Raw genomic sequence first — 144,179 nt, 5'->3', positions numbered from 1 at the left:
CATTCCAGCTGCAAAGCTGCAAGGCCGAGGTGAGATTAACCCTTTTATTGCTGTGAAGAGCTGAAAACCTGAGGGAAGAGGGAGAGGAGATGCTTAAAGCTGAAAGTCTGTTGTGAAGCTATGATATATCAGAGCATCCCGTTGTAATTTCATGAAGATATGGGGGGTGGAGTGTTCAACTTGTAAGCAAAAGCACCTGCTCTGAGATAGGCAGATGCTGACGCAGCTGTAATTTCCTGAGAAGTTTGGACAGGGAGAGATGGAAGTGATGAGGACTTTTGCTCCAAATGGGAAAGGAGAAACCTCAGTTCCTAGAGATGCTCCTAGAGATAGTCCTAACGATGAAGATGAGGAAGACCCTTTGCTCCCAGGGAAGGAGAAGGTCCTCTGTTTTTTTGTTTCTGAACGGCTCAACCTTAAAATTGTACCTCAAAAAACTTCAAGAGTGGACCCTCGAAAGCAGTTGTGGGAAAAGCTGCACGTCGGGGGAAGGGACTCACATGCAAGCAGAGAGACTCCTTTTCCTAAATGGACTGAACAATATTTGGAAGTGGGCGGCTGTCTCGTTGTGATAATGTTTTCATAGCATGAGCAAAAAGAGACTTCTCTTTCTAAATGGACTGAACAAGGTTATTATGGAAGTGGTAAACAGACTGAATATCTTAAGGGTTGTCTTTTTACATTGTCAGTGGGAGAAGGGAGGAAGGTGGGGGGAGGAGGAGAGTTCTGAAGGTCGTTGTAGTGGTTTGGTCTAAAATACTCATTACTGTTTATCTTCTGTGAGATAAAATTGGGAGAAATGCAAAGCAGGCACCAACTTGAATGAATATAAAGAAGTTTATTAACAGACCTAAAAGAAGAAAAGAAAAAAAAATTATACCACCTTCAGAACTCTCCTCCTCCCCCCACCTTCCTCCCTTCTCCCACTGACAATGTAAAGACAACCCTTAAGATGTTCAGTCTGTTTACCACTTCCATAATAACCTTGTTCAGTCCATTTAGAAAGAGAAGTCTCTTTTTGCCCATGCTATGAAAATAGTATCACACCGAGACAGCCACCCACTTCCAAATATTGTTCAGTCCATTCAGGAAGAGGAGTCTCTCTGCTTACGATGTGAGTCCCTTCCCCCGACTTGCAGCTTTTCCCGCAACTGCTTTCGAGGGTCCACTCTTGAAGTTTTTTGGGGTACAATTTTAAGGTTGAGCTGTTCAGAAACAAAAAAACAGAGGCCCTTCTCCTTCCCTGGGAGCAAAGGGTCATCTTCATCTTTAAGACTATCTCTGGAAGCATCTCTAGGAATTGAGGTTTTTCTCCTTTCGCATTTGGAGCAAAAGTCCTCATCTGTTTCATCTGGTTCATCTCTCTCTGTCCAAACTTCTCATGAAATTACAGCTGCGGCAGCATCTGCCTATTGCTTATGAGTTGAACACACCACCCCCCATATCTTCATGAAATTACAACAGGATACTCTGATATATCATAGCTTCACAACAGACTTTCAGCTTTAAGCATCTCCTCTCTCTCTTCCCTCAGGTTTTCAGCTCTTCACAGCAATAAAAGGGTTAATCTCACCTCGGCCTTGCAGCTGGAATGTGGCTTATCGCTGTTGGTCACCTGACCTCTGCCGGACAGAGGTGCCGCTTTGCTGAATCTCGGCCGCAGTGGAGAGGGGGGGTTCCGAGCCTCTCTGGCTGCCCACGGCAAGGCAGTGGGGGGGGGCTCCATGGCTGGAACAGGCCCATGGCTCCAGGCTGGCCGTGGCCCGGCCCAGCCTGGCCCAAGCAGGTCCTGGCCGGGCCCGCTGGCCCCCGCAGGAGGCCTGCAGCCACCTGTCCCAGCGCCGGAAACGATAGAGAGCTTGGGGGGAGTGTTTGTCTATTCTTAAGTGTGTATCACAGAGGCGGTCACAACTTTAAGTGGCTTAAAGAATTGTCCATATTCAAACTGGCCAGCTGATAGGTTCTATCAGGTCCCAGAGGAAGCTGTAAGCACCCCTTAGCAAGGATATCCCTTCCGGGACTATGCTTGCTAACCTATGACAGTCGTATAATTTTTTTTTTCCTTCTTTTAGGTCTGTTAATAAACTTCTTTATATTCTTTCCAGCTTGGTGCCTGCTTTTCATTTCTCCTCATTCTTATCTCACAGAAGATAAACAGTAATGAGTATTTTAGACCAAACGACTACACCAACAAAGGGGATTGGGCATTCAGGCATATACAAATTGGTGTTTCCTCTACTGTTTTTTAAATTTAAATAGTAATAGTTGTAAAAAAAGGCCTGTTCTCTTTCCTCCCTGTTGCACCCACAATGCTTACAGGTTCCAAGCTAAGGTTTCCTCCGCACATATTCAGTACTGAATAAGTTGTTCCTGTATCAATTTAAAAAAATTACCTTTTAATTTCCCAGGGATAATGTAACCAGGGGCTCAGCTGAGGATGATTTTGTTGGTCCCCTTCAGGGGAATTCTTCATCTTCACTTAAGGTCCTAAGCTTGATGACTTGAAGATCCAGGTTTAGATTTCCTGTCCGATTTCCCCCGGCTTGAGGACACTCCCTTTTCCAATGTCCCCTTTCTTTACAAATTGGAAAATACGCTGCAACCACCAATCATCACAATGCAAATTGCCAAATATACTTCAGACACTAATTAATACAAATTACCAAAGTTTACTTTAGCCACCAATTATTATAATATTCAACCAATTGTTTCCGAGTGAGGGGGGCCCTGAGTTCTAATTGTGGTTTCAAATTCTTTAGCAACTCTATCCAGATCTTCCCTATAAACTCCTGACACCTTTTTCCATGACATTTGTACCGGTTTGGCCAAATTTAGAAATATATCCTCTGAGAGAAGGCACAACCACCCCTCCCCCACCAGGTTCGGGAAAAAAAATAAATTTTCCTCGAAGGAAAGTGAAAAAGATAAAACTATTTATTTAACAAACACACGGGAAAGGAAAATGAGGTTAAATGGTAAAATCTTTTGCTGTGGAGGAAAAACCTGGGAAAGCGTTAGAGTCCTCCCTTTGGTCTCCTCGGCGCTGGGGCTTGGCCCAGGGCCAGGCCCTCTGTGCCCGATGAAAAGTCCTCCCGATGTGCTCTGAGGCTGAAAAGCAGTCCAGTAGCAAAGGGAGAAAAATCCGGAACTCTAGAGAAGGAAAAAGCAAAGTCCAACTCTCAGTCTCTCTCCGGAGAACCAGAAACTGAAACAACTGGCCAAAAGCTGACTGGAACACAGCAAGCCGGGTGCTTCCTCGCTCCCCTGCCGCGGCTGGGAAGGGAAAAAAAAAACCTCCTATCTTTATGTGACCTTGAACAAGCTGCAAACTGCTTTGAGAAAGTTTTGCTCAGTTTTTTCTTCTCCCTCTCAGGCTCAGTTTAGAGGCATAGAAAGGCACAAAAATTAATTTCTGGGCATAGGCAGCGATATGGGATACATATCATAACGCCACCCCAAGACATTCCACCCCTTATCCCATATTGTTGGCTCAATGCCCAAAATGAGATATTCTAATTCTACACACACATTAATACATATATGTATACATATATATATATGTGCACAGCTATATACGAACAGTGACAGTGACAATCAGCAAGCAGGGGTATACAAGCATTTCACACTACAATCAGATCTCCCTGTGGTACACAACGTGTTGTTCCATCTTTCTGCATTACCCACCATGTGCAACCAGGTCCCTGAGCAAAGACAACCCCACGGGTGGGTTTGTCTGTACTCGAGGCAGATTTTACCCACACAGTCTTTCCTAACAGACCTCTGACATGCACTACTGGGACCTTATCTCCATCTGTTGTATGCAGGGATTCAGATTGGGCTGGACCAGCTCTATTGGTGGAACCTCGGGTGTTAACTAACCAGGTGGCCTTTGCTAGATGCTGTTCCCAATTTTTGAAAGTTCCCCCACCTAGTGCCTTCAAAGTGGTTTTCAACAATCCATTGCACCGTTCCGCTTTGCCTGCAGCTGGTGTATGGTAAGGGATGTGGTACACCCACTCAATGCCATGTTCTCTAGCCCAGGTGTTAATAAGGCTGTTCTTAAAATGAGTCCCATTATCAGATTCAATTCTCTCAGGGGTACCATGCCTCCGAAGGACTTGCTTTTCAAGGCCCAGGATGGTGTTCCGGGCTGTAGCATGAGGCACAGGGTAGGTCTCCAGCCATCCAGTGGTGGCTTCTACCATCGTGAGCACATAGCGCTTGCCTTGGCGGGTTTGAGGCAGTGTGATGTAATCAACCTGCCAGGCCTCCCCATACTTGTATTTGGACCACCGCCCACCATACCACAGGGGCTTCACCCGCTTGGCCTGCTTGATCGCAGCGCATGTCTCACAGTCATGGATGACCTGGGAGATACTGTCCATGGTTAGATCCACCCCTCGATCTCGTGCCCACTTATAGGTGGCATCTCTGCCCTGATGGCCTGAGGCATCATGGGCCCATCGAGCTAGGAACAACTCTCCCTTGTGTTTCCAGTCCAAGTCTATCTGTGACACTTCTATCTTTGCAGCCTGACCTACCTGCCTGTTGTTTTGGTGTTCTTCATTAGCCCTACTCTTGGGGACATGGGCATCTACATGGCGGACTTTCACAACCAGCTTTCTTACTCGGGCAGCAATGTTTTCCCACTCTTCAGCAGCCCAGATTGGTTTTCCCCTACGCTGCCAATTAGCTTTTTCCCACTTCTCTAACCATCCCCACAGAGCATTGGCTGCCATCCATGAATCAGTGTAGAGGTAGAGCTTTGGCCACTTCTCTCTTTCAGCAATGTCCAGGGCTAGTTGAACAGCTTTGAGTTCAGCGAGTTGGCTTGATCCACCTTCTCCCTCAGTAGCTTCGGCAACCCGTTGTGTGGGACTCCATACGGCTGCTTTCCACTTTCGTTTCATCCCTACGATGCGACAAGAACCGTCGGTGAAAAGAGCGTAGCGTGTGTCTTCTGATGGCAGTTGGTTGTACGGTGGAGCTTCTTCAGCACGTGTCACTTGTTCTTCTTCATCAGCGAGACCAAAGTTTTCACCTTCAGGCCAATTTGTGATTATTTCCAAAATCCCAGGGCGATTCAGTTTTCCAATACAGGCGCGCTGTGTGATGAGAGCAATCCATTTGCTCCATGTGGCATTGGTGGCGTGGTGGGTAGAGGGAACCTCTGCTTTGAACATCCACCCCAGCACTGGTAGTCGGGGTGCCAGGAGGAGTTGTGCCTCAGTTCCAATTACCTCTGAGGCGGCTTGGATTCCTTCATAGGCTGCCAAGATTTCCTTCTCTGTGGGTGTGTAGTTGGCTTCAGACCCTCTGTAGCTTCGGCTCCAAAACCCCAGTGGTCGACCACGAGTCTCACCAGACACCTTCTGCCAGAGGCTCCAGGACAGGCCATGGCTCCCGGCTGCAGAGTAGAGCACGTTCTTCACTTCGGGTCCTGTCCTAACTGGGCCAAGGGCTGCCGCATGAGCGATTTCCTGCTTGATTTGGGTGAAAGCTTGTTGCTGTTCGGGGCCCCAATGGAAATCGTTCTTCTTGCGGGTAACCAGGTAGAGAGGGCTCACAATCTGGCTGTACTCTGGAATGTGCATCCTCCAAAAACCTATGGCACCTAGGAAAGCTTGTGTTTCCTTCTTGTTGGTTGGTGGAGACATTGCAGTGATCTTATTGATGACTTCAGCGGGAATCTGACGCCGTCCATCTTGCCACTTCGCTCCCAGGAACTGGATCTCTCGGGCAGGTCCCTTGACTTTGCTCTTCTTGATGGCGAAACCAGCTTCCAGGAGAATCCGGATAACTTTCTCTCCTTTCTCAAACACTTCTGCTGCAGTGTTCCCCCACACAATGATGTCATCAATGTACTGCAGATGTTCTGGAGCCTCACCCTTTTCTAGTGTAGTCTGGATTAGTCCATGGCAGATGGTGGGACTGTGCTTCCACCCCTGGGGCAGTTGGTTCCAGGTGTACTGCACACCCCTCCAGGTGAAAGCAAACTGAGGCCTGCACTCTGCTGCCAGAGGGATGGAGAAAAATGCATTGGCAATGTCAATAGTGGCATACCACTTCGCTGCTTTGGACTCCAGCTCATACTGGAGCTCCAACATGTCCAGCACAGCAGCGCTCAGTGGTGGAGTCACTTCATTCAAGGCACGATAGTCCACAGTCAATCTCCATTCTCCTTCAGATTTGCGCACAGGCCAAATGGGACTATTGAAGGCTGAGTGGGTCTTGCTGACCACCCCTTGGCTCTCCAGCTCACGAATCATCTTGTGGATGGGGATCACAGCATCTCGAGTTGTCCGGTACTGTCGGCGATGCACTGTCAAGGTAGCAATTGGTGCTCTTTGTTCTTCCACCTTCAGAAGGCCGACTGCAGACGGGTTCTCTGATAGCCCAGGCAAAGTGTTCAATTGCTTACTGCCCTCTGTCTCCACAGCAGCTATTCCAAAAGCCCACTTGAGTCCCTTTGGGTCTCTAAAATACCCGTTCCGGAGGAAGTCTATGCCCAAAATGCACGGGGCCTCTGGACCAGTCACAATGAGATGCTTCTTCCACTCAGTTCCAGTCAGGCTCACCTCAGCTTCCACCAAGGTCAAATTTTGTGATCCACCCGTTACACCAGAAATAGAAACAGATTCTACCCCCACATGCTGCGATGGAATTATTGTACACCTGCGCACCAGTGTCAACCAAGGCATCATGTTTTATGGTTCTGATGTACCAGTCCAACGAATCCACACAGTCCAAAAAACACGGTTTTCCCTAACCTCTACCTGGCTAGAGGCAGGGCCCCTCTATGCCTGGTTATCCTTCTTTCCCTGGGCCTGTATCTTAGAGGTTCCTTCATGGGAATTGGACATGCCATCCTCTTTTCCATCATTTCCAGCAGTTTGGCTACAGGCAACTGGTGCTACTTCTTTTTTGGTAGATCCTCCTTTCTGAGACTTGCGCTCCTTCAATTCACTCACTTGTGCTGCCCGAGCAGAAGTGGGTTGTCTACCCCAGTTCCTCGTGTTTTCCCCACTGTCACACAGGAAATCCCACAGCTCACTTCGTGGGATGTGCCTTCTCTCTGGGGCGCGTCCGTGGAGAAGGCACTCTTTAATCTCCTGGTGATTCTTCTTCATTTCATCTTCTATTTTCTGCATACGTGTTTCCACAGCTGCGATCCTTGCATGTGTTGGGCCATGCACAGAGTCTGCATATGCTCGGAGCTTCACCGCCATATCCTTCATGGTCTCATTCGCACCGTAGTCCAGTTTCATTATTGCTAAAGCAGAAGCGTATTCTGGTGGCCCAAGTTGTATGAGTTTTCGCCACATGTATGGAATAACTCTGGCCCGGTCTGGACTCCTCAATCCTGGGTCATTTGCGAAGACAACCTCTACCACCCCTAGTTCTCTCAGGCGTTGGATCCCTTGTTCTATGGTCTTCCACGGGGTTTGCTGCATGTAGAGATCATCTCCACACATATATCTTTCAATCACGCCTGTCAAAACTCGTCTCCAGACACTGGTAGAGTCAGTCCCCCTTTTCATCGCTTGGTCGATCACTGGATCATGTGACAGGGATCCCAAATGCCTCGCTTCAGCACCGTCCAGCATCACATCATCACCTGCCACATCCCAAATACGGACCATCCAACTTATTATGGATTCATCGGACTGTCGGGTGTAATCCTTTCTTAGGCTGTGAAGGTCCTTTATGGACATGGACTCAGTAATGGTTTCTGTGCCTGAGTCAGTTGGTGGTTTTGAGGTTCCTTCCCCTGCATCTTTTGAGGTTCCTTCCCCTGCATTATCCTCATCTTTCACTGGGCGATCAGTTTTGGTTATGTGCTTTTTCCTTGTAACAGGAGCCACTGTCAGTGGCTTAGACTCTCCATCTGGTTTGGGCTTGCTGTCTGGTTTATCTGCAGCCTGAGTGACTGGGATATCTACAGGCTTTGCTGATTGATCTTCCTGCCTCTCTACCCTTACCGGCTGCAGTGTGCGATAGGCATATGCCAAAGCCCAACATATTGCAAGGAGCTTGTTCGCATTAGAATTGTCATTGTATTTCTCTTTCAGATATTTCGCCACCTCAGCTGGTTTCTGAACTTGTTCAGGGGAAAAATTGCAAACCATTGGGTCAGAGAATTTCTTCAGGATTTGGCCTATATCCTCCCATTCCCCACACCACTCAGGATGTTCCACCTCTGGGTCAGGTGTCTCAGCAGTCACCCTGGAAATCTGAGCTCTCATTCTAGAGAAGTTGTGAATCATATAGAGGAAGATTACCAGGTTAAATACCAGGAGGGTGGTCTCTTTAATATCCAGGGGAAACTGAACACTCAAAAGAAAACCTATCAAATTTAAAGGGAAGGGAAACCCCATCTCCTCCTCCTCTAACAATCTGGGTGCAGTTACTAATAAATTCCCAAAACAGGCTACTGAAGCTAGGACTGGGGTTTGGAGGGAGAAACCATTTATCATACACACTTTGAACAGATGCCTGTACCTCTGTCAACTTCTTATAAACCATTATCACCGAGCACAGCAAAATAGAAATCCGAATTCTTGTCCCTGCTCTGCAAAAATTCCTTTTCAAGGATAAGATCGGACCAAGTTGTGGATAGGCAAATAAGCCTAGGGACCAGAAAGGCACTAGTACCTTAAACAAGCCTATGGACCAGAAATACATGAATATATCAAGCCAGAGAAATTTTATGAACTCAACCAACATGATGACTATTTTACTCCAGCACAGAATAAGTAAATTCAAACCAAAATGTAATTAGCACAGGTTTTCACTTTCCTTCGAGCCCCACAGTAGGGCGCCACTAAATTTGTACCGGTTTGGCCAAATTTAGAAATATATCCTCTGAGAGAAGGCACAACCACCCCTCCCCCACCAGGTTCGGGAAAAAAAATAAATTTTCCTCGAAGGAAAGTGAAAAAGATAAAACTATTTATTTAACAAACACACGGGAAAGGAAAATGAGGTTAAATGGTAAAATCTTTTGCTGTGGAGGAAAAACCTGGGAAAGCGTTAGAGTCCTCCCTTTGGTCTCCTCGGCGCTGGGGCTTGGCCCAGGGCCAGGCCCTCTGTGCCCGATGAAAAGTCCTCCCGATGTGCTCTGAGGCTGAAAAGCAGTCCAGTAGCAAAGGGAGAAAAATCCGGAACTCTAGAGAAGGAAAAAGCAAAGTCCAACTCTCAGTCTCTCTCCGGAGAACCAGAAACTGAAACAACTGGCCAAAAGCTGACTGGAACACAGCAAGCCGGGTGCTTCCTCGCTCCCCTGCCGCGGCTGGGAAGGGAAAAAAAAAACCTCCTATCTTTATGTGACCTTGAACAAGCTGCAAACTGCTTTGAGAAAGTTTTGCTCAGTTTTTTCTTCTCCCTCTCAGGCTCAGTTTAGAGGCATAGAAAGGCACAAAAATTAATTTCTGGGCATAGGCAGCGATATGGGATACATATCATAACGCCACCCCAAGACATTCCACCCCTTATCCCATATTGTTGGCTCAATGCCCAAAATGAGATATTCTAATTCTACACACACATTAATACATATATGTATACATATATATATATGTGCACAGCTATATACGAACAGTGACAGTGACAATCAGCAAGCAGGGGTATACAAGCATTTCACACTACAATCAGATCTCCCTGTGGTACACAACGTGTTGTTCCATCTTTCTGCATTACCCACCATGTGCAACCAGGTCCCTGAGCAAAGACAACCCCACGGGTGGGTTTGTCTGTACTCGAGGCAGATTTTACCCACACAGTCTTTCCTAACAGACCTCTGACATGCACTACTGGGACCTTATCTCCATCTGTTGTATGCAGGGATTCAGATTGGGCTGGACCAGCTCTATTGGTGGAACCTCGGGTGTTAACTAACCAGGTGGCCTTTGCTAGATGCTGTTCCCAATTTTTGAAAGTTCCCCCACCTAGTGCCTTCAAAGTGGTTTTCAACAATCCATTGCACCGTTCCGCTTTGCCTGCAGCTGGTGTATGGTAAGGGATGTGGTACACCCACTCAATGCCATGTTCTCTAGCCCAGGTGTTAATAAGGCTGTTCTTAAAATGAGTCCCATTATCAGATTCAATTCTCTCAGGGGTACCATGCCTCCGAAGGACTTGCTTTTCAAGGCCCAGGATGGTGTTCCGGGCTGTAGCATGAGGCACAGGGTAGGTCTCCAGCCATCCAGTGGTGGCTTCTACCATCGTGAGCACATAGCGCTTGCCTTGGCGGGTTTGAGGCAGTGTGATGTAATCAACCTGCCAGGCCTCCCCATACTTGTATTTGGACCACCGCCCACCATACCACAGGGGCTTCACCCGCTTGGCCTGCTTGATCGCAGCGCATGTCTCACAGTCATGGATGACCTGGGAGATACTGTCCATGGTTAGATCCACCCCTCGATCTCGTGCCCACTTATAGGTGGCATCTCTGCCCTGATGGCCTGAGGCATCATGGGCCCATCGAGCTAGGAACAACTCTCCCTTGTGTTTCCAGTCCAAGTCTATCTGTGACACTTCTATCTTTGCAGCCTGACCTACCTGCCTGTTGTTTTGGTGTTCTTCATTAGCCCTACTCTTGGGGACATGGGCATCTACATGGCGGACTTTCACAACCAGCTTTCTTACTCGGGCAGCAATGTTTTCCCACTCTTCAGCAGCCCAGATTGGTTTTCCCCTACGCTGCCAATTAGCTTTTTCCCACTTCTCTAACCATCCCCACAGAGCATTGGCTGCCATCCATGAATCAGTGTAGAGGTAGAGCTTTGGCCACTTCTCTCTTTCAGCAATGTCCAGGGCTAGTTGAACAGCTTTGAGTTCAGCGAGTTGGCTTGATCCACCTTCTCCCTCAGTAGCTTCGGCAACCCGTTGTGTGGGACTCCATACGGCTGCTTTCCACTTTCGTTTCATCCCTACGATGCGACAAGAACCGTCGGTGAAAAGAGCGTAGCGTGTGTCTTCTGATGGCAGTTGGTTGTACGGTGGAGCTTCTTCAGCACGTGTCACTTGTTCTTCTTCATCAGCGAGACCAAAGTTTTCACCTTCAGGCCAATTTGTGATTATTTCCAAAATCCCAGGGCGATTCAGTTTTCCAATACAGGCGCGCTGTGTGATGAGAGCAATCCATTTGCTCCATGTGGCATTGGTGGCGTGGTGGGTAGAGGGAACCTCTGCTTTGAACATCCACCCCAGCACTGGTAGTCGGGGTGCCAGGAGGAGTTGTGCCTCAGTTCCAATTACCTCTGAGGCGGCTTGGATTCCTTCATAGGCTGCCAAGATTTCCTTCTCTGTGGGTGTGTAGTTGGCTTCAGACCCTTTGTAGCTTCGGCTCCAAAACCCCAGTGGTCGACCACGAGTCTCACCAGACACCTTCTGCCAGAGGCTCCAGGACAGGCCATGGCTCCCGGCTGCAGAGTAGAGCACGTTCTTCACTTCGGGTCCTGTCCTAACTGGGCCAAGGGCTGCCGCATGAGCGATTTCCTGCTTGATTTGGGTGAAAGCTTGTTGCTGTTCGGGGCCCCAATGGAAATCGTTCTTCTTGCGGGTAACCAGGTAGAGAGGGCTCACAATCTGGCTGTACTCTGGAATGTGCATCCTCCAAAAACCTATGGCACCTAGGAAAGCTTGTGTTTCCTTCTTGTTGGTTGGTGGAGACATTGCAGTGATCTTATTGATGACTTCAGCGGGAATCTGACGCCGTCCATCTTGCCACTTCGCTCCCAGGAACTGGATCTCTCGGGCAGGTCCCTTGACTTTGCTCTTCTTGATGGCGAAACCAGCTTCCAGGAGAATCCGGATAACTTTCTCTCCTTTCTCAAACACTTCTGCTGCAGTGTTCCCCCACACAATGATGTCATCAATGTACTGCAGATGTTCTGGAGCCTCACCCTTTTCTAGTGTAGTCTGGATTAGTCCATGGCAGATGGTGGGACTGTGCTTCCACCCCTGGGGCAGTTGGTTCCAGGTGTACTGCACACCCCTCCAGGTGAAAGCAAACTGAGGCCTGCACTCTGCTGCCAGAGGGATGGAGAAAAATGCATTGGCAATGTCAATAGTGGCATACCACTTCGCTGCTTTGGACTCCAGCTCATACTGGAGCTCCAACATGTCCAGCACAGCAGCGCTCAGTGGTGGAGTCACTTCATTCAAGGCACGATAGTCCACAGTCAATCTCCATTCTCCTTCAGATTTGCGCACAGGCCAAATGGGACTATTGAAGGGTGAGTGGGTCTTGCTGACCACCCCTTGGCTCTCCAGCTCACGAATCATCTTGTGGATGGGGATCACAGCATCTCGAGTTGTCCGGTACTGTCGGCGATGCACTGTCAAGGTAGCAATTGGTGCTCTTTGTTCTTCCACCTTCAGAAGGCCGACTGCAGACGGGTTCTCTGATAGCCCAGGCAAAGTGTTCAATTGCTTACTGCCCTCTGTCTCCACAGCAGCTATTCCAAAAGCCCACTTGAGTCCCTTTGGGTCTCTAAAATACCCGTTCCGGAGGAAGTCTATGCCCAAAATGCACGGGGCCTCTGGACCAGTCACAATGAGATGCTTCTTCCACTCAGTTCCAGTCAGGCTCACCTCAGCTTCCACCAAGGTCAAATTTTGTGATCCACCCGTTACACCAGAAATAGAAACAGATTCTACCCCCACATGCTGCGATGGAATTATTGTACACCTGCGCACCAGTGTCAACCAAGGCATCATGTTTTATGGTTCTGATGTACCAGTCCAACGAATCCACACAGTCCAAAAAACACGGTTTTCCCTAACCTCTACCTGGCTAGAGGCAGGGCCCCTCTATGCCTGGTTATCCTTCTTTCCCTGGGCCTGTATCTTAGAGGTTCCTTCATGGGAATTGGACATGCCATCCTCTTTTCCATCATTTCCAGCAGTTTGGCTACAGGCAACTGGTGCTACTTCTTTTTTGGTAGATCCTCCTTTCTGAGACTTGCGCTCCTTCAATTCACTCACTTGTGCTGCCCGAGCAGAAGTGGGTTGTCTACCCCAGTTCCTCGTGTTTTCCCCACTGTCACACAGGAAATCCCACAGCTCACTTCGTGGGATGTGCCTTCTCTCTGGGGCGCGTCCGTGGAGAAGGCACTCTTTAATCTCCTGGTGATTCTTCTTCATTTCATCTTCTATTTTCTGCATACGTGTTTCCACAGCTGCGATCCTTGCATGTGTTGGGCCATGCACAGAGTCTGCATATGCTCGGAGCTTCACCGCCATATCCTTCATGGTCTCATTCGCACCGTAGTCCAGTTTCATTATTGCTAAAGCAGAAGCGTATTCTGGTGGCCCAAGTTGTATGAGTTTTCGCCACATGTATGGAATAACTCTGGCCCGGTCTGGACTCCTCAATCCTGGGTCATTTGCGAAGACAACCTCTACCACCCCTAGTTCTCTCAGGCGTTGGATCCCTTGTTCTATGGTCTTCCACGGGGTTTGCTGCATGTAGAGATCATCTCCACACATATATCTTTCAATCACGCCTGTCAAAACTCGTCTCCAGACACTGGTAGAGTCAGTCCCCCTTTTCATCGCTTGGTCGATCACTGGATCATGTGACAGGGATCCCAAATGCCTCGCTTCAGCACCGTCCAGCATCACATCATCACCTGCCACATCCCAAATACGGACCATCCAACTTATTATGGATTCATCGGACTGTCGGGTGTAATCCTTTCTTAGGCTGTGAAGGTCCTTTATGGACATGGACTCAGTAATGGTTTCTGTGCCTGAGTCAGTTGGTGGTTTTGAGGTTCCTTCCCCTGCATCTTTTGAGGTTCCTTCCCCTGCATTATCCTCATCTTTCACTGGGCGATCAGTTTTGGTTATGTGCTTTTTCCTTGTAACAGGAGCCACTGTCAGTGGCTTAGACTCTCCATCTGGTTTGGGCTTGCTGTCTGGTTTATCTGCAGCCTGAGTGACTGGGATATCTACAGGCTTTGCTGATTGATCTTCCTGCCTCTCTACCCTTACCGGCTGCAGTGTGCGATAGGCATATGCCAAAGCCCAACATATTGCAAGGAGCTTGTTCGCATTAGAATTGTCATTGTATTTCTCTTTCAGATATTTCGCCACCTCAGCTGGTTTCTGAACTTGTTCAGGGGAAAAATTGCAAACCATTGGGTCAGAGAATTTCTTCAGGATTTGGCCTATATCCTCCCATTCCCCACACCACTCAGGATGTTCCACCTCTGGGTCAGGTGTCTCAGCAGTCACCCTGGAAATCTGAGCTCTCATTCTAGAGAAGTTGTGAATCATATAGAGGAAGATTACCAGGTTAAATACCAGGAGGGTGGTCTCTTTAATATCCAGGGGAAACTGAACACTCAAAAGAAAACCTATCAAATTTAAAGGGAAGGGAAACCCCATCTCCTCCTCCTCTAACAATCTGGGTGCAGTTACTAATAAATTCCCAAAACAGGCTACTGAAGCTAGGACTGGGGTTTGGAGGGAGAAACCATTTATCATACACACTTTGAACAGATGCCTGTACCTCTGTCAACTTCTTATAAACCATTATCACCGAGCACAGCAAAATAGAAATCCGAATTCTTGTCCCTGCTCTGCAAAAATTCCTTTTCAAGGATAAGATCGGACCAAGTTGTGGATAGGCAAATAAGCCTAGGGACCAGAAAGGCACTAGTACCTTAAACAAGCCTATGGACCAGAAATACATGAATATATCAAGCCAGAGAAATTTTATGAACTCAACCAACATGATGACTATTTTACTCCAGCACAGAATAAGTAAATTCAAACCAAAATGTAATTAGCACAGGTTTTCACTTTCCTTCGAGCCCCACAGTAGGGCGCCACTAAATTTGTACCGGTTTGGCCAAATTTAGAAATATATCCTCTGAGAGAAGGCACAACCACCCCTCCCCCACCAGGTTCGGGAAAAAAAATAAATTTTCCTCGAAGGAAAGTGAAAAAGATAAAACTATTTATTTAACAAACACACGGGAAAGGAAAATGAGGTTAAATGGTAAAATCTTTTGCTGTGGAGGAAAAACCTGGGAAAGCGTTAGAGTCCTCCCTTTGGTCTCCTCGGCGCTGGGGCTTGGCCCAGGGCCAGGCCCTCTGTGCCCGATGAAAAGTCCTCCCGATGTGCTCTGAGGCTGAAAAGCAGTCCAGTAGCAAAGGGAGAAAAATCCGGAACTCTAGAGAAGGAAAAAGCAAAGTCCAACTCTCAGTCTCTCTCCGGAGAACCAGAAACTGAAACAACTGGCCAAAAGCTGACTGGAACACAGCAAGCCGGGTGCTTCCTCGCTCCCCTGCCGCGGCTGGGAAGGGAAAAAAAAAACCTCCTATCTTTATGTGACCTTGAACAAGCTGCAAACTGCTTTGAGAAAGTTTTGCTCAGTTTTTTCTTCTCCCTCTCAGGCTCAGTTTAGAGGCATAGAAAGGCACAAAAATTAATTTCTGGGCATAGGCAGCGATATGGGATACATATCATAACGCCACCCCAAGACATTCCACCCCTTATCCCATATTGTTGGCTCAATGCCCAAAATGAGATATTCTAATTCTACACACACATTAATACATATATGTATACATATATATATATGTGCACAGCTATATACGAACAGTGACAGTGACAATCAGCAAGCAGGGGTATACAAGCATTTCACACTACAATCAGATCTCCCTGTGGTACACAACGTGTTGTTCCATCTTTCTGCATTACCCACCATGTGCAACCAGGTCCCTGAGCAAAGACAACCCCACGGGTGGGTTTGTCTGTACTCGAGGCAGATTTTACCCACACAGTCTTTCCTAACAGACCTCTGACATGCACTACTGGGACCTTATCTCCATCTGTTGTATGCAGGGATTCAGATTGGGCTGGACCAGCTCTATTGGTGGAACCTCGGGTGTTAACTAACCAGGTGGCCTTTGCTAGATGCTGTTCCCAATTTTTGAAAGTTCCCCCACCTAGTGCCTTCAAAGTGGTTTTCAACAATCCATTGCACCGTTCCGCTTTGCCTGCAGCTGGTGTATGGTAAGGGATGTGGTACACCCACTCAATGCCATGTTCTCTAGCCCAGGTGTTAATAAGGCTGTTCTTAAAATGAGTCCCATTATCAGATTCAATTCTCTCAGGGGTACCATGCCTCCGAAGGACTTGCTTTTCAAGGCCCAGGATGGTGTTCCGGGCTGTAGCATGAGGCACAGGGTAGGTCTCCAGCCATCCAGTGGTGGCTTCTACCATCGTGAGCACATAGCGCTTGCCTTGGCGGGTTTGAGGCAGTGTGATGTAATCAACCTGCCAGGCCTCCCCATACTTGTATTTGGACCACCGCCCACCATACCACAGGGGCTTCACCCGCTTGGCCTGCTTGATCGCAGCGCATGTCTCACAGTCATGGATGACCTGGGAGATACTGTCCATGGTTAGATCCACCCCTCGATCTCGTGCCCACTTATAGGTGGCATCTCTGCCCTGATGGCCTGAGGCATCATGGGCCCATCGAGCTAGGAACAACTCTCCCTTGTGTTTCCAGTCCAAGTCTATCTGTGACACTTCTATCTTTGCAGCCTGACCTACCTGCCTGTTGTTTTGGTGTTCTTCATTAGCCCTACTCTTGGGGACATGGGCATCTACATGGCGGACTTTCACAACCAGCTTTCTTACTCGGGCAGCAATGTTTTCCCACTCTTCAGCAGCCCAGATTGGTTTTCCCCTACGCTGCCAATTAGCTTTTTCCCACTTCTCTAACCATCCCCACAGAGCATTGGCTGCCATCCATGAATCAGTGTAGAGGTAGAGCTTTGGCCACTTCTCTCTTTCAGCAATGTCCAGGGCTAGTTGAACAGCTTTGAGTTCAGCGAGTTGGCTTGATCCACCTTCTCCCTCAGTAGCTTCGGCAACCCGTTGTGTGGGACTCCATACGGCTGCTTTCCACTTTCGTTTCATCCCTACGATGCGACAAGAACCGTCGGTGAAAAGAGCGTAGCGTGTGTCTTCTGATGGCAGTTGGTTGTACGGTGGAGCTTCTTCAGCACGTGTCACTTGTTCTTCTTCATCAGCGAGACCAAAGTTTTCACCTTCAGGCCAATTTGTGATTATTTCCAAAATCCCAGGGCGATTCAGTTTTCCAATACAGGCGCGCTGTGTGATGAGAGCAATCCATTTGCTCCATGTGGCATTGGTGGCGTGGTGGGTAGAGGGAACCTCTGCTTTGAACATCCACCCCAGCACTGGTAGTCGGGGTGCCAGGAGGAGTTGTGCCTCAGTTCCAATTACCTCTGAGGCGGCTTGGATTCCTTCATAGGCTGCCAAGATTTCCTTCTCTGTGGGTGTGTAGTTGGCTTCAGACCCTTTGTAGCTTCGGCTCCAAAACCCCAGTGGTCGACCACGAGTCTCACCAGACACCTTCTGCCAGAGGCTCCAGGACAGGCCATGGCTCCCGGCTGCAGAGTAGAGCACGTTCTTCACTTCGGGTCCTGTCCTAACTGGGCCAAGGGCTGCCGCATGAGCGATTTCCTGCTTGATTTGGGTGAAAGCTTGTTGCTGTTCGGGGCCCCAATGGAAATCGTTCTTCTTGCGGGTAACCAGGTAGAGAGGGCTCACAATCTGGCTGTACTCTGGAATGTGCATCCTCCAAAAACCTATGGCACCTAGGAAAGCTTGTGTTTCCTTCTTGTTGGTTGGTGGAGACATTGCAGTGATCTTATTGATGACTTCAGCGGGAATCTGACGCCGTCCATCTTGCCACTTCGCTCCCAGGAACTGGATCTCTCGGGCAGGTCCCTTGACTTTGCTCTTCTTGATGGCGAAACCAGCTTCCAGGAGAATCCGGATAACTTTCTCTCCTTTCTCAAACACTTCTGCTGCAGTGTTCCCCCACACAATGATGTCATCAATGTACTGCAGATGTTCTGGAGCCTCACCCTTTTCTAGTGTAGTCTGGATTAGTCCATGGCAGATGGTGGGACTGTGCTTCCACCCCTGGGGCAGTTGGTTCCAGGTGTACTGCACACCCCTCCAGGTGAAAGCAAACTGAGGCCTGCACTCTGCTGCCAGAGGGATGGAGAAAAATGCATTGGCAATGTCAATAGTGGCATACCACTTCGCTGCTTTGGACTCCAGCTCATACTGGAGCTCCAACATGTCCAGCACAGCAGCGCTCAGTGGTGGAGTCACTTCATTCAAGGCACGATAGTCCACAGTCAATCTCCATTCTCCTTCAGATTTGCGCACAGGCCAAATGGGACTATTGAAGGCTGAGTGGGTCTTGCTGACCACCCCTTGGCTCTCCAGCTCACGAATCATCTTGTGGATGGGGATCACAGCATCTCGAGTTGTCCGGTACTGTCGGCGATGCACTGTCAAGGTAGCAATTGGTGCTCTTTGTTCTTCCACCTTCAGAAGGCCGACTGCAGACGGGTTCTCTGATAGCCCAGGCAAAGTGTTCAATTGCTTACTGCCCTCTGTCTCCACAGCAGCTATTCCAAAAGCCCACTTGAGTCCCTTTGGGTCTCTAAAATACCCGTTCCGGAGGAAGTCTATGCCCAAAATGCACGGGGCCTCTGGACCAGTCACAATGAGATGCTTCTTCCACTCAGTTCCAGTCAGGCTCACCTCAGCTTCCACCAAGGTCAAATTTTGTGATCCACCCGTTACACCAGAAATAGAAACAGATTCTACCCCCACATGCTGCGATGGAATTATTGTACACCTGCGCACCAGTGTCAACCAAGGCATCATGTTTTATGGTTCTGATGTACCAGTCCAACGAATCCACACAGTCCAAAAAACACGGTTTTCCCTAACCTCTACCTGGCTAGAGGCAGGGCCCCTCTATGCCTGGTTATCCTTCTTTCCCTGGGCCTGTATCTTAGAGGTTCCTTCATGGGAATTGGACATGCCATCCTCTTTTCCATCATTTCCAGCAGTTTGGCTACAGGCAACTGGTGCTACTTCTTTTTTGGTAGATCCTCCTTTCTGAGACTTGCGCTCCTTCAATTCACTCACTTGTGCTGCCCGAGCAGAAGTGGGTTGTCTACCCCAGTTCCTCGTGTTTTCCCCACTGTCACACAGGAAATCCCACAGCTCACTTCGTGGGATGTGCCTTCTCTCTGGGGCGCGTCCGTGGAGAAGGCACTCTTTAATCTCCTGGTGATTCTTCTTCATTTCATCTTCTATTTTCTGCATACGTGTTTCCACAGCTGCGATCCTTGCATGTGTTGGGCCATGCACAGAGTCTGCATATGCTCGGAGCTTCACCGCCATATCCTTCATGGTCTCATTCGCACCGTAGTCCAGTTTCATTATTGCTAAAGCAGAAGCGTATTCTGGTGGCCCAAGTTGTATGAGTTTTCGCCACATGTATGGAATAACTCTGGCCCGGTCTGGACTCCTCAATCCTGGGTCATTTGCGAAGACAACCTCTACCACCCCTAGTTCTCTCAGGCGTTGGATCCCTTGTTCTATGGTCTTCCACGGGGTTTGCTGCATGTAGAGATCATCTCCACACATATATCTTTCAATCACGCCTGTCAAAACTCGTCTCCAGACACTGGTAGAGTCAGTCCCCCTTTTCATCGCTTGGTCGATCACTGGATCATGTGACAGGGATCCCAAATGCCTCGCTTCAGCACCGTCCAGCATCACATCATCACCTGCCACATCCCAAATACGGACCATCCAACTTATTATGGATTCATCGGACTGTCGGGTGTAATCCTTTCTTAGGCTGTGAAGGTCCTTTATGGACATGGACTCAGTAATGGTTTCTGTGCCTGAGTCAGTTGGTGGTTTTGAGGTTCCTTCCCCTGCATCTTTTGAGGTTCCTTCCCCTGCATTATCCTCATCTTTCACTGGGCGATCAGTTTTGGTTATGTGCTTTTTCCTTGTAACAGGAGCCACTGTCAGTGGCTTAGACTCTCCATCTGGTTTGGGCTTGCTGTCTGGTTTATCTGCAGCCTGAGTGACTGGGATATCTACAGGCTTTGCTGATTGATCTTCCTGCCTCTCTACCCTTACCGGCTGCAGTGTGCGATAGGCATATGCCAAAGCCCAACATATTGCAAGGAGCTTGTTCGCATTAGAATTGTCATTGTATTTCTCTTTCAGATATTTCGCCACCTCAGCTGGTTTCTGAACTTGTTCAGGGGAAAAATTGCAAACCATTGGGTCAGAGAATTTCTTCAGGATTTGGCCTATATCCTCCCATTCCCCACACCACTCAGGATGTTCCACCTCTGGGTCAGGTGTCTCAGCAGTCACCCTGGAAATCTGAGCTCTCATTCTAGAGAAGTTGTGAATCATATAGAGGAAGATTACCAGGTTAAATACCAGGAGGGTGGTCTCTTTAATATCCAGGGGAAACTGAACACTCAAAAGAAAACCTATCAAATTTAAAGGGAAGGGAAACCCCATCTCCTCCTCCTCTAACAATCTGGGTGCAGTTACTAATAAATTCCCAAAACAGGCTACTGAAGCTAGGACTGGGGTTTGGAGGGAGAAACCATTTATCATACACACTTTGAACAGATGCCTGTACCTCTGTCAACTTCTTATAAACCATTATCACCGAGCACAGCAAAATAGAAATCCGAATTCTTGTCCCTGCTCTGCAAAAATTCCTTTTCAAGGATAAGATCGGACCAAGTTGTGGATAGGCAAATAAGCCTAGGGACCAGAAAGGCACTAGTACCTTAAACAAGCCTATGGACCAGAAATACATGAATATATCAAGCCAGAGAAATTTTATGAACTCAACCAACATGATGACTATTTTACTCCAGCACAGAATAAGTAAATTCAAACCAAAATGTAATTAGCACAGGTTTTCACTTTCCTTCGAGCCCCACAGTAGGGCGCCACTAAATTTGTACCGGTTTGGCCAAATTTAGAAATATATCCTCTGAGAGAAGGCACAACCACCCCTCCCCCACCAGGTTCGGGAAAAAAAATAAATTTTCCTCGAAGGAAAGTGAAAAAGATAAAACTATTTATTTAACAAACACACGGGAAAGGAAAATGAGGTTAAATGGTAAAATCTTTTGCTGTGGAGGAAAAACCTGGGAAAGCGTTAGAGTCCTCCCTTTGGTCTCCTCGGCGCTGGGGCTTGGCCCAGGGCCAGGCCCTCTGTGCCCGATGAAAAGTCCTCCCGATGTGCTCTGAGGCTGAAAAGCAGTCCAGTAGCAAAGGGAGAAAAATCCGGAACTCTAGAGAAGGAAAAAGCAAAGTCCAACTCTCAGTCTCTCTCCGGAGAACCAGAAACTGAAACAACTGGCCAAAAGCTGACTGGAACACAGCAAGCCGGGTGCTTCCTCGCTCCCCTGCCGCGGCTGGGAAGGGAAAAAAAAAACCTCCTATCTTTATGTGACCTTGAACAAGCTGCAAACTGCTTTGAGAAAGTTTTGCTCAGTTTTTTCTTCTCCCTCTCAGGCTCAGTTTAGAGGCATAGAAAGGCACAAAAATTAATTTCTGGGCATAGGCAGCGATATGGGATACATATCATAACGCCACCCCAAGACATTCCACCCCTTATCCCATATTGTTGGCTCAATGCCCAAAATGAGATATTCTAATTCTACACACACATTAATACATATATGTATACATATATATATATGTGCACAGCTATATACGAACAGTGACAGTGACAATCAGCAAGCAGGGGTATACAAGCATTTCACACTACAATCAGATCTCCCTGTGGTACACAACGTGTTGTTCCATCTTTCTGCATTACCCACCATGTGCAACCAGGTCCCTGAGCAAAGACAACCCCACGGGTGGGTTTGTCTGTACTCGAGGCAGATTTTACCCACACAGTCTTTCCTAACAGACCTCTGACATGCACTACTGGGACCTTATCTCCATCTGTTGTATGCAGGGATTCAGATTGGGCTGGACCAGCTCTATTGGTGGAACCTCGGGTGTTAACTAACCAGGTGGCCTTTGCTAGATGCTGTTCCCAATTTTTGAAAGTTCCCCCACCTAGTGCCTTCAAAGTGGTTTTCAACAATCCATTGCACCGTTCCGCTTTGCCTGCAGCTGGTGTATGGTAAGGGATGTGGTACACCCACTCAATGCCATGTTCTCTAGCCCAGGTGTTAATAAGGCTGTTCTTAAAATGAGTCCCATTATCAGATTCAATTCTCTCAGGGGTACCATGCCTCCGAAGGACTTGCTTTTCAAGGCCCAGGATGGTGTTCCGGGCTGTAGCATGAGGCACAGGGTAGGTCTCCAGCCATCCAGTGGTGGCTTCTACCATCGTGAGCACATAGCGCTTGCCTTGGCGGGTTTGAGGCAGTGTGATGTAATCAACCTGCCAGGCCTCCCCATACTTGTATTTGGACCACCGCCCACCATACCACAGGGGCTTCACCCGCTTGGCCTGCTTGATCGCAGCGCATGTCTCACAGTCATGGATGACCTGGGAGATACTGTCCATGGTTAGATCCACCCCTCGATCTCGTGCCCACTTATAGGTGGCATCTCTGCCCTGATGGCCTGAGGCATCATGGGCCCATCGAGCTAGGAACAACTCTCCCTTGTGTTTCCAGTCCAAGTCTATCTGTGACACTTCTATCTTTGCAGCCTGACCTACCTGCCTGTTGTTTTGGTGTTCTTCATTAGCCCTACTCTTGGGGACATGGGCATCTACATGGCGGACTTTCACAACCAGCTTTCTTACTCGGGCAGCAATGTTTTCCCACTCTTCAGCAGCCCAGATTGGTTTTCCCCTACGCTGCCAATTAGCTTTTTCCCACTTCTCTAACCATCCCCACAGAGCATTGGCTGCCATCCATGAATCAGTGTAGAGGTAGAGCTTTGGCCACTTCTCTCTTTCAGCAATGTCCAGGGCTAGTTGAACAGCTTTGAGTTCAGCGAGTTGGCTTGATCCACCTTCTCCCTCAGTAGCTTCGGCAACCCGTTGTGTGGGACTCCATACGGCTGCTTTCCACTTTCGTTTCATCCCTACGATGCGACAAGAACCGTCGGTGAAAAGAGCGTAGCGTGTGTCTTCTGATGGCAGTTGGTTGTACGGTGGAGCTTCTTCAGCACGTGTCACTTGTTCTTCTTCATCAGCGAGACCAAAGTTTTCACCTTCAGGCCAATTTGTGATTATTTCCAAAATCCCAGGGCGATTCAGTTTTCCAATACAGGCGCGCTGTGTGATGAGAGCAATCCATTTGCTCCATGTGGCATTGGTGGCGTGGTGGGTAGAGGGAACCTCTGCTTTGAACATCCACCCCAGCACTGGTAGTCGGGGTGCCAGGAGGAGTTGTGCCTCAGTTCCAATTACCTCTGAGGCGGCTTGGATTCCTTCATAGGCTGCCAAGATTTCCTTCTCTGTGGGTGTGTAGTTGGCTTCAGACCCTTTGTAGCTTCGGCTCCAAAACCCCAGTGGTCGACCACGAGTCTCACCAGACACCTTCTGCCAGAGGCTCCAGGACAGGCCATGGCTCCCGGCTGCAGAGTAGAGCACGTTCTTCACTTCGGGTCCTGTCCTAACTGGGCCAAGGGCTGCCGCATGAGCGATTTCCTGCTTGATTTGGGTGAAAGCTTGTTGCTGTTCGGGGCCCCAATGGAAATCGTTCTTCTTGCGGGTAACCAGGTAGAGAGGGCTCACAATCTGGCTGTACTCTGGAATGTGCATCCTCCAAAAACCTATGGCACCTAGGAAAGCTTGTGTTTCCTTCTTGTTGGTTGGTGGAGACATTGCAGTGATCTTATTGATGACTTCAGCGGGAATCTGACGCCGTCCATCTTGCCACTTCGCTCCCAGGAACTGGATCTCTCGGGCAGGTCCCTTGACTTTGCTCTTCTTGATGGCGAAACCAGCTTCCAGGAGAATCCGGATAACTTTCTCTCCTTTCTCAAACACTTCTGCTGCAGTGTTCCCCCACACAATGATGTCATCAATGTACTGCAGATGTTCTGGAGCCTCACCCTTTTCTAGTGTAGTCTGGATTAGTCCATGGCAGATGGTGGGACTGTGCTTCCACCCCTGGGGCAGTTGGTTCCAGGTGTACTGCACACCCCTCCAGGTGAAAGCAAACTGAGGCCTGCACTCTGCTGCCAGAGGGATGGAGAAAAATGCATTGGCAATGTCAATAGTGGCATACCACTTCGCTGCTTTGGACTCCAGCTCATACTGGAGCTCCAACATGTCCAGCACAGCAGCGCTCAGTGGTGGAGTCACTTCATTCAAGGCACGATAGTCCACAGTCAATCTCCATTCTCCTTCAGATTTGCGCACAGGCCAAATGGGACTATTGAAGGGTGAGTGGGTCTTGCTGACCACCCCTTGGCTCTCCAGCTCACGAATCATCTTGTGGATGGGGATCACAGCATCTCGAGTTGTCCGGTACTGTCGGCGATGCACTGTCAAGGTAGCAATTGGTGCTCTTTGTTCTTCCACCTTCAGAAGGCCGACTGCAGACGGGTTCTCTGATAGCCCAGGCAAAGTGTTCAATTGCTTACTGCCCTCTGTCTCCACAGCAGCTATTCCAAAAGCCCACTTGAGTCCCTTTGGGTCTCTAAAATACCCGTTCCGGAGGAAGTCTATGCCCAAAATGCACGGGGCCTCTGGACCAGTCACAATGAGATGCTTCTTCCACTCAGTTCCAGTCAGGCTCACCTCAGCTTCCACCAAGGTCAAATTTTGTGATCCACCCGTTACACCAGAAATAGAAACAGATTCTACCCCCACATGCTGCGATGGAATTATTGTACACCTGCGCACCAGTGTCAACCAAGGCATCATGTTTTATGGTTCTGATGTACCAGTCCAACGAATCCACACAGTCCAAAAAACACGGTTTTCCCTAACCTCTACCTGGCTAGAGGCAGGGCCCCTCTATGCCTGGTTATCCTTCTTTCCCTGGGCCTGTATCTTAGAGGTTCCTTCATGGGAATTGGACATGCCATCCTCTTTTCCATCATTTCCAGCAGTTTGGCTACAGGCAACTGGTGCTACTTCTTTTTTGGTAGATCCTCCTTTCTGAGACTTGCGCTCCTTCAATTCACTCACTTGTGCTGCCCGAGCAGAAGTGGGTTGTCTACCCCAGTTCCTCGTGTTTTCCCCACTGTCACACAGGAAATCCCACAGCTCACTTCGTGGGATGTGCCTTCTCTCTGGGGCGCGTCCGTGGAGAAGGCACTCTTTAATCTCCTGGTGATTCTTCTTCATTTCATCTTCTATTTTCTGCATACGTGTTTCCACAGCTGCGATCCTTGCATGTGTTGGGCCATGCACAGAGTCTGCATATGCTCGGAGCTTCACCGCCATATCCTTCATGGTCTCATTCGCACCGTAGTCCAGTTTCATTATTGCTAAAGCAGAAGCGTATTCTGGTGGCCCAAGTTGTATGAGTTTTCGCCACATGTATGGAATAACTCTGGCCCGGTCTGGACTCCTCAATCCTGGGTCATTTGCGAAGACAACCTCTACCACCCCTAGTTCTCTCAGGCGTTGGATCCCTTGTTCTATGGTCTTCCACGGGGTTTGCTGCATGTAGAGATCATCTCCACACATATATCTTTCAATCACGCCTGTCAAAACTCGTCTCCAGACACTGGTAGAGTCAGTCCCCCTTTTCATCGCTTGGTCGATCACTGGATCATGTGACAGGGATCCCAAATGCCTCGCTTCAGCACCGTCCAGCATCACATCATCACCTGCCACATCCCAAATACGGACCATCCAACTTATTATGGATTCATCGGACTGTCGGGTGTAATCCTTTCTTAGGCTGTGAAGGTCCTTTATGGACATGGACTCAGTAATGGTTTCTGTGCCTGAGTCAGTTGGTGGTTTTGAGGTTCCTTCCCCTGCATCTTTTGAGGTTCCTTCCCCTGCATTATCCTCATCTTTCACTGGGCGATCAGTTTTGGTTATGTGCTTTTTCCTTGTAACAGGAGCCACTGTCAGTGGCTTAGACTCTCCATCTGGTTTGGGCTTGCTGTCTGGTTTATCTGCAGCCTGAGTGACTGGGATATCTACAGGCTTTGCTGATTGATCTTCCTGCCTCTCTACCCTTACCGGCTGCAGTGTGCGATAGGCATATGCCAAAGCCCAACATATTGCAAGGAGCTTGTTCGCATTAGAATTGTCATTGTATTTCTCTTTCAGATATTTCGCCACCTCAGCTGGTTTCTGAACTTGTTCAGGGGAAAAATTGCAAACCATTGGGTCAGAGAATTTCTTCAGGATTTGGCCTATATCCTCCCATTCCCCACACCACTCAGGATGTTCCACCTCTGGGTCAGGTGTCTCAGCAGTCACCCTGGAAATCTGAGCTCTCATTCTAGAGAAGTTGTGAATCATATAGAGGAAGATTACCAGGTTAAATACCAGGAGGGTGGTCTCTTTAATATCCAGGGGAAACTGAACACTCAAAAGAAAACCTATCAAATTTAAAGGGAAGGGAAACCCCATCTCCTCCTCCTCTAACAATCTGGGTGCAGTTACTAATAAATTCCCAAAACAGGCTACTGAAGCTAGGACTGGGGTTTGGAGGGAGAAACCATTTATCATACACACTTTGAACAGATGCCTGTACCTCTGTCAACTTCTTATAAACCATTATCACCGAGCACAGCAAAATAGAAATCCGAATTCTTGTCCCTGCTCTGCAAAAATTCCTTTTCAAGGATAAGATCGGACCAAGTTGTGGATAGGCAAATAAGCCTAGGGACCAGAAAGGCACTAGTACCTTAAACAAGCCTATGGACCAGAAATACATGAATATATCAAGCCAGAGAAATTTTATGAACTCAACCAACATGATGACTATTTTACTCCAGCACAGAATAAGTAAATTCAAACCAAAATGTAATTAGCACAGGTTTTCACTTTCCTTCGAGCCCCACAGTAGGGCGCCACTAAATTTGTACCGGTTTGGCCAAATTTAGAAATATATCCTCTGAGAGAAGGCACAACCACCCCTCCCCCACCAGGTTCGGGAAAAAAAATAAATTTTCCTCGAAGGAAAGTGAAAAAGATAAAACTATTTATTTAACAAACACACGGGAAAGGAAAATGAGGTTAAATGGTAAAATCTTTTGCTGTGGAGGAAAAACCTGGGAAAGCGTTAGAGTCCTCCCTTTGGTCTCCTCGGCGCTGGGGCTTGGCCCAGGGCCAGGCCCTCTGTGCCCGATGAAAAGTCCTCCCGATGTGCTCTGAGGCTGAAAAGCAGTCCAGTAGCAAAGGGAGAAAAATCCGGAACTCTAGAGAAGGAAAAAGCAAAGTCCAACTCTCAGTCTCTCTCCGGAGAACCAGAAACTGAAACAACTGGCCAAAAGCTGACTGGAACACAGCAAGCCGGGTGCTTCCTCGCTCCCCTGCCGCGGCTGGGAAGGGAAAAAAAAAACCTCCTATCTTTATGTGACCTTGAACAAGCTGCAAACTGCTTTGAGAAAGTTTTGCTCAGTTTTTTCTTCTCCCTCTCAGGCTCAGTTTAGAGGCATAGAAAGGCACAAAAATTAATTTCTGGGCATAGGCAGCGATATGGGATACATATCATAACGCCACCCCAAGACATTCCACCCCTTATCCCATATTGTTGGCTGGTTTTTACTGTTACTGGACCATGATTCCCAGCTGCCTGCTGGAGGGAAGCCATCAGAATTCCCCCCCCCCCCCCCCCATTCCTTGCTTCAGAGCAATCATCAGCTCTATATCCTCCTCCTCCTCTTGCCTGCACTTTAAACAGCTCTGTCCTATGCTGCATGCAGAACTGTGGGGTATTCCCAGCCCCTGCCCTGGAGGGATCTCTGCTGAGATAAGAGATTTCGTAATTGCCCAGCAGGACTCCCTGGGAAGGCAATCACTTCTTTGGTCACAGCGAGAAAAGACAGACCCACAATCCTTTAGGAGACCCTATGCAGATCCTTTGTAACCCATTGGCCTTCACCCATCCCTTGTATCCCTATAAAAGCAAGCCCTCTGGCCCTGCGGGACTCAGAGAGAGCTCTCGTCCCTGGCTTTCCCCTTCGCTGGAGTATGGACTGACAATAAAGCTACCTTCCGTGCAGAACCAGCCACACGATCCTCTCGTCTCTCTCTCTGGTCTGGTCTGGCCTGGAGGCTGCCCTGCAGATCTGAGCTGGAATCACAAGCTGACAATCACTAAAGAGCTGACAGTCTCTGCAACGGCCCTCTTGGCCAGCAGCTGAGGGAAGACACCGGGCCTTGGGAAGGCGATTCCTTTCGGGACCATCTCCCTGGACCAGTCACCTCTTCCTGGGTCAGAGCTACTGACGCCATCTCCAGCTGTAATACAGAACAACATCTCCTCAACCGTTTTCCTTTCTTTTCCTTTTCAAGTGCTAAAATTAATGGATCTTGTGGGGTCCTTCCACATTCCTTTTGCCATTATGGATGATTTCTTAGGGTGAAAACCAAGTCAGCATAAAGAACTTCATCCCACTTATTTTCCCTTCTACAAAACGACATTAATTGCAATATGGGGTTATAATGTAAGGTTCCATCCTTAGGCCACTTCTCTTGATCTCCCAGCATGTAAAGTGGCCACCGCTGATTACAAAATTTTTAGTTTTTCACGTGTGAGAGGATCACCCCCAATTTGTTTCCAGTGTTTCAAGATACATCCCAGCGGTGACACCTGTGATAACCCTTTCAAGGTTTTGTTTCCCATTATAACAAATTACTGTTTAGGAGCTCCTTAGAAGGGACTCTAACCCTTCCCTTTTCCCACCTTAGGTACCTTTAAACCAAACCCTGCATAGCTTTTGCTGCACCTTACAGGCAGGTTAACAGTTAACACCTTTAAAGTAAAGTAAAGAATGCCTTTATCTCATCAGGGGTCTTGCTCCGATTTCCTTCAGACTGGAGGTTGAAGGTTCTCCCCGAGAATCCCTCAGTGCCAGCTGGAGGTCCTGTGATCCCTCAGATCTGTTGAAATTCAGAAGTATGTTCCACCTGGGTTGCCAAAACTGTTACCAAAAATTCGGTAAAATAAAAAAACTCCTTAACACCAGTGTAGCATTAAGAAGCAGGCATTCTTTATTCAGCTGCATGCTGTCCTGGGTTGCAGCGTATTCTATTACCATCCTCATGAGCTGTTGAAACCAGGTGGGGCAATGTTTCCTTGCCTCCTCCCCCCAGACTATCTTTCTGTTAATGGCCCATCAATGCCATGCTACATGACTCAGAGATAACTCCCTCTGGACCATCTTCTCTTAATGAACCTAATCAACACTTGGCCTCATGACTCATTATCCCATTGTGAGATGCTCCACCCAGAGGGAGGAACCAAGCATTCCATCCTGGATATAATCTGAGATTCTGAGCACCAGAGTCAACCTTTCCATTGGATTTCCAGAGGACAGGAGCTACATAGCCACCACTGGATTTTCTGAGGAAGAGCAGACCTTCTTTCTACAGGATCACTGCTTCAGAGGACTGCAGCCACCATTCTACTGGACTGCTACCACCACCCTGATTAACAGGGTGTCAGGTCGTATCCTGACTCTGTCAGTTTAACCCAGTGTTATCTGCCTTTATATTTGTCATAGGTTAGCAAACATAGTCCCGGAAGGGATATCCTTGCTAAGGGGTGCTTACAGCTTCCTCTGGGACCTGATAGAACCTATCAGCTGGCCAGTTTGAATATGGACAATTCTTTAAGCCACTTAAAATTGTGACTGCCTCTGTGATCCACATTTAAGAATAGATGGACTCCCCCCCAGCTCTCTCTCTCATTTCCGGTGCTGGGACAGGTGGCTGTGGGCCCCGTGTGGGGGCCAGCAAGCCCGGCCAGGCCCTGCTTGGGCCAGGCTGGGCCGGGCCACGGCCATCCTGGAGTCGATGGACCTGTTCCAGCTGTGGAACCCCCCCCACACTGCCTTGCCGTGGGCAGCCGGAGTGGCTTGGCTCTCCCCCCTCTCCACTGCGATAAGAAAAATTCAACATTCCAGCTGCAAAGCTGCAAGGCCGAGGTGAGATTAACCCTTTTGTTGCTGTGAAGAGCTGAAAACCAGAGGGAAGAGAGAGAGGAGATGCTTAAAGCTGAAAGTCTGTTGTGAAGCTATGATATGTCAGAGTATCCCGTTGTAATTTCATGAAGATATGGGGGGTGGAGTGTTCAACTTGTAAGCAATAGGCAGATGGTGACGCAGCTGTAATTTCATGAGAAGTTTGGACAGGGAGAGATGAACCAGATGAGGACTTTTGCTCCAAATGGGAAAGGAGAAAACCTCAGTTCCTAGAGATGCTCCCAAAGATAGTCCTAACGATGAAGATGAGGAAGACCCTTTGCTCCCAGGGAAGGAGAAGGGCCTCTGTTTTTTGTTTCTGAACGGCTCAACCTTAAAAGTGTACCCCAAAAGACTTCAAGAGTGGACCCTCGAAAGCAGTTGCGGGAAAAGCTGCAAGTCGGGGGAAGGGACTCACATGCAAGCAGAGAGACTCCTTTTCCTAAATGGACTGAACAATATTTGGAAGTGGGCAGCTGTCTCGTTGTGATAATGTTTTCATAGCACGAGCAAGAAGAGACTTCTCTTTCTAAATGGACTGAACAAGGTTATTATGGAAGTGGTAAACAGACTGAATATCTTAAGGGTTGTCTTTTTACATTGTCAGTGGGAGAAGGGAGGAAGGTGGGGGGAGGAGGAGAGTTCTGAAGGTCGTATAATTTTTTTTTTCCTTCTTTTAGGTCTATTAATAAACTTCTTTATATTCTTTCCAGTTTGGTGCCTGCTTTGCGTTTCTCCTAATTCTTATCTCACAGAAGATAAACAGTAATGAGTATTTCGGGCCAAACCACTACAATATTTTATTTTTTTCCTCTTTTTATTTCCCTATTAAATTGTTATTCTGACTTGGTGTCTCCCATTAGTTTGTTTTCATACTAGTACACATACACAAGGGGATAGCTCCTCCTAAAGCTGTGCATGCTGAGTACAGGAAAGTTTCTGTTTATATACTGTATTTTACATACATATTCATTGATTGTCCCAGAATAAACATGCATATGACAATCATTTCCCCAAAATCATTAATATATTTTCCCTCTCCTTTATGCATGCATTCTTCTCCAGGACAGAAGAACTGGTCTCTCTGGTGGTCCCTAGTAGTCACGGACCCCAATGTTACAGCTGGTGTAGTCAACTTGTCAGGGTACTGGGGCTGGTGAACGTCCAGTTCTTCTTACACAATGGGCATTGTGCAGTTCCATAGGCCAGCGGTTTTGGAAGAACAAGCATTGTGTTAGCTCACCAGGTGTAGACAATTTATCATCTGGTAACATTTTCTTTGAATGTTCTATTAATTCTATTTGTCCTGAAGACTGGGGGTGTGTCCTGGGTACAGAGGCGAGGGAGTGGAGTTTTCAGTGCTGTTTATTCAAATATCATTTATGTCATAGTCATGGGCATGGTTTCGGCAGGGGAAATTCCATGGCTGGAACCAGAAGGGAGTTCATTTTGTCTGGCTCACTCCAGTGAAGGGATCAGCAGACCTTGGCACTGCATGCCTGGTGGGTCTCTTCCCATTTCCCATCCCTCTAGGATGCTTCTGCAGGACAAGGGGGTTGAGAAGAGGCAGCGGGGCTGCTCCCGAGCCACAGTGCTGAAGTGACAGCTCCAAACCACAGCCTGGACCGGTGGGGCCACGGCACAGTTTTCTAAGATCATCAAGTCCAACTGTTAACCCAGCACTGCCATGTTTACCACTAAACCATGTCCCCAAGTGCCATCTCTACATACCCCCTGAACACTTTCAGGGATGATGGCTCCACCACTTTCCTGGGCAGCCTGTTCCAATGCCTGACCACCCTTTCAAGTGAAGACAATTTTCCTAATATCTAATCTAAACCTCCCCTGGTGCAACTTGAGGTCGTTTCCTCTCATCTTGCTGCTTGTTACCTGGGAGAAGAGACCGACTCCCACCTTGTTACAACCTCCTTTCAGGTATGAGCTGCTTTATTGCAAACAATATTTATCTGTAAAGGACTACTTTTGACCTGCACCAAAACCATCTGCATTTTGACCAGTTATCCCAAACAGAGATGGAAAGAGGAGAAAGATGGCTGGGCCATAAAAGGCATTTTACCTGGATTGTAGATGTCCTGGATTCAACTGCTACATCTGCAAGATTTTCAGCATAACACAGAGCATCTCTTTTATGCTGCTCCTCTCTCTTCCCATCTACGTAATAAAATAATAATGCTTATTTTCAATTGCTTTTTATGGCATGAATTACAAAACATAGTGTTAGGAAGGCAATAAAAATGCTCACAAATCAGCTTGAGACAGGAGTGAATGTGTAAGTAAATTCAGTAACAGGAAATGCTCAGATCTTACAGAAATAAAAATATCAAGAGACTGATAAGGATCTAAGAGGGTTTTTTCCATCTGTAATTGCCCAGATGCCACAGCTACTTTGCTCTTTCCATTACCGTTTTCCTGACATAGGAATTCCATCAATTCAGTCACTTTGAATTTCCTATTCAGCCCACCATTTTATTGTAAAATGTGTAAAATTGCATGAAATAAGGGGTACCATCCAGCTTGAAAATAAAGAGAAGAGAAACATCTGAGTCCAAATTTCCTGTAAAGTGAGATTTTAAATAATCTGGACAGCCTCTCTAACGCTTTCATTTTTTCTAAGGCATGTGCCACCTTTAGGGAGTGAACAGCAGAGAAGCCAGGTCAGCTGTGAAATTGGCCAACAACTCACCAATGTGCAGCTCCAGAAGCTCCGCATCTCCCAGATGTTTGCAGTGCTTGATATCAAAGTTATATTGAGGGGTCCTAGAGGGACCCCCTTCCCTTTCCTGCAGCTGCCCACCCCCTCAAGACATGGGAACAGCTCAGCTCTCCCTCCTGCACCTCCAGGACTGAGTGACGGCCCTTCTCTGTCCACCTGGCAATTTTAAAGGGACTCAAAATCTTTGCTCTTTACCCTTTCTATAAGCATTTTATGGCTCACTTGATAATAAATAACTAAAAAGGAGAGGAAGGAAGGTGAGAGGTGACAGATGGACATCCAGATGGAACACTCACATAACCTTTATTTCTTCGGCAGCCTAAACCAACCTCCAAGCCAGCAGCGAAAAAGAGTTTTGAGGTCCAGCCCAGCTGTGATGCAATGTGACAGCACAGAGAGACAGGTGGCAATTGTGGCACGATGGAGCATCAACAAGCCCATGGTGCCATCCCAAAGCTCAGCTGGGATCTACATTGCTGCTCATCAATGCACCAAGAGCTCAAACAAGGTCTTCCAGGAGTGAGACGGCAAAATCTGCTGTGGAAGAGCAGCAGCTTAAACAGGTAAGGATGTGTTTAACATAAAGGAAAGGCAATGCCTACACAGGATAAGAGATTTATATGTGTTAGTTTCCTCTCCCTGTCTCATAGAAATGGCTGGTTTAATAAAGCCTGTGAATCTGCAGCATAGTAAGCAAAATCATCCTGGAACTGGAAAGCTTCAGGTGCCCTGTGTGTGATGCATGCTGCACACCAAGGTAACTCAAGGACAGCACTTTTAAGAGAAAGATTTGCAGTTACTTTGACCTTGCATGCACTTAAAAATAAGCCATATGACTCTGCCCAGCATATAAATATTTTGTGGAGATGTAATTTTTTAACAGTAAGTTTCTCACAATCAGCAGATGACCCAGCCGTTACTTCCAACATAAGCAGGCAGGCTCAGCATCCCACTGTGCATAAACCTTCAGGAGCTCATGAAAGGCATATCTATTACTGCTGAGACAGATCTGGGGCTCTGTTCATATGTAACTCAGTAAAAGCCCACATAAACTCACTAGACTTGTCCTGTGCACATGCTAGTTTTAGGAAGACAGGTACACTGGACCTCTGCTCCCAACCTGCTACTCCTATTCCACATCAGGTTGAATGAGCTAAAACCCAAGGGATTGGGGCTAAAAGGCACTAATTGCTCTTTCTTCCATAGAAATTTCCTACAACTTCCTAAGCTACAAGCGGGGCAGAGGTAAGATGGGAAGGATGTTTTCTTCTGTGCTGGGAGGAAGAGAGTGTTTTGCTGGTGGGCAGGGTCAGCACAAAAGACACAGACATCAACTTAAGGAATAAGTGTAATTTACTATAATGCAAAACTGCGAAGAATTACAAAAGGATAAGCTAAGCAATGCACCTAATCATTACTACAAAAGATTGCCTATAGTGATTAAGAAAGATACATCACCAGTTACCCTAGTACTTAAGTATCATTCAGGTCTGCACATCAACTGGGGGAAGCTGTCACAGCGAAGGACTGGAGAACCACTCCCAGTAACTGGGAAATCCTACAGGTACATCCACCTACAGGCAACAAGGCTTCTGACTTTGCTGTGAGAGGGTCCTGTTTTTATACTGTTGAATAAACAAGCTACCATAACTTCTAGTGCAGGAACATCTGGTTTCATTCTCCTATTGGGTTTCTCCCAAAGCCTGGCCAGGGCTCAAGGAGGAACCAAGGGAGTTGTCTTTGATCCTACACCCCCAAACAAGGCCAGATGTGGCCTTGTCCGGTTTCTAAATACAGAAAGGTATGTTTTGCCAATGAGAGGATACGTATATCATATTGCTAATAGTACTTCGTTAATGAGCGGATGCATATAACATCTGGTTGGAAGGTTCATCTAGAGGTCAACTTTGGCTCAGGGCCTGTTGTTCAGGCCTTGGTACTTCAGAGAGTCATAGAAAATAGAAAAAAATCAATTTCCATAGACTATAATATGTAGCAAAACAATAGTCTCACTGAAACAGTGGGGGAAAATGGTATTGCTCCCTGGTCCTGGCTAACACCTACCCCCAAAGAATCCTACTCGTTATGTCTATAGCACCAAATCCACAATACCCAGCATTTCTCTCCCCAGAGTCCACACCAAGCCTAGGGAGGGGACAGGACAGCGCTGTAGAGGTCTCAGCTCTGTTATACAAAATACAATACAACCACTAAAAGAGTCACTGTCCCAGTGAGGTGATGTGCTGCCCATCCAGCAGGTCCAGAACTCAAAAGACTGATGGACACCAGAGACGCAAAATACCAGAAGGCTTCTTGTTGTAATCTGCCCTCCTGGGTCCATTGGTTTTTAGAAGTGAAATTACCACTGCTTCTAAACTGCAGGAGACTGAAGCACTGACCCTACTTGGTCCTAATGAGAAACTGAGCACAAAAGTAAAGATTTCATTGACTACTGGAATGACCAGACACAAAAATGGTAAAAGTCTTTAAACCCAAAAATGTAAGCCCTAGATCAAAACCCCAGTATGAATTCATCTTTCATGGCAGTTTATTCCATTCTGTATTTTTAACTTTGATCACCCCATCTGACTGTCTTTTAAACCCTCTATGGCAGCTATTGCATTTTTGTGAATTCTAACCAAATTTCTCAGGAGATTAAGGATCTCAAATAAAGGAAGTTATCATGAGTTTAATGAAAATCAGTTCTTGGGTACAGTGTCCTCACTGATCAAAAGACTTCAACAGGAACTTAACAGCTCTTTACTCAGAGGGTGGTAAAACACTGGTGCAGGTTGCCCAGAGAAGCTGTGGCTGCCCCATCCCTGGAAGTGTTCAAGGCCAGGTTGAATGGAGCTCTGAGCAAGCTGGTCTAATGGAAGGTTCCCTGGCCATGGCAAGGGGGTTGGAATGAAATGATCTTTAATGTTCCTCCCAATCCCAACAATTTTATTATTCTGTGACTCCTGAGCCTGATATATGGGCTGAGTACCAAAAACATGCTCCTCTATCAGCTGCTTCTTGGTAAATGGTACTCAGAGGCATCAAAAGTGGTGAGGCTGATGGCATTTATACCTGCTGGGACCTCCTGGGGTGGGAAAAGGGGTCAAAGGACCCCAGTGAAGGTGACTGTGGTCTCGAGGCACAGGCTTGTAGGATACAAGTCTATAAGAAAGTGGACTTCATCGGTTATGCTGCTCCTAGAACAATTTTTCCACCAGACAAGTAACAAAATTAGTAATCAAGAGGATTCACAACCTGAGAGAATTAGTGCTTCTGATCTAGAATAAACCTATTAGAAAGCTCAATGGCAGATTGTGCTGCCACAGAAAAAACAGTCAGCAGAGATTTTAGTGCCCTGTCCTTACTAAATCCTCACCTAAGCCAGGTTAAAAAATAGTAATCCAATGGGTTGAATACTGATTTCAAGACTGTTATCATGGTACAATGCACTGAAAAAATTTAGCAACATGTTACACATTTCTTAAGATAAGTTCTTTCCCAGGATACTGAATTTACAGATAAAAACAATTTACAGATAAAAGCAAGAAAACAGCAGAACTAATCTATACATTAATGAAAGTCACTGTGCCTCATTAGAAAGCAGTTACTCTGAGACAACAAGAACTAAATTTATAGTGGTGTGTAGTGATACTAATAGTTTTGTTAACATTATCTACCTTGCCATAGACTTAAAAAGAATTATCCATAATAGTGGTAGTTATGGTAGCATTGTAAAAATTGCTGGCTTTCTGCCATTCTAATTCTCTCTTCAATCATCTGCAATTTTCAACCTTTTTCTCACCTATTAGGTTGCAATTTTTCAGTGGAGAACCACCCACTATTATTTTGCAAGAAGGATACAGAGAATCTAAGGGAAGAAATATTTTACTCAATACAGGGAAAAATATTTTTAAAATTATTTTACTTTATATAAGAGCTACTGAGTCAAAATTTGATCTGGAAATAATTCTGCTCCCTTAGGGGACCAGACAGCACAGATGGGCTCCATCAAGGAGAGAAGCAATGGGTGATGGCCAACCATGACAGTGTCTTCTGGGGAAGCCTGCCTTGATTTTACTTCTCCCCCTGCATCCTGTTAAGGGCTGTTAGGACAGGCTTTGCTCTGTTCTGGTGTACTGCAAGTTGTTTGAATAATCCATGAAAGAACTTAAAAGGATCAAAGCAAAACGGAGATGAAGTTTAGGAGCACAGGCTCAGGGGATTTTGGAGGGACTTGGAGGTGAAGCTGAACACAAACAACCTTCAAAATCCATTTTGTCAGTTCAAGTCTAGGGTATGGAAGGTTTTAAAAGCTAAAATATTCATGTCTGTAACCTTAAGTCTTTCAGTGCCAAGATACAAAGTTCTTTAACACCGAAGCAACACTGCAGTTAGATCCTTAATACTGATCACTCACATGCATAGTGCTCAGTCTCATTTTCTCCAGTCAATTTAACTTTTAAAGAAAACTTGAACTGTAACTCCAGGTAAAATCAATTTAATTGGTATAAATTCCCAGTCAAGTTATAACAAAATTTGTCCCAAAATGGATCCTTTTGATGCCTTTTCCTGGTCTTAAAATCAAGAGTCATACACGGTTAGAAGGGAAAAAGGGATTTTACCTTGGTATTTATTTTAAGGATACTTAGGTGCACACATCCAGGTCAAATGCACCAAAATGCACCCTGCAAAAATGCCCCCCCAAAAGATCTGGTATAACATTATAGGTTTTACTAATTAGCATATCTATCAAAGATTCCCCAATGAGAGGCTCAAGTGAGCCCCCTTCCCCAAGGAACCCTCCCCTGGATGGTTCTATCTTAGTTTACAGAATGTGTTCTGGAGAGGACCTTGGGGTCTGGGTCACACTGATCCCTAGCTATGAAGCTTCTAAAATGTTTAGTCTCTTAGCCTGACAAACAAGTCCAAGAATGTAGGCAAAAAGCACTAGGAACACAGAAGTTGTAAAAAGGTATAACAGGGGTATAAAAGAAAAGGCAAAAAATCTTCATGGCATCACTTTCACCCAGTGTGCAAGAGGCCAATCCACACGCTGATTTGATTTATTTACAGTCCTGTGCAGAAAGGGGGGCTGGGTGGTAAATGCACAAAGCCAGCATGATGACTATCAAAATTTTTAACTATTTATACATTTTAGCAAAGAAAGGAATTAGTGTTCATTGGCTACAAGTTACATTGTTCTCTTATTAATTAGAATTCTATCTTTTATTGGTCAATGATTCTCTCCCTTCCCATGCTGATTAGTCCGCATGCTCAGTCTCTCTTCTTTTGGGTTGGTGGTCCATGAGTCGGTGGTGGCGATCTCCCCCTGCTAGAATTACCTTTTACCCAGTCTGTGCTGATTTCAGCACAGTTGCTGAGTTGGGTTTATTAATTTCTTCTTTATCTTGGGAGTTCTGCCAAATGTCCTTACGGCCCATAAATGCTGCATTCTTTGTGTCCACTATCAGTGGTACATCCTTTTTACCAAGCTTTGTTAACCTCCCCCTAAGTCTGAGATCATTGAAGCATGTCAAGCCCTAAACCTTAACAAGGCAATTCTACCGACAAGCAATTTATCTTTCTAACATCTGGATATCAAAACCATTAACAACTTATTCCATTACAACTCTTCTTGTTTAAACATAGAGCAAATTTTCAAGGGTTTACTCCCTAGGGTAATTAAACTGCCTCTTATTGAACTTGGCTTCCAATAGAGCATTTAAATGGGGAATCTATTTTCCCTTCCATTTCTTGTGGGCATGTTTTAATTTGCTGGCAGAGCATTCCATGAATTTCATGCCAAATCGATTAATAGAGCTAAACATGACCTATTAAAGATGAGGTTTTGTACCTAGACTCTGGTATTCCAGTTCTAAAATAAGAAGCCTTTTGCTTTGCTAAAGGACAAGGAAACCAGTTAACAAGGTACTCAGGCCCTCTTCGTGCAAGAATTAGTCAGGCGCTCGCAGCTGCACCTTCCCCACGTATGATGGAACTATCTAACCACCCTGCGTAGGGCGTCCGGGCCGTCGTGCTTGCTTCCTCCACTATGCGACCTCCCCATCGCAGGATCTATGATCCAGTCTCCTGGCAGCCTGGGGCAGGTAGCGCGTGTGAAGGGAGGCCGGGGGAGGGGGTGGACGCTGTCCCGCCCTGGTAACGGCGTCCTGGGTAGCTCCTTGGGAAACCGGAGGGAAGAGGGGTTTTTTCCCCTCCCTTCTTGCAGGGGAACTCGGAGTCCCGTCGGCGCGGAGCGAGGGTGCCTGCTCCACCGTAAGCCCCAGCTAGCACGGGAAGAACGGCTGCCCGCCCAGAAACACCTCCAGGGAGCAGTCGAGTCCGCCGCTAGAGCGCCCGCATGATAGGACGCTCTGGCAGGCGCCACGCGCTTCTCTCTGTCGTTGGGCCCGCCTCTCCGACTGTGTGGCACTGTCGCGAGCGGAGCAGTCGTGCAGGCTCCGCCATGATGAGCAGTGGAGGGATCGGGGTGCCGCTAGGCTTCCCTTTGGGCCCCACGTCTGTCATCCAGATCACGAACCTCTCCTCGGCAGTGACCAGTGAGCAGATGCGGACTCTCTTCAGCTTCCTGGGAGATATCGAGGAGCTGCGCCTCTATCCCCCGGAGTAAGCAGGGTCTGCGTCGGCCTCCAGAGCAATAGAGACTTAGGATGAGGAAGAGGCTTAGAGGGGTCGAGAGGATGGAGGGAAAGGAAGAGGCAGAAGGTCCTATGTGCCATCTTGAGTGTGGGCACCAGTCTCCCGCACGTGGGGGTGTCTGTCACGTGGTCCCACCCCTTTGTATGGGACAGGAACGTTAGGGGAAAGGGGCTATGTCTGGACCTAAGATGGCGGTCTCGGTCCGGAGGAGGGGAGCAGTTGCGGTATCTCTGGAGCGGCCTGTAGAAACACCGCGAGTTTTGTGTTCTGGTGGTGGTCAGAGCCGCAGTCACCCGGTGGCGCCTGTCGGCACTGTCACAGCTTAACAAGACGCGTGCTCGCAGGCTGCCCCGAAGCGCTTCCTAGGCGCAGGTCTCGTTTCCCCCGTTTTCCCGAAAACCTGTTTTCTGTGCCCCACTTTTCGCTCGGATTCATCCCAAGTGGAGGGGGTCAGGCGGGCGGGAGTGCCCCAGGCCTGACCCCCGCCCGGCTGGCTTGCAGGCCGGCTGCGCCACTCGGGCAATGCATGCCGACGAGACCAGCTCTTTTTGTTCGAACGGCTGTTTTCTCCCGCGAGAAAGGGCCACTCGAGCAGAAGTCAGCATAGCTGTTAACAGAGGAACGGTACCTGCCCTGTGCTTAGAAATGTTTCCGATAGGACGTTTGCATAAGTGAAAGTTAATAACGGAAATTACACATTTCTCTAAATTGTAGCTGTCCTCATTATGTCAACTGCATGCAAGGGATCTGCTCAAATGAGAGATAATATTGTTATTTTGCAAACCTCAATGTTTCTTCCAAGCAGATGGAACAGAAGAGGAAAAGAAATATTTTTTTCTTAACACATCTGTTGTATTAGGAAGTGAATGGCAGACCGGCCCTTTCAAACCAATTATTTTTATATATATATATATATATATATTTATATTTATATTTATATTTATATTTATATTTATATTTATATATATGAAAATTAAATAGGAATAGCAGAAAGGGGCAGGGGGAGTCATTCACATTCAGACTTCAATTTTAATACAAAGAAGACAGGAATAAAGTTTCATTATAAAAAAAACCTAGCAAAAGAAGATGGTATTTGTCCATTTTAATGTGTTACTAGATTATACTTAGCTAGGTTTGGATGAGGAACGTTCAGAAAAATTAAATGTGATTTGACATATATATAAAGTATGTATAGTAGGCATCCATTCATGTCAAGATAAAACAGCTTTACCTAGTTTTAAACACTAGTAGATTTATGGTGATTTTTGCACAGTTTTCTAGGTTTTTATTTTGGACTTGTTCCACAGTACACTTAAGATATTTATCATAGAATAGAATCATAGAGTGGCTTGGGTTGGAAGGGACCTTAAAGATGATCTAGTTCCAACCCCCCTGCCATGGGCAGGAACACCTTTCACTAGACCAGGTTGCTCAGGGCCACATCAAATCTGGCCTTGAACACTTCCAGGGATGGGTACAATGTCTCCTTTTTTCCAGTCACCTGGGACTTCACCTGACTGCCAGGACTTTTCAAATATCATGGAGAGTGGCTTGGCAACTACATCAGCCAATTCCCTCAGGACTCTGGGATGCATCTCATCGGTTCCCATAGACTTATGTACATTCAGGTTTCTCAGGTGGTCATGAACCTGATCTTTACATACAGTGGAAGGGACTTTGCTCCCCCAGTCCCCATCCTGCTGTCCATCCACTCGAGAGGTGTGGAAAGAGAGGTTGCCATTGAAAACTGATGCAAAGAAGTTGAGTACCTCAGCCTTCTCATGTTGTTACCAGTTTACCAGTGTCATTTATTGAGTGGTGGGGTGGGTACACCTTCTTTGACCTTCCTTTTCTGATTAATAAACCTGTAGAAGCCCTTCTTGTTATTCTTTGCATTTTCTCCTGCCTTAATATATTTTTGTTATAGCTTTTGCTCTTATCTTTACTCAATTATATAACAGATTTTAAGGGAAATAGATATTTGCTTGACATTTGTATGCAAATAATGTTTGTGCCTATGTATAAAAATCTGCCAGTCTGTGTATACACATAAAATATTATAATCCAGAACCACATCAGGGTTTGACTTGGAAATCCAGTAAACATCAGTTCTAAATGATTTAGTTTTCAGAGAATAGGATGTGGGATTGTGATTACTTATTCTACTCTTGATTTTGTTTACAATTTTTATGCATAACTTTTAGAAATATGCATTTCCTTGTCAAATAGTTCTGGAAATTTAACCTGACTTTCAAATTATTACCTTGGAAAAAAATTAAGTATTTAATGTCTTTCTTGTGAAACAGTAAGAACATGCTTTCTATTGTCTCTCTGAAAATATATTTCAATAATATTGTTATAAGGTCAGAAAATAGTGTTTCATTGGCAAGTGCATGGGTAGATAAGGTATCCCAAGCAAAAAGATGCTACAGTATATGTCTGCAATTTGTTACAATTATTTTCTGCTCCTATTTTTTTCTTAGGTATTTAAGGATGTAAGGCTTAGAGTTTTTTTTAAATAATTTTTTTCTTTTAATTCAATTAATAGGAAGTTTGGTTTTTACATTAGAGATGAAATCAGACAAAAATTCATGTCATTCTAGTCTTAGCTTTAAACTTCTGATGTATTTTAGAACTCATGAATTTCATTACCTCCAGGGAACAGTGGGAAACTCACTTTTTCAGTCCGGTTTCTAGCTGAAAACCTTAATTAAATAAATTGAATTAGTGAATTGAAGGTTTCATGGGTGTTGACTACTGAACAACAAATAATAATTTGCTCTTTTAAATTTATTTTGTGCTGAGGAATAAGAGAAAGGTGACATGGTAGCTTCTGATCATTCCAGAATATTTGTGTTACTTAAGTAAAAGTTTTCATTGAGACTGGGAACCCATTTGCTAGTCTTAGTACAGAACCACATAATTAAATAAAAAAGCCAACAGTTCTTGTTTCAAGAATAATATATAGTATAATATTAAAAGAGTATTATCCTAACTTTTTTATAGATGACAGAATTATAGAATGGTTTGGGTTGGAAGGGACCTTAAAGATGATCTAGTTCCAACCCCCCTGCCATGGGCAGGGACACCTTCCGCTAGACCAGGTTGCTCAGGGTCCCATCCAGCCTGGCCTTGAACACTTCCAGGGATGGGGCATTCACAACTTCTCTGGGCAACCTGTTTCAGTGCCTCACCACCCTCACAGTAAAGAATTTCTTCCTAACATCTAATCTAAACCTACCTTTTTTCACTTTGAACCTTTTCCCCCTTGTCCTGTCACTACATGCTCTTGCAATAAGTCCAGCCTTCTTGTAGGCCCCCTTTAGATACTGAAAGGTTGCTATAAGGTCTCCACGATGTCTTCTTTTCTCCAGGCTGAACAGCCTCAGCTCTCTCACCCTGTCTTCATAGGAGAGGTGTTCCAGCCCTCTGATCACCTTCATGGTCCTCCTCTGGACTCTCTCTAACAGGCCTATGTCCTTCCTGTGCTGGGGACCCCAGAGCTGGATGCAGTACTGCAGATGGGGTCTCAGAAGAGCAGAGTAGAGGGACAGAATCACCTCCCTCACTCTGCTGGCCATAGTCCTTTTGATGCAGCCCAGGATACAGTTGGCTTTCTGGGCTGCAAGCGCACATTGCCAGGTAAAGCAATGTGATGAAACAAAGTTGTATGTTGCATTGTGTAGAATTGTAGCCTGTTTTCTCTCTTATTCTGTATTGCAAATATTCAGCATACACACAAAATATTTTTACTTAGTCAAGCATGAGTTTGCAGAGTATGATGAAGTGTTCTCTTCTGTATGCATAATTTTATTTATTTTTAAAAAAGGGCATTCAAGTTAAGAGATTTACTGTAATATTTGTAATCCCATTGCCTTTGCTGGGCATGTTTATTTCTAATAGATATGAACTTGTAGTTCTGTTGATGTTCAACAGTAAACAGAATATATAGACATCTATATGTATATGTACATGTGTATATACACTATAAATCATATAAACTCTCCTTTTTCTAATTCAGCATTATGATCTTTCCAAATAAAAGTATAAATTTTCCATCACCTCTTTGAAATCAGTCATGTTTGTCAGCCTTCTACTTTTCCCCTTAATCTGCTGAAGTCTAATACATAAAATCTTATATTAAATACTCAGTAGTGTTGTTATTATTTTTTTTTTTTTTGCTTGAAAGGAAATAGGTCTCATTCTGGTATTTGTGAATTAACTTGGTCAAGAACATGGACCATTTTGAAGTATTGATCTTGGTAATTTAATTTATTTTTGAAATATTTTTCCCCATTCTTGGAAGATGCAGCATTATATGTTTAGCTGTGGATTATTTTTTTCTTCCTAATTCTCTGATATTTTGCTCTGTCAGAGCAATCCAAGAGATTTATAGAAGTGGTGAATTTGATCAGGTGATCATTTCAACTTTATAGGAAATTCCTTTGATAACACTTTTCCACTATAGTTAATTGTGTAGCATCCTACTGCTGACTTGAATGAAAAAAAAAAAGGAGAATTATGACTTACTGGGGAGTGAGGATGATGTATCTTGTACATATAGGCTCTTCAATGATTGTAGAACAAAGCACAGGGCTGTGCTATGAACTAGCATCATGAGAGAGAAGTTCCTTTTTAGCAATTTTCTACATTTTTCCAGGCTCCTGTTGTTGTCTCTAAAAGTGGGATTTGTCACCTGGTGTGCAGTAAGACAATCACACACAGAGACGAGGTATTTGTTTATTTCATATTTGCACAAAGGTAGGTGCTGGGTGGTAAATCCACAAAGCTAGCACACAGAGCAGAGAAGATGATAATTATTTATACGATGTTAATCTAATATATTCCACCTATGTACTACATAGTCAATGTTTACTACTCTACTATTGATTACTCTTAAAAGGGCTGATTGCACAAGGTATTTTGTAATTCATTATTAGCTACTGCGCATGCTCGGGGCTCTTTCATTTGAATTGGGGGTCATTTGGTGGTTGTGATGTCCCCCTGACAGATTTACCCAGTTGGACCTGATTTCAGTACAGTTGATGAGTTTGCTTTGTTAGTTTCTTCTTATCTTGGGCAAATGTCCTTTTGGTCTGTAAATTCTGCATTCTTCTTGTCCGTTTTCAGTAACCTCCCGCTAGGTCTGTGGCCCCCAAACCATGTCCAGCCCCAAACCCCAACAAGGCGATTCTATTGACAAGCAACCCATCAAAGACATCATTGTCATTAACATATCCCTTGGTTTCATAGGGTGCAATGGAATATTTCTTAAAAAAACTAACAGGAAGTCTCAGTTGTTGAATATAATTAATTACTTGCACTTTAAATAGAAAACATTAATGTTAGATTAGTTGTCATATAGGAAATGGAGTGTTGGCCTTTGCATATGAAGTGTTTTCAACTTTTAATTGTTAATTGTTTAATTATTGTTTATTCAAATTACCCATCAACCCAGTTGAGAGTTTTTAAGTTCCAAAGTTATTCCCCTGATTAGTTGGTTAAAGAGTGTTTTACATAATTCCTCGTTAAAAATCCTTTGTTAATATTAAGTTCCACAAGTTTGTTCCCCTCTTTAGTCCCTAAAAAGTGTAAAAACCCACAATGTCTTAATTCCTGTATGTGTCCAAGTTAATTACCCTGTTTTTAAGAGTTCTCTGAAATACTTATAACCCAATTTTAGACCTTTTACCAAGTGTTCTTAACCTTTGTAAGTTTTAAGTGAGTTTTGAGCTTTGCCAAAAAGGAGACCTTCTAACTGACAGGGAGCTATTTTTAGAACCTGGCCGTTGGCCTGCAACTCAGCACCATGGCAACCTGGAATTTTAATGAGGACTTTTCCTGCCTTTGGAGCCGATGACATCTTTCCCTTAGACAGCAGTGAGCCATTGGCAGACTGAGATTACCTCACCTCAAGACACCACCAATCATCCAGGACCATGGAGGCTGGACAGTGGGCGGTCATGGGGGGGACCCAGACTTTATAAAACTGCTGGACACCAGATCAGAGGGGCCATTTTTACCTCTGATTAGCTGCTGATGAAGTCCAACGCTGGGAGCACAGGCTTCCACCTCTTTCAAGAGGCAATTTAACCATTCTCACTTTGGGCTAGCTGAAGTCACCCCAGCGTTGTAAGGTCTCTGCCTTGGGACTTCTGAGCCGGTTCAGCCAACAAGGTCTCTAATCACTGCAGACCGGGTTTTTGTTTTTTTTTTTTTTTTTTTTAGCTTTATAATTATTTTGTACTTGCAATTTTTTTTTTTCTGATTGTTCTTTTAATAAATTGTTCTTAATTATTTTAATTAAGAACCGAGAGTTGTCTCATTCCTCACATTAGTTCACTTAAAGTTCTTGTACGGATGCACCATGTGGAGAGGAAGAGAGAGAAACCACCCCAGTTTTTTAATGCATTAAATAAAAGGCAGGTTCTTTAAGATGACTCTTCAGTATTTCTAGTGAGCTTCCTGAACCCAGTGACTTTTCCCAGCAATTAATATCTTAAGACTAAAACTTTTAAAGTAGCAGTTTCTGACAAGGTCCTTTATTTTGTATACTGAATTGATTGGGATGACTTTTATGAATGTTGAGCCAAATCACACTATGCTCTTTGGTAGTTAGTCACTTCATGTTTTATTTTCATTCATCAAAGCCCTTCAGTTTCTTCAGTCACTGCTAATCAGACATCCCATTAAGAAGGATGGATTTCATATCTGTCATTTTCCTGAAAGCCTAGTTCTCTGTGAGGAAGTGTCTAATGTATTAGAGGTTTTCACACTTTATGCAGATGGCAGTAAATGCTATTTTATTATTGTTATTTTCTGAAGAGGCCTGTGTGAACTGTGAATAGTCTGCTTTCAGATTCAGCATTGAGGGCATTGGAAACTCTTGGTACTGAAGAAGTTTCCATATGGTCATCATTCTGATTTTAGCTATTTGTCAGTGAGACTTCATTGACACTGAAAACAATATTTCTTTTTATTGAAAAGCTATTGTGTATCATATTTCAGTAGGCCATAATGCTTGTTACTGATGGCTGTTTGTATTTATCTATTTTCTTACAAGAAAAATTTAAATTTGACTTGACTGTACAATTATATACTGTTCTGCTCTCTGGAAGGTTTTCAATGGAAACTTTAATCTAAAAATTGAAAGCACCTATTTGATTAATAACATCAGTAAGCAAGTTATGTGGAGGTGGGAAGAGGGTTGGGGTTTTTTTAATCCACTCATTTTACTCTTAAGTAATTTGTATTTGATTATCAAATCTTAAAGAGACTAGCTGAGTGTATATTTTATCATGTTGCAATTGTCTGCTGTATTGGTTTAAAATTAGTGTCAAAAACTTGCCCAAGAAACTTTGACTTCATGAGATTTTTAACCATTTCCTTGTAAGACCTGTCTCTTATAGACTGCTGTAAGTAGCTTTCAGTGCTCAAAGACCCCTTTTGTTCCATTTAATTACTCTTGCCAAGCATTTTGGTTACCTCTTCTTCCCTGTCCCATAAACAGAGCTTTAGCCTCAAGAAGAAGTATGTTCAGAGAATTTGTGGGGTTTTTTTTCTTTTCCTAACTGTTCAGAAATGAAAGTAATGGATGTTTGTAAAATCCTTTCAGAAAACAAGATTTCAATGTTGTTGGCTTTTTTTATTTACTTGTATGTATAATATTTTTCCCTTTTGCTTACATCTTGAGGAAAATAGGAGGATTGAATTGCAGGTTTCTAATTTTACCAAATGAGATCTGGTTTTTTTTCTGAAGCTAAAGACTAATATCATAAAGAAAAGTTAAAGATGTATATGAAAATTATTTGGAAAATTATTATTAGATAGGATGAAGCTGTTAACAAGAACAGAAGATAATATTATAGTCGCAGCCTCGGTAAGAGAATTTATGTCCTAAGAGTTACTACATCAGGGCCTTGGTGTGGATTTTCCACTTGTGTGTAGAAGAGGGTGGCTTTAGTGGGGCTTCTGTCATCTTCAGTGATATTTTGTCATCAAAGTCTGAGGAAAAACTCCTGACATTTTGAATATCTGTGTATGGTCCTGATTTAGGTAGAGATCTACATTCTCATGTTGAGAATGGAGAATTGCTGCCATTGTTTAACAGGTGCTCCTCAGTTTGCCATTTGCAAAACCATGCTTTTGCGTTAGGTTTGTCACCCAGTTGAAATCTGCGTTTCAGAGAAGCCTTTAAAATTACATTTGTAGTGATAAGCCTTCAAATGTGGCTGTAAGTGGATTTTTGATCAGTTAAATATTGAAAAGCTTTATAGAAATTGAATTTTTGCAGAATAAATTGTTTGAAAGCAGGGAGGCACAAAATGTCTGCATCAGGTGTTGAAAGCCCTGCTATATTACTGTTTGCTTCCAGGTGTTCTGGAGTTGTCTTGGAAGCTAATACACGAGTGTTTCTTAGGTGTTATATCCTGCAGTGGCTGCAGTATAGATAAAGCCTTTGAGATAAAATACATAGAGCCTTATTTAAATGTGATCTGCACAATTATTCCAGAACATCTTATTTTGACAGGTTGTTTATTTCTGTTGTTTTCCCCACCATCACCACCCTGAGAAAATTTGGACCCTTAGAGGGATGTTTTGTAGCCTTTTATTTGGTTTTTCACTGTAGATTTCTGAATAGGTAATTTTTAAGTTTTTGGTTGGTTTTTGTTCTGTTGGGAAATGGATGTTACTGTCTCCCTACAAAGGAAAACAAGAATGGTAGAAACATCTGAATACTATTCATATCTTTATTTCCTTTTTGAGTTTTCTTGCATTTCTAAAGAAAGTGGATTATAGTAACCTTAAATCAGAGATGTAGGACTTGCTTTTTTGCATTGGTGCTTTGTAACCGTAGGAAGAATATGACTACTTCAATTCAGCCTTGAAAAGGATTGGCAAAAAAATAAATCAAAATAATGGGTTAAAACAGAATAGGACTTTTCTGCTTTAAGAAAGACTTCTTACGAAGCCTACTGGGGAAGTTTAGGAGGCCCACTTTGTAAAAGAAGAGGACTCAGTCACTCTGAAACTTCTTAGAATTTTAGAACTTTTGGATCTTAATTGTCTCCCTCGATGTAGATGCAGCATTGATGTATTTTCAGCAGAGGTGGTCTCCTTATAGGAGAATTTCTCATTTTCATCACTTCTCCAGTGAATCTCATTATTAGCTTAACTTTCAGAAAACACTTTGTAGCAAAGCTTTTTTTTAGAGCCTTGTTGCAGTAGTATTCTTATGTTAATATATTGTAACATGCTTCTCAGATAGCTTTTGTGATTGAAATCCAGGAAATACAGAGAAGGAAATATAGAAATGACACTTGTCATAACTGGCTCTGTAGTTGTTGAAATTCATAAGGTTTATTTATGGAGCCTGGAACTGCCTGGAACAGAATTATGTTTTTGAGTTACCAATGAAAACAATAAAGAAAAAAGCTAAGAGATGTTAGAAGTTTGAACCAGATAATTTTCAATGGAGGCTTCAACCATTTGGGTTGTAACACTGGCATATGTATTAAATAAACAAACAAACCCCAAATAACAATGAAAAAACCAAAAGACCCTCCCCCTCAAACTTACCCACACAGGCCCCCATCCCCCCCAACCCAAAACAAACAAAAAAACCTGTGGCCATTAAAAAAAAAGAAACCCTTTGCAATGAGCAAAGTCTGGCTCTTCAGAATATGTAATATTACAAGTTGCATGCAAACATTTCTGCTGAGTACTGAGATAGTCATAGCTCTTTGTCAGCTCTGATGGAAAGTGTTCTGAATCAAGACCTTACAGATGGCTCAAAAGCCATTTTTATACATTTATTTCCTTCCTGAATATGAAAGCTTGAAACTGGGAAAACATGGTCCACTACAGACAGACTAATGGACAGAAGAAATGTAGTAATCTTGCAATGTTTTTATAAATTGCATAAGGTTGACTTTCATATTTATGTTTCTCCCCCTTCCTGTTTATTTTTCTTCCTCAATGTCTCTGGTTTCACAGAATTTTCCATTATAAATGTTTCTGATTGCCATTCTGAATTTGACCAGCTCTCTAGATATTTTATCTAAATGTTACCTTTCTGGTAACCAGAGACATACCAATCTGCCTGCCTCAGACTAAGTTCTGGGTTCATTTATGCAATTAATATGATGAAATAACGTGCCTAAAACTTGTGATTTTTTATTTAAATACTAAAGCCTAATTATTTCCATACAACAACTTTGGAAGTACCTGCTTGGAATTTGAGGGACTGCAAGATGGATTGGACTAAACTTGAACTCCTTCTGGTACTTCTGAAAGTTGACAAGTGTTATAGTTAAGAGGGTCAAGATAAAACAGTTCAGACAGTGTATTTTCCATGATTTACTATTTTTCTAGAAGATAGATGTTTTTTTAAATGGAACTTGCTGGTGTTTCAGCAATATCCTTTTGTATTGTCTTTGAAGGTTTCACCTGTACTTACTTCATATGAAGAAATAAACTAATTGTGTAAAGAGTATAAATCTTCACTAGGGAATAAATTTTTTAAAGCAAATTCTGTTTTTGATCAAGATTACAAAATTTGCATATTGTGCTTTCTGATCTATCTGTTGGTGTACTTTCTAATGGAAAAGCAAGTTACCCAACATATGTAATTTTAATTTTCTTCTTTATTCTAGTCTAATAGTGAATTCTTCCTACCTCCTCCAGTGTTATCCTGTACCACACTATGCCAAACTAAGGCAGATGATAAAAAGGATTTTTGTTACATTAGTGAACTAAGACATAACAATTGTAAGAATTCTCAAGAATGTGTTTTTATCTTAATATGATTTAACAAAATTTCTTTTGTGAAGGCCTAAGAAAGAGTATCAGTTAATATGGGCTAATATCCAAAAGATCCACTAAAAATGAATGGGCTTACTATCATAGAATTTTAGAATACCCTGAGTTGGAAGGGACCCACAAGGATCATCAAGGTCCAACTCCTGGCCCTGCACAGCACCATCCCCAAGAATGACACCATGTGCCTGAGAGTATTGTCCAAATGTTTCTTGAACTCTGTCAGGCTTGGAGCTGTGACCACTTCCCTGGGGAGCCTGTTCCAATGCCCAACCACCCTCTGGGTGAAGAACCTTTTCCTAATATCCAACCTAAACCTCCCCTGGCACAACTTCAAGCCATTCCCTCGGGTCCTGTCACTGGTCACCACAGAGGAGAGATCAGTGTCTGCCCCTCCTCTTCCCCTCAAGGAAGTTGTAGACTGTGATGAGGTCTCCCCTCAGTCTCCTTCAGACTGAACAGACTAAGTGACTTCAGCTGTTCCTTGTATGGCTTCCCCTCATGGCCCTTCACCATCCTCTTGGCCTTTCGTTGGACACTGATGTTTTTAAACAAGATTTATTTGGAGGATAAAAGATAAACTATAAATTATTTACTCGACAAATGTGTCCTGTAAATATGCTACTTACAATAGCAATGTAATTTTGTTTAGCAAGATTTGTAAAGAAAATCAGCCTTGTTAATTTGGGGTTTTGGCTTCTGTAAGTTTCCATTAAAAAGAAGGAGGGGCTATACTATGAGTTTTTAAGTGACAAGGCAAATTAGTAAATTTGTCAATGTTGTACAAATTAGTAATTTTTTAAGTAGGCAAATTAGTAAATTTCTATACTTGTCTTTTGGGTAACTTTTCCAGGAAATCTAAAACTTTTTTTTTTATTAGGAAATAGTAGTAAAAAATATATGCATACATTTATCTAATATGGCTAATTGTTGGTTTTTTTCCTTTTATCTTGCAGCAACGCACCTCTTACTTTTTCCTCCAAAGTATGTTATATTAAGTTTCGTGAAGCATCAAGTGTTGGTGTGGCCCAGCATCTAACTAACACGGTTTTTATTGACAGAGCTTTGATAGTTGTGCCCTGCGCAGAAGGTTGGTATTTTAGACATTCTTCTGTAGTGTTGCTCTTTGTCCTGTCTGCTAATTGTTTTAAGCTTTCTATCTAAAGAGGCAGTGCTCTGTTATTTTATTTTATTTCTGTAAAAAAAAAGCCTTGAAACAAAATTGAAAATCGAATGAAGAAACCCAATTATCTAGATTAAATTGAAATCCAGCATTAGAAAAAAATAGTTGATTTGAATTAGGATAGTTCAATTTTCCACAGTTATTACATATTTTGTGGGAAAAGAAGGTAAAATAATACTCTTCATTATGGTTTGTGTTGGCAAGCTTATTCCCACACAGAGTTCCCTCTGAAGTCAATGGAGCACTGAAAAGATAAAACAGTTTCCTGGCACTGTGATAACACTGCAGTTTGGATCTTAATGTGTTGCCCTTGGTGTGGTGTTTTGGTTTTGGGGTTTTTTTTAAGATAGTAATTATTTTTCTTTTTTTTTGGTCCAAATTCCAATTTTGTCTTGTAGATGTTATATATGCATTTGACTATTTTAGATTAATCTTATCTTACGTATTTTGCATTTGTGATTATAATTGCTGTTTGAATATAAATATTTACCTGCTAATTTAATTAAAAAAGTTTCAATTTTCCTTTCTTGTTCCTGTGGAAAATATTACTTTGTGTGCAATAAAAAGGCTTTCTTATGCATACTGGTACTCTTCTTTGATTTTAGATATCTTTAAAAATGCAATCAACTGTAAAGAATGCTTCTAGTGTAAAATATTTTTATAACTCTTAGTAAAGTGCTTGGTGAATACTAAATTTACAAGTGTTTCTTTAACTGGCTTTGAGGTCCTGCTTTTACATATCTGTTGAATACAAGGTAGTTCTTATTGTTGGTATACTATCCCAGATTTAAATGCAGTTCTATGAAGCATGGAGTTGGGCAGAGCCCCATTGACTTCATTGTGATCATTGTGGGAATTGAGCATTTGCCCATTTTGGATCTGGACTGACTCTTTGGAGTGGAGTATTCCAGTTGATGGAGTGAAGCTAACTTCATATGGTAGCTGTTTTGCCATGAACAAAAATATTTAGAAAGATTGATCCGTAAACTGCAGCAAGTCCAGAAATATCTGCTATTAGCAGGACTTTTATAACTGCAATAGTCAGGTTTTGGTTCAAAAAATACTGTTGATTTCTTGGAGTTTGTTAACAGTGGTCCCAAAGTACCATTTTTTGGCATGTTTGCCACATCATGATCTAGATAGTATGAGATTAATGCTGCTGCAATGATGGTCTGGGGGTTTCCTAGCAAACTCTAAGAAGTCTTAAAAATGTCATAGACTCATAGATGACCTACAGTATACTGTCTATTCTTGGAGCCTTGTTAACATGGGCATATTGACAAGTCTTTGTGAAGCCTAGATTTTTAGTTGCTTTTATGGTTTGTTTGGGGGGCTTTTGGCTTTTATTTTTGGAACTTGTTCTTAAACCATAAAGAGAATATTGCTATATCCACTTGAAGCTTTGTAGAGGCTTTGGGTAGGCAAAATGTACCAGAACAGAGTTTTTATTGAAAAATTGCCCTTAAGTAATTGACTGCAAATTCTTCAGAATCTTAGTTTCATGTTTCATTGAAAAGACCTTAACACTGGTTCAGTACTGCCAGAGAGGAAAGATTGCTACATAATGGATGAACAACACTCTGGTGTTTTTTCTTGAGATCACTGCATAACGTGATATGACAACAGGCAGGTAGAGCTACGTTTTCCTGTGTCTCTTGATGGTTGACAATGAGGGGAAGGAGAATAAAATCAAAGTTCTGAGAAATCTTGTTCCAACCCTGTTTGTAGCTGACTTATTAGGCATTTCTCAGAAAATGTATTACAGAAAAATTGTCACTGTTCTAGACCATTCTGGACCCCACAGAGATTTATACATAATTAGATGAACAAGTGATTGGGTTGTGAGGTCAATTATTTTTTTTCAAGTCAGAATGCTGTTTCCATGTAACTTTCTAACAGAATCACTAATTTTAATTTGCAAAGATGTGAATTCATATAGGTTTAACTTTCTGAAAAATTTATTCTGTGGGATAAGCATGGCTTTCAAGACCATAGTGTAACATTTTTTATTCACTATGTATAATTGTTAATGGAATCAATGGAGTGTATAATGGGCTTTAAAAATAACAATGGCTATATTCTACTGGAAGGTTAAATTATATTGGTGGCCAACAGTGCCAGCAATAAAATGTTTCATGTTCTGAATCAAACATATAGGAGGAGTAAAATGAAACTCTGAAAACTTAGTTTTAAAAAACAGAATAAAATCTGAAATTTGTAGTATATTTAAACAGTGGTAAATTAAGAGTATGAGGAAGGAATCACTACACAGTGAAATCAATGTTAATTTTGTGATATTTAATAAACAATTTAACAAAAATAGAATTGTAAATGAATTAACATTATCTAGTTGTCAAGATATAACTTTCTTTTGTGTGTATCATTAGTTTTTTCTTTAAACATTGTAGTTTGAGAACACAAAAGTCGAAAGATAAAGATACCACCCTAATAATTCTAAATTTTATGTCCACATTGTCTAGTAGATGGATTTTGACTATTAATTTGGTTTTGTATGTTTTCTCTGTGTGATATTTGTGCATTATTAGATGACTAGACTGGCCAAGGCAGACCTGTTACACTTGCCTGAGTTAGGCATTGTTTGCCATGCCACTAAACCTGCCGCCAAGTGAAATCTTCATGGGGGAAATGAGATTGAAGTCTGGCCTGCTGAAGATGGACGCCCTGTCTGTTTTTATTTTATTTTGCTTTCTTTCCTTTGTTTCTTTTATTTTTACTTTAAAAATTTTCTTCCCCTTTTTGTTTTGTTCTGTTAAATCCCTTACCCTTGTACTTGTGAACTGGTAATTCAGCACTGAAAAAAACGATGTTTTGTAAAGGGTTCATAGTGTTTCATTTTGAAGTTGACCTGAAGCTACTTGTGGATGGTATACAGAGAATTTAGGATATGTTTAAGTTTTATGCTGTGAATTATGGATAAATTTTGTTTGGAATACATTTAAGCATCTAAATTCAACAGATGAGCACATTGTGTCAGACTGGAATAGTGAAAACTATATCAGTTTTAAGATGCATTCTTTCATATGTTATGCTTTGTGAGCTTATCTTGAAAGAGGAAAGTTGAAACTTTTTGGAGAAATTAACTTTACAAAGTAAAATCATGATTTTTCTCTGCTATTTTTCCTTTTCTCAGCAGAGTACTTTTAGGTTGCATGATCTGTTTAAAAGAAGGCTTGCTATTTACATCTAATATGAAGTGTTTAAAATAACTATTTCTGATATTGAACTTTCGCGAGTATTGAATGTCATGAAATATTTGTTTGCTTCTGATGAAACCTTGCTCCAGTGAGGTCAGTGGCAGTAAGATTTCATCCTTTTGTTTTTGTAATTTTTAGAAAAAACTGTTTACCAATCATAAGTGCAAATGCAGCCTGAGATTTTTGTTGGAATGTGTTGTGAGGCACATTGTCTTTCAACACTGTTATTCATGGGAAGATTGAAAAGTTGTGTGTGGGTGTGTGTGTGTATTGCACTTTTACATACTCCAGTGGTCATTATTTCAAGAAGAGTTTTTTAAAAAGTATCATCTCACAATCTCAGAAGCCCTGGCGCAGTTCATGCTGGAGTGATTGAGCAAGTTCTCATCCCTAAATGATGTTTGTTCTTGTGAAACAGAAGCTTTAAAACAGAAGTGCTGGACCAGGTGATGTGTCTAGTCCTCAGGCATTGCTCTTCCCAGCCAGCTGCATTGGGACCAATTGGCTTGACTCTCATAATGCACCAAGCTGTGAACTGTAGCTGGGAAGAGCTTCATGATCTCTGTTGGATTTAGCTGTGCCAGTTGAGGTAAAGTAGTTGTAATCTCTTTAATCTCTGCTGCTAAATCCAATAAGAATCATGAATTGAATCACACAGAAATTATTTGTAAGTGTGCATTTTCCATTGATTTAAAATAGTAGAAAAGTAACAATTCCTTAAAAATTCTTTCAAGTAGATGAAACAAAAAGTATTTAAAAAAGAAATGTATTTAGTTAGTTTTGAAGCAGTTTTGGGGGGATGGGAGGATTAACCATGTAGTTTCAGTATAAAGAGTAAGAAATTAATTTCTGAGCACATGGACAGTGATAACAATACTGTGATTAGTACCTGCTTAACACAGATATTTCTGTTCAGCATTTAGCAAAATGGATTTTGGTACAGACTAGGTTGACTAGGTCTCTTAAGCACTTATTTAGGAAAACTGTACATTTCTGAAGAAGCATAAGGTATCTCTAGTTAATACAGAGCTAATCTCATTTGCTTCCAGATTCCTTTGCAAAGTGAAGAATAAATAAATAAATTAATGATCATAGAATATAATTTACTAAACACTCATAAGATTCAAATAAATATTTCTAAGGGTGTGGTATAGATGTGCCATATTTATTTTGCCTGTTTTCCTCATTAAAAAATAAATATATTTGCCTCATTTCCATTCAGCTTTTAAATACCATGAGTTTAAAAACCAAAACAGTTATTCTTAAACTAAAGTGTCCTAATTTGTTATGTCATTACTGACATATTTTGTTGAATTTTTGTGGGCTTGGATCCCTTTGTAAAATAAATTAATGGAGGCTGTAACTTGTGAGGTTATTTGGCCTTACATATTAATTTGTTTTTCAAAACTGTCTAAAGAACAGGGAAGTAAATTTGCAAGATATTTCAGGCTTTTGGTTTTGGTTTTTTTTTTTTTCCCACAACAGTTTATTTTCTACAGAATTGTTTAAAAGTTTAACCTGATCTTAAAAACTTTAAACCTAGAAAGGGGTATCATTTCAAAAGACAGTATCTGAAAATGCAGGCAAATTTTCAGGGTTCTGTCTGTAGAGATAGATCCTTCTTCATTCTTGAATAAAATAAATGAACAGATCTTTGTGGCATGGAACTGACCAACTAGATTTTGTATTTAACATTAAACATTATGTTGTTGAGGGACCAAAGTATTCTGGAAATAATGCTGCTAACTTTATAGTTTATATATGTATGTTATTAATTTTTTTGAACTATAATAGTTTATTTAACTGAAATTGTTCAATTGATTCCTTAAGCAATGTTTGAGCAAATGAATAATGAATAATGAATAATTGTAATTATTTCAGTAAGGTGACCCATATGCTTAAAGTTTAGAATTGTATTTAAGTACATTTCTGAATTTGACTCCCTGTCAGTTTAGTTATATGCATATGCATAACTCAGTTCTTATCTAAAAGGGCTAAATGTCTTAAGCATTTCTTAAGTTTATCTGGTTGTGTATTGAATTGGCTGTATGTAAGTGCATACTTAAATTAGGCATATGCTTATGTATAATATTGACCAAGGATCTAAATTAGAATGCAGATGTACCACTTTAGGAGCCATTTCTGCCACTGAATTTACTTGAGCCATGTCTGTTGATCCTGTAGAAACCTCTATGAGTATCCAGTTAATTGCAAGATGCTGGCTTAGCAATCATTTGAAAATGTTTAAGTATTTTGTTTTTCAGAAGAACTGGTATATAATTGTATGCCTAATTTGCACACACAGTTGTTGGCACTGTATATTTGGAAGCCTGTTAGTTAGCTACATAGTAGGCAGGATGTGAGGCAAGGTACCTGATTCTCATGAGCAGTCTGGCAAATCAAATACACCTCTCATTGCATGCCTGACTTCAAAATGAGACCTGTTAAGAGTGCTCAGCATTGTGATGATGACTCAGATTTATGCATGTTTTTATAAAAGCCCTGGAAGACATAATTGCACAGTTAATTCTTAAGTGTTAATAATTTTCCTATTTTTCTCCTTAAGATAGCAAAATAAAGTGGTTTGTTACATGTTAAGGAGCAAGGTGCCTCAAAACTTGACATAAATAAAATAACTCTAAATAGGTGTGAGAAAAAAAGAAGACTACTGTTATTTTATCTTTTCTAATCCACTCATGCTACATATAAATTAATTTTCATTTATATTTGTCTTGTCCTTTGTATCTCCTACTCTGAGTCCTTGCTGCAGATCTGTAGAACAGGTTTGCAACTTTTGTCTTTTTATTTTTTTTAAGTAGTATGATTCCTGTGGGGTTTATTTTCACAAATATAGCTAAAATTGCACAGTGCTTTGAAAATAATATCATATTTTGGTTTTTGATAACAATATTTATATCAATTTTTAAATTCTGAAGTTAAGGGGTTTATAGTTAAAACATATAATGTTTGAACCAAAGCAGTAAAAGCCACTGGCACAGTATTTGTATATACCTTGACTTTTAAAACAATGTTTAAATACAAGCATTTACATTATTAAAGTGCATGTGGTAATACCAAAGGGCTCAGATGGATAGCATATATACAGTTACTCCAGTAATTTTGAATAAATCATAGATAACTAATGTAATTAGAACTTCTTTTCTGTATTTTTTTAGTTCAATGTTTAATATTTGTACCAGTTTAAATGCCTTTGCATTTCAAATTTAAAACATACATTTAATTGCATTTGTAATTAACTATTACATCTTTTGATTTTTGAAGATTTTTTATTCTTTTGTTAGCAGTCTAATTGTAACTAACTTTGAATGAAACCTGTGTTTAATTCAGATTAGATATTCCTTAAACTTTTTGCATGACGGGGAAAATATAATATGGTTGAAGTAGTAGGAAATAGAGGAAAATATAGCTTGCTTAGCTGATCAGATATATTCTCTTCAATTTCAGTAAATTTAAAGCTAATTTATCAAAATTTTAGGTAAACTGAGGTGACCTAGAATGTAAGACAGTACAAATATGAATTTTTCTGCCCTCCCTCCACTCCCAACTTCATTTGTAGTATGTCTTGTGTGGAGTCACAGTAGGGTTTTTTAAAATTTTATTTATTTTTACATCAAAAGTAGGTAACACCAGAGGGTGGAAAAGCTCATGAATTTCAGTTAACACATACTTTGTTCCTTTCTTTTTTTAACTGATTTGGTTATTTGCCATTTCTGGGGATTAAACTTTAAAAAAATGTTCTTCTTTTCTGTATCTGATGTTCTGTGTGCTATTAGTGATGCAGCCAACACGAACGGTTGTCATGTGTAAAACAGCTTTCGATCACCGTGAAAACACCGCCCTGGGAAAGCGTCCTTGCTTGATATCGTTTGGTTCATGAACATTAAGTTTCCAGTACAGGTGACCCATAGCTCCAAGTGTTAAATAATTGTGTACATTAGTTTTTAAAATAATAATCCGTGAATGACATTGCTAGTCTTTGAAGTTCTGCTCACTTTTGTTTTTCCTAGTAGAGGCAGGTTAAAAGGAAATACTTAAGTTCGTATCTGTTTCTTTGTAAGGATCCGGTAAATAGATTCATTCTTATTTATTACTTTTTTAAATGCAAGGATAATTGTAAAATCATAGAAAGAGTAACATCTGTGTAGTGTTCCAACTCTGTATAATGCTTTCATTTGCTTCTTCAGGTAAAATCCCAGATGAAGCCAAAGCCCTTTCTCTATTGGCACCTGCTCCTACTATGACAAGTCTGATGCCTGGTGCAGGGTTGCTTCCTATACCTACATCAAACCCTTTGACTACAGTAAGTAAAATTCAGTCTCTATTTGATTTCTGGTTTTCCTTTATACTAAGTAGCCTTTCTGTGTTCAGAGAACAAGAACTATCTGATCTGTGGATGTTGTCCTCTTATATGCTAAATCAGTGAGGTTTTAGCTGTGGTGCCTAGAGGGTAGATTACAAGATGTCCATGCACTACCTTTCCTGGTGTTTCTTTCAGATTCTCGGTTTGCAAAATAGTGGATAAATACTGGGTTTGGTTGTTTTCATTTTAGTTGTTGTCCCTTCCCTAGACCCATTAATTTGATCCACTGGCAATGCTATCCACCTCCTAATAAATTGTTAAAAGATCATAGTTAAATTGAAAGAGTTCTTCATAATATTAAAATGCTGCAATAAGATGCTTTTCCTTTATATCTCTATGACATGGTTTTTGACTGTTAGCCTAACAATGTTTTTACTGCAAAAAGCATAGAAACTAGCTACTGCTGCTTCTGCTCAGTTCCCTTTTGCCTCTGTAAGTGTTTCTTGACATCAGCAAGCTGCTGTGCCATAATCAAGAAGAATTCTGGAAACAGTAAATCCTACATCCAAAAATTTGGCTTAATGTCACTAACCCTATGTTATTTGAAGATGAAAGCCCTCAGTCTTCCAAACATATTGCAGTAGTGTGTGTATTGATGTTGTTACTGGTACCATCCAGGATTTTTGACTCATGTTAACGGTGTCCTGCCGATTCTCAAACCTATCTGTATGTCCTGGAAAACCCAAAATGTTATTGTATTTCATATCTATCTGTGCCCAAAATTGTTACTGTCTCTTTAAGACCCGGCGGCCAAAAAATGGAACGGTAAGGCTGGGGCTGGGGAGTGCCCCAGGATTTTTAGAAGTCAGAGCACTCAGGCAGAGCTCTCTCTTGTCTCTTGCCTCTCTTGCCTCTTGGCTTTTGTCATAGAGCTGAGGCAGTGCGGATGGAGGCTCCCTGTCGCTGTAACCCGCAGGGATGGTGAGAATCACGACACAGGAGTCCAGGGTAAATGGGATGGAATGGAATTATTTAATTAATTACAGACTCATTTATATAGCATTGTTCGCAAAAGTGATATAACATTATTGGGTGCTTGACCATACACCTCCCAGAGTGATTGGCTGAATGCTACGACGCCTATTTCAAAATATTTTCTTCAGTGAACCAAAACAATATCCACTGCATTCTCACAACACCCTGCACCTGCAAATAGTTTACAAAACAGCAAACCGTCTCTCAGCTTAGTTTGCATGAGAACGGAGACTTTCACAGAAGACTGTAAAAGGTGGAAAATGTCTCTGCCAACGTTTTTATCATACATAATTCCCCCTTTTTGTTTTAAAGACCAAAAAGTTAGCGTTTATAATCCTCTGCGGGATCCCTTGCATCAAGGAGAACAAACACAGCATAAGGGGTCCATTTGGTAGTGGCCAGTTACCAAACAGAATATAAATCAGATACCAATTTAAAGCAGGCAGAGAGATCCTCCAGCTGTGCCAAGGGAAATGCATCAAGCAAACCCAACTGTGAGGAATGAGACAACTCTTAGTAGAAATTAAAACAATTTATTAAAACAGAAAAATTGAAAAATTGCAAAAATTAGCAAAATATAAAAATTTTGGGATCCTAGTGGCTCAGGAGGTATGCCCCAGGAGCGCAGGGATTCGAGATCTTCAGGCTTAGGCAGCACTGGACCTCAGGTAGAGAAAAAAAAACTTGCAGTGCTAGGCTGGTCAAAAAGAAATATATATTTCTAAAGGCCCCTGAAAAGGAGTAGGTTTCTCCAGCACTGAACTTAGCAAGCTGGAGGGGAAGGGGAAATGAGAGGGCGTGTCTTTCTTTTGCTCCCTTTTATAGCTTTTGCTCCGTCCACAGTCCGCCCACAGCCCGCCCCTTTGGTTTAAGGTGATTGGTGTTTTCCCTTTGACAGATTATCTCTGTCCACCAATGGCTCCTCCTTGTCAGAGGGGTGGTATTATTTGAGATAAGAGTCATGGAGCTTACGGGGGTATGGCTATGGGGGCTGGGCTGTTTGTTGCAACTGGGGTTTTTAAAATCTGCCTTGAAACCAAGGTACAAGTAAAACATAAAAAAAAATACATCCAACACATCTTAAAACACTTGTAAAAGTATACAGTAAACACAGGAAGACCATAAAAACTTGATCTGTGTACCTGGGCTGATGGGTTAATTTTAACATTCAATTTAAAAATATTAAGCTCAAATTAATTAAAGCACTTAATATGCAAAGACCAAGCACAAATAGGGATTTCATGTATGACACAACTTCATATCAACTATTAAAGTTCTACATCAGCTTAATTCTAAATAGCCTTAAGGGCTTACATTAGTTACTAATTCTGGATAGCCTTAAGGGCTCTAACATTCTGCATAACATTCTGACTCCATAACATAAGAAACTGTCCTGGGGTGACTTTATGATGTGTATCCCATGTCGCTGCTCTATGCCCAGAAATTAACTTTGTGCCTTTCTATGCCTCTAAACTGAGCCTGAGAGGGGGAAGGGAAAAACTGAGAAAAACTTTTTCAAAGCAGTTTGCAGCTTGTTCAAGGTCACACAGAGATGGCATTTTTTCCCAGCTGCGGCAGGGGAGCGAGGAGGCACCAAGCTTGCTGCTTTCCAGTCAGCTTTTGGCCAGTTTTTTCAGTTTCCTTTTCTCCGGAGAGAGACTGAGAGTTGAACTTTGCTTTTCCTTGCCTGGAATTCCGGATTTTCTCCCTTTTCTACTGGACTGCTTTCAACCTCAGAGCACATCGGGAGGACTTTCCACTGGGCTCAGAGGGCCTGGCCCTGGGCCAAGCCCCAGCTCCGAGGAGACCAAAGGGAGGACTCTAACACTTTTTCCCAGGTTTTTTCTCCACAGCGAGAGATTTTATTATTTAGCCTTATTTTCCTTTTCCAGTGTGTTTGGTAAATAAATAGTTTTATCTCCTTCACTTTCCTTCGAGGAAAATTTATTTCTCCCAAACCTGGTGGGGGAGGGGTGGTTGTGCCTTCTCTCAGAGGATATATTTCTAAATTTGGCCAAACTGGAACAGAAACTTAAAGTTCAGTCTCTGCTAGTAGAAGGACCAAGCTGATGGTCAACATCTTGGTCATCATCAGAAGGATCATTTGATGGATGATCTGCATACTGGTCATCATCTGGAGGTTGCCTTGAATGTTGCCTGTTCTGCTTCTGGTGCTGCAGATCAGGGTGAATGCATCTTGCAGGTAGCCATCGCACCCCAGTATCTCTGGAAAAGCAAGCATACCCACGACCCCAAGCTATGAGCTCATGAGAGCCTTCCCACTTCTTAGTGAGGAGGTCCCGTACCCAGAATTTCGCTCGAGGCAGGTGTGTCTCGCCTGAAGACTGCAATGAGAGAAAATTATTCAAAATAACAGGATTGTTTGAATTTGGTGGCACTGTAAGATGATTAGTTGTATATAACGCTTTTTCTAGTCGGCTCTGTGGGGTTTCTCCATGCATTCCCCTTTTTTGTTTCTCCAGAACACACTTCAAAGTACCGTGAGCGTGTTCAATAATGTCTTGGCCAGTAGGAGAATGTGGAATGCCCAAAGTATGATCTACACCCCATAGGTGCAGAAACTGCCACATCTTCTGAGAGACATAGGCAGGACCATTATTGGTTTTCACAGAAGAAGGTACTCCCAAAATCGGGAAAGCGAGTTTCCAATGGGCCATGACACCGCGACCTTTCTCCCCAGTATGAGCAGACTCCCACATAGCTGAGGAGAAAGTGTCAATAGACACGTGCACATACTTAAATCTGCCAAATTCAGGAATGTGTGTTACATCTGTCTGCCAAAGCTGCAAGGCTTTTAGGCCTCTAAGGTTTACCCCCGATGGCAAAGGTGCAGCGAGTCTGTGACAGTCAGCACAAGCACTGACAATGTCCCGAGCCTCAGTTGGCATCAAATGAAACTGCTTCTGCAGGGTATGCATGCTTTGATGAAAGAAATTGTGCGATGCTTTAGCTTGTGCAATTTTGTCAGGCTGAGGGGCTACCCATGCAGGGTTAGCTAGTCTGTCAGCCCTAGCATTGCCTTCTGTTATGAAACCTGGAAAATTAGTGTGGCTTTGAATGTGCAAAATGTAATATGGATGCACTCGAGCTCGAATTGTATACCACAAGGCCTTCAATAGTGAAAACAGAGCTGCATTTTTCACTTCCTTCAAAAGCGAACAATCTAAGCGTTATATCTGCTACGTAGGCAGAATCAGTGACCAAATTCAAAGGAACCTGAGAAAACCGCTAAAGAGCCATGGCAACAGCCCTTAGTTCAACCAGCTGGGCTGAGGCACCTGCCACTCAGATTCCTCCCCTTTATTCTTTTTTTTCTTTTTTTTTTAGTTTTTTTTTTCAATGTTCTAAGAAGGTATCAGAGGTTGGCCATTGGCATGATAGACTGGCAGTAGTCTGAAAAATGACCTGGCCTACCACATCTTTTGCATTGAACAACTTGCCTGTTCTCCTTGTTTTTCTTCCTTCGTTTAAGCTGTTTCTGTGTGCTCTCAACCTTAGGTCTCTTGTCCACCAGAATTTAATTGAAGAGGTGTTAGAACTGCTGCTAAGGCAGATTTATGCTCTCCAGATCCCACCTTAGCACAGGCTTCAACCATCTGTGTAAGTGTGGGTTCTCCTGGCAAGGCATCAATAATCCTTCTGCACTCATCATTAGCATTATCTCTTGCTAGCTGTCTGCACAACAGCTGCCTCACAGCCTCATTTTCAACTTGCTTCTCAAGGGCTGCACCAATCTTTTCCACGAAAGACAAAAAGTGCTCTTTCGGCCCCTGAGATCTTTTCACATATTGTGTTTTAGGAGCAGCCATGTCTATGCCCTTTAATAAGGCTCCCATACCAATCCTCTGAGCCTGTTCAAGGATCTGAAGATGCCAGGTAGCCTGGGCATCAGGGTCCCCATAATTATTGAGTCCCATGAGAGCATCTGCAGGAACTCTACATCTGGGATCAGTTTGAGGCAACTGCATATTCTCAGCTGCAGCCCTCTCAGCCATCCTTCCCCAGTTGGCTTCAAAAACTTGATATTGTACAGGTTGAAATAACACCTGACCTAAATGCTTAATATCAAATGGAGCAAGCAGATCAGTATTCAGTACTCTAATAATCTTCATGACCTCGGGAGAACCCAGTCCATACTGAACGACCTTAGTTTGCAGATCCTGTACCACCTTCCAGGCAAAGGTCTCATGCTTGTCAGGCTGGCCTGAATTAGGCAGTGCCTTCTGTACGGGAAAAGCTTGGAATTTACCCTCTGTATCACTACCAGCTTGGTCCCTCGTTACAGCACTTTGATCTGCCTGCACATCACTCTGAGATAAGGTAGCAACCCGTTCAGGTCCCCTTTCCTCTTCAGGCATCCCAACTCTTTCTAGTAAATCCCAATCCCTAGCCTCCAATGCCCACCTTTTAACCTTCTCCCAGGACGGTTTTGAATATTTTGGACATACAATCACCATGCATTCCAGAAGGGTCCGAGGGCAGTTGCGGACTAGTTGAGTTCCTGACTGCTGGCACCTGAGTGCCTTCACAGCCTCCTGTAGCGAAGTAAGCGTTTCCATAGCAACGCTGCTCGCATCGTCAGATGGAGGTGTGTCCAATCTCCCGGGAGGCTGACAGGACGCAGGCGCCGGGCCAGCAGGCAGTGCAGCGGCTGGGGCTGGAGTGGCGGGGGCTGTAGGCGGCGGCACGGAGGGCCGCGATGTACTCACTGGCGGCCGTGCAGCTTGGGGCGTTGCCGCTTGCGGTGGCACGGCTGTCCGTGCACGCGCTGTCATCTGCGCAGGCGCCGGCGCTACGCTCGGTGCCCTGGCCGGGGTCACCTGCACCAATCCCAGCGCAGATCCAGCAACGACAGCCTGTCGCACCAGCTCTGGCAGCGCTGCAAACTGCTGCATCGCTTCACACAAAAGAACCAGAAGTTGCTTGTAGTGGGTTCAGTTCGTAACCGGGTGGAAACACCAATTTAGTGTAGTGGTTTGGTCCAAAATACTCATTACTGTTTACCTTCTGTGGGATAAGAATTAGGAGAAAAGCAAAGCAGGCACAAAACTTGAAAGAATATAAAGAAGTTTATTAAGAGACCTAGAAGAAGAAAAAAAAAAATCATACCACACCTTCAGAACACTTTTCCTCCCCCCACCTTTCTCCCTTCTCCCACTGACAATGTAAAAAGACAACCCTTGAGATGTTCAGTCTGTTTATCACTTCCATAATAACCTTGTTCAGTTCATTTAGGAAGAGGAGTCTCTCTTGCCCATGCTATGGAGACATTATCACAACGAGACAGCCGCCTGGGTTGGTTCTCTCACAGCTTCAGTATCACGAGACAGCCGCCCGGGTTGGTTCTCTGCTCACATCATGTGAGAGTCCCCTCCCACGACTTGCAGCTTTTCCCACAACTGCTTTCGAGGGTCCAATCTTGAGCTACTGAGGTACCATTTTAAGGTTGAGCCGTTCAGAAACAAAAGTTCTCTTCACCCATCTCTGGGAGCATTTTCATCTCTGAGAATAGAGGCCCTCCCACTTCCCTGGGAGAAAAAGGGTCCTCATCATCTTCATCTCTAGGACTATCTCTGAGAGCATCTCTCGGAACTGAGGTCTTCTCCTTCCAATTTGGAGCAAGAGTCCTCATCACTTCCATCTCTCCCTGTTCAAACTTCTCATCAAATTACAGCTGCTTCAGCATTTGCTTATTCCAGCACAGGTGCTTTTGCTCACAAGTACAAGTTGAATGCTCCACCCCCCATGCTGTCATGAAATTACAACTGGTACTCCAATATATCAATCACCACCATAGCTTTACAACAGAATTTCAGCTTTAAGCATCTCCTCTTTCTCCTCCCTCAGGTTTTCAGCTCTTCACAACACTAAAAGGGTTAATCTCAGCCAGGTCTTGCAGCTGGAATTTCGCTTATTGCTGTTGGTCACATGATCTTTGCTGGGCAGCAGGCAGCTTCAGCTGAATCTTCATCTTTGGCTGCATTGGAGAGGGGACCGTGTCGTCTGCATGTAGCAGGGCTGTGGGGGGCCGCAGGTGGAACAGGGCCGCATGGCTCCAGGGTGGCTGTGGTCCGGGCTGGCCTGAGCAGAGCAGGTCCCGGCAGGGCCGAGCAGGTCCCGGCGGGGTCCAGCAGGGCCGCTGGGCCCCACACGGGCCCAGCCCAGTTACCAGTCCTCTGGCCGGAAGCAAGAGAGAGAGCTTCCCGGGGTTTGTCCATTCTTAAATGTGGACCACAGAGGCAGTCAAAATTCTAAGTGGATTAAAAAATTGTCCATATTCAAACTAGCCAGCTGATAGGTTCTGTCAGGTCATAGAGGAGCTGTAAGCACCCCTTTGCAAGAACATAACTTCCAGGACTATGCTTGCTAACCCATGACATTGCTGTATCAGAGAGTCTGTCCCTGACGACTGTGGGGTCTGCGGCTGCGCTGGAAACTGCCCAGCTGTCGGAGCATGCGCATGAGAGCCAAGCGCTACAGGTCCTGGTGCAGGACCGAAAGGCACCGAAAGCGTGGCCGCGGGAGACCATGGTGCCATACCCACACCCTGGAGCGGCGCGGGCAGACCCTGCAGCGCCAGCGCAGCTGGTTGCTGAGCGGCAGGCAATGGCATCAGGCTCGGTTTCAGAGCAACCAGCACTGTGGCCGCCCATGGAGCGGCAGCCAGCACCGGACACGTCCATGGAGTGGCGGCCAGCCCCAGACCCGGCTGTAAAGCGGTAGGCGCAGGGGCAGAAGCCGCCATGACACTCCCCGCCTCTCCTGGTTGTGGCAAAGGCGGGGCCGTGGGAAGGGGAGATCCCGGTACAGCACTCGAGATAGATGGCTGGATGGGTGGCTGCGACACGGAGAGCGGAAGAAGCTGGTGGGGCTGCTGCAGATCCCTCAGAATCTTCTCCCTCAGATTCATCAGAGCTCAAGTGCTCCTTTTTATCTCTCCCTGTCGCCAATTTTGCAATCACGTCATATAAAGTCCCCCACGTACGGAGTAAATCAACTACATTCTTATCGCCAAATGTGACCTCTTGCATCAATATATCCCCCAGCTTTTTCCAGGTTTCTGGGCTCAGAGCACTGTCAGATTCTGCGGTGAACCCGTGGTCTGCAGCCCAGTCAAGTAATGCACAGAGAGCTTCATCACTTATATCAGCTCCTGCGATTGTTATCACAGATTTGAAGGCGGAAAATACCGTGTTTTCTTTTGAGGCTTAATGTCCCATTGTTTCAGCTTAGGGTCCCATCCCCGCAGCGCAGGGCGGGGGTTGGGAGATGCATACCTTCTAAGTCCGGTTACGGTTGCAGTACACATCGCGGGGTCACCAGATGTTGCTGTAAGCCACAGGGACGGCGAGAATCACGACACAGGAGTCCAGGGTAAATGGGATGGAATGGAATTATTTAATTAATTACAGACTCATTTATATAGCATTGTTCACAAAAGTGGTATAACATTATTGGGTGCTTGACCATACACCTCCCAGAGTGATTGGCTGAATGCTACGACGCCTATTTCAAAATATTTTCTTCAGTGAACCAAAACAATATCCACTGCATTCTCACAACACCCTGCACCTGCAAATAGTTTACAAAATAGCAAACCGTCTCTCAGCTTAGTTTGCGTGAGAACAGAGACTTTCACAGAAGACTGTAAAAGGTGGAAAATTTCTCTGCCAACTTTTTTAGCATCCATAGCTCCCCTTTGGGTTTCTTTTGTTTTTTTCTTTGAGGGGGGTGCTTCAGGCATTTTTTTCCGAGAGGCTGTGTTTTGCGGTCCTGGACTGCCTCTAGGTAAATTCTGCGAGTGCCTGACTACAGCTGCAGCATTGCACCCAGAAGAACATAACAGCCCTGCTCCATATGGTTGCCTCAGCCTGCCAGTAGCACCCAGTCGAAACGGGAAGGCATGGAGTCTGAGTTACCCCAGCTGGCTGCTTGCCGTCTTTTGCCGAGAAGAAAGCAAAGTCTCTCTAAGAGTTCTAGACATTGACCGAACTCCAGCCACTGGAATGTGCCAGCTGCTTTTTGCCAATGGAGCTGCCACCACTGAAGACATAAAAGGAGAAGTAGGCTACTGGCATCTTTGTCTTTCCACATGCGGTCGTCTGCAGAGGGCACCATCTTGGCTGAGGGTGTGTCTTCCATTTTCCCTTTGTCTCTCTGTGGTTGTCTGTGGAGGGTGCCATCTTGGGGGGAAGGTGGTTACTCTGCCATTTTGAGTTTCTTATTGTTCCCAGGGAGTCCATGAAATTTTAGCAACTTTGTAACTAGTGACTATTACTGTTATTTTTTGCCTGTTGCTATTTCATTCTTTTTTAAATAAAGTGTTATTTTTTCACTTATATCTACTTATATTCATTTGTCCTTATTGGTGGAAAGGAATTGGTTAAAGTTCTAAGGGGAGGCAACTAATTTTGAAGTGTCCACCTCTTAAATTGTCTTCAACCAAGACAAATTTGGCACCCAACTAAAGGGGCACAAGAGAGAAAGTGAAAAAAATGACAGTTTTGTCTGAAATATTTGTATATTGGGTACAGAACTCACTGGTCACCATACTGCTCAGTCTAATCATGGGGGTGTGGCACTTAAGCTTGTTTGCTTCTCCGTCTATACAGTAAAATTTGCCCAAGATATGGCTCTTTTCTGGATCAGGGAGAATGTCATGGTTTTACATAGTTTGGGTTTTTAGTTAAAGAGGGCTCCAGCCACAGAAGTGATTCTCTTGCAAAGAGGTGCTTACAGCTTCCTCTATGACCTGACAGAACCAATCAACTGTCTAGTTTGAATATTGGCAACTATTTTAAGCCACTTAAGAAGCTTGACAGGCCTCTGAGATCCACATTTAAGAACGAACTAACTCCAGGAAAGCTCTCTTGCTTCCAGCTTTTGGACAGGTAACTGGCGACTCACGGTGTGGCCCAGCAGGGCCGGGCTTAGCTGAAGATCTCGGCCACTTCTGCTCGCTGGACGCCCAGCGCGGCCCCCTTAGTGTGGGCTGGGCCAGCCGGGAGGCGACTGCCCTCGGGGTCGTGCGGCCCTGTTCCACCCGCAGCCCCTCAGTGCGGGCCGGCCCCCCACAGCCCTGCTCCATGCAGGTGGCCCGGGGGCACAGCTTGGCCAGGCCGGCCCCCTCCCTCCCCTCCTGTGAGGCTGAAAATTCATCTGAGGCCGCTGCCCGGCAAAGATCATGTGACCAACAGCGAGAGGTGAATTCCAGCTGCGGGGCCTGGGTGAAATTAACCCCTTTAGTGCTGTAAGATTCCTCCAGAGCAGATGAAGCCTGCAGACATCAATCCTCTCCCAAGTCAAAGGAAAGGGAAAGGTGAAGGCACGTGAAGAAAACACCATAAAGACACCAAAGTCAGTGAAGAAGGAAGAGCTGAAACCCTGAGGGAGGAGAAAGAGGAGATGCTTCAAACCTAGAAGCTGAAATTCTGTTGTAAAGCTATGGTGATGGACTATGATATATCAGAGTACATGTTGTAATTTCACGAAAGCATGGGGGGGGTGGAGCATTCAAACTGCAATTGTGAGCAAAAGTACCTGTGCTGAAACAAGCAAATGTTGAAGTAGCTGTGATTTGAAGATAAGCTTGAACAGAGAGAGGTGAAAGTGATGAAGACCCTTGCTCCCAGAGGAGGAGGAGGGCCTCTGTTCCTGGAGCTGAAGATGCTCCCAGAGATAGGTGAAGAGAACCTTTGTTTCTGAACAGCTCAACCTTAAAATGGTACCCCATTAGCTAAAGATTGAACCCTCGAAAACAGTTGTGGGGAAAGCTGTAACTCGAGGGAAGGGACTTTCACATGCAAGCAGAGAACCAACCCAGGCTGCTGTCTCGCTGTGACATTGAAGTCATGAGAGAACGGTTTCTTGTGGAGATGTCTCCACAGCATGAGCAAGAGAGACTCCTCTCCTTAAGTGAACTGAAAAAGAGATTATTATAGAGGTGGTAAACTGACTGAAAATCTCAAGGGTTGTCTTTTTACGTTGTCAGTGGGAGAAGGGAGGAAGATGGGGGGAGGAGAAGTGTTCTGAAGGTTTAGTCTGACTTTTTTCCTTTCTTTTAGGTCTGTTAATAAACTTCTTTATATTCTTTTAAGTTTTGTGCCTGCTTTGCTTTCTCCTAATTTTTATCTCACAGAAGAAAAATAAGTAAGTAATGGATATTTTGAACCAAACCACTACAGACAAAAACCAAGATTGCTTTGTTGATACACTCTGCGATATCAACTTATGTAGAGATAACATCAGAGGCAATGAAGATTATTTGGGATGTGTATTTGCTGCTGTTTGCCTGTCCTGGTCTCAGCTGCTACTTCTGGGGGTTTATTAATAATTGTACCCAGGCTGTTGGGGGAACAGTAAGGAATGATTTTTCCCAGCCTTTCACCTCCTTGTCCCCTTTCAGGTCTGACACATCACCTTTTGAGAATGTTTATTTCCCTCTTAATATTAAAGACACTTTTTTGTTTTCTAATTCTGCTATGTCTCTTCCATATGGCCTATAACACATTTAGAATCAGAGCTGAGATTTCCTGGGAGGTTGCCCAGAGATCTGCCCCAGTGGTGGAAAATCCTGAGTGGCATGGGTTGTGGGAGGATATAGGCCAGGTCCTGAAGAAATACACTGCCCCAATAGTTTGGAATTTCCCCCTGAACAAATTCAGAACCCAGCTGAGGTAGGAAAATATCTGAAAGAAAAATGCAATGACAGCTCCAGAGAGAGGCAGCTTATTGCACTTTGCTGGGCCCTGGCTAATGCTTATCGCCTGCTGCTCATTACTGTACAGCAGCAGCTACAGCCAGAGGGGAAGGAGAACAAATCAGCAGACACCACAGTCACTCAGGCTGCAGTAAAATCTGAAGGGCAGCCTAAGCCAATAGCAGTCCCCCCTGTCCAGAGGAGGAAATATACGACCAAATCCATTGGGCCGGTGGCCGATGATGGGGAGGCAGAACCCTCACAGCCAGCAGAGGAATCAACCAGAAATAATCACTAAGTCTTTGTCCTTAGAAAGTCTCTGTGATCTGAGGAAAGACTTTACCCAACAACCCTATGAGTCTATATTGAACTGGTTGATCTGAGTCTGGGACACTGCAGGTGATGGTACAGTTTTGGACAGTACTAAAGAGAGACACAGGGATCTCTGTCATGTGATGTGGGTATCGACCAGGGGATTGCAAGGAGGCCAGAACCCCTCAGCCTCTGGACGTGACTCTTAACAAGCGTGAAGGAGAGATACCTTTGCCCAGAAGATCTTCAGCTGCAGCAAGACCTTTGGAAGACCACAAAGCAAGGAATCCAACGCTTGAGAGAACTGGCTGTGATAATATTTTCTCAAGTGACAACCAAACCACTAAGAGTCCAGACCTGATAAAATGTACAACACTGATGTGGCTCAAACTCACATAAGCGTACTCCCATTTCCTAGCAATGCTGCAAAAGAATGAAGGGAATGAGACAGTGGGCACTATGACAAGAAGTCTCTGGACATACGAAGATACTGTCCATGCCCTGACACAAGCCCAAATCTTGGCAGTGGAAACACACTTGACTGAGTGTATGCGAAAATTGGAAGACAGAATTGAAGGAAGTCACTATTACCGCAGGCCTGGTTCCTACCGTATATCACCGTGTCCCGCAGCCATAAGGAGGAGGAGGAGAGAAGATCCAGCAGGCAGGAATTGTGCAGCAAGATTGATTTATTTAATTATTCTACAAACTCTTTTATAGACTTTTTTCTTCATAGTCTAATTGGACAAAGGACCAGCCACCCCTTGGGGGTGATTGGCTAAAATCCTAAAACATCCATTGTCAAAATATTTTTCTACTATACCATAAACAAGACTTTTCAAGGTTGCAGGTGTCTGGGTTGTTTACATTCCCTGCTACCTCTTCTGTGAGAGAGAAAAGTCTCTCATGGACTTAGAAAATAGCAAGAAAATCCTCGCTAGCAGCATTTTTGTACCTACAAGTCACCAGAAACTTGGGAAGGAGCTTAAAGCAGACATTCTCCAAGTTTTGTCAGTACAGGCCAGAGCACCTGTTATTAGAAGTAGACATCCCCCAGCTCTGGAGAGGGGATGCACCCCACGAGACGACCTGTGGTTCTTCCTTCATGAACAGGGAGAAGATATGAGAAGATGGGATGGAAAACCTACTTCTGTCCTAGCAGCACAGGTATGTGAGCTAAAAGAGGAAACCACTAACGGGGAATTCTGCAAGAATGATTGTAGCTCCAGTTTCCCAGGACTGAGCTCCTAGGCATAACAGAAGTGAGGATGACCTGTTTGACCCCCTTGAAGAGACCTCCAGAATGTATGCCCAGGGAGGGAATGATAGCCAGAACTAGATGGGCCCCGTCTCTAGCCAGGTAGAGGCCAGGGAAAATTGGGTCCATCTGACTGTGTGGATCCAATGGCCTGGCTCATCAGAACCACAGAAATACAAGGCTTTGGTTGGCACTGGTGCACAATGTACCCTGATACCATCAGGATATGTGGGGGCAGAACCTGTTTCTATTGCTGGGGTGACAGGGGGGTCTCAGCACTTGACTCTTTTGGAAGCTGAAGTGAGCTTGACCAGGAAGGAGTGGAAGAAACATCCTAATATGACTGGTCCAGAGACCCTGTGTATCCTTGGTATAGATTACCTCAGGAATAGGTATTTCAAAGACCCAAAAGGACTCAGGTGGGCTTTTGTGATAGCTGCTGTAGAGACAGAAGACATTAGACAATTGAACACTGTGCATGGTCTTTCAGAGGACCCATCTGCAGTAAGACTCCTGAGGGTTGAAGAACATATGGTACCCATCACCACCACTACAGTGCATTGTCAGCAATACTGCTCAAAGCAACACTCCATGATTCCCATCCATAAGATGATCCATGAATTAGAGAGCCAGGGAGTGATCAGCATGAGTTGCTCACCCTTCAATAGCCCCATATGGCCTGTGTGTAAGTCTAATGGAGAGTGGAGACTTACAGTGGACTACCATGGCCTGAATGAAGCCACACCATCACTGAGTGCTGCTGTGCCTGAAATGCTGGAGCTTCAGTATGAACCGGAGTCCAAGGCAGCAAAGTGGTGCCACTATTGACATTGCTAATGTGTTTTTCTCTATTCCTCTAGCAGCAGAGTGCAGGCCATAGTTTGCATTCACCTGGAAGGGTGTCCAGTACACCTGAAATCGACTGCCCCAGGGGTGGAAACACAGCCCTTCCATTCGCCATGGACTGATCCAGACTGCACTGGAAAAGAGTGAGGCTTCAGAACACTTACAATACATCGATGACATCATCATGTAGGGCAACACAGCAGAGGAAGTTTTTGAGAAAGGGGAGAAAATAATCCAAATCCTCCCAAAGTCCAGTTTTGCCATAAAGCAAAGTAAGGTCAAGGGACCTGCCCAGGAAATTCAGTTCCTAGGGGTAAAATGGCAAGACAGGCACAGACAGATTCCAAGAGGTGATCAATAAGATAGCTGCTATGTCCCCACTGACCAGCAAGAAGGAAACACAGGCTTTCCTAGGTGTCATGGGTTTTTGGAGGATGCACGTCCCATAGTACAGCCAGATTTTAAGCCCTCTCTACCCTGTGACATGAAAGAAAAATGATTTCAAGTGGGACTCTGAACAACAGCAAGCCTTTTGAACAAATTAAATAGGAGATTCCTCATGCAGTAGCCCTTGGGCCAGTCAGGACAGGATAGGATGTGAAAAATGAGCTCTACACTGCAGCCAGGGAGAATGGTCTTTCCTGAAGCCTCTGGCAGAATGTACCTGGAGACTCAAGGACGATCTTTCAGGTTCTGGAGTTGGGGATTCAAAGGATCTGAGCCCAGCTACACCCCAACTGAAAAAGAGATTCTTGCAGCCTATGAAGGGGTTTGAGCTGCCTCAGAAGTGATTGGCACTGAAGCACAGCTTCTTCTGTCACCCTGACTACCAGTGCTAGGCTGGATGTTTAAAGGGAAAGTCCCTGCAACACATCATGCCACTGATACGATGTGGAGTAAGTGGATTGCTCTCATCACATAGCGAGCTCGTATAGGAAATCTGAATGACCCTGGGACCTTGGAAATCATCACGAACTGGCCTAAATGTGACAATTTTGGATTATCATCTGAAGAGGAAGAAGAGCAGGTGACATGCAGAGGAGGCCCCACCATATAACCAGCTACTGGAGAGTGAGAGGCAATACACTCTCTTCACGGATGCATCTTGTCATATCATAGGGACCAGTAGGAAATGGAAAGCAGCTGTATGGAGCCCTATGCAGTGAGTCATGGAAGCTACCGAGGTGGATGGAGTCAGGTTGCAGAGCTGAAAGCTGTCCAGTTGGCTTTGGACATTGCTGAGGGAGAGAAGTGGCCAACACTCTACCTCTGCATTGACTCATGGATGGTAGCAAATGCTTTATGGAGGTGGCTGGAAAGATGGAAAAAGGCCAACTGGCAGCACAGACGGAAACCCTTTTGGGCTGCTGAAGTGTGGCAAGACAGCTACCTGGGTGACCGTAAAAGTCTGTCATGTGGATGCACATGCACCGAAGAGTCAGGCTAATGAGGAGCACTGCAACAATGAACAGGTGGATCAGGCTTCCAAACTCAAGGTGTCACAGGTAGATCTGGACTGGCAACATAAGGGTGAGTTATTTCTAGTTCGGTGGGTCCATGATGCCTCATGTCATCAGAGAAGAGATGCAACATACAGCTGGGCTCGTGACTGAGGGGTGGACTTAAACACAGACACTATATCCCAGGTTATCCATGATTGTGAAACATGTGCTGCGATCAAGCAGTCCAAGCTGGTAAAGGCCCTGTGGTATTGGGGGTGGTGGTCCAAATACAAGTATGGGGAGGCCTGGCAGATCAATTACATCACATTCCCACAAACCTGCCAAGGCAAGAGTTGTGTGCTTACAGTGATAGAAGCAACCACTGGATGGCTGGAGACAACCCCATGCCTCACACCACTGCCCGGAACATTATCTTGGGCCTTGAAAAGCAAGTCCTGTGGTGATATGGCACCCCTGAAAGAATTGAGTCAGACAGTGGGACTTATTTCACAAATAGCCTTATAAACATCTGGGCTAGAGAACACGGTATTTAGTGGGTGTATTATATACCCTATTATGTACCAGCCACTGGGAACATCAAATGGTGCAATGGATTGTTAAAAACAACATTGAAGGCGGTGGGTTGTTGGACCATCAAGCAGTGGGATCTGCACTTAGCAAAGGCTACCTGGTTAGTCAACACCAGATGTTCCACTAACTGAGCTGACCCTGCCCAATCAGGACCCCTGCATACAGCAGATGAAGTCCCCATGGTGCGTATGAGAGATATGCGAGGAAAGTCAGTTTGGATTAATCTTGCCTTGAGGAAAGGCAAACCCATCCATGGGATTGTTTTTGCTCAAGGACCTGGTTACACTTGGTGAGCAATGCAGAGGGCCGGGGAAACAAGTTGTGTACCTCAGGGAGATTTGACTTTGGGTGAGAACAGCCTGTAATGTTGAATTGCATACATAACACTGGTTGCTGAATGTCACTGCCACTGCATGTCATAACTACCATGGACAATGAGAATGAACTGCTCCCATTATATCAGTCATGGACCAAATGAACTCAATCCATATCCTGGGGGATAGTCAGTGGCTACTGAAATAATAATTGTATTTGTATATATTTATATGTATATATGTGTACAGGTGAAAGGTATTAATTTGGGCAGGAGTAGATTATATGGAATAAGGGGTGGATAATGTCCTGGAAAACCCAAAATGTCATTGTATTTCACATCTATCTGTGCCCAAAATTGTTACTATCTCTTTAAGACCTGGCGGCCGAAAATGGAATGGTAGGGCTGGGGGGTGCCCCAGGATTTTTAGAAGTCAGAGCACTCAGGCAGAGCTCTCTCTTGTCTCTTGCCTCTTGGCTTTTGTCATACAGCTGAGGTAGCATGGGTGGGGGCTCCCCTTTGAGTTTCTTTTGTTTTTTTCTTTGAGGGGGGTGCTTCAGGCGTTTTTTTCCGAGAGGCTGTGTTTTGCGGTCCTGGACTGCCTCTAGGTAAATTCTGCGAGTGCCTGACTACAGCTGCAGCATTGCACCCAGAAGAACATAACAGCCCTGCTCCATATGGTTGCCTCAGCCTGCCAGTAGCACCCAGTCGAAACGGGAAGGCATGGAGTCTGAGTTACCCCAGCTGGCTGCTTGCCGTCTTTTGCCGAGAAGAAAGCAAAGTCTCTCTAAGAGTTCTAGACATTGACCGAACTCCAGCCACTGGAATGTGCCAGCTGCTTTTTGCCAATGGAGCTGCCACCACTGGAGAGGGGAGTAGGCTACTGGCATCTTTGTCTCTCCACATGCGGTCGTCTGCAGAGGGCACCATCTTGCGGGGGGGGGGGGGTGGTGGTGGTGTTACTCTGCCATTTTGAGTTTCTCTTTGTTCCTGGGCAGTCTGTGAGATTTCAGCAAGTTTGTAACTAGTGACTATTACTGTTATTTTCTGCCTGTTGCTATCTTGGTTTCTTTTAGTAAACTGTTATTTTTTCACTTGTATCTACTAGTATTCATTTCTCCTTATTGGTGAAAAGGGATTGGCTAAAACTCTAAGAGGAGGTAACTCATTTTGAAGTGTCCACTTCTTAAATTGTCTTAAACCAATACATTGTACTTAAATGATTCCTCATCTGTCTCCATGAACAGAAACATTATTCCCACTCTCATATTTTTAGCTGATACTGATCATCATCCTAAAAAAACATATATCTTCCTTCCTTCCTTCCTTCCTTCCTTCCTTCCTTCCTTCCTTCCTTCCTTCCTTCCTTCCTTCCTTCCTTCCTTCCTTCCTTCCTTCCTTCCTTCCTTCCTTCCTTCCTTCCTTCCATCCATCCATCCTTCCTTCCTTCCTTCCTTCCTTCCATCCATCCATCCTTCCTTCCTTCCTTCCTTCCTTTTAACCAGGTTTCTTCTGCAGTATTTCAAAAACCGGCACAGAGGTCACTATCCTTTGTAAAGATTGTGGTCCAAGAGCTGTTTTAAAGTGTGCAACTTATATAATGAAACAGTGTATCCAAAGTCACCAGTTAGAGGTTCGGGCTACTTCTGTTTATGGTTCATAACTGTCATTGTATGAGAGACATTGGATGACTTTGAAAATAATTTTTAGTTCACAAGAATGTTGGCACTTTTTGGTCTAAAAATATGAGAAGTAATAGTTTAGGTATTTCATTAAAAACTCTGCTTACTCATGTTTCCACTGCATAATTGTTGGTAATGAACCCTAAATAACCAAGGAATCATTTAGGTTAGAAAAGACCTTTAAGATCATCAAGTTCAACTGTAATCCTAACACTGCCAAGTCCACCACTAAACCATGTTCCCAAGTGAAATGTCGGGGTCCCTTCCCCCTGTGCCATGTGGTCCTGGAAGAGGGGCCCTGGGGGGGAGACACGGGGTTTCCCTAGCCCCTGGTCAACCTCGTTCCCCATTGGTTGTTTTGTGTTCCCCTGCGTGGGCAAGGACCCTCGGGTCCCGTGATTGCCTCAGTTCCTCGGCAGATCTTCAGCCATGCGGCTGGAGAAATAAACATCTCTCTGAAACATCTATCAAGAATCGGTCCATATCTATTTCTTTTCCACGGGCCATGTTGATTGATACACATGTTGCAGTATCCCCACTGTAACAAATGGTGGTAATGCGAGCAGAACAATCCCCGATCCCTAAGGACGGCGACTGATTTGTGAGTAAACTCTGGATTTCTCTTCTTGTTTTTGTTTTGATGTTCCATCTCTAAACTATGGAGGAACCGTGGAAAGACTCTTGGCTCTCAGAGATGCATATGGACATTTATCTTAAACTTGAAAAGATTCTTGAACAACGATTTGTAAATTTTAGCTTAATTCAAGCTCAAAAGGAACTGAAACACTTCCTGGCATGGTTGTTTAAGAACTTTTTCTATGTTTCTTGGGATTTGATTCTTACCAAAGACATTTGGAAGACCATTTGGACACAGTTAATTTCTGAGTCAAAATATATGCCGATGGAAGAATATTTTCATGAATGTTATTTATTTACCGAGACTGTTGAGCAATGTCAGCTGTGTCTTGGCAAAGGGATGCGTGCCTCAGAGACCGTGCGGCCTCGCCCACGTCGACCGAGCGCTCTCTGAGCAGCAGCGAGGCAGTTCCTGCACGCAGTGGGGATACTGCAACACGTGTATCAATCAACGAGGCCCATGGAAAAGAAATATATATGGACCAATTCTTGATAAATGTTTCAGAGAGATGTTAATTTCTCCAGCCGCATGGCCGGAGCTCTGCTGAGGAACTGAGGCAATCACGAGACCCGAGGGTCCTTGCCCGCGCAGGGGAACACAAAACAACCAATGGGGAACAAGGCTGACAAGGGGCTAGGGATACCCCGTGCCTCCCCCCAGGGCCTCTCTCCCAGGACCATATGGCAGGGGGAAGGGACCCCAACATTTCACCCGTTTATTTTTAACAAAAGGAGATTTAAAACTTAACATTGAAAACAACTGGATAAACATAACAAGAACAATTTCAAAACAAAACAAGCCACCCTCCTGAGTCTTTAAAGGTCCAAACAGATTGTCTGGAACATCTTAAGGCTGACAGAAGGGACACAGGACTCTTTGAGCATGCTTTGTGGGGAAACTGAGGCAGGAGAGGGTTTCTTCATTTGTACCTGTTGGAACTCTAAACAACAATAGTTAATTTCTTCCCTCCCCTGTTAGAAGCGTAACAAGACGAGAAGCCCGGGCCCCCAGCGGGGGGAGAGAGAAGCAGTCCAACCATTATGGTTGATAAGAGCAAACTCCGTTTATTAGCAATCCAAAGGCACTTATATAGTATACCAGCTTGTTAACTCCTAAGTGGCTTAAAGCTTATCAAAACACATTTCTACTTCTACATAATTGGACTTACATTGGCAAGCTTCCATAGTCTTGTTATGATTAAAAGAATTCAGTGTCCATCTCCCTGCTCTGGGTTAGCACAGCTTATCAGGACAGCTGCACCGTTTCAAAACTCCCTCTTTGTTCCCAGCCCTGCTTGTTATTTTTCACACAGGGACTTTCCCACGGAGAGTAGTTTCTTCACACACAGGCTTTTTGCTTCTAGGCCTATTGCTTGTACAGTTCTTTTATTGATCCCAATAATTCTATTTCCCAACACTCCCCCTCTTCATCCCCCACTCGGCATTGGAAAGGGATTTTTGGGGAAATAATTGGCAAAGGCATGGTTTTGGGAGGGAAACCATGCTTGAAAAAACGGATTGGGAATACACTGGGGGTAATAGGACATAGGGTAAAAGGGAAAGGTGGGATTAGGAAAGGGAGACTGTAGGGGGGGCTTATAATGGAGATATTGTCTAACATGACTACGATTTTTAGCATATATACTGCCTTTCACAAAAACACCATCAGGCCCAGTGACCTCTGCTGCTTGTAACGCTTTTCCACCTTGTGTAATTTTGAATTCCACCACCTCTCCATCTCCCAAGCTTGGGATGCATTTTTCAGGGTTATTCTTTTTAATAGCAGTTCTATGAACGAATATGTCTTCCTGGTTGTCACATCTTGTTATAAAACCATAATTTTGTTTAACATTATACCATTTTTCTATTCCTAAAACCTTAGCTATGGTGATTTTTTCCTTTTTTCGAGTGGCTGCTGTTTTCTGTCTTGCTGCATGTTTGCTTTCTCTTTCGTTTTTGCTCGCTCCCGTGTTGTAATTCCCAGGGTTGTCAGTGCTGCCGGGGCCGTCGGGGCTGCTCATGCCTGCGCGGTCTTCCCGGGGTCGCATTTGGGGCCGCACGGGCTGGGCCAGGCCGCGCCGCTCAGCTCCCTGCGTGCCACCGCCTCTGCTCTCAGCTGCGCTGCCACTGTCTGGGGCCTTGCCCATGTCTTGGCTGGGCCCCTGAGCGACGACCCCCCCGCGCCCTGCTCCAGCGCACGTTTTGGCTAGGCGTGGCTCTGCTCTGCTGCCAGCCACTGCCCATGCGCCACTTCTCTCACGGGGTTCGCTCCACCATGCGCTGCGCTGGGCGGGGCAGGCACCACTGGGTCGCGCTGCTCCTGCCGCGCCTCGCTCTGCTGCCGACACTGCAGCTCACATTGGTCCGCCCGCGTGCAGGAACTGCCTCGCTGCATCTCAGAGAGCGCTCGGTCCACGTGGCCTGGGTCGCATGGTCCCTGAAGCAGTTTTATCTTCGCAAGGACACAGCTGACATTGTTCAGCAGTCTTGGTAATAAATAACATTCATGAAAATATTCTTCCATCAGCATATATTTTGACTCAGAAATTAACTGTGTCCAAATGGTCTTCCAAATGTCTTTGGTAAGAATCAAATCCCAAGAAACATAGAAAAAGTTCTTAAACAACCATGCCAGGAAGTGTTTCAGTTCCTTTTGAGCTTGAATTAAGCTAAAATTTACAAATCGTTGTTCAAGAATCTTTTCAAGTTTAAGATAAATGTCCATATGCATCTCTGAGAGCCAAGAATCTTTCCACGGTTCCTCCATAGTTTAGAGATGGAACATCAAAACAAAAACAAGAAGAGAAATCCAGAGTTTACTCACAAATCAGTCGCCGTCCTTAGGGATCGGGGATTGTTCTGCTCGCATTACCACCATTTGTTACAGTGGGGATACTGCAACATGTGTATCAATCAACATGGCCCGTGGAAAAGAAATAGATATGGACCGATTCTTGATAGATGTTTCAGAGAGATGTTTATTTCTCCAGCCGCATGGCTGAAGATCTGCCGAGGAACTGAGGCAATCACGGGACCCGAGGGTCCTTGCCCACGCAGGGGAACACAAAACAACCAATGGGGAACAAGGTTGACCAGGGGCTAGGGAAACCCCGTGTCTCCCCCCCAGGGCCCCTCTTCCAGGACCAGATGGCACAGGGGGGAAGGGACCCCGACACTCCAGCATCTCAGTGTCTTGTCATGAGGGGCCCAAACCTGAACACAGTATTAGAGGTGTGGCCTCACCAGTGTCAAGTACAGGGGAAGAATCACTTCCTAGTCCTGCTGGTCACCCTATTGCTCATACAAGCCAGGATGCCATTGGCCTTCTTGGCCACCTGGGCACATGCTGGCTCATGTTCAGCCAGCTGTTGACCAACATTCCCAGGTCCTTTTTTGCCAGGCAGCTTTCCAGCCACCCTTCCTCAAGGCAGTAGTGTTTCATGGGGTTGTTGTGACCCAAGTGTAGTACTCAGCATTTCACCTTGATGAATCTCATACAGTTGGCCTTGGCCCATCAATCTGACCTATCCAGATCCCTCTGTAGTACATTCCTACCCTCCAGCAGATCAACACTCCCACCCATCTTGGTGTTGTCAAACTTGCTAAGGATGCACCCCTCATCTAGAGCATTGATGAAGATAGATATATTAAACAGGACTGGTGTAATAGTGGTGTTTAGAGACATTTGTTTCTAAACTAACCATCTAAGGTAAATTCACTTTGTTTTTATATACATATTTAATAAATTATCTGTGAATTTTAGAATATCAAAGAGGAAGTCAAGCTGTATAACTTTAATGGGTTGACCTTGTCTGGGTGCCAGGTGTCCACCAAGCTGCTCTATCACTCTCCTTCCTGGCTGGACAGGAGAGAGAAAATAAGAACGTGTAGGTTGAGATAGGGTAGTTTACTAAAGCAAAAGTGAAAGTTTGCATGTGAACAAGCAAAGAGAAAAAAAAGTTTATTCTCTACTTCCCACCAGCGAGCAATGTTTAGCCACTTCCCAGGAAGCAGGGCTCCAGCATGTGTAGCAGTTGCTCTGGAAGGCAAACATTGTAAATAACGAATGCATCCCGTTCCTCCTCCTTTTCTTAGCTTTATATCTGAGCTGACGTCATATGGTATAGAATATCCCTTTGGTTAATTTGGGTCAGCTGGCCTAGTTGTGTCCCGTCGGAAGCCGCGGTGGGACGGGGAGCTCAGATCCCCGGCGGGGGGAGACGAACAGAAGCCAACCAATATGGTTGAAAAATACACTCCGATTTATTAGCAGTCTAAAGACACTTATATAGTATACCAGCTTGTTAGCTCCTAAGTGGCTTAACGCTTATCAGGACATATTTCTATTTCTACACAATTGGACTACATTGGCAGTTTTCCACAGTCTTGTTATGTTCAAAAGAATTTTGCCCTTGCCTCCCTTATACTCCTAGATATCACACCTGCAAGTACGTTACTCCCCGAAATTTCTCAGGCTGAGACTGTTTAGCTTTACACAGAGACTTTCCCACGGAAAGTGTCTCACACACACAGGCCCAAAAACCTCCAGCTCAATAGCTTGCACAGTTCTTTTATTGATCCCAATAATTCTATTCTCCAACAGTGTCCTCTCACAAGATCTTGCCCACTCCCAGCCCCTTGATGGGGGGAGTGTTGAGAGACAGCGCTGCTCAGCAGTAGCCAAAGCACTGGTGTGTTATCAACACCTTTCTAGCTACCAATGCAAAGCACAACACTCTGAGGGCTGCTATGGGAACATGAACTCCAGATCAGCCACACCCAATACAGTAACCCTCTGTTTAATAATAAAAGGATGATTTCAAATAAAGAGAGTAGTTTTGTTACATAAAAAAACTACTGGTGGCTTGTTGAGAATTTCTAACACTTGTTAGAAACTTTGCTGGAAAGGAAGTTGCTTTTTTGGATGGAGAAAAAATTCAAACCAGGAACTCAGCAGACCCATTTAGTGACCATTTTAAAGTGACTTTTTTTTGTAACATTCCCCAGTAGAAATTTCAATTCCCAATTCTAGGACCTTACAATTTAAAGTCTTACCTATATTAACTAGGTTTATTTTTACAGAAATGCACAAGGAAGGCAAGTATTAAACGGTGAAATGTCTCTTTCCTGTGCTTGGTTGCAAAGTATATCCTATTTTTTATATTTTTCAGCTTGGTGTTTCACTTGGCACTTTGGGGGCTATACCAGCAGCAGCACTGGACCCTAACATTACAACACTGGGAGAAATACCACAGCCACCAATTATGGGGAATGTGGACCCATCCAAGATTGATGAAATTAGAAGAACAGTCTACGTTGGAAACTTGAATTCACAGGTAGCTTTTTTGTTTTTGTTGGCAATAATAATGGAAGATACAGGATTGTTAATTTGTGAATTACAATTTTACATTTTAAGAGTTTTCATTAGTTGATGCCAATCAAAGTTTAAACAAAACAAAAAAATACTCCTTTTGGTTACTAGAGATATTTCAAATTCTTGAATGCTCTTTTGCCAATCAGATCAGACCAGACTGTGGAATTCATTCTAGCAGGAAACCAGAGAAATCACACTCTAGCTGAATTCAAGAAACATACTTATGACTGTGTGTGTTGATTAAATGTCCAGCTGGGTTATATTAGCTGAACAATGCCTCAGAATTTGTGAGAGCATGGTAGCTGTCCCCCACAACACTCTGCAGTTGCTTAAGTACAGTAAGAAGAAATTATTTGTCCTAGTAGAAGTTGCAAAATTAGCATAAATACATTTGAGTTGCTCTGACAGGAAAGTTGGGTGTGTCAGAAATTTCTTTTTCAGCAATTGATTGAATTGATTGAAAAACAATTTGCTTTTGATTTATGGAAATATAAGTATTTGATTTTTGTGTTTCTTGACTGCCAAAGTAACTACTAGAGTATAAAACTACTATTGATTGCAACAAAATAAAACAAGCTTGAAACTAGTAGAAAAACAGATAAAAGTGAAGTCTTGTAATACTGCTTGGATTTTTTTTAATTGATCAGAATTCACGATCACTATCTTGGACATAGGTGTATCATCAGTTATTTCAAATAAGTTGTCTGAAAACTGCAAAATCCTGTACAAGTGCTTTTTTAACCTAGATGTAGGACTTCAGGGCCCATGGTGGTACTATTTGAAATTGTAATATATTTTTTATATTAATGGAAGAAAAAAATACCTTTCTCTCTTAAAGTGTAACATTACCAAATTCATGTCATCTGTGTAATGATGATGAGATGTCTTTCCAAAATCTGTAGCTGTTAGATTATCTGATCTGTTGGATAAGTGATTTTCATTATATATTTTACTTCAGCTGAGCTCTTTGACTCTTTCTAGACTACAACAGCAGATCAGCTGCTTGAATTTTTTAAGCAAGTTGGAGAAGTCAAATTTGTGCGAATGGCAGGTGATGAGACGCAACCAACACGATTTGCTTTTGTGGAATTTGCAGACCAAAATTCTGTACCTCGAGCTCTTGCCTTTAATGGAGTTATGTTTGGAGACAGGCCACTGAAGTAAGAAATTAATTATCCATATGAATATTGAATGAGAGATGTCTTAGTATCCTTATACATTTATGACTGATGTGCGGCAAACTAGTGTGATTAATATTTTTTTCAATGTAAAGACCTATTTTTAGTAAACTGGAATGCTTTTATGAACTCAAATTTCAAGGTTGGACATAACTTTTTCCCAAGAAGAATATGGTTGGTATTGAATAAGATATTTCTACATCTAATCTTGAATTGGTAAAAGCCATAACAGTGAAAGAATCTGCAAAGTCCTTTGTACTAATTAAGCTTTATATATGATGTGTATGTAATTAGTAGGTATTAATGTAGAAATTTGATCTGGAATAGATTTATAGACTTCTACTGGAAAATATTTTAACACAGAAAGAAATATTGTGCCACAATTATTTAAAAGTCATAAGATTTGAAAGCAATAAAAACCAGACATTTCAGATACTTAGAAAAGATGAGTGTTAGGAAAAATCTGCAGTTTTGCGGAACTTTGACGTTTTTAGTCATACATGGAAGTTGAGGTGTTTTCATTTTTTTGTTTTCATTTTTCCTTTTCAAGAGTTTGGAAGTTAAAGTTTTTATTTTTGTCTTAATTTAGAATAAATCACTCCAATAATGCAATAGTGAAGCCTCCTGAAATGACACCCCAAGCTGCTGCCAAGGAACTGGAAGAAGTGATGAAGAGAGTAAGGGAAGCCCAGTCTTTCATATCTGCTGCTATTGAGCCAGGTAGGTATATTATGTTCATTACCTAACAGATGTGTTCTGTGTGTACCTTGACACATGCTTTTAAGAGCACTTTCAAACACAGGAAAAAGGCACTCAAAGGTGAGCAACATATATGTGGGTGTGTTAGTTTAACACAGCCTGGCTTTTGATGGGGGCGGGGGGAAGCCACAGAGACAACTTCTGAAAGAGAAGCTGCTCGAAGCTTCTACTGTGTCCAGCAGAGCCAATCCCTGAAGGCTCTGACGATAGACATGTGGCTGGCCCAATTAGAGAAGTTGGTAACGCCTCTGTGATGACATATTTAACAAGGAAAAAAAAAAGCGTACGTAGGGCCTCTTCTTCTGAGGGGTGGGGAGGCGCCACAGCCAGGGTTCTCCCGGAGTCGGGAGCGGCCATACGGCTGGGGCCATGCAGCCGCTGCCATGCAGCCGCCGTCATCTCGGCAGGGCTCACAGTGAACTTTGCCTGCTTAGCTGCTTTTAGCCAGCTGTGCTGCAAGCAGAAGGGCAGAGGCGGCGGCAGCGGTTTCTCTTTTTCGGCTCTCCACATAAAGAGAGACGCTGAATGGAGCCGGCGCCACGGCGGCCGGCACCGCCCGTGCAGTGCCGGTGGGGACCACGTGACCAGCGGCGAAACCATGGCGAGCAATTCCCTGACACGGAATCCAGATGAGATCAACTTCTCAGCGCTGCAAAAATCCTACAGAAATCTCTGAAAAGGTGAAATGTGTTGACAATGGTACTTATGAGCAGCAGTTTTTTCTTCTTAGTCGAAGAAAGAGGAGAAAGTGAGGACATGTGGAGAAAACCAACATGGCACCACCAAGGTCAGTAAAAAGAAAGAGGGGGAGGAGGTACTCCAAGCATCGGAGTCGAGATGTCTCTGCAAGCCATGGTGAGGACTATAATACAACAAATTGTTTCCCTATAATCCATGAAGTGCATGGGGGGATGCAGAGATCCACTCGCAGCCCATGAGAAAAAGTGTTCACATCGAAGTGGGTGGATGCTGAAAAGCTGTAATCCAGTGGGAGACCCGAACAGAGAGAGAAGACCCTTGCTTCCAGAGATAGAGAAAGAGAGCCCTTGCTTCCAAACTAGAGCAGCTTATCCTTAAAAGACTACACCCCATGGACTAGTGACCCACGTAAAACAGCTTTGGGAAAACTGCTTTGCCCGTGGGAGGGACTCACGTTACAGCAGGTCGGGCGGGACTGCTGCTCGTGGAATTAGAACCACACTGGAGAAGTTCACGGAGAACTGTCTCCCGTGAGAAAGACCCCACGGCATAACAGAGAAAAAAACTTCTCTCCCTGGGTGAGCTGAAAATTTCAAGTGACAAACTGGCCAAAACTCCCACACCCTGTCTCCCTGTGCTGTCGGTGGGAAGGAGGGAGGGGCTGGGGGGGGGGGGGGGGGGGAGGTGTTTTAAAGGCTTATTTCATTCCTCATTATCTTCCTCTGACTGTTAATAATAAATTTTCTTTATACTGTTTAAGCTTGAATCTGTTTTGCCCTTAGAGTATTTTTCTCCTAATCCTTATCTCAACTCATGAGCCCTTTGGGGTTTTTTCCCTCCTCTGCTTAGCTATAGCAGAGAAAAATGAGGGAATGGTTTTTCATGGGTGCCTGACTTTTTGGTCAGTGTCAAACTACGACAGTGGGAAAACAAAAGAAAATAATCGAAATTGTTTTCATGCAACAAAGCAGTGGAATGAAGCTGACTTTTTATTTCATCATGTCTTATTTTCAGATACATACTCACTGAATGTTTTCAGAAATGCAAAGTCAATACTAAATTAATATTTAATGTTGGTGGTTTTAAAGTTCAAAGTACTTACAAACTTAAAAAATGCTTTATATTTTGTTTTCTAGCACCCATTAATACCTTAGTTTCATGATCAGAGCGAGCTAGTGTGCTGCTGAAAGCAGCAATATTTTGCTTTTCTTGGGCAGGTTAATTTTATCACTGTGCTATGCTCTTTTTCATACTGTCTCAAGACTATATGCATCCTCATAGCAAATGGAATCAGAGAATGAATCTGGGATAAAACTTAACATATTGTAATGGACTCTTTTGCATTCAGATTGGTTCCCTGATCCCTGTTAACACTGAAATGCCAGGTCAACGAGGAAGGTGTCAGTGGCTCAAGTGGCTAGGCGGACACTTCAGTGATGATTTATGCTGACTTAAAGTGATTGCAACACCACAATATAAAAAAATCTCAATTTGTTAAACTTGCAGTTGAAATAATCCTTTTTCTTTTCATCAGCAAGATTTTGTCATTCTTCTTACTGAAAAACCCAGACATTAGCTTATGTAGGTTAGATAGTGGATGTTCTTGAGGGTTTTTTTTTTTTTTTGGGGGGGGGGGGAGGCATGGAGTATTTTCTGTCTTTTTTGAGAGTTGTGAGAAAAATAGTTCTAACATTTCCTCAGTGTTAAGCAGGAGAATGATAATCTTTTAGAGTCTGAACCAAAGTCTGCAGAGGTCACTGGTAAGTGTTCTGTTGACTTTATGGCCTTTGGATCAAACTTTTTACTCCCTTCTCTCCATCCCTCCTCCCCCAAAACAGTGTTTGAGGAATAGAACTTCAATATTTGTACAGTGGTTGGAATACTTAAAAGTATAAAAAGTACTAATTATTATTTGCATTTTATGCTTGTTTTCAAAACTCTGCCCTCTAAATTTATTCTTCTGAGGTTATTAAAAAAGTAATTAAATAATATACCAGAGGAGAACCTGTTGTAATCTTGTGCATTGTGGCAGCAACATAAATCCCATTCCTAACAGAGTTAGCTGTTTATCTGGTTTATGTGTACTGCTGTAGGGTGGCTGCACTCAATGAGTATATGCAATGACTTTATTGGATGTTTCTCAAGGATATTAGCAAAGAAGGAAGATGTGCAAAGCATGGGCCCCTTGCACTATATGTGTGGTACATTACACTTTTGCCAGATTGTTAACTGGGATCTTTCAATGTTCTGAGCTTACATTGCAGTGTTTTCTTCCTCTCAGAGGCTGGAAAGAGCAGTGAAAGAAAAGGTGGTCGATCTCGTTCCCATTCTCGTTCAGAATCCAGGTCTAGCTCAAAATCCCAATCTAGAAGGAAAAGATCTCACTCAAAACACAGGTAGGTATATTTATTATTTTGGACTAAGAATTCATACTGGGGTTTTTTTTGAGTGGTGGTGGTTACTGAGATTTCTTACTGAGTTGTGAGACAAGTTTCCCTGTAGAGAAAATTAGTAACTTAAACTGATCTAGATAGAGTAACTAGGAACTTTGTCTCTGAACAAATACTCTTCCCCTCTAAATGCTGCATGTTTTCAGTATTACTTTCAGGTAAAACACACTAGAAGGTACTTTTTGTGCCATGTAGCATAACCATTTTTATGGTTTCATGGTACATTTTGTGCCATGTTGCATAATTTCATTTTGTAACCTTTGTATTTTAAAAAGAAATGGTTATCTCTGTTTTGTGGATGGAACATTTAGTTTATTGTTAATACCGTAAACAGACAGGCTGGCTGGTTTTGCTAGTAGAAAGTTGCTGCTGTCCTAAACTTCTAAACATCTAGTTAACAAATGCTGTATTTTTATTTACTGTACTGTAAATGTAAAGCTGTATTTTTAAAAGCCAGGAAAAAAAAGGCTTTAAGGGTAGTTTTTCATTCTTCAGAATTTGTTTGCTTTGCTAATTTCTTAAGTTGTCAAACAGGCTTTGAAATATAGGAGAAATAAAATTACTAGATCATCCATAAAGTTTACCAATTAAGATTTTTTTTCCAAGAATGAGATAGTCTTTCTATGTAAGACTTATAAACACTTCCCGAAATGGTACAATGTCAGGAATGTCTTTTGATCACTTACATAATCAATCTAAAGATATTTGACTCCATTAAGTATAAAAAAAACAACAAAACTTCAGTGTATTTGATAGCTTGCACTTTAAAAAGGCAAGTGTTTTCAGTGTTGCAGTGACAGCACTATCCCATTCTTTCATCCATTGTTTTTTTTAACAGGGCAGCTAGAGTTCTTTCACATACAGAAAAGCTGGCCAGAGGGGAATATACCACATCAATTATACTACCAAACATGATCTAAGTGTGCAGGCTTCAGATTTCATAAAATCATTGAATGGTTTGGGTTGGAAGGGACCTTAGAGATCATCTAGTTCCAACCCTCCTGCCATGGGCAGGGACAGCTTCCACTAGACCAGGTTCCTCAAAGCCCCGTCCAACCTGGCCTTGAACACTTCCAGGGATGGGGCATCCTCAACTTCTCTGGGCAACCTATTTCAGTGCCTCACCACCCTCACAGTAAAGAATTTCTTCCTAATATCTAATCTAAACCTACCTTCTTTCATTTTAAAGCCATTCCCCCTTGTTCTATCACCACATGCCCTTGTAAAATATTCCTCTCCAGTTTTCTTGTAGTCCCACTTTAGGTACCAGAAGGCTGCTATAAGGTCACCCTGGAGGCTTCTCTTTTCCAGGCTGAACAGCTCAGCCTCAGCTCTCTCAGCCTGTCTTCATGGAAGAGGTGTTCCAGCCCTCTGATCACCTTCATGGTCCTCCTCTGGACTCTCTCTAACAGGCCTATGTCCTTCCTGTGCTGGGGACCCCAGAGCTGGATGCAGTGCTCTAGATGGGGTCTCACAAGAGCAGAGTAGAGGGGCCGAATCACCTCCCTCACTCTGCTGGCCATACTCCTTTTGATGCAGCCTTTGATGCAGATTATTTTTGATATGGTTGGCTGTCTGGGCTGCAAGCACACATTGCTGAGACACGTCAAGCTTCTTGTCCACCAACACCCCCAAGTCCTTCTCCCCAGGGCTGCTCTCAATCCATTCTCCACTCAGCTTTTATTTGTGTTTGGGATTGCCCTGACCCAGGTGCAGGACCTTGCACTTGGCCTTGTTGAACTTCTTCATGAGGTTTTCACAGGCCCACCTCTCAAGCCTGTCAGGGTCCCTCTGGTTGGCATCCCTTCCATCCAGTGTGTTGACTGCACCACAGTTTGCTGTCATCAGCAAACTTGCTAAGGGTGCACTCGATCTCACTGTCTATGTCACTAACAAAGATGTTAAACAGCGCCAGTCCCAATACCGACTCCTGAGGATCACCACTGGTCACTGCTCTCCACTTGGACATTGAGCTGTTGACTGCAACTCTTTGAGTGTGATCATCCAGCCAATTTCTTATCTATTGAGTGGTTCATTGTCACATCACAGAATCAGAGAATCATAGAATATGCTGAGTTTGAAGTGACCCAGAAGGATCACTGAGTCCAACTCTGCACAGCACCATCCCCAAGAACTACACCATGTGCCTGAGAGTATTGTCCAAACACTTCTTGTCCAAACTCTGTCAGGCTTGGGGCTGTGACCACTTCCCTGGGGACCCTGTTCCAGTGTCCAACCACCCTTTGGGTGAAGAACCTTTCTCTAATATCCAACCTAAACCTCCCCTGACAAAACTTCAGGCAATTTCCTCAGGTCTTGTCACTGGTCACCACAGAGAAGAGATCAGTGTCTGCCCCCCCTCTTCCCTTCACAAGGAAGTTGTAGACTGTGATGAGGTCTCCCCTCAGTCTCCTCCAGGCTGAACAGACCAAGTGACCTCAACCACTCTTCACAGAGCTTCCTCTCAAGGCCCTTTACCATCTTCATTGCTCTCCCTTGGACACTCTCTAATAGCTTAATATCTTTCTTTTATTGTGGTGCCCAAATCTGCACACAATGTTCAAGATGAGGCTGCACCAGTACTAAGCAGAGCGGGACAATCACCTCCCTTGACTGGCTGGTGATGCTTTGCCTGATGCACCCCAGGACACGGTTGGCCCTCCTGGCTGCCAGGGCACACTGCTGACTCACATTCAACTTTCCATTGACCAGGACCCCCAGGTCCCTTTCTCTGGCACTGCTTTCCAGCATCTCATTCCCCAGTCTGTACATAAATCCAGGGTTGCCCCATCCCAGGTACAGAATCCATCACTTTCCCTTGTTAAACTTCATGCATTTGGTGATTGCCCGGTCCTCTTTGTCAAGGTCTCTCTGTAGGGCCTCCCCACCTTTGAGGGAGTCAACAGCTCCTCCCAGTTTTGTATTATCTGCAAACTTGCTTAGTATCCCTTTGAGTCCTGCTTTCAAGTAATTTATGAAGATGTTGAAGACCCCAGGGGTAAGATGGAGCACTGAGGAATCCCACTAGTGACAGGTTGCCAGTCTGATGTCACCCTATTCATTATAACTGTGCTTGACCTGTGAGCCAGTTGCTCACCCATCACATGACATGTTTATCCAGCCGTGTGCTGGACATTTTGTCCAGAAGGATTCTGTGAGAGACAGTATCAAAAGCTCTACTGAAATCCAAAAAGATTACATCAACTGGCTTCCCTTGATCAATGAGGTGGGTTACCTTGTCAATAAAGGAAATCAAGTTTGATAAGCAGGACTTTCCTGTCATGAGGCCATGCTGGCTGTGACCGATGACTGTGTTGTCTTTTGGGTGTTTTTCAGTACCTCCCAGAATAATCTTCATAACTTTACCAGGCACTGAAGTGAGACTAACAGGTCTGTAGTTTCTGTGGTCCTTCTTCTTGTCCTTGAAAATCGGGACAATGTTTGGCAGCTTTCAGTCATCTGAGACTTCTCCAGATTCCCCAAGACCACTCAAAAATCATCAAGAGAGGTTTTGTGATGACATCAGCCAGTTCCTTGAGGATTCTTGGATGAATCCCATGAGGCCCCATAGATTTGTAGGAATCCAGCTGGAGCAGCAGATCCTGCACAATTTCAGGGTTGACTAGGAGTTGATCATTCTTGCAGTCATGGTCCTCCAGCTCAGGACACTGAGACCCCCTTGGTCCATCATCCATGTTGATGACAGGCAAAAAATGCGTTAAACACCTCTGCCTTGTCCATGTCCCTGTTTGTGAGGTGACCATCCTGTAACAGGCTGATGTTATTTTTACACTGCCTATTGCCATTAATATATTTGAAAAAACTCTTTTTATCATCCCCCACAGTTCTGGCAGCTTCAACCCCAGTTGAGCTTTACCATACAGATTTTCTCCCTGCAGTGGCAAGCAGCATCTCTGTATTCTTCCCATGTCACCTGACCTTGCTTCCACCTGGCATACACCTTCCTTTCTTGCCTTATTTTCAAGAGAAGATTCCTGTTCAGCGAAGTTGGCCTTCTGCCTGGCCTGCTTGGCTTCTGACATTTAGGAATTGCCTGCTCCTGTGACCTTAGGAGGTGATGCTTAAAAAGCGACCAGCACTGATGGACCCCAGCACCTACAAAAATATTTTCCCAAGGGACTTTTGCACAAGTCCAGGTAGATGACATCAGTCACTCTTCCTTCATCCACCACTGCTGTAACCCCATTGTAGAAGGCCACTAAATTTGTCAGGCACAATCTGCTCTTAGTGAAGCCATGTTGGCTGTCAGCAATCATCTCCTTATTTTCCAGTGCCTGTGTTTTGTAATAATGTTACGTAGTAAATGTTATATAATGACATGAAAACATTGGGTACCTTTTTAATGCAAGAAGAATCATTTGTTCAATTCTTTATTACTTGTTTCTCTTCTCTAACTCAGGACATAACTGAAAAACAGTGTTTTGTGTAACTGCAGTAATCAGTGCTATTTTGTACTGATGCAAATCTAATTGATTTTTAGGAGATAAATTTGGATCTCTTGCTGAAAATCTGTGGTTTAAACAATTGCTGATAGATATATATATTTTTATATATATTTATGTATATACATGTGTGTATATATATGTATATTTTTTTAAAAGTGATTTTACCACTGCTACTGTTGGTTTTGAGAACATGTGGTGGTGTGGTTTAACACCAGGCAGGAACTAAGTATCATACAACCGCTTGCTCACTTCCACTCCTCCCTCCCTGCTGGGATGGGGAGGAGAATCAGAAAAAGATAAAAACCCATGGCTGAGATAAAAACAGTTCAATAAGAGGAAAAAAAAGTAAAATGCAACAATAATACTAACAAAACCAACAATAATTTTAAAATGTAATTACAATAAGAGGGAGACAGAGGAATAAAACCCAAGAGAAACAAGTCATGCACAATACAATTGCTCACCACCTGCTGACCAATGCCCAGCCTGTTCCCAGGCACTGATTGGTGGCTCATGGCCAACTCCCCCCAGTTTATATACTGAACATGATGTTCCATGGTATGGAAAATCCCTTTGGCCAGTTCGGGTCAGCTGTCCTGGCTATGCTCCCTCATGGTTTATTGTGTACCTCCTCACTGGCAGAGCATGAGACACTGAAGAAGCCCTTGTCTTAGGGTAAGCACTACTTAGCAACAACCAAAACATCGGTGTGTTATCAACATTATTCTCATACTGAATCCAAAACACAGTGCTGTACCAGCTACTGAGAAGAAAATTAACCCTGTCCCACCTGAAACCAGAACTGTATCCACCCCTTATTCCACACTATTTATGTCATGCCAGGTCCCTGTTACAAATGGAGACGAGAGCTTAGACAAGTCCTGCTTTTGACTCAGATTTCTGGCAGTAGCTCTGTTTGAGGTGACCTGCACCCCAAATAGCTCTTGCTCCCAAGTTCTGAAGAATGGCCAATTAGGTCTATTATAAAATGAATTATTTATTGAATGGACTCAAGATTAACAGACAGAAGACTTTAAACAGACTACTTACTACACAGGATAAAACAAAAAGAACTACTGGTAGATAAAAAATACAGTGCACAATAAAAGGCACCTATATTACAGCTAGTGAAGAAATAGTATAGATTAGGAGTCAATGTCGCTTACCACCAAATTGATGATGCAGTACACATAGAATCCTTTCACTCAGTTCCCGGGAAAGTAACCACAAAGATGTGTCCAAACTTCAGGGGGAAAGTCCTACATGTTTCCAGGGTGTGTGTGTAGGAGACTTCTGACTCTCTGGAAGTTTGTGTAGCTTTTATAGTTTGTAAAGTGAAGTGTCTGATAGTAAGAAATTCTAGCTTATCTCCCTACATCCTGTTCTCAAGGCAAGATGTTTATTGTATCCCATCTCTCTGGTGTCAGAGATAACTCCTTACTGGACAGGCCTGGGTTATCTCACCAATTCGTGTGAGGGGGAGAATGCCCAGAGCTATCGTGCCAGCTGATGGACAGAACAGATAAGCTCTTCTGTGGTAGAGGGGAAGACATGTACATTCAGGTTTCTCAGGTGGTCATGAACCTGATCTTCTCTTACAGTGGGAGGGACTTTACTCCCCCAGTCCCCATTCTGCTGTCCATCCACTCAAGAGGTATGGGAAGAGAGGTTGCCATTGAAGACTGAGGCAAAGAAGTTGTTGAGTACCTCAGCCTTCTCCTCATCCATTGTTACCAGTTTACTAGCCTCATTTATTGGGGGGTTACACATTCTTTGACCTTCCTTTTCTGGTTGACATACCTGTAGAAGCCCTTTCTGTTATTCTTTGTGTCCCTTGCTACGTTCAGTTCCATCTTTGCCTTGGTCTTCCTCACCCCATCCCTACGCAACTGTACTTTGTCTTTATGTTCTTCCCAGGTCACCTGTCCTAGCTTCAACTGTCTATGCATTTGCTTCTTTCCCTTTAGTTTGACCAGCAGTTCCCCACTCAGCCATGCCGGTCTCTTGCCTTCCTTGCCCAATTTCTTTTTCCTGGGGATCACTAGCTCTTGCACTCTATGGATGGCTTCTTTAAATGTCAGCCAGGTCTGTTCCACTCCCTTATGTCTGAGGACAGTCTCCCAGGAGATCCCACTGACTCTCTCCCTGAAGAGCTGGAAGTTTGCTTTCCTAAAGTTCAGAGGCCTAACTGCTCCTTACCTGACCCATATCCCTCAGGACTATGAACTCCACTAGTGCATGATCACTGCAGCCCTGGCTGCCTCTAATGTTGATGTCCCCAATTAGCTCAGTTACATTGGTAACCATCAGATCCAGTATCTCATCCCCTCTTGGTAGGGCTATTACCTGTCTCAAGAAGTTATCCTCCATGCATTCCAGGAGTCTCTTGGATTGCCTACAGCTTGCTGTGCTACTTTCCCAGCAGATGTTGGTGTCACAGGTGGAGTGGGAGCTTCAGACAAAGTTTATTAGAGAAGCCCTCCCATTGAGTCACAAGGTGCAGAAAGGACCCCCTTGCTTTCTAAACTCTTTCTCAGAGAGGAGCCTGAGTGTGACTGGATCCAGTCTTAGCCCCAGACTTTGTCAACGGTTTAAGTCTAAAGAATAACAGAGGTGTAATTGAACCTGTGTACAACTTTGTCCTGTGGGATTAAGGATGGCAAACCAGATATATTTATATAAAAATGAATGATTTATTATGATAAATTATTAGACAAAAAGATCTTAATCAGAATTATTTAATACAGAGTATAGAAGCTAAAACTACTAGTCTAGTATAGTGTACTATATCGAAGCAATTATATTAAAGCTACGAAACCCACCCAATTTTTAAGTAGAGATTGATGTTACCCATACCAACAACTGTGGGCTCTTTCTCTCAGCCTCAAGGAGTAACCTTGAGGGGCGTCCTCACCCAAGGGAGGAATCTTCATACACACTCCAAGAAAGGGTGTGTTAGAAGAACCTGCTGTTTGAAAGTGGGACTAGACTTTTATAGTATAAAGTGATTGACTGTCAGTCATATGTATCCAGGTCAACTGTGCCAGCTTAGCATTTTTAGCTAAGGATACTTTGCCATACCTGCCACATCTTCACCTCCATATCAGGATGCTTAACTTTGGGATTGATGAGTCAGACTGACTTTAGCATAATTCAACATCAAAAGCAGCATGATACCTCCTCTTAGTTCACCATTGATAGCTTTGCAAAATAGGGCATTGTTCGAGTTGTTTTACCTGCTCATTGCTGTTCTTCAGAGGCAACTCTACACACTCAATCTGCTTCTTGATGTAGAGGGCAACCCATCTGCCTCTCCTTCCTCTCCTGTGTCTTCTGAACAGCCTGTAGCCATAGATAGCCACATTCCAGTCATGGGATTCATCCCACCAAGTTTCAGTAATGGCAACAAGGTCGTAGCTTTCTAGCAGCATGGTGGCTTCTAGTGCCTCCTGTTGTCCATGCTGTGTGCATTGATGTAGAGGCACCTCAGCTGGGCTGTTAGGTGTGTTGCCTTCCTAGAGGAAGACCCCGTAATTCGAGAGAATTTTCTGGTGTTTCCCTGTTGGCTTTTATTAGCTTAGGAGTCCATGGCTTGTCCCCATAAGACTGCAAGTGTGTTCCACTGTGGCCAGCACACTTCAGAGTCAGCGAGGTCTAGATGCACTACAGCTGGGCTATTGGTTTCACCCCCAACACTGTCATGCTGACCCTTAACTCATTTCTACTGAGCCTGGTCTTTTCCCCTCTCTCCTTCCAACCTAGTTTAAAGCCCTCAATCAGCCCTGCCAACTCACAGATGAATCCTTTTGCCCTTGCTAGACAGGTGAACCCCATCTGTCTCCAGCAGGCCTGGTGTTGTATAAAGCACCTCATGATTGAAAAAGATGAAATTCCATCAATGGCACTGGTCTTTGAGATACATGTTGACCAGGTGGGTTCTGTTCTTTTTGGCATTCTTCCCTGCTACTGAAGGAATTGAGGAAAATACCACCTGTGCTCCTGTCCCTTCAGCCAGTTGCCCCAGTGCTTTGAAGTCCTTTTTGATTGCCCTAGGACTTTTCTCATCAACCTTGTCTCTGCCAACCTGGGCAACCAGCAGTGGGGAATAATCAGAGGGCTGAATCAGTCTAAGGAATCTTCTGGTAATATCCCTTACCCAGGCCCCAGGGAGGCACCAGACTTCCCTGTGGGATGGGCCCAGTTGGCATACCAGGCCCTTGGTTCCCTTCAGAAGGGAGTCGCCCACTACAATTACCCTTCTTTCTTAACACCCATAGTTGTGATCCATCTGGTTGACGGACTTGTTCTGGTCAGCCCCCTAGATAGATCTTCATCTCCGCTATCATCTGCCTGACCCTCGAGTTCCAGAGCCTCATACCTATTCTATAAGGGCACCTGGGAAGGAGAGGGAGGCTGGGAGGGGATTCTCTTACCCCCTGAGCAGACCTGTTTCCATTGCCCCCCATCTTTTAGGTCTCCTTCTGCCTGATGGTGAGAGAGAGGGTCAGGGCTTCTCTGACTTGCTGAGCTTCCATCCACTGCATTTCTCTAAGGGATGGAAGGGTGTGACCACCAATCTATTTCTCTCTCACACTCCTTGATACTCTTCAGCCTCTCCACTTCCTCTTTAAGCTCTGCCACCAGGTTGAGCAGATCATCCACCTGGTCACACAGCACATAGGTGTTGTCTCTGCTGTCATCCGATATTATCACCAGGAGTACATGAGTATTACTTAAATGGTGCATTGTTTCAAAGAAGAGCATATACACTTAGTGAAGCTTAAAGTATCCATTTTTACAAAAATGTTTATAGGCAATATATTCCTGAGTTGTAATTATATAATTTTATGTAGTGAGGTGTCTTGGGGTGACTTTATGATGTGTATCCCCTATTGCCACTCTATGCCCAGAAATGAATTCTGTGCCTTTCTGTGTCTTTAAAACTGGGTGCGAGAGAAAGAAAAAAAAAGCCAGACAAACTTCTCAAAGCAGTTTGTGCTCCAAGGACACAGAGATAGCAGCTGCTGCTGTTGAAGAGCGGAGAAAAAGCACCTTCTGGCTTTTCCCGGCTCTTGGCTCCTTTTCTCAGAAGAGAGAGATGGAGAGTTAAACTCCTTTGCTTTCCTGGGACTTTGGCTTCTTTTCTTCTGGAACTGTGCAACAACACCAAAACATCATCTGGGAGGCCCACGCCACGGCCTGGAGGGGCCACACCCCAGCTCTGGAGAGTGAACAGCCACACCTACAGGAGGACTTTGAATTTTATCAGGTTCTCTCCACAGTTAGAGGTTTTATTATTTAGCAGTATTCTTTTCCTGTGTGGTTGTTAAATAAATAGGTTTTTTCCTTCACTTTCCTCCGAGGAAATTTTTTTTTTCCCGAACCTGGTCGTGGAGGGCTAGCTGAAACCTGCCTTCTCTCAGAGGATATTTTCCTCCAAATTTGTCTCAAACCAGCACGAGGCAAGATTTATGTGGGTTTTTTTTTCCTTCTTGGTTGACCTAATTTTCATGAAGTTTCAATATTAAAGTATTTTTCTTCTGGCATTATTCATATAGAAGTAGATCTGGCAACAGATCACTCTCAAGACATAAAGACAGATGCAGATCCAGAAGTCCCCTGAAAAAACGATCTAGATCTAGGGAAAGGTGGAGATCAAGAAGTCGCTCTCATTCTCGGTGAGTTCCATTCCTCAGAAATTATACTGTTCATCTTAGCACATAGTACAAAGTTTTGGAAAAAAATCTAACAAACCTTTTAGGTCATGGTAAAGGATGGAATCTCTAAATGCTGTAGCCTGTCTCTAGGCTTTGTTTGTGGAACAAAAGAATAGAAAGTAAATTTTATTTTGTGCTCAGTGTACTGGTTTTGTCTGTGATATAGTTAATTTTTTTCATAGTAGTTCATATGGTGCCTACAGGGGTTAAACCACAACACTGAGGTACCTAAACTTTGATACCAAAGTCTAGTCTGCATTTATACCATCAAGCTGATTGAAAGTAGGTAACTTGTCAGACTTCAACCAATGAATTAAGTATGTTCTGTGTAGCCTGTGCTACAAAAAAAGTGGATAATGCTTCTTCACCCTTGTCAACAGTTATACTTTGGATTCAAGCTGAACTTGATCCTGCATTCTGAGAACATGTGTAAAGTTTTTGTGCACGAGATTTTATTTTTGCCTTTGGCTATTTCATATTGGCCATACACTGCTGTAAGCATAAATGTATATGTCTGTTATGTAACATATTTACATTTCAGCATCTAATACACCTATATTTTACCTAGTCTATTAAAGTCTGTGAGGAATGAGACAACTCTTTGTAGAAATTAAAACAATTTATTAAAACAGAAAAAAAATTGAAAAATTGCAAAAAACTAACAAAATATAAAAATTTGGGATCCAGATGGCTCGAGAGATATGCCCCAGGAGCGCAGGGATTCAGGAACTTTAGGCTTAAGACAGCTCTGAACCTCAGGTAGAGAAAAAAATAAACTTGCAGTTTAGGCTGGTCAAAAAGAAATCTATTTCTAAAAGCCCCTAGAAAGGGGTAGGCTTCTCCAGCACTGCCTTAGCAAGCTGGAGAGGAAGGGAGAATGAGACATGTGTCTTTCTTTTTCTCCCTGTTATAGCTTTTGCTCCGCCCACAGCCCACCCCCTTGGTTCAAGGTGATTGGTGCTCTCCCTTTGACAGACCATCTCCATCCACCAATGGCTCCTCCTGGTCAGAGGGGTGATATTAGTTGAGATAAGGGTCATGTGCTTATGGGGGGGCTGGGCTGTTTGTTGCAACTGGGGTTTTTTAAAATCTGCCTTGAAACCAAGATACAAGTAAAACATAAAAATACATCCAACACATCTTAAAACACTTGTAAAGGTATACAGTAAACACAGGAAGACCATAAAAACTTGATTAGTGTACCTGGACTGATGGATTGATTTTAACATTCAATTTAAAAATATTAAGCTCAAATTAATTAAAGCACTTAATATGCAAAGACCAAGCACAAATAGGGATTTCATGTATGACAAGTCCCCCCTTTTTCTCTTATGTTCACATCTTTGGTCTTTGCATTTAAGTGGAGGTGGATAACTCTTCAGGGATAGATTCAAGCTCTTTAAAACTGTCCCACACTTGCTGGGCAATTTTTCTCTCCTTTCTAGTTTTCTTATTGTTACTATTATTGACATGCATAATCTTTTGAGCGAATGGTGGACGCTGCTGTTGTCCTTGAAGATCCTGGATCAGTGGCATGCCTTGGACGACAGTGGTGATTAGACGGATGAAGCAAGGGATTAAACAAGGGAGAAAAATAAGTCCTGTAAGGGAAAGTCCAACAATAATTAAAGCTTTCTTCCACCATTGTCCTTGGAAAATATTTTCCCACCATTCAGAAGTGATCAAGGGCTGCCATTTCTGCACTGGAACATGGGCTAGTTTCCTGATGTTTTGGGTAATCTTGGTGATGGCTTCGCCGTGATCATCAATATGGATGCAGCGGTCTGAGGTGTTAAACTTGCCGCATACTCCACCTTCTTCAGCTAGTAAATAGTCCAATGCCAGCCTATTTTGGTACACGGCTGCTCGAGTTTGCCCTTGCTGTGTGTTAAGTAGTTCAAGAGCAAGAGAGGTCTCATTAGTGATTACCTCAATTAGTGCTTGCAGTCTGATGATCCGGTTTAGCATGTAGATGGGAGTTCGGTACCCCCAGCTCCCATCCTGTGCCCATGTTGCAGGTCCATAAGTCTCTAGGATCCTCTCAGCTGGCCACTCTTCTTCTCCCCATCTCTGGGTCCCTCCTATTACATGTCTCTTAGTACGGAAAAGTTCATCATAAAGGGAGATTCCAAGGTGGGCTCCAGCGTTTTCAGCAAGTAGGAAGAAGTTTGGTTGAATGGCTCCAAGAGTGCAGCTCCCTTTCCAGCGAGGTGGTAAGTTGGAATAAGCTCGGTTACCACAGATCCAATAGAGGTCTTGTGGTGCTTCCCAGAAGTGGGGTTGTATACTTGCTGCTGTAATCCAGTACTTGGAAATTTGTGGCAGGACAGAATATGGATTTCCTTGATCCCAGCACTGCCAGAGTTTTTTAACAGGATTCAAAATGCAGTTTTTGTTTTTAACCTTTTCTGCAGACCAGAATACATCTGGTTCTTGAGGTATCCACCAATGTTTTTGCCCATCAGTTACCAGGTACCTTTTGCATATTGTCTCACCAACTTCTTCTAAAAATTTTCTTCCTTTCCTCCAGATGCATTCTTCTCCAATAACAGTATTGCTTAGCAGCCAGGTTTCATTGTCATGTCTGGTTGTGGGGGAGAGATTACTCAGTCGGAGTAAATCGGGGGGTCCAAGACTGACTCCCCGCCAAGGCCAACTCTCCGATTCTAAAGTTCCTCCGCACACCCAGCAATTTGTTAAATTTAGCTGTTGTCCAATCCTTTCTGCCAGGTCAATAAACAAGTTTTTCCTTGACATCAAAGGATTGTTTTCTTTTTGTTTTTCCTTTTCTTCTATGACCACCTCTTGGATCAGGTCAGTGTCATAGGTCTTTCTTTTTAACAAATCTTCTGTCTTGGTTATGTATCTAAAATTGAAACAGAGCCAATCGTCTTGGGAGGGGCACTCTCCCTTCTGCTTATGTATTTGGGTGCCAATGTTTTTGCCAATCCAGTACTTGTGACCTTTTTCTGAGCAGATACTCAACCTTGTTATGTTGTAACAAGATGGATTAACATAAGTATGTGCTCGGAAAAAGTGTCGAATTTGAAATGAGCCTCCTTCTGCCTGGTACACAGTTTTGTAACATCTGTTACAGCGGCTGTCGGCTGCTTGTGTAAAGGGAGGCCAGAGGACCCAGAGACAGATGACACTCAGTAGCAGGATGTTGCTCACTTTCCCCTTTAGGCATACCCGAGAGGAGCTGTCAGCATTTGGGTTGCCTCTGCTGGTGGGGGTTGTCATCTTTGCTTCTTTCGTCCTTTCTTTAGGCATCTCACCTTCAGATGGTTCTTCAGTGACCTCAGGCTTCTGGAAACTCATGGTTATTTTAGGGTTGGCCTTGTCAAAGATTAGAGTTATCGTGCCCATAATTTTGGAGTCTGATTGGACTGTTATTGGAAGAGAATGCTGGCTTCAAATGGAGCCTTACTATACAGTTGATGTGACAATATGGTTGTGTGAAGGCAGAATCTGTAAAAGGGAATAACAAAGAACAGAATTAACAGCAAAATATTTTCAACTTAGTTTAACAACTTGTAGCTAGCACTTATTACTGAGGTATAACTGGGGAAGAACTGGGAGTACAGGATTTTATTAACTTGGAGTGAGGGATGCTGAGTGGAGCTTTCAAACAGGGTGTTTAGTTTGATGGTTTGTCTGGAGGTTTCTTCTCTTCAATTGGTGGTGCCACCGGACCCTTCACCCTCTTGACATGCGTCCAGCCCTTCTCAAATGTCCGGACAGCTGTTTCAGTGGTTAGCTGGACCTGAAATGGACCTTCCCAGGATGGGGTTAATGACTTTTCTTTCCAGGATTTTATTAACACCCAGTCACCTGGATTGATGTGATGTAAATTAAAATCAAGTGGGGGAGTTTGTGGTAGAAAACCTCTTTCCCTTAGCAACTCTAGATTTTTGGCAATTATCTGTACATATTGTTGTACATTGGTGTTTCCACACTCTTTCACATTCAACTCTTGTGGTGTAGCAAGGTAGGGTAATCCATACAACATCTCATATGGTGAACAACCCAAATCAGATCTTGGCTGTGTCCTAATTCTAAGAAGAGCAAGTGGAAGGCATTTTACCCAGGTCCATTTTGTTTCCAGCATTAATTTTGTGAGGGTGTTCTTGATTGGCTGGTTCATCCGTTCCACTCTCCCAGAGCTCTGTGGATGCCACGGGGTGTGTAATCTCCAATTTGTTCCTAATTGCTGAGCCAATTGTTGTACAATTTGGGAGGTAAAATGAGTACCTCGATCTGAATCTATGCGGTGGACTATCCCATAACGGGGGATAATTTGCTCGAGGATCACCTTACTCACTGTCTGGGCTGTTGCATTGACAGTTGGAATAGCTTCCACCCAGTGGGTAAGGTGATCAACGATTACCAATAGGTATTTCCACCTCTGGACAGGAGGCATTTCTGTAAAGTCAATTTGAATGTTTTGGAAAGGCCTGATTGCTAATTCAATTCCTCCGCCAGTGTTCTTTTTCATTACCTTTTTGTTAACTTTTTGACAGATTACACAGTCCCGGGTTATTTGGTTGGCTATTTCATAAACACCAGTGCATCCAAAGGTTCTGAGATAGTGATCCGCCAGAGCCTTTGAACCCCAATGATTGCTTTGGTGAATATTTTGTAGAATTTCTCGGGTTAAATTTTTGTTTAAAATTTGGCGTTTATCTGGTAAATACCAGCGGCCTTGAGAATCCTCATTGGCACCAATTAAAACTAATTTCTGTTTTTCCTGATCAGTAAAAATGGGCGTGGGTAAAATGTTAGTTTGTGGAATAGTGTCAGATGTGGTGGTGTTAGTTGGAAGTTGGTTTACTTCCATCACTTTTACCTCTTCTTCCACTGCTGCTTCTTTTGCTGCCAAGTCTGCTAGGTTGTTCCCCCGAGCTTCTTTTGTGGTTCCCGATTGATGACCTGGAATATGCACCACTGAGATCACCCGAGGCAGTTGCAGTGCTTTTAGAATTTTTAGGATCAATTCCTTATGTAGGATATCTTTCCCTTTGGTGTTTAGGAACCCCCTTTCGGACCAGATTTTTCCAAAGGTGTGGACTACGCCATAAGCGTATCTGGAGTCAGTGTAAATGGTCCCGATGCTTCCTGCTAGTCGGTGGAGTGCTTTTTCTAGGGCATAGAGCTCACAGACCTGAGCTGACCAGGTTGGTGGCAATCTGCCCTTTTCTAGCACACACATTTGGTGTCCATCGACCACTGAATAGCCAGAGCATCGCTTTCCATTCACCACTCGAGATGACCCGTCAATGAAGAGGATTTCCCCTTCATTGAGGGGACAGTCCACCAGGTCCTCTCTGACTTTTGTTTGGATGTCAATTATCTCAATGCAATTGTGTTCAATTTCTTTTTCTGATGGGGTCCCATAAAGAAATTGAGCTGGATTTTGGTGTGTACACACAACTAACCTCAGGTGGTCCGAGTGCATGAGAATGGCTTCATATTTGACTATTCTTGGGTCAGTTAACCACTCTGCAGCCCTGTGAGCTAAAATGGTTTTGATTGAGTGTGGTGTATGCACTGTCAAGTCTCCACCAAAAATGAGTTTTTGACTCTCCGAGACCAGAACAGCTGCTGCGGCGATGGACTGGATGCAGACGGGCCATCCTCTGGACACTGGATCCAGTAATTTGGAAAGAAAAGCAACCGGCTTCCTGACTCCTCCCCACTCCTGGGTCAAGACGCCATAGGCAACTCCCTTCTCCACATTAACAAATAGATCGAAGGGTTTTTCTAGTGAAGGAAGGCTTAAAACAGGTGCTTTTGTTAATTTCTCTTTCAGATTTTGTAATTTTTGTGTGTCTGAATTAGTCCAATTAAAAGGTTCTTCTTCTATTAGTTTTTCATATAAAAATTTGGCAGATTGTGAATACTGATCAATCCACAGTCTGCAGTATCCAAATAGGCCTAATAATTGCCGGATTTCTCGTTTTGAAGTTGGAGGTGGTAGATTTAGGATTCCTTCTACTCTTTCAGCACTGAGTTTTTTTGTGCCATGGCCAATTAGATGTCCCAAATACTTCACCTCCTGTAGCACAAATTGTAATTTAGGTTTTGACACCCTCAGCCCGTTCCTCCCTAGAAAATTCAGTAACTGAATTGTAGCAGTTCTTACCGTAGACTCCTGTTCCCCAGAGAGGAGCAGGTCGTCTACGTACTGAGTTACCTGAATCCCTTCGGGTGGAGAAAAGGAACTTAGCAAATCTTCTAGCGCTTGGCCAAAGAGTGTGGGTGCCTCGGTGTACCCTTGAGGCAGGCGAGTCCAGCGCAGCTGCTGCCTGCGTCCAGTGTCTGGATCCTCCCAGGTAAATGCAAAGATGTCTCTGCAATGAGAATCTAGAGGACATGACCAGAAAGCATCTTTAAGGTCAATAACAGAGAACCAGGCATGTGCTGGGGGTACCCGACTCAGGAGTGTATAGGGGTCCTGCACCAGTGGGTACCTGGTTTGGACTCTCTTATTGACCTCACGCAGATCTTGTACAAGCCGGAATGACTTATCTGGTTTCTGGACAGCCAAAATTGGAGTGTTGTAACTGGATTTGCAGGTCTCAAGAATTCCATCTTGTAATAAGTCCATGATAACAGGCTTCAGGCCCTTTCTTTTGTCCTTGGAGAGGGGATATTGTGGTACACGTACTGGCTGGCTATTTGGGAGCAACTCAATTGTTAGAGGTGTGATGTCCATTTTTCCCCGGTTGCCAGGTTTGGCCCACACTACCGGGTCAATGTGTTGCTCATCTACTAAAGATAAAACAAACAATTTAGTGGTCATTTTTCCACCCTGCGGTACCACCCCAACCCTCAGAGGTATTTGGAAGTCACGTCCTAAAAGATTGATCCCAGCTTGAGGTAGGTATAGCACATCCCCTGTATGGGTACGTCCTTGTATGGAAAGGGTTACATTTTTAATTACAGGAACAGCAAAGCTTTCACCATTAGCACCATATATATCTAATGTATCTTGAGAAATAAAACATCCTGGAGGTGTTTTAGTGACACAGGTTCTTTCAGCACCTGTGTCCACTAAAAACTCCACTTGTTGTCTCTGGGGTCCAGCTTCTAATTTTATCAAGGGCTCTTTAAGATGTTTTTGCCCCAGAGAATAAAGCCCCTGACCCCTTCAGTTGTTCAAAATTTGTCCCTCCATTTGAAGGACTCCTTGATCTCTCTGCTTTTTAAAACAGTACCACTGCCCGTGGCCTGGTTTATTACAGTATGTGCAAATTAACCTCTCAGGTCTTTGAACAATTGGGGTAGATTGTTTATTGCAAACACAAACCTGTGGCTGTTGCTGAGAGCAGATTTGGGTTTGCTGTTGTGGGATGCCCCTTTGGGAAGTTCTTTGTGTAGGAGGGTTGTGGATTGGAGCATTAGTACTGTTATTCATTATTCGGCTTTTAGCCTTCATCCTCTCTTCATCCCTCCTAACAAAGACTTTTTGGGCTTCCTCCAGTAATTCATCTAGTTCCCTCTCTGGCCATTTTTCCAATTTTTCCAATTTTTTCCTGATGTCAGGCCAGGAGTGAAGCACAAAATGTACCTTTAGCATAGTTTTGCCTCCCTCACTGTCTAAGTCAATGACAGAATAAAGTTGAATGTTATTCCTTAACCGAGCCATCCAAGCTGTTGGGGACTCATCCTTTTCCTGTTCCCCACAAAATGCTTTTTTCATATTATTAACTCGAGGAACAGCTTCTCTAATCCCTTTTATAATTAAATTTCTGTAGTCTTTCATGTTCCTCCTGCCCTCTTCTGAATTTGGGTTCCATTCAGGGTCTGTCAGTGGTAATTTTTGTTCTCCAATTGGGCCCTGATTAGAATTATTTTCTCTGTCCCAGACTGTCACTCCTGCAGCTCTAATCAATTTTCTTTCCTCAATGGTGAATAAGGAGTGAAGGATGGATTGTATCTCTCCCCAATTATAAATATTAGGGCCGAGGAATTGATCAAATTGGTCAGCTAGACCAATGGGGTCAGCCATCAGGCTTTTCATTTCTTTTTTAAATTCCCGTACCTCAGATGAAGCTAGAGGTACAACTACATAACCAATTCCTCCTTGAGCATTTCCCATGGGTACCTCCCTAAGAGGTAAAATTTTAGACTCATGGGGAGTGCTAAGGCAGGTGGGACAGTCAGGTGTTTTAAATGATTTCTTTCTAGTGCAAGATGCTGGGCCATCCTGGCTAGAAGAAGTCCTTTGTCCGGTTGTCTTTTTGTGAGAGCAGGAAGGAACAGAATTTTCTTTTTCACTTTCATTCTCATTTTCTGAGTCCCTTTCGATTGGGTGGCTTGAGGAAGGAAGGACCCTTTCTTGTTCAATTTGGACCCTCCTTTCTGGAGGAGTTACTGGAGGAAGGTAGTCTAGGGGGTCCCACTTTGGTTTATTTAATTTAGGTTTTTGTTTTTCTTTCTGTTTGTGTTCTTCTGCAATGGAAAAAATTTGGTTTGAATTTTTATTAAGTCCAATTGAATTAGATTTAGTTTCCTCTTCCAATTCTATTTTTTTGCTTTGGTCTTCATTTTGTTTTTGCCAATAATTTAACCAAATTTTAGCATAGTCTAATTCATCAGAATGTTTTGGAGCTTTGTAATGTACATAAGAATGCAAAGCCTCACAAAGCCATTTTTCAGAAGACCCATACTTGGGCCATCTGAGTCCATCTTTGTTAATTTTATGTTTTGGCCACTTAAAAACACAGTACCTAATCATTTGACACTGGTCTTTTTCTTTAGTTAAAAGATTTTCTTCCCACTTTAGGAGCATTTGCCCTAACGGACTGTCTGGGAAGATTTTGTATTTCTTCATTAGGTCTTTCTTTTTGCTATTCGCTTGTCCCATTTTGTTACTGGGAAGCAAACAAGTAGCTAGTGCAGAAGAAAAAAATTTTTTTTTTTTTTTTTTTTAATTAAATAAACCAAAGTATTGTATTATATAAAACAATTAAAATATTGCATAAGGAAATAATGTTACAAAATAACCTAAATTCAATACACTATCACAATAAAAAAAAATGATAATAAAGTTATAAGCATAAAATACAATACAACTAATGTAGAGAAGAGCAAGCAGGGTTAGTAGATATATAAGGGAATGAATGATGGCGAATCTGTGGGAAAAAAATTAGATATGGCAGGCTGGTGAGAAACAAATATGTTGCAAGAAAAATTAATTTTAATTATAAAAAGAATAATTAGTGAATATTTAAATTGGTTAAAGTATAACTGAAATTTAGATAGTTTTATACATATATACTTAAAATTTAAGAAACAAGAGTTGTCTTTATTAGCAAAGGAGAGATAAATTTAAAATATTTATAACCGAATTAAAGGAAAAAGATTATAATGAATAACACAAGCAGTAATTCAAAATATCAAAGTAGTGTCTTATGATTAAAGCAGATAAAGCAAATTACAACTACAATCCAATAACCCAAACACTCCAAACAAACAGGAAGTATAAAGGTGCTAGATAGCACTGACCACAAGAGTGCAGCTAAAACAAGTTCACACATGCACTTAAAACGGCAAAGGGGTGCAGTTCAAATTAAAAGGACACAAAATGGCGGCCGACCACGTGGCGGCCCGAAATTTCAAAATGGCGGCCGACCACGCGGCGGCGCGAAATTTCAAAATGGCCGCCGACCACGCGGCAGCCCGAAATTTCAAAATGGCCGCCGACCACGCGGCGAAAAGAAAAAGAGAGGGGTTTAAAATGAGGTTTCTCCTCAGTTCTAGACCCGAGGAGACTGAGACACTAATAAAAATGAATTTGGGGCTGCGCACACCCCTAAAACGTGGAAACCTCCCCCCAGAAAGGCTGATCACCACACTCGATCTTCCCCTCTGTGTCTCTAAAGGGTGATCCCTCGTGGTGCCCTTAAAAATGAACCCTTTCAAGCACACTCACACACACACTGGGGGCGGCCAACCCCCCCACACACAGTCTCACAAAAGGAATTCCACTCGGAGGTTCCCCAAAAACTAATAGCCCTTAAAAAGGGTAAGTCCCTAACTAAGTTCCCTTTAAGAAGGGTTCAAGCCTTACCACAAGTCTTTCTCCACCGGAGGTGTCCTTTCTCTGCTGCAGTAATCCTTGTGGGAGCCCAGAAAATCCAAGGAGAAAAACCAAAAAACCAAAAAAATCGCAAAAATTCAAAAATAGTAAAATTAACCAAAATACCTGGATTTTAGGGCAAAAATAGGATCCCGGAGAGCCCCCAAAAGAGTTGTGAGGAATGAGACAACTCTTTGTAGAAATTAAAACAATTTATTAAAACAGAAAAAAAATTGAAAAATTGCAAAAAACTAACAAAACATAAAAATTTGGGATCCAGATGGCTCGAGAGATATGCCCCAGGAGCGCAGGGATTCAGGAACTTTAGGCTTAAGACAGCTCTGAACCTCAGGTAGAGAAAAAAATAAACTTGCAGTTTAGGCTGGTCAAAAAGAAATCTATTTCTAAAAGCCCCTAGAAAGGGGTAGGCTTCTCCAGCACTGCCTTAGCAAGCTGGAGAGGAAGGGAGAATGAGACACGTGTCTTTCTTTTTCTCCCTGTTATAGCTTTTGCTCCGCCCACAGCCCACCCCCTTGGTTCAAGGTGATTGGTGCTCTCCCTTTGACAGACCATCTCCATCCACCAATGGCTCCTCCTGGTCAGAGGGGTGATATTAGTTGAGATAAGGGTCATGTGCTTATGGGGGGGCTGGGCTGTTTGTTGCAACTGGGGTTTTTTAAAATCTGCCTTGAAACCAAGATACAAGTAAAACATAAAAATACATCCAACACATCTTAAAACACTTGTAAAGGTATACAGTAAACACAGGAAGACCATAAAAACTTGATTAGTGTACCTGGACTGATGGATTGATTTTAACATTCAATTTAAAAATATTAAGCTCAAATTAATTAAAGCACTTAATATGCAAAGACCAAGCACAAATAGGGATTTCATGTATGACAAAGTCTGATTATCTAATTATTGAACTGTGAAATTCCAACAAAATAATTCCTTTATCTACTTGGATGATAATGCAACTTTCTGAGGGGCAAAATAGTGAATATTCACAAAACAAAAGTGCCTGTTGTCATGGGTTAGCAAGCATAGTCCTGTAAGTGATGTTCTTGCAAAGAGGTACTTACAGCTTCCTCTATGACCTGAGAGAACCTATCAACTGGCTAGTTTGAATATAGACAATTTTTTAAGCCACTTAGAATTTTGACCGCCTCTGTGGTCCACATTTAAGAATGGACAAACCCCGGGAAGCTCTCTCTCTTGATTCCAGCTGGGGGACAGGTAACTGGGCTGGGCCCGTACAGGGCCCAGCGGGCCCTGCCAGGTCCGGACTAGGATCTGCTCAGGCTGGGCCCGGGCCGGGCCACAGCCATCCTGGAGCTGTGTGGCCCTGTTCCACCTGCGGCCCCCCACAGCCCTGCTACACGCAGATGGCGCAGCCTGGCCCCCCCTCTCCAGTGCAGCCTAAGATTCAGCTGAAGCTGCCCGCTGCCCAGCAAAGATCATGTGACCAACAGCGATAAGCAAATTCCAGCTGCAAGGCCCGGGTGAGATTAACCCTTTTAGTGCTGTAAGTGCTGCAGACATTAAGTAAAGAAAGAAGAGCTGAAATCCTGAGGGAGGAGAAAGAGGAGATGCTTAAAGCTGAAATTCTGTTGTAAAGGTATGGTGGTGATAGACTATGATATATCAGACTACCTGTTGTAATTTCATGAAAGCATGGGGGGGTGGAACGTTCAAACTGTACTTATGAGCAAAAGCACCTGTGCTGGAATAAGCAAATGCTGAAGCAGCTGTAATTTGATGACAAGGTTTAACAGGGAGAGATGGAAGCGATGAGGACTCTTGCTCCAATCGGAAGGAGAAGACCTCTGTTCCTAGAGATACTCCCAGAGATAGTCCTAGAGATGAAGATGATGAGGACCCTTTTTCTCCCAGGGAAGTGGGAGGGCCTCTATTCTCAGAGATGAAAATGCTCCCAGAGATGGGTGAAGAGAACTTTTGTTTCTGAACAGCTCAACCTTAAAATTGTACCCCATTAGCTCAAGATTGGACCCTCGAAAGCAGTTGTGGGGAAAGCTGCAAGTCAGGGGAAGGGACTCTCATATGCGAGCAGAGAACCAACCTGGGCGGCTGTCTCATGATACTGAAGCTGTGAGAGAATCTCTTGTGGAGATGTCTCCATAGCATAAGCAAGAGAGACTCCTCTCCCTAAGTGAACTGAACAAGGTTATTATGGAAGTGGTAAACAGACTGAACATCTCAAGGGTTGTCTTTTTACAGTGGGAGAAGGGAGAAAGGTGGGGGGAGGAGAAGTGTTCTGAAGGTGTGGTATGATTTTTTTTTTTCCTTTTTTCCCTTCTTTTAGGTCTGTTAATAAACTTCTTTATTTTCTTTCAAGTTTGGTGCCTGCTTTGCTTTCTCCTAAATCTTATCTCACAGAAGGTAAATAGTAATGAGTATTTTGGACCAAACCACTACACCTGTAAATGTAGTTTAATAGAAGCCTTGGTACTTTTCTTTGTTTCATCTCTTTAATTCCTCTGACTCATTTAAAGGGAGCTTCTTATTTAGGTTGTGCAGTTGTTTTCTGAGGAGAAAAGTTTTGTGGGAAATAGAACTGCAGATCTGTGGACCTCAGTGGGAACAGTTAGGAGGTAGGCTACACAGCTGGACTTCATTGATGGATCCTTTTGACTCTGTTGCTGCTGTCTGGAGCTTCTTGAGATAGCTGCTCATTGGAAGGGCCAAATCCAATGAAACCTCTGTGATAAATTACTAGAAGGTGCTTTTTGGGTCGTTGTGAAATCCTTTGCTTTTGCTGGGACTGTGTGCTGTTTCATCTTAATGATCTTACATTCCGTATGTGAGACATCCAAAGAGGTATTTGCCAAAACCTGATGGGAACCAAAGTCTTCAGGTCACAGACCATGAAACAAGCCTACTATTTATTAGTAGCCAAACACTTGTTCCAATGAAAAAAGGTGGGGGCTATGTGTATAAATATCCTAGAGGCAGGTCTAGGAGTCATGTGTCTCCTTTGTTAGAAAGATGGCTCAAAGTCTCATGCTTCCAAATAATCCTTTACCAAAATGTAATCTTCCAGTGTCTTGGTTTGAAAGACAGATGTCTGCCAAGGAAGGTGGGGACCTCCCTTGGAATGGAAAATATGACCCCCTTCCCTCCAAATTATTATAACTTTGAAATTAAGGGGCTTTCAGGCAAAGATATGGGAAAAGGAATAACAGTTCTTTACTAGTATGTATAACAAGGCAAACAAACAACAACAACGGCAGCAACAACAAACAAAACCAGAAATTCAATAACAGCCTTCTCTTGGCTGTCAAGCACTTTCCCCTTTGGTGTAGTTACAGTCACAGCCGGCAGGGGTGCTGTTGGCTCCCAGCTGGGCAGGGCAGGTGCGATTATGCCCTCGGGGCTGCAGCACAAGTTCAGCTGCACCTCTCACGTGGTAATGGTGGGCGTGCCAGATGGCAAAATGGGCTGCAGCAGGAACCTCGAAGCAGCGGCTGGGATGGCAGGGGCTGGCTCACCCGGGGGTAGCAAGCAAAATGTAGCAGAGATGCTGGGGCCGTGCCCGAAGCTGCGGGGTGTTCAGGTGTTGGGTTACAGTGTAGCAAGAAGTCCTGAAGCAGTGGCAGAGAGCAGCGGGGCTGGGTGGGGGATCGCTCCCCTGTGTAGCTCACTGCTGATGGCTGGTCCCTGGGTCGGGCTGCACAGAGTGGGGGGCAGCCCCTGGAGGGGAACGGGGTGGTCCCAGGTCCCAGTGCGGCAGTCACTGGCTCTGGGCTCCCAAACAGCAGAGAAGCAAACCAGTAAGCTCCAGTCACAGTGCCAAAAGGAAAGGGGAAAAAAATGAGCAAAAGCCAAGCGGTAACTATATCTCTCCTCAGAGAGATCCCACTGCATGGCAGTGGAGGCCAAATCACCCCACCGGAAGAGGAAGCAACTGCCCCTCACCCTCCTCCCCCCCCCCCCCCCCCCCCAACTCTAGCAGGAAATCATGGGCTGGCTCTCACCCATCGCGATACTCCTGGAGCCGGGGGCGGGGGGGGCAGCGACCACCCTGGACAAAAAACAAAAAACAAAACAAAGAATGGATATGGGATAAAAAGAACCATCCCCAAGACATCCAGCCAAAGCTGTGATCTAACTGTGTGCACTTTTGGGCTCCAGAATGCAAAAAAGATATAAACCTATTGGAAAACATCCAAAGGAGGGCTATGAAGATGATGAAGGGTCTAGAGGGGAAGCCATACAAGGAACAGCTGAGGTCACTTGGCTTGTTCAGCCTGGAGAAGAGGAGACTGAGGGGAGACTTCATCATGATCTACAGCTTGCTCACAAAGCGGAGGGGCAGGCACTGATCTTTTCTCTCTGGTGACCAGTGACAGGATCCAAGGGAATAACATAAAGCTGTGTCAGGGGAGGCTTAGGTTAGATATTAGGAAAAGGTTTTTCACCCAGAGGGTGGTTGGGCACTGGAACAGGCTCCCCAGAGAAGTGGTCACAGCACTAAGCCTGTCAGAGTTCAAGAAGCATTTGGACAATGCTCTCAGGCACATGGTGTGACTCTTGGGGATGGTCCTGTGCAGGGCCAGGAGCTGGATTTTGATAATCCTTGTGGATCCTTTCCAACTCAGCATATTCTATAATTCTATGATTGATAAATTTTTATTTGGCTTGTCTACTAGAACATCCTGTGGAATTTTTCTCACTGTTTTTATGAACATGTATCATTCTCCCTATCACAAAGAAGCTGACTTGTTCTGTTACCTTGCTTCTGGTTTTATGGTCTCACTGATTTTTCAATACTTTTCTAATTCCTAATGACATTACAGATAGTTGAATTGTCTTGGTTGAGTTTTTACCTTACATTTACCTTTTGAGGGAATGTGGTGAAATTTTATCCCAGTTTTTTTGTTTCTGTGTATTAATTAATATTGGATTTCCAAGCAATTAAAAGATATTTATGTGAGAGAACACCATAGAATAAAGACTTCAGTCCAGTCAGCTGTCATTATTCACATGGGGGTGGTTAATCTGCAGTCCATTTTACATGCACACATATTTAGTAAAGAATGGATTTACAAATTGTAGAGTGTCTCACTCCTGATAAAATGTAGAAAATTTATGTATGGTAACGTAGCTGTGAGGTGAAAAGACATATTCTTTCAAAGTGTAATGATGTCACTTTGATGATCACAGTTTGATTTGATTTTTGCCTCCTCTTTCCCAATTTGGTTTCCACATTTTTCCTATCTATATAGGCTCTCCCACATGGTGAACAGGGGTGACAAATGAAAATTTTGAATAATTACTATTTTTCAACAGAAACATATATTTTGTCTTGAACAATTAATGTATGCTAAAGAGTTAGTTGTAATTTTTACTGGAAAGTTCAAATATTAATTAATGGATTTGTGTTTGGCTTTTAACAGGGACAAGAAAAGAGACAAAGAAAAGGTCAAGGAAAAAGAAAAGGCCAAAGAGGAGAGAGACCGAGACAAAGAGAAGGAGAGAAACTGGGACAGAGACAAAGAAAAGGAAAGAGAGCGAGATGAAGAGAGAAACAGGGATAAGGACAAGGAGAAGGACCAGGAGAGAGAGAAAGAGCGGCATAGAGAGAGAGTTAGAGACAAGGACAGGGAAAAGAACAAGGAGAAGGAAAAAGACAGAGAAGAGGTAGACCAGAACAAGGAAAAAGATGATGTTATGAAAGAGGGGGAGAAGGATAGAGAGAAGATTAAGGACAAGGAGGGAGATAAGGACAGAGGGGAAAAAGAGAAGGACAAAGAAAAGGAGAAAGATGAGAAGAAAGAGAAGAAGGAGCGAGAAAGAGAAAAACAGAGAGATGATAGAAAAAAGAAAGAGAAGAGAACCAGAACACCCCCAAGAAGCTATAGCTCTTCAAGAAGATCTCGTAGCTCCAGCAGGTTTGTTTAGAATTTTTTAATGCTTTTTCTGACCTGTCAGTACAGTGATGCACCATGTAAAATGCACATCCTAATTTTTATGTATCAGTATCACCATGTCACTTACTAATTCAGTTTGTATTCTTTCTGTTTTTTAGATTTCCCTATAAAATAAAATCTATTACAAAAAGCTCTATATGATGCTTGATGGAAAATAGTTTCTTGTTGGGCAACTGATACTTGCCTTTCACATAACTGTATAGTCCTTGAGGACAGTAAGTAGATGGTTCTTATGCCATTTCACTGTTGGAACCATCCAAAAGTTATGATAGAGGGACATTAAACACCATTTTTGTCCTGATTAATGTTTGAGTCACTGGTACATAGTTTCTTGGTTACTTACATACTGTACAGTGTTGGTCTGTAACAGAATTTGTTGGGTTTATGAACAGTTGGGTGGTAGTATTTGCCACTTGGCCACCTTTAAGGATGGTGAACAATGAGTTTTCTTGGCTGGATGGCTGAAGAGCAGGAAGCAAGCATGTCATTTGGCTGACTAACCATTCAGAAAGTGAATGTATGTATCTCAGTTGAAAAATAAGGATACCTTGATTAAATGTCCAGATACAAGTAAAAATTAACACTTCTTAACCATTCTGATAGTAAACAGGAAAGCAGTCAACGTTAATCTAGCTGTTGTTTTTGCCTGTGAGGGAGGGTAAACTGGGTAGAAGTCTGGGTAAATTCAATCCAGCAAAAGGAGACTGTGAGATTGATTATAAGCTCTGTAACTGGACTAACTCAAGCATATTCAAAAGCATAGTAGCTAACTTAAGTTCAGAAGCTTTCCAAATACCTCAGCAATTATGGAGTTCAATAATATCATGTGTCAAATTTAGATAGCAAATTTTATCTGTTACCTTGAGAGAATGAAATGCTGGATGAATTGGGAAAAGTTCTACATATAATAATCACTTCCCTGGACAAAAGCAAAATTTTCATAGGCCTCAAAATTCAGGAGTTCATGGTTCATATAATGCAGAAAAAGCTGTAATGGTTTCTAAATATTCTGTTTGGGTTATATGAAATGTCCATGTTGTTCTGGAGGTCTATGGGCAAAATATTGTGGCTTCTTTAAACATATACAGCTTCCTACTTTAATGCATTGTTAATATTATTTCATGGGTTGAATACTTGCACAGAGTAGAGGTAGTTCTATTAGCTTTGAAAACAACAATTGCTGCATGTATGTATCAGGAGTCTTGAATTAGATAATTAATTTTGCTGGATCGACCTTGGTTGAATGCCAGGTGCTCATCAAGCAATTCTATTGCTCCTTCTCCTCAGCTGGATGGGGAAGAAAAATACCATGAGTTGAGATAAGAAAGGGGAGAGATCACTCACCAATTACCATCATGGATGTGGTGGGTTGACCTTGGCTGAATGCCATGTGCCCACCAAGTTGCTCTGTCACTCCCCTTTCTCAGCTGGACAGGGAAGAGAGAATAAGATGGAAAACAACTCATAGGTTGAGACAAGGCAGTTTACTAAAGCAAAAGTGAAAGTTTGTGTGTGCGCAAGCAAAGAGAAAAAAAATTTATTCTCTACTTCCCATCCAGCCACTTTCTGGGAAGCAGGGCACATGTAGCAGTTACTCTGGAAGGCTGTCACATGAAAAGGGGAGATTTCCTTAACCCTTAGTGTGGGGACCCTTAGTATTTGTCTGTCAGCACCCCAGGAAAGCCAAGACCCCAGTGCCCAACCAGTCTGTCAGCGTCCTGTTAGGGGGACCCTTCACTGAACAGTCCAACTGGATCCGAGGGTGGCTCAACTGACTTAATCAGGGAAACACACCAACAGCATAAGGGAGACCCCTCAGCAGATCTTTCCCCTTTATTTGAGTATGTTACCCACTGCCAGTGCCTGTGAAGGACTCACACTAACAGTTTACGGAATAACACTCTTTATTAATATAAAATTGTGACAGGTTAAGGTTCAAGGATTGTCAGTGATAGTATCTGACTGCAAAAACGTATTCAAAGCAATACACAGACAAGCTCTAATCCCCAATAAAAGTATTCAGCATGCAGAGTACAGTTCTTACCCAATAGGCGTCCCTATGGGGAAGAAGACAGGTTCAGCCCATCGACTGATCCCAACAGTTACAATGGAGTCTTCCCTAACTTTTCTCCCATTCTCGACTTACTTTTATATTATTTCTTTATGTTTAGGTGGAGCTTGAGTGACTCTAGTCATACATACCTTTGTTACTGATTGATGTAAAATTCTGTCACTTTGCTTTTAAAGATACAGTCAAAAAAATATAAAGCACATGCCCAGTGAGAGGTGGTCGTACCTTGGAGGTGGGTAGCTTTGGGATGGCAGTATGCATTAATATTACAATTAGTCTATAATGAACCAAGTTCATCTGAGGAGAGCAATTTCAACACAGTTGATGGCTTAGCAACAGGACATCTTCTCCTGTCTCCCTGGTTGACAGGTGCTATGCAGTTTATCAGCTGCAAAGTACTATTGAGTTCCCCTTCCTGTAAGGATTTCAACAGAGCCTGGCTGCAGTGTCTCCACTCTGTTCTACCCATTCCATCCCCTTTAGCAGGTGCTATGGTTGCAGATTGTGGGTGTGGGGAACTATCGTAGAATAGGTCTCAAGCATGCCAACCGAATTCTATCCAGGGAGTGGCAACTGTATTTTAACATATAATTTCCATACTGTTTATAACTTCTGTCAGGATGTGAATATAACTTCTCCGTTTCCTCTAATTTTATCCCCAGCCATCTTTCCACAAAGGCAAACATTGTAAAAAAGGAATGTTCCCCCTTCTTCCCCATTTTCTTAGCTTTTGTATCTGAGCTGACATCATATGATATGGAATATCCCTTTGGTCAATTTGGGTTAGCTGTCCTAGTTGTGTCCCCTCTGTCATGGTTTAGGAATGGTATTTCTCAATTTAGTGTTTCCACTGAAACACTCCAAACCACATGCCACTTGCTCACTCCTCCCTCCCCCTCCCTCCTGCAGTAGGCTGGAGAGGGGAACTGAAGGCACAAAAGGCAAAGATCATGCATTGAGATAAGAACAGTTTACTGGAAGCAGCAATGAGATAAGAAAACTTATCTTGGGGTGACTTTATGACAGCAACAATACTAATAGCAGTGTACAAGAAAGAAGCGAATGATTCACTCGAGATTACTCACCATGGAGCCCCCTAATAGAGGAACCTCTGCCATGATACCCCAACAGAAAGAGACCCCCTTCCCCTGCCCCTGGCAATGAGGTGGTATAGACTAACTGCCCCTCCTGGCTACTGCAAAAATTAACCCCATCCTGGCTGGAACCAGGACATTATCCACCCCTAATCTATACCATATACTCATGCCCAAATCCTACACCTTCCAACTATATACATATATATATATATAAATATACACAAGCACGAATATCATTTCCATAGTCAATGGTCTTCCCTCCAAGATGTCTGTTGAGTTTGTTTAGTCCATGACTGTGGCTTCTATCCATCCTAGATGTCTTCCAGGACAGGAGAGCTGGTGTGCTGTTGGCTGATTTCAAGTTGCATCAGGAGCTCACGAATGGTGTATCAGGAGCAGTCCATCCTCATTGTCCATGGTAGTTATGGCATACAGTGGAAGTGTCATTCAGCAACCAGTATTATACAATTCAACTCTTCTCACCCAAAAATCAAATCCCCTTGAGGTACACATTGTGTTTCTCCATCCCTCTGCATTACCCACAAGGTACACCCAGATCCTTGAGCAAAAACAATCCCATGGATGGGTTTGCCTTTGCTTGAGGCAGGACTAATCCAAACTGTCTTCTCTAACGCATTCCTCATATGCACCACGGGGACTTTAACCCCTTCTACAGTATGTGGAGGTTTTGATTGGGCAGGGCCAGCTTGATTGGTAGAGCCTTGGTGTTATGAATGGATGATGTAGGTTTAAATCAGCTCTTGCCTTTGCCCAGGCCTCTGGCAGCAGGCAGTTGTGTTATTGAGGTGGCCAGCACCCCAAGATCCACTCTTATTTGCAAGTTCTTTAATAATGGCTGATTTGGTCTATTATAAAATGAATTATTTTTTAATAGACACAAAACTAACAGACATAAGACTTAAAACAGACTATTTACTACACAGGGATAAGACAAAAGGCAATACTAGTATTATACATGCGGGGTTAAAGGTACCATTAATTTACAGCTAGCTAAGAAATAGTATAACTTAGGATTCAATGTTTCTTACCATCCAATCTTGATGGAGTACACATTGAAAAATCCTCTCTCTCAATTCCCAGCAAAGTGACCTCAAAAGCTCGCATCCGGACTTGAGGGAAGAAATCTCCTCGCACATTTCCAAGGAGTGTGTAAGAGACTTCTGCCTCTGTGATAAACTGTAGTACTTTTATAGTGTAAAAACAGGCTTTTTGGTTGCCTATGTTTGTTTATCTCTTCCCACATCTGTTAAACTAGCAGACCTTTTGGCGCCAGGAGACAATACCCGCTGGGCCTTGCCCGCCTGGGTTATCTCTTCTATCTGTGGTGGGAGAGGGGTGATATGCCCTGCCACACTCGGGTGTTAATTAACCAGGTGGCCTTCGCTAGATGTAGATCCCAATGTTTGAAGGTCCCACCACCAATTGTTTTCAATGTAGTTTTTAACAGTCCATTGTACCGTTCAATTTTCCCAGAGGCTGGTACATGATAGGGAGTATGATACACCCACTCAATACCATACTCTCTGGCCAAGGTGTCTATGAGGCTATTTTTGAAATGAGTTCCATCATCTGACTCAATTCTTTCTGAGGTGCCATGTCACCACAGGACTTGCTTTTCAAGGTCCAAGATGGTGTTCCAGGCATTGGCGTAAGGCACAGAGTACATCTCCAGCCATCCAGTGGTTGTTTCCACCACTGTAAGCACGTAGTGCTTGCCTTGATAGGTCTGTGGGAGTGTGATATAATCAATCTGCCAGGCTTCCCCATATTTATATTTTGACCATTGTCCACCAGGGGCTTTACCTGCTTGGCCTGCTTGATCACAGCACGTTTCACAGTTATGGATAACCTGGGAGATAGTGTCCATGGTTAAGCCCACCCCTCAGTCATGAGCTCATCTGTATGTTTTATCTCTTCCCTGATGACCTGAGGTGTCATGGGCCCACTGAGCCAGAAATAATTCGCCCTTATGCTGCCAGTCCAGATCCACCTGAGATGCTTTAATCTTTTGAAACCCAATCCACCTGTCCATTGTTGCAATGTTCTTCCGTAGCCTGACTTTTGGGTGAGTGTGCATCTACATGATGTACTTTTACAGCCAACTCTCTACCCGGGCAGCAATGTCTTGCCACACTTCTGCAGCCCAGATGGGTTTACCTCTGCAGTGACAATTGGTCTTTTTCCATTGGTCCAGCCATCCCCACAGAACATTTCCTACCATCCACAGGTCAGTGCAGAGGTAGAGTGCTGGCCATTTCTCTTATTTAGTGATATCTAAAGCCAGCTGGATGTCTTTCAGGTCTGCAACCTGACTTGATCCACCTTGTCCCTCAATAGCTTCTACAACTCGATGCGTAGGACTCCATATGGCAGCTTTCCATTTTCAATGTATCCCTGCAATAGGGCAGGAACTGTCATTAAAAGAGAGTGTATTGCTTTTCATTTTCTGGTAGCTGATTATATGGTGGGGCCTCCTCTGCATGTTTTACCTTCTCCTCCTCTTATGATGATAGTCCAAAATTTTCACCTTTGGGCCAGTTCATTATGACTTCCAAGATCCCTGGGTGATTGGGGTTTCCTATTCGAGCTTGCTGTGTGATCAGAGCAATCCACTTATTCCAGGTAGCATCAATGGCATGATGTGTTGCAGGGACTTTCCCTTTGAGCATCCAGACTAACAGTGGCAGTCAGGGTGCCAAGAGGAGCTGAGCTTCAGTGCCAATCACTTCTGAAGCAGCTCCAACCCCCTTATAAGCTGCCAGTATCTTTTTCAGTTGGGGTGTAACAGGCCTTGGATCCTTTGTGTCCTTGACTCCAGAACCCCAGGAGTCATCCTCGAGTCTTCTAGGGTACTTTTTCCTAGAGACTCCAGGAAAGATCATTCTCCTCAGATGCAGTGTAGAGCATATTTTTCACATCTTGTCCTGTCTTGACTGGCTCAAGGGTTACTGCATGAACAATATCCTGTTTAATTTGTTCAAAAGTTTCTTGTTGTTCAGCACCCAACTTCTTAGAAGGTAGAGAGGGCTTACAATCTGACCGTATTCTGGAATCTGCATCCTCAAAAAACCCACAGTGCCTAGGAAAGCCTGTGTTTCCTTCTTGCTGGTTGATGGGGACATCGCTGCTATTTTTTTGACCACATCCATTGGAGTCTGATGATGTCCATCTTGCCATTTTACTCCTAGGAACTGAATTTCCTGGGCAGGTCCCTTGACCTTACTTTGCTTTATGGCAAAACAGGACTTTGGGAGGATTTGGATTATTTTCTCCCCTTTCTCAAAAACTTCCTCTGCTGTGTTGCCCCACATGATGATATCAACAATGTATTGCAAGTGTTCTAAGCCTCACCCTTTTCCAGTGCAGTCTGGATCAGTCCATGGCAAATGGAAGGGCTGTTTCCACCTCTCGGGCAGTTGATTTCAGGTGTACTGGACACCCTTCCAGGTGAATGCAAACTGTGGCCTGCACTCTGATACTAAAGGAATGGAGAAAAATGCATTAGTAATGTTGATGGTGGCACCACTTTGCTGCCTTGGACTCCAGTTCATACTGAAGTTCCAGTATGTCCGGCACAGCAGCACTCAGTGGTGGTGTGACTTCATTCAGGCCACAATAGCCTACTGTCAGTCTTCACTCTCCATTGGACTTATGCACTGGCCATAGAGGGCTATTAAAGGGTGAGTGAGTCTTGCTGACCACTCCCTTGCTCTCCAGTTCATGAATCATCTCACGGATGGGGGCCATGGAGTCCCAGTTAGTGCAGTATTGCTGACGGTGCACTGTTGCGGTAGCAATTGGTACTTGTTGTTCTTCAACCCTCATCAGTTCCACAGCAGAAGGGTCCTATAAGAGACCAGGCAAGGTATTCAGCTGTTTAATTTCCACTGTCTCCACAGCAGCTATCCCAAAATCACAATGATGCCCTTTTGGGTCCTTGAAATACTCTCTCCTCAGGTAATCTGTGTGAAGGATGCATGGGGCCTCTGGACCAGTCACAGTGGGGTGTTTTTGCCATTTGCTCTGGGTCAGGCTCACTTCAGCTTCCAGTACAGTAAGCTGTTGGGATCCTCCTGTCACCCCAGTAACAGAGATGGATTCTGCCCCTAAATATTTTGATGGCATCAGGGTACATTGTGCACCAATGTCAACTAATGCCTTATACTCTTGTGGGTCTGATGTGCCAGGCCATCGGATCCTCACAGTCTGATAGATCCAATTGTCCCTTTCCTCCACCTGGCTGGAGGCAGGGCCCCTCTAGTTCTGATCATAGTACTCATTGCTCACTTCTGGTAAATATGACATGGAGGTCCCTTCAAGAGTATCAGAAGTAACATCATCCCTTCTATTCTGTCTGAGGACTTGCTCACTGGAAACTGGAGCGGCATTTATCCTTGAAGAATTTCCTGCGGTGGTTGCCCTTCCTCTCAACTCATGTACCCATGCTGCTAGGGCAGAGGTGGGTTTTCCATCCCATTTACTCATGTCCTCTCCGTGGTCACACAGGTAAAACCACAGGTTACCTCGTGGTGTGTACCCTCTCTCTCGAGCAGGGGGGCACTTGCTCCCAATAGCAGACTCTGGTCCATACTGGTGGGGCATGGGACATTAACTCTCTCGAGTCTTTCAAATCTGTCTGCTGTCTTGGACAGTCTTTCCACAGCCAAGGTACCACAACCATGTGAACAGACCAAGCAACATTGTGACCAGTGGCTCTGTACCTAATATAACAAATGCTCGTGGATGCCCCGCTTGACTCCCTACACAAAATCAGACTCGTTAGGGTTGGAAGGGCTCTCTGGAGATCATCTAGTCCAACCCTCCTGCCAAAGCAGTGTATATTGGATCTGACTGAGATAGAGTTCATTTTTCCTTAGCAGCCCTCACAGTGATGTGCTTAGCATTGGTAGCTGGAAGGGTGTTGATAACACACCAGTGTTTTGGCTACTGCTGAGCAGCGCTGTTCCTCTAACATTCCTTCCCCCCATCAAGGAGCTGGGAGTGGGCAAGATCCTGGGAGGAGACACAACTAGGCCAGCTGACCCAAATTAACCAAAGGGATATTCCATACCATATGACATCAGCTCAGATATAAAAGCTAAGGGAGAGAGGAGGAACGGGGGGCATTCATTATTCTACAATGTTTGCCTTCTGGAGCAACCACTATTCGTGCTGAAGCCCTGCTTCCTGGGAAGTGTCTGAACATCGCTCGCTGATGGGAAGTAGAGATTAACTTTTCCCTTATGCACACGCAAATTTTCACTTGCTTTTTTCCTTTGCTTTAGTAAGCTGCCTTATCTCAACCTACTAGTTGTTTTCCATCTTATTCTCTCCTGTCCCACTGGGGAGTGATAGAGCAGCTTACTGGGCACCTGGCACCTAGCCAAGATTAAACCACTACAGTCCTTTTGGCACCCAAATGTGAGATAAGATAAAGGCAGTTATACATATATATATTGCATGCTATAGTAAATGGTAAATAGTAGTTATCAAGTATCAAGCTCTTATGAGGGACATGGTGTTTGTCAGCTGCACTGCTTATCTCTTTGTTTTGCTGCGTTTGGGAACATGTTAAGACAAACAATGACGATGAGTGAATACAGCTCCTTCTCCTTGCCCAGGGTGGATGTGAATGATTTTATACTGCAGACTTCCATGGTCTTTGCTCATCCTTATGTAAGCTGTTTAATACTATTAATAATATTAGCTAATACTGTTGGTATGCTATGGAATTCATGGAATCTGTCATCATCCTGGTGTAAGAGAAAACCTTTAGGTGAGGAGCTATTGAAATCTGCTCTGAGGCATCCAGTTCCTGGGTGGCAGGGTGAGTGGAATAGGGTAGTTATCACCTCCCATTGCCTGGGACTTTACACCCAAACAGGTAAACAACCCTAATAAACTGACCTGTCAACTGATAGAAGGGTGCCTTGTTTACTCCCACTAAAACCAGCAGCTTCTTGCTCCGTATTGGGGCCTGGCCTGTGCCTACCGAGCCACTGTTCAATACTCTCCCAGGACTGTAGTTGAGGCAGGAATCCAAACTGCATTTGAGGACACTATAGCTGAGACAGGGACTCAAACCACAGCAACTACAGTAATTGCCCCAGTAGTGAAAACAAAAAATGGACAAGGCAAGTGGCAGGCCCATACCACTGATTAGTAAAGGAGGAAGAAGAAGAGAAAATAACAGTAGGAAAGGAGGGATTAGATCAAGAGGCAGGCCCTTCAACAAAGAAATTGAAAGGAGTGAGGCAAATCAAACGGGGAACCGAAGTTACTTGGTCCCTGACCTCATCAGAACTTTGAGACTTGCGAAAAGATTACAGCCACCAGCAAGGTGAGCGGATTTCTGCCTGGCTGCTTTGATGCTGGGATAACGGGGCCAACAGTCAGTAGTTAGAAGGTTATGAAGCCCAACAGCTGGGATCCCTTGCTAAAGATCAGGAAATTAAGAGGAATTGGAAAGGAAGTAGCAATTTGCAGCCTTTGGAAATGGCTTCTCTCAAGCATAAGGGCAAGATATCCATTTAAGGAAGATCTTATGAACTCCCCAGGGAAGTGGACCGCTGCAGATGAAGGTATCTAGTACTTGAGAGAAGTAGCAGTGCTGGAAATCGTCTATAATGATCTAAAGAATGACAAAGTCCCTAAACATCCAGAGGATGTCCCTTGCACAATGGCCATGTGGAGGAAGGTGGTTCAAAGCACCCCTGCATCATATTCCAGCAGCTTGGTATCATTGTATTATCCACAAATGGATACATCAACTGTAGAGATGGCATCCTCCTGTCTCTGAAATGTAGAAGAGACTCTGGGTACTTCCTCATCCCTACAAGCCAGCACCCCTGCTTTTAGGGGCAGCCCAAGAGATCAGTCCTCTCCTGCCCCAGTCAGAGGGAAGCCCCAAGCACAGGCTATGTAACAAACTCTGGTTCTTTCTGCATGACCAGGCGGGGGGGACATGAGGAAGCAGGACAGTGAACCCACCTTTAAGTTGAAAGCCTGTGTCCAGGAACTGAGAGGGAAGAGAGCTGTTAAGAAGGGGTCACCCAAGAAGACTGTCAGTGTAGTTGCCACAGAGACAAGAAGGCGATCAGCAATCTCCCAGACATAAAAAAACTGAAATAATTTCCTTCAACCCTGGTGAGGGAACTTCTGATCTGGCATCGCAAAGGTCAGACAGTGAATACTCTGACCAGGAACAGGAATAAAGGGTCCCTGCCTTCAGCCAGGAGGAGGAAAGGGATGACCAGGTATACTGGACTGTGTGTATTCGATGGCCTGGCACATCAGAACCTCAGAAGTATTAAGCTTTAGTAGATACCAGTGCATACTATACACTGATGCCATCAAGGCACAGGAGTGCAGAATCCATCTGCATCTCTGGAGTGACAGGGGGAGGTCAGGAGTTGTCTTTATTAGAGGCTGAGGTGAGTTTAACAGGGGACAAATGGGAAAAGCACCCCATTGTGACTAGCCCAAAGGCACCTTGTATCTTTGGCATCAACTACCTCAGGAGACAGTATTTCAAGGATCCAAAGGGGTATCGATGATCTTTTGGTGTAGCTACAGTGAGTACAGAAAAGATCAAACAGTTATCTACCCTCCATGGCCTCTCAGAAGATCCCTTCCTTGTAGGCTTGCTGCAGGTTGAAGATCAGCAAGTACCAATTGCCACCAGGACAGTGCATCGGCGGCAATATCACACCAACCGAGACTCTGTAACTCCTGTCCATGAACTAATTCGTTGACTGGAGAGCCAAGGAGTGATCAGCAGGACCCACTCATCCTTTAACAGCCCCATATGGCCAGTGTGAAAGTCTAATGGGGAATGGAGGCTGACAGTAGACTATTGTGATCTGAATGAAGTCACCATCTCTGAGTGCTGCCATACCAGACATGTTGGAACTTCAATATGAGCTGGAATCAAAAGCAGCCAAATGGTGCCACAATTGATATGATTAATGCATTTTTCTCAATCCCTTTGGCAGCAGAGTGCAGGCCACAGTTTGCTTTCACTTGGAGGGGCATCCAATACACCTGGAACAGACTGCCCCAGGGGTGGAAACAGAGCCCCACAATCTGCCATGGATTGATCTAGACTGCACTGGAACACAGGGTCACCTAGAGCAGGTTACACAGAAATATGCCCAGTTGAGTTTTGAATGTCTCCAGAGAGGGAGAATCCACAACCTACCTGGGCAACCTGTTCCAGTGCTCTGCCACCCTCAACATAAAGAAGGTTTTCCTCATGTTGAGATGGAACTTCTTGTGTTTTAGTTTATGGCCATTGCTCCTGGTTCTGTCACTGGGCATCACTGAAAAGAGTCTGGCACCATTCTCTTGGCACCTACCTTTGAGATATTTATATATAGTGATGATATCTGTTGGGGTCCCTCCCCCGCGCCCTGTAGCCCTGGGAGAGGGGCCCTGAGGGGAGGCACGGGGTTTCCCTGCCCCTGCTCAGCCTCGTTCCCCATTGGTTGGTTTGTGTTCCCCTGCGCGGGCAAAGCAGCTCGGGTCCTGTGACTGTAGCAGAGTCCCTCGGCAGAGCCCAGCCATGCGGCTGGGGAAATAAACATCTCTGAAACATCTAGCAAGAATCCGTCCGTATATATTTCTTTTCCACGGGACTCCTGGTTTGATATATGCGTGTTGCAGTATCCCCACTGTAACATATGGTGGAAGATTGCGAGCAGAACGATCCCCGCGACTGATTTGTGTGAGTAAACCCTGGAAACTTTGGATTCCTCTTCTTGGTTTTGTTTTGCTATTGCATATCTGGACTATGGAAGAATCGTGGGAAATGGGGCTCTCTGAGCCACAGAAAAAAATGTATCTAGAAGTAAAAGGAATCCTTGAACAACAAAACAAAAAAGTATTTGAACCGGGAGATCTTGAACACTTCTTTATGTGGCTTTTCAAAGAGTTCCCCTATATTTCCCGAGACTTACTTTTTGATATCAAACCTTCTGGATATCATCAGGAGTGTTTCTGGAACGAGATCTGCGATAAGCTAAGGGATGGACGAGCGATAGAAGCTGTCCGTGGATCCTTTATAATCACTGACGCTCTTGAGGAGCATTTGTATGGTCCCATTACCCCTAAAGCAGAAGATCATACTTCTCCCGTGGCCGAGACCGCGCGGCCGCCATCCTGGGAGCGCATGACTGCAGCTGTGCCGATGGAGGTGCCTGCGCTGGATGCGCCCGGCCCCCTCGGGAGCGCGCGCCTTACCGCGGACCCCATCCCTGTCTCGGGGTCCCCGGCCACGCGGCCGCGAGTGAGGAAGCAACGCCGCAGGCGCCATGGGTGCCGTGGGCCACGAGCAGCCAGGAACCGGAGGTCAGCGTGGAAGCCCGCTCTGTGCATACGTCTCGGAGACCCCTATGCAGGGAGAAGCGGCGGTTTCCACAGCGACACGAGAAGCCGCGCAGCGCAGCGCCGAGCCGAAACGGGGCCGCTCTCAAAGCAGCGTGGAGTTTGCGGAGCGGAACCACTCACAGGCCACGGAGCCAGCGGCGATGGCAGCGCGGGGCCGTGCAGAGCCCAGACGCACCGGAGCAGCGTCGTGCAGAGAGCGCAGAGCGGCCGCGGCGCGGGGGCCTGACCGAGACGTCGGAGTCGGCGAGGCGGCGGCCACGCGGGACCGGCACCCACGACAGACACGCAAGCACGTGATAGGAGACGTTCTAGCAACGAAAGTCACAGGAACTGTGAAATGGTACAATGTAAAAAACAACTATGGATTTATAACACGAGATGATACAGGGGAAGATTTATTCATCCATAGAACTGCCATTAAAAGGAATAACCCTAAAAATTACCTGCAAAGTGTAGGAGATGGGGAAGTTGTTCAATTTGATATAGTGCAAGGAAAGAAGGGTTTACAAGCAGCGAATGTTACTGGGCCTGGAGGTATTCCCGTCAAAGGCAGCCGTTATGCACAAAATTATAAACAATATCCATTCCAGCAATTTCCCTACCCACAGCCTAATTTCCCCTTTTACCCTATACCCAATATGAACCCTTTCCTAAGTTTACCCTATCCCCAGTTTATTCCCAATCCGTTTTTTCATCCATGGTTTCCCTCACAAAACCCTGCCTTTGCCAATTGTTTCCCCTACAATTCCTCTCCGATGCCGATGGGGGGATGAAAAGGGGGAGGGAAGAGATTGAACCCTCTCCTGCCTCAGTTTCCCCACAGGCATGTCCAGAGAGTTCTGTCTCCCTTCTGTCAGCCCTAAGATGTTCCACAGAATCTGTTTGGACATTTAAAGACTCAGGAGGGTGGCTTGTTTTGTTTTGAAACTGTTCTTGTTATGTTTATCCAGTTGTCTTCATTCTCCTTTTATTAAAATAAAACGGGTGAGATGTTGGGGTCCCTCCCCCGCGCCCTGTAGCCCTGGGAGAGGGGCCCTGAGGGGAGGCACGGGGTTTCCCTGCCCCTGCTCAGCCTCGTTCCCCATTGGTTGGTTTGTGTTCCCCTGCGCGGGCAAAGCAGCTCGGGTCCTGTGACTGTAGCAGAGTCCCTCGGCAGAGCCCGGCCATGCGGCTGGGGAAATAAACATCTCTGAAACATCTAGCAAGAATCCGTCCGTATATATTTCTTTTCCACGGGACTCCTGGTTTGATATAGGCGTGTTGCAGTATCCCCACTGTAACAGATATCCTCTCTGAGTCTTCTTTTCTCTAGACTAAACAGGCCCAGCTCCCACAGTGTCTCCTCATGAGAGATGCTCCAGATCCCCCCCCACCATCTTTGTGTCCTTCCACTGGACCCTCTCCAGTAACTCCTTGTCTTTCTTGTACTGAGGAGCCCAGAACTGGACACAGCACTCCAGATGTGGCCTCAGAAGGATCATGTCCCTCAGCCTGCTGACCACACTTCCAATGCACCCCAGCATACCATTGGCCTTTCTGGCCATGAGGGCAGGCTTGGCTCATGGTCAACTTGTCATCCACCAAGACTTCCAGGTCCTTCTCCACAGAGTTGCTCTCTAGTAGGTCATCCCCAGCCTGTACTGGTCCTTGGGGTTATTCCTCCCCAGGTGCAGGACCCTACACATGCCCTTGTTGAACCTCATTAGGTTTCTCTCCACCCAACTCTCCAGCCTATAAAGGTCCTGCTGAATGGCAACACAGCCTTCAGGTGTATCAGCCACTACCCCCAGTTTTGTATCATCAGCAAACTTGTTGAGGGTCCATTCTATCCCTTTGTCCAGGTTGTTGATAAACAAGTTTATTGTGTTTTTTACACACCCCACTCTCACACGGTTTCATTACTGGCTCAACCCCAGGTTTCCCGTAGCAGAGTCTCAGACATCTGGTTCCTTAAAACAATTTATTCATGGTGCAGTAACAGAAACAGCTCAAGCTGGTGCCTCCAAGGAGGGACCCCAAACAACTGAATCCCTGGGCTTTTATATCCTTCCAGTCTATCTGCACAATAGTCTGGGGTCTTCCTGCCAAGTCCTCAGCTCCTGCTGTGTGTCTGAGTGTCCGGTCACCTGGCTGGTGCTACAGGTCCCTGTGCTCTTTGTTGTGCTAAAGGTCAGTGCCAGTTCACAGCTTCTTCCTAGGGGTCCTGCTATTTCCCACCACCCAGAGTTTAATCTGCAGCTCACACTGCAGCTGCACACTGAGCTCTACCTGCACAGAATGTATTACTCAACACTCATGAGAGTGAAGTAGAGGGGGAGTTAGTCCACACTACCACCATTCTTCCAAGTACTGCTAGTTTGAGGCAGGTGTTGTGAAATGTCTCTGCCTCAAAGCTTCTGTCTCAGAATTCAAAAAATTCTAGCACTGCTAGACCTGATGTTGGTCTAAGGCAAATCTTGGAGTGATTTCTAGTGAACTTTATTTAAATCAACAGGAAGTTGGCTCCAGTCATGACCCTGTGGAATTTTCCCTTTGAGACAAGAATGTTAGTTCTGTATATGATTTAGTCACAAAATCAGTATCAAAGTTTTCAAACTTTTTCCTTAAATTTTGCTGTATTAGTGTTCCTTAAGTGTGAATAAAAACAGGCACACAAAAATCTTTTTATAGACAAATGTAACATAGAGGTAGGAATGGTGTCAGACACAGCTGTAGTTCTTCAACTTGAAATATGAAAAGCAGAAACTGAAAATTAGATTTAATGAATAAACAGCTTATAGTTGGAACACAATTACTAGGGCACTTACTTGGTTGCTCACAGATATGTATGCAGGAAAACAAAATAAAGGGGATGTACTCAATGTAGACCAAGTGGGAGCACTGTTGGAACAATATATTAATTTCCAATTTCCATTATCTGATGATAAATGTGAGGATGTTCAAAATGATGTGCATGTTAACCAGTGAACAGCTGATCAATGATTGTGGGGGTTCTTTCCATTATTTTGAGGCCACTTTATATTTTTGTTTACCAAAAATTTAACCAAACTTAAGAGATTGCTGAACAAAATAGTTATGAACTTTTGTCCTGTGCAGCATCAGGAGATCAAGCTAGATACTGTCAAGAGTATGAATCCAAATAGTGATACTAGGTATATCTTGATATATGCTTTTGTAATTTATCTAGTAACTGTTGTTTTCTTGGCCTTCCTAAATATTAAAGAAAATCAGTGTGAATTGAAAAAGCTGGTACACATAAGTGTAACTTTTGTGTTGTATCTTAAAATGCCCTGACAATTAGTTTTTAACTTCCCTGTTGTCTTTGATGGTTCTTCCTGTCTGCTTTTCCTGCCCTATGAAGAGGTGATAGGAAAGAGTCATCTTTGATAGATAGGTCGTATGTTTATGTTGAATGAAGCTTTTACTTGCTCAATTTTTACTTTATTTTATCATGTGCTTTGGTATGTTTGCAACCAGTTATTTAATGTTCTGTTCTATTCGAGATCAGACTCCATAACAGCAACTTCATCAAATTTCATACATCTGTATAAAACAGCTGTTTTGTAAAATACTAAGAGCTCTTCAGTGTGTTGTAGAATGATGCATAGGTTTGCTGAGCATGGACTGATAGGAAAACAATAGATATTAACTTTTTCATTTTGATTTTGACAACAGCTTGAGATTAATTTTGCACTGCTTGCTACTAAACCAATATAAATGCTAGTTTATGTATTCAGGAATTAAATTTCAGTCATGCTGAACTGGAATTCCAGTGATCTTAAGCTTGCAATGTGAATTTTTGAAGTTTATAACTTGAGCACAAATTTATGCCTTTTGTCTTAATGTGGCTTTTCATTCAACTCTATTATTTTACTGACTGAAGAAACTTAGTACAGGATTAGTGAATTCAGTGTGTTTCCATTGTTATCACATATAAGTACAAGCATGTGAGGATAAGCATAAAACTAAAATCTGAAAGGAAGGGCACAACTTTTTTTTCCTACTTCTCACTTCCATTCTCTCACATCAAACTGAAACATGAATTTTTGTTTGTTTGTTTGTATGGTTCATATATTATTGGTCATAGATAATGTTAAATTCAGGGATATTTACTTAGTTGTGTCAGATCATTTTAAGAGCTTTCTGGTTTTATCCAGTTGCTAAGTTTATTATTTTTCTTCTTTGGTGATCTTGAATTTCTTGGTCCTCCAGAGAAAGGCGTAAAAGGAAGAGTAGAAGTCTCTCCAAGTCTCCTAAAACAACAAAAAAAAAGTCTTCACAAACTCCTTCTCCGAGAAGGTCAGTTTGCTGTAAACATAAAAGTTAATGAGCAGTAAAGGAGGAAAAAGTTATAGTATTTTTGTTAAATTGAAACGTGATATAGAGATCAGTGTTATGAAAGGAGCTAACTCACTTTGTGTTTCTTCTGGGTTTTGGTATTTTGGTTTGGAAGAAGCTCTTTAGTAATTTTAATTTCTAAGGAAAAGGTCTATTTTTCAGAAAACGGAACACTCAAAGGTAGATGCAGATGCATATATTGGAAACAATTTGGGAAGTATTTTCATTGATTTACTGCCCTTTCATTAGTTATCTCAGATAATTTCAATTGGTCAGTATGATTCAGTTCTAAGTTAAAACAGACCAAAAAGCCCTTTATGGATTTGATCTTTGGTGTGCTTTCAACTGGAGAGTTTTAAATCTGTTAGCGATGCAAATTTGCTTCAAATCAATAAAAGCCCTTCATTAGATACAGATTAATTTGGTTTTCTCTTTGCAAATACCACATATACTGAAGACATGCATTCTTTAGCTCTCTTCCCTTGTCTTTGTGAAGGCATTTTTGTTATTTTGAAAGTGGCTGAACCTTTCTGAAAGAAAGCAAACCAGGATACCAACATTCATAGTTATTGTATGATTTACTGTACAGTACAGAGTATGCATTGGTAGTACATTTGTTGCTGTGGGATCAAATTCTGATTTGAGTAAAAATTTTCTTAAACAGAAACAAGAAAGAAAAAAAAAGAGAAAAAGACACAAATAATGAAAGAAAAGAAAAGGAATACTCCAAGAAAAAAATTAGTAAAGAAAAAGAGGGAAAGGAGAAATCTGACAAAAGCACCACTACTTTGAAGGTAAGCTGTGTGACCAGGTGATAAACAGAGTGGAGAGCTGCAAGTGGAACAATTATTGGAATTTCCTCCTGTCTTTATCTTTCTTTTCATCACCCTTCTTTTCCCCCTGTTTTCTTTATCAAAGTATTGCCACTTGATGGAGCTTGTGTGAATAGGTTACTGAAACACTTTGTTTTGGTTTCTCTCTCTTTTCTGTTCTGTGCCATATGTTAGGAATTGGCTGGCTGCCTATCAGTATGGGCAGGTATAAAGGAGATTGTATAACTAAGCAGCAGGGTTCAGGGTTAGTTTGCCTGTGTCATGGTTTAACCCTGGCCAACAACTAAGCACCACACAGCTGCTCTCTCACCCACTCCTCCCCGATGGGATGAGGGAGAAAATCAGAAGACTAAAAGGGACAAAACTCGTGGGTTGAGATAAAGACAGTTTAATAGGGAAAGCAAATGGTGCACACACAAGCAAAGCAAAACAAGGAATTCATTCACCACTTCCCATGGGCAGGCAGGCATTCAGCCATCTCCAGGAGAGCAGGGCCCCATCATGCATAGCGGTTACTTGGGAAGACAAACACCATTGCTCAGAATGCCTCCCCCTCCTCCTCCTTCCCCCATCTTTTAATTCCTATGAAGAAAATTAGCTCTATCCCAGCCAAAACCAGCACAGGCTTTCGATCTGAAAAGATTTTTAATAAACTGCAGTTCAGCCTCTCCCTGGTTGCTTTGGTCCTGGACTGCATATTTGACTCCGCAGGAATAAAGCTGAAGATTTGAGGACAGAGTAGTATGGGATTTTCCCTTGCAAAATAGAAGGTGGTGTGATTAAGAAAAGAAACATCTTCAAATGTTTAATCTTAGAATTTAAAACCCAGCATGCTTCTAAAGAGTAGTTTGTGTTACTCAGAATTATTCAACTGTTATAAAACAGCTGATTTAGGTGACTCTGTCCACATGCTTAAGTAATTGTCTTACCCAACAACTCTCTTAAAATTTATCAATTACCTGACAAAAAATATAAAATAATAATTGCAATTCTGTTTTACTTTTAAAATATGTTGAAATCCTAATTTCTGGAGCTTTTTCTCATAGGTGCCATGATGCTGCTTGCTCTGTATTACCTGAATATTGATCATAAAGACAGATCACTTTATGGCAATGATTTCTTGGGTGACAGGTTATTATGAGTGCTTAACTTCAGCCAATTTTAAAAAAATACTTTAAAAACCTCTATTCTGATAATTGCTGAAACAAGGCATGTAAAAATTGAGGCAATCAAAATACCAGTAATTGGTTGGAAGTCATATCTTGTAATGCTAAGAGAATTTTTTTTTTAAATAATTTTATCTTTGGTAGGACAAAGATCACACTGAAGAGGCTCAGAATTCAGAAACTAACAAGGAAGTAGGCAATAGAGATACAGAAAGGATTGGTGAAGTCAAACTACAACAGAATGGGAACTGTTGACCAAATGACAAAAACCTCTCAATTAAAATGGAAGAGGTTTAAAGCAAAGAATGGACCTCTGACTCAACTAAGTGATGAAATCTCAAGCTTCTTATTTCCCCTAACAAGGAAGAAAATATCAAAGTAATCAACCTGAACATGGTGATAGTACTAGTAGCTCTTCCAATTCTAGTGACAGCTTTGTCAATTTCTTGCTGTAAATCAAGAGAGCACGGACAAGTAGTTATACCCTGAAAAGGCAGATGCCATCAGAACTATTCATGTCTGATAATCCATGGATCTCCATGATGGTTGTACTTACTTGTGAAATGATTTATGTTAAGTTTTGCCATTATCTGTTACAAATAAATAGAAACTGAAAGATGTAAACCTGTACTATCCAAAAAAGCTGAATATATGCATCGAAGATTGTTTAAAATTCTGCTTGTTCATGAATTTTGTATTGGTTTACTTTTTGGGTTAAAAATCCACAAAACCTTCAATGTGTACTGTTTGATGTGCTTCAAAATGGTGCATAAATGTACACACTGTCTTCTGTTATAAATGAAAATTATTTTTAAACATAAACACAGTTTTATGGTTCTTATGTTAAATGCCCACTGACTAGTTTGTTTTTCATTTTCTTACTGCTTGAGATTCTTGGGTTTTATTTAAAACAATTTCTTACTGTTATGCTTAAAATAATTATTTCTTTTAAAGTACTTGAACAATGCATGATACTTTTCTGTTCCAAAAAGGAACATTGTTATGTTATAGGTAATAGGTTAGCTTACGGGGTTATTTTGGGGTTGTTTTGGTTTTTTGTTTATTTTTGTCCTTCCAGAAGTGAGCACATTTATATGATATTATTATAACTTACAGCTTTGTTTAGAGCCATACTGCAGTGTGTCTGTTCAGCTGCAAATAGTACAGGTGCCATTATGAAAATGTTTTTTTCTTATTTGTTTAAAAAACTATGGGAGCATGAGCAGAAGCTTTTGTGCCTTCTTAATGTGGTATTTTCCAGAAATGTTTGTACTATTACTTATTTTCATCTAAATCTTACATTATCTCTATTGCTATTTGTCACCACAATACTGTAGACAAGAATGCAAGTTATTTCTCAGAATGATTTTTTGATTCACTTGTTAAAATACTAAAACTCCATTTTTACTTTTTTAATTTTATTACTAGAAGAGATTTATAGGTGAAAGCAAAGATGCATTTCGGGTACCACCACTGTACAAAAGCAGTAGCTGAATACAAAGCATTTTCTGATCACCTGCATCAAAGACAGCCCTTTAGACATTTAATCTACGTATGGATGGCCTTAATTGTTACCTCTCCATCATCATCTCTGATACCTGTTGGGTGATATAAAAGGAATCGTATGCAAAGCTGAGGGGATAAATAATTTCGGAAAAAAGTTCTAATTTACAGAGGAGTGATATAGTAGAGATTCTTTTTTCATTCTTTAAAGAAAAAGCATGTAAGAAGAGAAGGACAAACCAAATATTTTTGTCAAGCTAAAACATGGCTTGTGCTCTCTGAACTAATTTAATCAGTTTCATCATTGTAAGATTTCTTAAGTCATACCTTTGAAATTTATACCTAAAATCAAGTAGATTATTTTTAAAACAACTTAACACAATCAAATTACTTAATTGCCTTACTTCATGGGAAGTTATTTCCTTCAGCTAAAAAAAATTAATACCATATTAACTATTTGCTTTCAATTTGTTTTTATTTTCCTTAGCATAAGAAATTCTTACCACAAAAACAAAAACAAAAAAGAAAAGCATATTACAGGGAATGTAAAATAACCCAATTTGATTGTAAGATGCTTAATCACTCTTTTTTTAATAGGATTTTATGTTCTTGGCTGTGTACACTTAAGACTAGAAAATGCTTTACCATGTAAAGTATAGACACTCATTTTTGTGATGTTTAAACCCCATGCTGTTGATTGGTAAGCAGCTTATTTTGATGAAAGGATGACAAATCTGTATGCTTAGAGAAAGACTGTGAAGGACTGTCTTACAACAACTGTCTTATTTATGATGTGTAAGTAGCATAGAGCGAAGAAATTCTTTGTATATTTGTTGTCCTTGGTACCATTTCACTAATAAAATTAAGTATTTTAGAGGGAAGTTTTTGCTTTTACATACTTTCAGTTGATCTGATGCTGGCTGAATGCCAGGCACCCACCAAAGCCTCTCTATCCCTCCCCTCCACAGCTGGACTGGGGAGAGAAAATTTAATGAAGGGTTCATGGGTTGAGATAAGTACCAGGAGAGATCACTCATCAAATACCATCATAGGCAAAACAGGCTCAAATTAGAGATAATTGAATTTATTACTAACTAAATCAGAGCAGGATAATGAGAAGTAAAATAAGACCTTAAAAACACCTTCCCCCCACCCCTTCCTCCTTCCCAGCTCTACCTCCTACCACAGTGGTACAGGGAGACAGGGAATGGGGGTGTCTTGGGGTGACTTGATGTTGTATTCCCTATTGCTGCACTATGCCCAGAAATTAGTATACATGCCTTTCTATGCCTTTAAACTGAGCCTGAGAGGGGAGAGAGAAAAGTGTACTTTTTCAAAGCAGTTTGTTTTCATGTTCCAAGGACACAGAGATAAAAACCTGTCTGCTTCTGCAGAGCGAGGGTGGGGAAGCAGCCTGCTTGCTTTCCAGCCAGCTTTTGGCCAGATTTTTCAGCTCCTTTTCCTCCAGAGAGTTGAACTTTTGTTTTCCTAGGACTTTGGGTTTTTTTTCCTTTTTCTCTGCTGGACGGTTTCAACATCAGAATACATCGGGAGGAATTTCCACCGAGGCCTTGGCCCTGGAGGGGGGCCCACCACCCCGTCCCAGCTCCAAGGAGGGGGAGAGAGAGACTATGGAAGGACTCTGAAATTTTCCCAGGTTTTTCTCTCCACAGCAAGAGGTTTTATTATTTAGCATTATTATTCTTTTCCTGTGTGTTTGTTAAATAAATAGGTTTTACCTCTTTCACTTTCCTTCAAGGAAAATTCAATTTTTCCCAAACCTGGTGGTTGTAACCTGCCTTCTCTCAGAGGATATATTTCTAAGTTTGGCCAAACCAGCACAGGGGGTTATGGTCAGTTCATCACACATTGTTTCTTCCACTGCTCAGGGAGAGAAGTCCTTCCCCTGCTCCAGCGTGGGGTCCTTCCCATGGGAGACAGTTCTCCATGAACTTCTCCAACATGAGTCCATCTCACAAGCAACAGATCTCTGCGAACTGCTGCAACATGAGTCCATTCCACGGGCAACAGTCCTCCCCAAACTGCTGCAATGTTGGTCACTTTTCCACAGGGTGCAGTCCTTCAAGAACAGGCTGCTCAGGCATGGGGTCCTCTCTCCACAGGCCTCCCATGGGGTCACAGCCTCCTTCCAGGCATCCACCTGCTCCAGTGTGGGTCTCCTCTACAGTCTGCAGGTGGATCTAGGCATCCCCATGGATCTCCATGAGCTGCAGGGGAACAGCCTGCTTCACCATGGTCTTCAGCACGGGTTGCAGAGGAATCTCAGCTCTTGTGCCTGGAGCACCTCCTTCCCATCCCTCTCCACTGACCTCCGTGTCTGCAGAGTTGTTCCTTTCACATATTCTCACCCTACTCTTCTCTGGCCGCAATTACAACTGCGTCACAATGTTTTGGTTTTTTCTTCTTAAATATGTTATCACAGAGGTGTTATCACCATTTCTAATTGGCCCAGCCTTGGCCGGCATCATGTCTGTCTTTGGAGCTACCAGGGATTGGCTCTGCTGGACATGAAGAAAGCTTCTAGCAGCTTCTCACAGAAACCACCCCCGTCACCCCCACGCTACCAAATCTTGGCCATGCAAACCCACTACATTCAGGCAGCTTCTTTGATTTGAAATGGGGATACAAATGAAAGTAATACCTTTGAAAAGCTACATTTCTCCTTTGGGAGAAATTAGAATTCGTGCAGTGTATCACATTTCAGCTGAGATTAATTTGATTTCCAGAGTGTTATCCTGAAATGGCATAACTCTATTATATAGCAGTTACAGAATATGAAAAGGATTGTGTACAGTTAGCAAAGAAACATGCCTTTGAAAATTAATAGTTAAGGATGGAAGCCTTACTAGCTAATGCATCATGTGTAAGTCAATATGCAGCACATTGTTATATCATATGTGAATTAATCATTCCCTTACAAAAAGTTTTGGGGTTTTTTTATTAAAAAGGTAAACAAACAAAAGCAAATCTGCCAAGCACATAAATTCCCTCCCCAGGCCAGGTCATATTTTCTTAAAAATTCTATATTTTCTGATTTTGCTTTGTAAATACTATGCAGATCTGTGAAGTAGTTGTTATATCTATTCATATTAGGTGATTTTCAGTTCCCCTCTTCCTAAAAAGCCACCAGTAGAGAGCTATTACTCTGTAAAATGCCTGTCTCTACAGAAGGTAGCTAATTTTTAAACCAGTAGCATAGCACATTAGTGAAGTTCCTGCTTGCTCTGCCAGGATTGTGTGCATCATCCATTAAACGTGTACCTCTTCCACTGAAAGTTCATTGCCTTCATCGTTAATACGTTTGCATGCTGCCTTGCCATGTCAGAGTATTTGCTTTTGTACTTTATAAATTAGATGAAATTGAGTAGAGGTTTTGAGAACAGTGTAGTTCATTACAGTTGTATTGTTTTAAATGTAATTTCATTTGAATCAGCCTTTATTTGAAAATGTGATTTGTAATTGCTCAGAAAACTGATGACATGGTGCTGTTTTGCTAAGATCAATGTAAATCATTTCTGTGGAAGCTTCCATTAGCGACCACAGTTATTTCACAATTGTGTTTCTGGAAAACAGATAGGATTTTATTTTGGATTTTAAGAGGGAGGTAGCAGAAGACAACTGCTGGTGGATGAAGCAGGATTCCAAGCTCAAAATAGAGGTGGCTATGGCTTAGATAAATTCATTGAAGTAAATGGTAAACCCAGATGTGAAGGATGAAATTTTGTTTGCAAACACTGTTAGTAGTATGGTGTGCAAAAACTCTTAGTTTTCAGTTTTCAGAATTAGAACTAAGAGGGGAAAAAAGCACCTAAGTTGGAAACTAGAAACATCTGAACAATGCCTGAGAAACTGGTGAGACATGAGTTATGCCTACTCATTATTTGCCTGCTAATTTCTTTGATTGCAATTTCAGATAGTTCAGATGTATCTATCTTTAAATTATCTGGCTAGCAGTGGCAACCTTCATACAGCTTGGACTCTGAAATGAGCTGACCATTTAAGTGCATTTACTCTCCTGCTAAGAAGGTAAACTGCAGTCTGAAGCATGCTTGTATTTCTTGATAATGTTCTCCAGCTCAGGTACATCTTAGGCATTATCTGAAATTAATTTGAAACTGCAAATCTATTTGTTACATGGTGGCTTATCTGTGTTGCCCTTAGTTTGAACTGGTATTTGTAATAGATTTAAGATTTAGGGATTTCAGTGATTTTTCTTTTGGTCTGAGGAACAGATAGTAAGTAAAGGCTGCTTTGTATGATAAAAATTCTTGTATACTGCATACTTATCCTAATTACTATGACCAGTTATTTTTTTCATTCATGTGTAGGACTGTTGCAAGCAGTAATGACATAGTGATGTCTGTATCTTCTACTTTTAGGTCTGAAGAATCTCGGCTTTACTGTCACGTTAGTTTGTAATGAAGTTTTTGTTATTAGTTTGAAAATTGCATTATAATGGTAAACCAAATAGTTTTAAAGACATGAATTCTGAACAATGAAGTATTGCAAATTGCGGCATATTATGGGTCCCATCTGCCACTTGATACTTTCAGTTTTATAGCAGTGGATTATGGCCTTTGGTGTTGTCATAATTTTAAATGTGAGAATTTGACTTAGTGAAACAAATGCTGGTATTTGAAAATAGTAAAAATAATGTAAATCAGTAGGGGCTCACTTCAGAGGGATGTCATTTTCTCACCAGAGAATGGAGTGTGGACAGTTGAAATTTGTAGATAGTGTTATTACCTAAAGAGAATCTAAAACTTAATTTTGTTTGCTATTACGTAAACAGGAAAAAAGTTTTCAGTCTGTATCTTAGGTTTATTTTTATATGTTGAAAAGTGTAATTAAAATAATATTGAAAACTAAAAGCACTGTATAAAAGGGATTTTTTAAAATATAAGAGAAATATGCTTTCAGTTGTGTTTAATTTTAAACTCCTAAAAATGTCTCTTCATGAGGTATTTATTTTTATTTCAAATTCAAGAATGCTTCATTTGTAGGTAAGTCATTGCAGGATCTGAGCATGTTAGTAACGGGTTTTTTGCTGTACTCTCTTCAATATAAAACAGCGAAATAAACTTGTCTGACAATATGTGCAGACAGCTTTTTTCCCCCTAGTTTGAGGAGGCACAGCTCTAACTTCAATTCTGTATTACTTAAGGAAATAGTACAGTTGAGAAGCTTTCTATGGACTTCAGTTTTCTCAATGTTTTCTGAAACCATGGTCTTACTACCCAAGAGGGGAAAAAAATTGTCATGGCAGTTTTATGATTGTTGAGCCTAATACAGAAGGACACTGACAGCAAAAATGAGGTTTAGCTGTTTATATATTATCTTCTGGAAAGTTCCAGCTTACAGTTATTTTTGCATTACATTTTTTTCCATTTATCTAGTGCTAAATAATTACTCACTAAAGCATTAGAGATGGTGATTGAAAATTGACTAAAAAAGTGTCAGTCATTTAAAATGGATTTTTTTTTTTTTTGCATACCTGTCTTGTTTGGCCACATATTTTAAGAAAACAGGCAGACATGAGTGTTAGTATTAGTCTTTCCTTAATTGTGCTGCTTCAGTTTCAGACCTAGGAAGACTCCATGCTTCTCCTTCTCTTCTGTTGTTGTTCTCTCTATAATTCTTACATTGTTGTTTTTTTTTTTTAATTAAAGCTTAAAAAAACCCCTTTAATTTTAAAGTAATATTTTAAAGCATTGATTCAAATTGCTGGATTTAGACATTCAAAGCAAATGTATAAGGATCTGCTTTCATCAGATTTCTGTATTATAGTGGAGACCTAGCATTTTCCATAACTGCTTCTCTAGTTTGTTCAACATTAAGGAGTTACTATTATTTTACTAAGACTCGTTTAATAAGTCTTCTGAGCTGTTGTGGTTTAACACCAGGCAGGAACTAAGTATCATACAACCGCTTGCTCACTTCCACTCCTCCCTCCCTGCTGGGATGGGGAGGAGAATCAGAAAAAGATAAAAACCCATGGCTGAGATAAAAACAGTTCAATAAGAGGAAAAAAAAGTAAAATGCAACAATAATACTAACAAAACCAACAATAATTTTAAAATGTAATTACAATAAGAGGGAGACAGAGGAATAAAACCCAAGAGAAACAAGTCATGCACAATACAATTGCTCACCACCTGCTGACCAATGCCCAGCCTGTTCCCAAGCACTGATTGGTGGCTCATGGCCAACTCCCCCCAGTTTATATACTGAACATGATGTTCCATGGTATGGAAAATCCCTTTGGCCAGTTCGGGTCAGCTGTCCTGGCTATGCTCCCTCATGGTTTATTGCGCACCTCCTCACTGGCAGAGCATGAGACACTGAAGAAGCCCTTGTCTTAGGGTAAGCACTACTTAGCAACAACCAAAACATCGGTGTGTTATCAACATTATTCTCATACTGAATCCAAAACACAGTGCTGTACCAGCTACTGAGAAGAAAATTAACCCTGTCCCACCTGAAACCAGAACTGTATCCACCCCTTATTCCACACTATTTATGTCATGCCAGGTCCCACACTTTCCAACACACCATCACCTTTCCTGTCTTTTGATAGATATACACACAGATATTGTTCCCTTACTCTGTGGACCATCTCTATAAAAGTCCATTGAGTTCATTTCATCCATGACCTTGGGCTCCATCTGACATAACAGTCTTTCAGGGCAGGAAAGATAAAAGATGGTGTGGTGTTGTCACATGTTAAAGCCAGTTCAGATTCCATCACTGCTGTGCTTGTCCAGTTTCATCATTCCCCATTAATGTGGTGATCAAAGGGGAGTCAGATTCACATCCCCTTATCTGGAGTGGCAAAGAAGGGCATTGCGGGACACCAAATAGGGTGATGAGCATATGTTATGAATGAGAGGGGAGAGCTTAGACAAGTCCCTGCCTTTGCCCAGGTTTCTGGCAGTAGACAGCCGTTTTATTGAGGTGGTCAGCACCCCAAAACCCACTCTCGCTTGCAAGTTCTTAATAATGACCAATCAGGTCTATTACAACATGGAATATTTATTGAATAGACACAAGGAAAAGACAGATATGAGACTTTAACAGGCTTACCTACTACACAGAATAAACCAAAAGGAACTATTAGTAGAAGAAAAACTATATGCTCACAGCTTGCTCAGTCGTCTAGCTTACCGTTCTGTGCCTTAGAAAGCCCCGAGCTGCCTAGAGAGACGGCACGGGCAGTCCAGGGACTCAGTGGCTCCGAAATGCAGCAAGTGATAGCTGTAAAGCCAATGTCAATAGCAGAAGCAAAGAGGTAGAAATACAGCTCAAACTCTGTGCCTTAATCCTGTTCCTTTATTCCTCCTGTCCCGAGAGAGAGACAGGAGCGGCTGTTCACAGAAGGGAGGCAGGAGCAAGAGGGGCGGAGCCAGCTGTGCTGCCTTTATTCGGGGGAAGGGAAAGGGGAGAGCTAGGGGTGGACCCGGGGTAACCAGTCAATCGGACTCTGTTTCGGGGGAGTCCGTGCTACTTTCAAGTTTTACCCGCGCTTAGAACAAAGGGGATTCAGGACACATGGTTGAAACAAGTCTGGACCTGTCTGGCCAGTCCTGGGGCGGTGCTGCACCTTGGGGCAGGCAGCAACACACGATAATAAAGGTACCTATGTTACAGCTAGCGAAGAAATAGTATAGATTCGGAGCCAATGTCACTTACCAATGAATGATGGTGGTGTGCAAAGAGTCTCCTAATTTCTCTCAATCCCCAGGGAAGTAACTCAAGATGAACGTCTTCACTTTCGAGGAGAGCTCTCCACATACTCAGAGAGTATGTAAGAGGTTTCTGATTTTATGAAAATTATAGTGGTCTTTTATAATTTGTAGAAGTGCTTGTCTGTTAGACACGAATTTTTGCTTATCCTTTCCCATGCATTCGAGGCAGGATGTTTATTGCTGGCTAAGGATGTTTCCAGCCAAGATAATTCATCACAAGAGAAACCATTCCAGCCTGACTTAGCCATATGGGGTGCAGAAATAAGCTTTTGCTGTGTCAGGGGGTGAAAGGTCCTGTCACAGCATATACCCACCATGGAAGTGATAATACACAGTATTAGATAGCAACTAGCATGATACAATTTTATCGATTGACTACTCTCACCCAAAATTAAATCCCCTTGAGGCACACACCAGACTTCCTCATCCTCCTTCATTACCCATCAAGTACACCCAGGTCCTTGAGCAAAAGCAATCCCACAAATGGGTTTGCCTTTGCCTGAGGCAGGAATAACCCAGACTGTTCTCCCCAGCATATTTTTAATGTGCACGACAGAAACTTTATCCTCTTCTACAAGATATAGAAATTTTGATTGGGCAGGGCCAGCCTGATTGGCAGATTCCCTGGTGTTAACTAGCCAGGTGGCTTTTGCTAAATGTGTATCCCAGTGTTTGAAGGTTCTACCACCCATTGCTCTCAGTGTAGGCCTTAAGAAACCATTGAATCATTCAATTTTTCTGGAGGCTGGTGTATGATAAGTATCAGAAAAATTAATCCACAAACACCAGAGGTTTATTCCCAAAAAGGAGACAGAGGAGTCCTGTTACTTGATTCAAATAAAGGGAGAGGTCATGGGGCATTTCCCCTGGGGTCTCTCAAATTGTTAGGGGACACAGCCTCCTTTTTATCCTAATTTCCCAACCGCATTTCCCTCTCTCTTTCCCCATTGGCTGAGGTACTTGAGAGGTACAGACTTCCCGAAACGCCTAATACCTAAGACTCCCTTGTAATGTATAGCCTCCCCTTTATTTTAATTCTTATGAAATTTATGGTTCTTCCCATTGTTTCTTTCATCTCTCAATATCCAATTTCATTTATCAGCAGACCTACAGTTTATTTGTAAAGACAAATCTTTCTTTCCATTCGTCAATAAGTGTAATCCTTCCCATTGTTTCTTTTATCTCTCAGTACTAGTTTTATCTTCCAGCAGGCCCACAGCTTGTTTGTAAAGACAAGTCCCTCATTCCTTTCATAAGGAATGTGATATACCTACTCAATGCCATATTCTTTTGCTGAAGAGTCTATGAGGCTGTTTCAGAAATGAGTTCTGTTGTCTGATTCAATTATTTCTGGTGTGCAAGTCTCCATAAGACTTGCTTTTCAAGGCCCAGGATAGTATTCTGAGCAGTGGCTTGGAGCATGGAATATGTTTCTAGCCATTAGGTGGTTGCTTCAACCAATGCGCTTGCCTTGGTGGGTTTGTGGGTTTTACGGTCAATCTGACAAGGCTCCCCATATTTATATTTCAGCCATCATCCTCCATACCACAGA

General features: G+C 43.4%; 1 protein-coding gene across 2 annotated transcripts; it reads left to right on the top strand.

The window, feature by feature from the left end:
* The first annotated feature begins 39,144 nt into the window (after positions 1–39,144).
* On the top strand, positions 39,145–139,745 carry LOC138102762 (splicing regulatory glutamine/lysine-rich protein 1-like). Of its 2 annotated transcripts, XM_069000511.1 has the most exons (12): positions 39,145–39,356; positions 51,164–51,297; positions 58,811–58,926; positions 82,933–83,097; positions 84,117–84,295; positions 84,903–85,033; positions 88,053–88,167; positions 98,246–98,365; positions 113,912–114,406; positions 131,234–131,320; positions 132,024–132,153; positions 133,503–139,745. In XM_069000511.1, the coding sequence occupies exons 1-12, from the start codon at positions 39,196–39,198 to the stop codon at positions 133,611–133,613; spliced, it is 1,944 nt and encodes a 647-aa protein (XP_068856612.1). In that variant the 5' UTR covers positions 39,145–39,195; the 3' UTR covers positions 133,614–139,745. The 2 variants fall into 2 exon arrangements, with proteins under 2 accessions (XP_068856612.1, XP_068856613.1); XM_069000512.1 differs by lacking the exon at positions 131,234–131,320.
* The last annotated feature ends 4,434 nt before the right edge of the window (positions 139,746–144,179 follow it).

This window comes from Aphelocoma coerulescens (assembly GCF_041296385.1).
Source record: "Aphelocoma coerulescens isolate FSJ_1873_10779 chromosome W unlocalized genomic scaffold, UR_Acoe_1.0 ChrW_unloc_scaf_1, whole genome shotgun sequence".
In the NCBI taxonomy this organism is placed as follows: Eukaryota; Metazoa; Chordata; class Aves; order Passeriformes; family Corvidae; genus Aphelocoma; species Aphelocoma coerulescens.
This window is presented reverse-complemented; position numbering and strand designations above follow the sequence as displayed.

Excerpts from the sequence above, each read along its gene's own strand:
- LOC138102762 (XM_069000511.1), top strand. The coding sequence starts at position 39,196 with ATGATGAGCAGTGGAGGGATCGGGGTGCCGCTAGGCTTCCCTTTGGGC. Across the intron at positions 51,298-58,810 it reads AGTTGTGCCCTGCGCAGAAG|GTAAAATCCCAGATGAAGCC; the intron begins GTTGGTATTTTA and ends TTGCTTCTTCAG. Across the intron at positions 85,034-88,052 it reads ATCTGCTGCTATTGAGCCAG|AGGCTGGAAAGAGCAGTGAA; the intron begins GTAGGTATATTA and ends TCTTCCTCTCAG.